The sequence below is a fragment of the Ictidomys tridecemlineatus genome, chromosome 5, assembly GCF_052094955.1.
Source record: "Ictidomys tridecemlineatus isolate mIctTri1 chromosome 5, mIctTri1.hap1, whole genome shotgun sequence".
NCBI classification, from domain to species: Eukaryota; Metazoa; Chordata; class Mammalia; order Rodentia; family Sciuridae; genus Ictidomys; species Ictidomys tridecemlineatus.
Window position 1 is genome coordinate 180,756,056 of NC_135481.1, and position 143,692 is coordinate 180,899,747.

The window sequence follows — 143,692 nt, forward strand, 5'->3', positions numbered from 1 at the left end:
GGGGCACTCAGTCCCTTCAGTGACAAAGCATGAAGGCCAACATGCCCCATCTGCCGCTTTATTACACCCCAACACCCCCACCCCCCATTGCACAGCTCTCCCACTGGCCTCTTTCTCATTCCTCAGACTCAGGCTGCTCTCTCCTACAGCAGGACCTTTGCACATGCTGTGCTGGATGTCTGAATTTCTCTTCTACTCCTTTCCTTCCCCCTTCATCTAGTTAAATTCTCCACATTCTTCAAATCTTATTTCAAATGCACCATCCTCTAGATGGGCTCATCTCCACCCCAGAACAAGATCAAGTCCCTTCTCCCTGTCCTGTAAGTGTGTCACTGTGTTTGGGGCTGATGAATGCTCTCTTCCTCATCAGACCCCGAGGAAGGGATCTGGCTGGTGTAACACACAGTAGGTGTTCAGGAAATGTCTGTCGAGTGGATAAATGAATAAAAGAATGAATTCTACTCTGATAAATGAGGGCCCCCAATGGCCAGAGAGAAAATTTACCAGCTAAAGAGCCTAGGAAGAGGAGGCGGCTAATTAGCAATTCATTAGGATCCATTTTCACTGTCTATAGTCAATGCTAATCACTTGTTTGTTTAAAACAGGAAGTTCTGAACTCATTAAACCCATTAGTAAATGAAAATGTTTCTGGGGAAGTCTGGCCTCCCACACTGGAGTGTGATCTCAGGGACACCCCTCTTTGGTAGACTTGCAAAGCCGCTGCTCACCAGCTGGAAATCCCCTGGGCTGGGACCCCAGTGGTCCCTCAGCAGGAACTCAGGAACCTGCCCCTCAGACCTCAGGAACCTGCCCCTCCGGCTCTCTGTGCTCAGTTTCTGCTCCTGTAAAATGGACAAAATATTCAATGTCATGGCTGGTCGCAAAGGTCAGAGAGAACTGTGCAGTAGGATGACCGGCTCAGACCTTGTGGCATCCTCCGGGACAGCCCTAATTTGAGACTGTAGCTGCCGGCAGGCCTGACAGTAGTCTGTCCACTCCTTGATCTCTAGCTCATTAGCAGGGCGGCCCCTCTCGCCCCCTGAGCAGCCCACATTTGGAGGGTGCACTCAGGCCAGGCTGTGCTCACACTTGCCTGGAAGCTGCTCCTTCATTGGGAGGAAGAGCGAGGTGGCGAGGCAGCCGCGATCGCCCAAGGCTTGGCGCCCGCCCACGCCTGGCCCCCTCCATGCCCAGCCCCTTCTGGGAAGCTGAGTCTGATTCTCGAGGGAGAAATGGTCCTTTCCCATGCTGTGCACCCCTGGGTGGGTCTTCCCTTCCTGAGGGCTCCCAGGGACCCGACGCTGCAGGAACAGAACAGCTGTCTTCATCTGAGTGACAAACACTGGCCAAAGGCACAGTCCTTTGCATGTGGTAAACCATCGGTAGCCATTTTATGGGGGTGAGCGTGTGTTATTGCCCCCAACTCACAGGTGAGAAAACTGACTTGTCAGAGGTCACAGAGCTGGTAAGTGTGGCAGATGGAAGAACCAGGTCCCAAGTCCTGTCTAACAGAGCCCTGAAGAAGACACCCCAGGACACTGCCCACGGTGAGTCCACCATCGACCCCGGGCTCCCAGGGAGCGCCCGGCAGAAGCAGAGCCAGGCCCACTGTCCTCCCTCCCGAGCCTCGCCCTGCTCCTCCTCCTCGTCACCTCAACACGGGGAACCTGTTCCTCCCACTGTGCCCTCTGCCCACCGGGGTCCCTCCCTTTGTACCTGATGGGCAAAGGCGGCAGTGCGAGTTCCAGGGCCTCTCCTCCACGAGGCCTCCAGAGTCCTTCCACTCCCACCTCTGGGCTTTCCTTGTGTCTCTGCACATCACCGAGGCAGCCCCGGAGGCCAGCTCTGTCCGTCAGGCTCTCAGCATGTCACAAGGCACCGTTTTTACTCCCATTTCATCAAAGTCACACAGCAGGGCCAGGGTTCAGAGTCCTCACTCCAGGCTGCTGCCCGTCCTCCTCCCAGTGCAGACTGCCATTGCTGCCTTCCCATCTTGTTTGGTTCTTCTCTGGCCCAGCTCCTGGGAGGCAACATTTATCTCTTTTGGTCTCAGGGGCTGGCTCCTAGGAAGCCTCAAAACAGGACTTGTCGGGATGAAGTTTCCTATGCGCAGAGTGTGGGTCCTGTTCAGTGAACCCTGATGTAATACTTGGTCAGGTGATGGCAGCTGCAGGCTCGAATCCCACCTCTGCTCTTAACGTCTTGGGTCACTCAGGGGATGCGCAGTCCTGTGTGAAGTCAACTAGACACAGAGGCATGCCGTGTCCCTGTCCAAGGTGCTGACGATGCAGGTGCGCATACTCCTCCTGCGACCAGAGCCGGGACAGAGGACCGCACACAGGCCCTAGAGAGCCCAGAGCTCTGCATTCAGTTTGGGCACTCAGGGAGCCTCCAAGCCTGACCTGCCTCCCTCGGGCTCAGATGAGTGGCTGGGAGATCATCTTCCTGCATGCCTACAGGGGCCCAGGTGGCTGCCTGTGTAACAGGGCACCCCCACCCCCCACCCCTAGAGGCATCCTCTCCAAGACCCCTTTGCTTGTTTAGATTACATATTGTCCCCCAATCCCCAGCCCTGGTTCCTCTTGAGAAATACAAAGCTTAAGGAAGGGGTCCCAGATGACAATAGTCCCCTGCCACCAAATATAAGTTTGAAAAGAATTAGACTCAAATGCTCCTATTCTAATGAAAATATTTCCTAAGTTACACGTGCATATGGAAAAAAGGGGACTCTGTGAAAAGACTTCTCACTGTTGATTGGCTCTCCTCCTGGAGGCTGCCACCAGGGGGTCCCAACATTCCCCACAGGGCCTCCCCTCCAGGAAAACAGCAGCACCTGTCTGCCCACCTTCTCCTCTGGGTCTTGGAGCCCCTCTCCTAGGTTGACCTTGTTCTTTGGAAAGGCTGCACGGTTCACTACACCCGTCTAGGGAGCCCTTCCTTAGCCAGTTTTCTCTGGATGGACTTTGAGGTTGTCTGCAATTTTTTTTTTTATTAATGCAAACAATGTATCACAAGCACCTTATTCATCATCTTTGTACAAGGGCAAGTAAATCCCTAAAAGCAGGATTGCTGAGTCCATGTATGTGCATTTAAAACTCTGATAGCTTTTACTGTTTTATTCTTTAAAAGTGCAGTGCAGCAATTTGTTACATGGACGAACCAAACGCCATTAAACAGCCCACCCCCTGTCCTCCCCACCTCCGTCTTTCCCTTTCCTCTTAATTGTATACTTATGTTTAGGAAATAGTTCCCAGCAACATTTCCTGGCTTTTGATACATGGCTCCTCAGTACAGCTCAGTGGGATTTCTGGGTTGGAGGGGGAAGAGGAGGGCCATGTTCATCTCTCCTAGATGGATGGTTAAATGCCAGGGTTGGGTTAGTTCCTATATTTGGCTTCCAGTCTTTGAGATATTAATATAAGGCTTTAAGCCTAATGCCCGACACACACAGGACATGCAACATTTGTGAGTTTTTGTAAATTAAGAACAGGGTCACAGCAAACAGCCTATACGTGTGCGTCTTTGTGTGCATGTGTGAATCCAATTTGGAGTCCAATTGGCCTCCAAAGAGTGTGTGCCATTACACACCTGCCAACACTATTAGCCAACCCCAGATCTTTCAGGAGTCCAAACTTTTCACCTAGCGGACAGGACCACCAAGGCTCCCGAGGCAGTGCCCAAGGTCATCTGTGAGCTATGGCACAGATTGATTCCTATTTTTGGCTTCTCTGGCCTCCTCCGGGGCCCTGGGGCAGGGTGCAGGGTGGAATGAGAGCTCCGGGCTGGGGTTGTGAAGATGGCACCAATGGGGGTGGGGTGGGCTGGGGTCCGTCTCTATGTTTTATTTCAAGAAAAAATGCCTGACTCTTCACTACTTCTTTTCCCGTCCCCTCCCCCATCTTTTCCCTTGGAAACGGGCCCCAGAGATTCTGAAAGGTGCTCTCCTGACTTCTGAGCCGCCTGTGTGGGAGGGAGCTGGGGACGTGAGGGTCCCATTGAGGGAGCAGGTGGAGACCCAGGAGCTGTTGTGCACAAAGAATGGCAAATGACATAAGGAGGGAAGAGGGAAGGGGGTGGTGGCGGCAGCTATTTTTTTTCCCCAGGGCTTTTTAACCCTTCCCTGCTGCAGCCGCTGGCAGCCCAGATGCTGGTGCTGCCTGAGACATTTTTATAAATGGATGGTGCTGGACGCTTTGGGGCGAGGAGGGCCGGCTCCTGCCTTGTCCTTTGCAGACAGGCTTTGTACTCTGGGCAAAACTGTCGGAAAAGGTAGAACAGCTCCTAATCTAGGAGATGATTCCTGTGGGAAATCAGGCTGCTTTCCAAGCGTAATTTGAAAAGCCGCTGCCTCCAAACTTCAGTGGTGGTGGAGTGGGGGCGGGGCGCGGAGAAAAATGCCATTTATAAAGCAATCAGCGCCCCGACAGCGGCCGCCATCACTCAGAATTATTTTCCGAAATTTGGCCTCTATTCCTTACTCTGGAGGAAAAGGCAGTACGGGCACTTGGCTTCCAATCAAGCCCGACTTGGAGGACTGGGGTGAGCCACACAAAGGGAGAGGGACCCTGCTTTGTTCATCACAGCTGGAGCTGCTCAAAATCCTTTCCAGGGCTCAGCCCGCTCGGGATGGAACTGGAGGAAGCCTCATCAGAGGTTCCATTCATCTCACTTCTTACTTTTAAACTTTAAAGCACATATTTATGTGCCTCAAGTTGCTCATGAACCACGGCATGTCAAACAGTTTGGGGTTGATGGAAGAGGAACATTTTCTCGTCCTGGGACTTTCGGAAACACAATTTCATGGCCAGTCTCTCTTCCGTCCAATTTCTCCCGTTGGCTGCCACGAGATGAATATTCCTAAAATGCCGCTTTCAATACATTACTCACCTGTTCAGGAACCTTCCAAGGCTACTTCTCCATCCCTTAAGGCTGGGGCATCAGAATGGCATTCAAGGCCTCCCTCCAAATGTGGCCTCAGCTCCTGAAACCCCAATCACACCCTCCCAGACTGCCAGGCCATACATGTCACAGGTCACTGATGTGGGGTGGGGAATGCCTGACGACTTCCCTCTTCCCACCCTGGCATCTCTTTTCCTGGTAACCAAATTCATCCCTTCCTGTTGGGGAAGCCACACTGTCCCTTTCTGCACAGGTAACCATGTGGACAACTGACCCCCTGCCTCCAGGCCTGTCCCTGAGGATGCTGTAGACCGGAAGCTGGTGAGTGACAGTGCTGGGGAGGAGGGAAGCAAGCCCTTGTCCTATATTCATGAGGCCTTTGAGCTAAGAATGATTTTTACATTTTTAAAAAAGGTTGCAAAAAAGTCAAAGGTGATCCAGAGACCTGGGACAGAGGAGCCTAACTGGGTTCCCTACTGACCGCTTAAGGGGCTGTTGGCCCGCCCATGTTATAGATGGATGCTGTTTGATCTGGGGCTGGGCAAAGGACTGGCTGAGCTGATAAAAACAAATCCTAAGATTTTAGCTGGGCTCTCAGAAGGAGGCACACACTCTCCTAGTTATTTTTATTTATTGATCTATTTTTGTGGTACTGGGGGTTGACCCCAGAGATGCTTTACTACTAAACTACCTTCCAGCCCTGTTTATTTTTTGAGATAAAGGTCTTGCTAAGTTGCCCTGGCTGGCTTCACACTTGCCATTCTCATGCCTCAGCTTCCCAAGTAGCTGGGATGACAGGTGTATGGGCTGCCCCTGGTCCCCACTGTGTTGAATAGGACAGAATATAAGCTGGAACTGCTGTTGGTGGCCATCCTTGACACCTGAAGGAGAGGGCTGCTAGACAATGAAGGAGCACCAGGGAAAGTGAAATCAAGACAGGCTGAAGGGGGTGGAGCCAGCTGGCCTTTGGTTCTATGAGCAAGACATTTCTTTTGCCCCAGCCAGTTTGGATTGGGCCTCCCATCACCTGCGGGAGGACAAGTAGAGATACCAGCAGCTGCAGTGCAAGCCTTTGAGCATATTTATTTTCTCTGGCTGGACACTTTCGGTCTCTGACTGCCGAAAAGTCTACCTCCTAGAAGATTTCTGGGGCTCCCTTTAGTTCTGGGGCAGTTCATGCTGAAAGTTAACCATAAACTCACTCAGCTAAACTGTCTGGAGGGGCATCCTTAATAAAGCCATGGACTATGGGCTGGGAAGCAAGTGGAGAGGGTGGTGGGAGCCCCAGGCACCCGGATGGATGCTCTATGAACGTTACTCCAGATGTAGCTGCCCAAAGAGGCAGAGGCAGCAGGTCCCCTTCAGAGATGAGAATGAAGCTCAGGAGAAGATGACTGGGGGCTGGGGTTGTGGTCAGTGGTAGGGCACTTGCCTTGCATATGAGGAACTAGGTTTGATCCTGGGCACCACATATAAATAAACAAAAAAAAGGTATTGTATCCATCTATAATTAAAAAAAATATTACAAAAAAGAAGATGACTTGCCCAAGGTCACACTGTGACTCAGAGGTACTCAGAAATCAAATCCAGTTCTGATGAACTCCCGACTCCTCCCTGGATCCGGCTCTACATTTTCCAGAATCCTCCACGCGTCCTCCTCTGCCTGCAGAATTCAAGGTCTTTCAGGTTCTGCCTGTTTCTACCCAAAGTCCAGCCACAGCTGTGCTGGTGCCCCCTGAAGGGAAGGAGAAGCCCTCACTGCCCCGCAATTTGCAACAGAGGGGAAGGGTCACTCGGTGATGTCCATGTTAACAAGGACTCTACTCTGAGTCAGCTGGACAGGTTCAAAATTAAAGTTGCCTGAATATAATAATAACAGAAGAGGTGCTCTAATTAGTTTTTTTTTTTTTTTAATCAAGAGCAACAATCTGCCTGCATAAATCGGAAAGCAGCTCAGCTCAGTGTATCTTCACTCTTTGAAGAAGAGGTGGGATTTTGGAAGACCATGGCTAACCCTCCAACGCTCATGATCTCCCAGAGAGCTTTCCAGGCAGGGCCCAGGTTTATCCAGATGTGCCTGCACGTCTGCCCCTGCCTCTGAGAACCACTGTGGCCTGCCACTCCCCGCCACTCTGGAAAGGTAGGCCACTTAAATCTTGCAGGGAGCAGCTATGTGGTGATCGTTTTCTCATCTGCCATTAGAGATTGAGTTAGCCTATTGCTTTGTGTCCCCGGTGGAGTTAGGAGCAGCGCTGAATCCTTTTACGATCCCATCAATTAGAGGGCACTTCTCTTCCTTTCCCAGAGGAAGTCATCCCTGAACTTCAAAGCTGCGACAGAGCTGCACGGCAGTGAGCACTTGTGGGGCTCTTAACATGGGGTCTCTTAAGGGGGGGTCACGGTGAAGTCTCTGGAATTGCAAATACAACTATGAGGTCAGCTAAGAAGGCCCAGCAGATGAGATGGTGCCTGGAGGATGCAGTGTCCTCCAGGGGGCGACGGGAGAGGAGCAGGAGCGTGTTTCTAGGGACTAGGTCCTCAGATTTCATCAGATGCCTGGAGGGGCCCTGACCCAAAAGATTGAGAGCACCACCTGCGGCCCAATCCCTCTACTTTTCCAGCTGGATGACTGAAGCCCAGAGAGGAAGAACCCTCCTGGTTGCTGCCACCTCCCCGAGATGGATATGTCACTACCATATCCATCTCAGGGGGATATGCAAATCAGAGCTCCTCTCCAGAACTGGCTGGGGACCTTGACTCCACGGTGTGCCCATGCCAATCACCTTTTGGGTTTCTGTGGAGCTTGTCACTCACGCAAGTCATCTAACTAGGGCGTCCCACGCATCTGGTGAGGGAATGCTCATCACCCTTGGGGTCTTCCAACATGCACGCGCCTGTGTGTGGGGAGATTTTTTATTTCTTTTTTGAGGTACTAGGGCCTGAACCCGGGGCCTCGCACATGCTAGGGAAGTGCTCTACTTCTGAGTTACATTCCCAGCCCTGTTGGGATCTCAATTTACTTAATCTGTTAAATTCCTCAGTTAGGAAAAAAAACAAAAAAATCCAATAGTTATCTTCTTAGCCTTTTCTAATAAACAGTAGCTCCAGGTTACCTCACGGTTGAGGAACGAAAGGAAGAAACTGGAACCATGGGAAGAAACGAGATGTTCCAGACCTCCTGATGGCAATGAGGAAGGCCAGCGCTGGAGGTCTAGTCCAGAAAACAAGCCAAGAGGACAACATCAAACCCAGGCAGGAGTCTTGCTCTCCTCCCAACTTACAGGAAACACAGGAGACAGGAGGAGCCCGGGAAAGGACCCTGCCACGCAGTCAGTGAATCCAGATTCGGGGAAAGCTTGGGACAGCTGACCTTGTGTCCTCGCCAGAAAACTTACAAGGAGGAGGAAACAGAAGTGGAGGGGACCAGAGAGCTCTACTAAGGGACACATTGAGAACTGGATATACAGAACTTATTTTAATCCAGATTCAAACCTGCCGGGAAATTTAGACACTGAGTGAGGAATACTTGACAATATTAAAGAAGTGCTCTTAATTTTTTTATGATAATGGTATTGTAGTTATACATTTCAAAAGTCTAGACAGCTGGGATTTGCTTGAAAATAACTGAGGGTGTCATGGTGGTGGGTAAGTGGGCCGCAGTAGGTGGAGCAGGACCGGCCACGTGCTGGTAACCAGTGAAGGCACCCGTGGGCGTCTGTCTGTGTACTATCACTCACAGTAAAAAATTAAGAAATGAATCTCTCACTTAACACGCACAGAACCGTCCTGAGTGGTGGCCTTGGGGAGGGGACCTTTCTACTGTTTGGCTTTGCACTGCTTGGACTTGACCCCATGGTTCTGTACTAGCCACCCAAGAATGTGAACTCTTACCACTCCCCCACAAAAAAACACCACCCAACTTAAATAATGAACTTCAAAGTGAGCTCTAGATCATCCTTTCATCCAAGAAATGCCTTTATTTCATTTTCTTCCAAAGAACAGTTTAGGTCTAGCAAACGAGTTCCTTCTCATCATTTGAGGAGGGTGGTGTGTGCAGACGGAGGGGACCCATCTGTGGCAGGACTGTACTCAGAAGGTCTTAGATGTGTGATCCTGAATGCGGCCCTTGGGGGCTCAGAGGACACGTGCAGTGCACTTGAGTGCCAGTGTCCTTAAGTATTTAGGGGTGCTTGCGTGTGTGTGTGTGGGGGGACCGGGAGGCAGATGGGGCCATGGAGGCGGTAGGCTGCGGTGCTAAGCCCTTAGGGCTGCCCGACAGTGTCATCTGAAAACCCGATGTGGGGAACATGAACAGCAGCCAGCCACTTTCCTTCAATCCAATTTTTAGGCAGTTGTAATTGATCAACTTACAAATCGACTGGCTGTCCGCTCCACCTTCAATGGCCTTCTCTGTGGCCACCATGGTCGCCTCCAGCAGGGGTGGGTTGGCCCACCTTCTGGCTGGCAGCAGGTCACTGCAGGTCCCGGAGCAGCTGCAGCACGTTGCTGGCGTAGGGACTCTGCTGCTCAGAGGCCATGCCCAGCGGCACAGGGCGCAGGCTGGCGTGGGGGGGTGTGAACTGCAGAGGGCAGTGGAGCTGGTTGAGGAGGAGCCAGGTGGAGTCCGGGTCCACTTTCATCAGGTGCAGGAAGACGCTGTGGGGAGAGGCAGGAGTGAGGGTGAGTCTGGGAGGGAGCCCGCATGGTGGAGTAGGGTGCTGCCTTCACCCCAGCAGCTGTTTACTGAGCTGAGAACTCGATCATAACAAATGCTCCAACAGCACAAGGAACCCACTTTAGTTCCTAAGACAGGGACATCAGATGGTCCCAAAGCCCAACAGGAATCAAAGTAAACAGTTTCATATCCATGGACACAGAGTAAAATAGTAATTAGGCCGAGCAGACAATGTTGACACTCAACAAGCTCTTGGCAAAGACACGGGCTGAGTTTTGGAGTCTAAAGCTGGCATTCTGAAATGAAGAAAAATGACAGGGCCCACCCCTCATTACAAGCCCTCAAGGGCTCGGGCAGGTTGGGGGACCGCAGAGGAAGCACATGGGTCAGACCCAGAGTGGGCTCCTGTCCTAGCCTCTGGGCTTCTTTGTCTCTAGGGTCTTGCTGCTCAGTTGTACAGCTGGTCCCTCTCTGGTCATGAAGAGTCCTGGATTCTTGGTGGTTCCGACACACGCTCGAGCTCCCTGGAGAGGAGCCCACAGCAATTAGATTCAAAAGATCATGCGGCGCTCCACAGGCTGGAAAAGGGTCCTTTATTTTCTGGGGACAGGACCAGCTGAGGCCTGCCTGTGACTTACACACAAGTGTCCAAGGGCCTGGGCCACCACATAAATGCTAAGGATGAGATTACAAGGTTACGTGGCCCTTGCCTCTTATCTGGTCAACTCCTACTTCTGAACCATCAGTTGAACCCAGGCCACTATGGCGGGCAGTCCTCACACACCTGGCCAACAGGCCCCCACAGCAGCTTGGAGTCTGGTTGGTCAATCCCAGGAAGGATAAGGCCCTCCCTGCTGGCCTGCTGCCTCAGCCCGTGCATCCCCTGCTAGTGGGACTGCTGTCCTGCTCTGTCCAGGTGGCTGCCCCTTCCCATACATGCTAGCGGCTTGTCTGACCATTTCCCTTCCTCACAGTGTAAGCTCCTCAAGGGCAAGGACCTTGGCCATTTTGCTTGCTGCTATTCCTGGACACCTGGCATGGCCCATGATAAGCATTCAGTAAACATTCAATGATTAAACAGGTCCTCGTTTTCATGTGACCTTGGCTTATTTGGTGGCTCACTAAAGACTTAAGGTGACATCCTTCTCTGGAATATTTACATCCTGTGAAAGGATATGAAGGAGAAATTAGTTGCTTATCATCAGGAAAGGTATAAGGGGCCAGGCATGGTGGTGCACACCTGTGATCCCAGTGACTCAGGAGGCTGAGGCAGGAGGATCACAAGTTCAAGACCAACCTGGGCAACTTAGTGAGGCCCTATCTCAAAATAAACAATAAAAAGGGGTGGGGTATAAGTCAGTGGTAAAGCACCCCTGGGTTCAACCCCCAGTACTATGCAATAATCTATACATATAGATATATATAAAAGTAAAAAATATTAACAGGGTTCATGCTATGACATCACTAGCTACGGAGGTGCAGGAAATCACACTTGTCTTGGACTTGGTATCCTCATTTCTTCAAGGTTTCGATGAAGTAGGAAACAGAGATCAAGCCCTAACACGTGAACCCCCCTCACCACTAAAACTACACTCGGCCCGGATTGAAACTATTTGGAAAAAAACATGGTGTCCATGCTGAACATGTAAGGCCTTTCTTCCTCATCACCATTCCCTAAACGATAGAGTATAGCAACCATCACACAGCACTCACACGGTGCTAGGTGTTGTGAGTCATCAGGAGATGATGTAAGGTAAGGGAGAGAATGTGTGCGGGATTTATGTAGACACTGTGCCATTTTATACAAGGGTCTTGGCATCCTTAGATTTTGGTAAATGCAGCAGGTCCTGGAGCCAACCCCCACGCATACTAAGGGACAACTGTACATAGTACCATTTGATGGATGGTATTTTACTTCCCCCTCCCCATTTTGTTCTTGACAGTTACTCTTGGGAGCCCCTAGCATCCTTTTTGAGCATCAAATCAGAAATTAAATGCTGGTCAGCCAAAAGTAAATTTTTGGTTCTAAATTTTATTAATCTGAAAAACCTGTGCCCTTAGGGGATTTGGGTCTTATTTTCTGAAGCCAGTTTTGCTTCCTCCCCTGGGCCTGACAGACAGATGTGAAGGAGGTTACTAAGGGAGTCACGCAGGGAGGCGAGGGGGCACTTCAAACATTTCCCCCGCCTGTTCTGTGCCCCAACAATCTTAGTTTCCTGTGCTTAGGATAATCGTGTGTTTATAACCTGCACACTGTTTGCTGGAGAAGTGATTAGAATATTCTAATTCATTGTTTCCACTTCACCGCAGAAAGGAGATGGGGCCTGCGTGGGAGACAATTTTTGTTTAAAAACAAAAATATCTTTGATAATTAGAGTGGCAAGGGAAATGATGAAAAAAACGCACCCCAAACAAGAGGCAGATTTCTATTTACACGTGACACAGTAGACGGTTTTCCCTGGTGCCAAAGACTGTTAGAATGCAAATGCATTCTAAATGCATTTTTTTTTCCCCCTTCAAGAACTGGAACCCCTTCTCCAGCTCTGGGTGGCACTCCGCTTCCAGGACTGTTTGTATCTGGGCAACACCCAGCAACGCAGCAGCAACAGTGGCAGTGGCAATGCCCGGTGCCACTGCCCAGTTCAGTCACAGTGCCCTCTGACTCATGTGGCATGAAAAGGTGGCAATGCTCACTTTCTGAGCCCTTTTGAAAATGTTAAATGGGATGTTGTATTCTTTGGCAGAAAAGGAAATGGCAAGAAGCCTCTCTCTGAGAGATCTCCAAATAAAATGCTAACAGGAAGCAAAGAAAAAGTGTGTGCCAAGTTCACCTTTTTTTATTCCTTAAGAGCCCAACTCTTGGAAGAATTGTTTTGGGTCTCATTTCTTTGCTCCAGAATGGCAGGCAACAACTCAAGCTCCTTCCCCCACCTCTGAGGCTTGGAGCAGATTACTTAGCCTTCTGAACCTGCTTCTTCTTCTTCCAAAGGAGGATGGCCACACCCGGCCCACCCTCCCCACAGGTTTATTCTGAGACTCTGAGGAGAGGTGCAGGGAAACACTTTGAAGTGTATAATGAAAACACCATTCTTTCCAGAGAGAGAGAAGACTGTGTGTGTGTCTAAGGAATAATTATCACTACCAACTACAGCAGCACTGCCACACCACGGGTACCTCTCAGACACTCTGAAAAGGGCAAAGCATTTGTCTTTTGTCTCACTCATAACCCCGCCAGGCTGCCTTGGTGGGGGTCCTGATTCTTAGCCAATGGGGTTCTAACTTCACCTATTATTTTTAGGAAGAAACAAACGCAGGACTCTCTGCCCTCCACATGCCTGAGGTGGGGCGCAAACACTGTGCCATGCAGGCAGATGGCTGGCAGGCGCAGCTGCGCTCTTGCTGGGTGAGAGGCGCGCGGCCTGCCGAACTCTAAACACCGACAAATTCTGAACCAGGACCCTGTTTGGCTTTAACTCCTGGGAGCTGAGCCTGAGGACCAAGAGGTCTGGTCTGAGCACTCAGAAGCCAGGCTTTGTCCCAAACTCGGCTCCCATTTTGTTCTGAGGCCAGTTCCTGGCCAGCCTGAGCTGGGAAGAGGGGACTCTCAGAGTGAAGAGCCCAAAGCAAAAGCTGAAGTCCTGGGAGGCCAGTTCTACATAACTGAAAGTCAGAAGACAAAGGCAGGACCTCTGCTTTGAAGTGACTGGGGTAATAACCTGGGAACTGTTCCAATATGTCTCGAGATGTGGCAGAGATGTCTGTTGAACATGCCAAAATGACCAGTTCCATCTTTTTTCAAAGTCAAAGAGAAACACTTTTAAAAAATATATGTACACTATTTAACTGATGAACAAAAATTTCTTTCTCCTTCCCCCAGGCCCAAATGAGTGGCTCTGGGGAGCACAGTTATCAAGAGATTACCTGGTCCCCTGAGCACAGGGAGGCGCTCAGCTGAGCCTCATGCCTCCACGTGTCCCGAGGCCAGTGATTATCTCTCAATAACCTGTAGGGCCGTGTAGCTTAAATGATAACTTGACTTTAAAAAATTTAGAACTCGCCGTTAGGCAGTTTCTAAGCAACCTCTGTTTCCATGGCAAAGAAGCCTGGTGTTTATACTGATTTTTCACTTAAAATGCGGTTTTATTGAATTTCACTTCATGCAGGCAGCCATTTCCCTGCACTTCAGCCCCATCTACAATTGACGGGTATCAATAAGTCCCTAATAAACTCCAGATGCCCAAACAACAGAAGCTGCTCATTCCTTCAGGATGGTATTGGGGTGCTCAGAGGGAACAAGCTGGGGTGAGGGGCCTGCGGAGGTGGGGAATGTGCTCCTGGAATCCACAGCTGGGTTTGGGTCTTATCGCTTCATGGTTCATCAAATATTTACTAGCACCTGGTCCAGCCCAGGCTCTGTGCCAGGGCTTAAGATACAAAGATGGAAAGACAGAGGCTCTGGTCTCACAGACCTGTCTGGCTGGGAAGGCAGACGATCACAGAGGCCCATGTCGCAATATGGCGAGGGGCATCCTAGGAAGCATGTGGGTGGGGCCAGGGAAGGATTTCTGAGGAGGGACACGGCTCCCATATAAAGAGAGGTGTGGATTACACGAGTGCTAAGGTGCTTTCCAGCTCTGAGATCAACAGCAGTTCTCCATCATGAGGGCTGGGTTGTACCCCTTCCCACAACATGGCGACACCAAACAGAAATCCCCTTGCTGCAGAAGCACATAGTACAAAGTGTGTCCTCACCATTTCTGTCTAGACAACATCTGCTCAAAGGGAACTCTAGAAAACCACCAGCCAATCAAGGCCCAGCAAGGCTAAATAAACTGTAACTGAAACGTGGGGCTTCCGGCTCTCCCGGGCAGCAGGCTATTCTTTCTCTGTCAATTACTTGCTTGAGGGGTCCGCTGTTCCTTGTCTCTTTCTGGATTTATAAAATGCTCTCATGAGCTGTCAGGGTAAATGCCAGTGGTAAAGAACTTGCAGCTCTGTGATCTGTTTATTTATTTATTTATTTGGGGCTTCTAAAGAAGTTACTTAGGGCTGTCTCCTTAGGAACCTGACACAAGGCTATCTCTATACCGGCACAAGTAAGTGTGATCAGGAAAGAAACGCAAGGCAAGGCCACAGTGCTACTCCAGCGCGCCTGTCATTCCTGTGCTGGCAGAACAGCCTCCACGCCCTCTTTCTCTGGCCACCTCTTCTCCCATTACTCTGTGCACGCTGATGCTGCAAATGAGGCTCTGTGTTGCTATTTAAACAAATGGATGCTCAGGGTGCCTACGTGTCCTAGCCAGCAAGCGGTGGGGCTATGTTTCCACACTCAGTAATTTACTCTAATGGGTCTCGGTTCATTGGTTAACCAGTATTTCAAGCCTGTCCTTTCTTGCTATTCAATTTAGCTATCTTCCCCTGCACGGAGGTCGTTTTTTGTTTCTAAATGTTGGAAATGGAGGATTATGACTGGAAGCAACGATTTACTTTCCAAATAAATACTACCAATTACCTCTGCAGCTATACATACTCTTTAGACTTAACTATATTTACGTGTTCAAAATCATTCATCTATCGATCTAACTCCAACACGCATACTCACACAGAGACCCATATTAAAAAATATTTAAATGCAACAAGGACAGGATTTAAAACTACAAATACCAATAGAAGTGTATGATGCTAATTGTGCCCTGAAAGTACCACAAGACAAAGTGTCATAAATGCAGTGGAATGACTCCATTGCCTTGTGCATATTTAAAAGGATATGGCACTGAGAGGCCCAATCTGTTACAGACAATTGACTAAGCCAGAGCCTAGAAGGGTTTAAATTCCACTGGGCTGGATTTAAAAGCAGCCCCTTAGATCTGGTCAGCTCCCTAACCTCCAGGCTTCCCAGCCTGACCCCATGGTGCTGCTGCTGGGCACTGATTTCAAAGCAGCCTCCTGTGCTGACAGACCCGGGCTTGGCACTGGCTGGCTGCGCTCAGGCCCCAGTGGCTTCCTGGCCTTCCTGCACACACGGGTGTCTGGGTAGCAGCTTACATATTTTGCCCCCTCCTCTCAGAAACGTTTTCCTATCAGCTGGGTTTTGGTGCAAAGTCTTAAGATGCCTTAAGAAATGGCTCTTGGAAGCGCCCTTCTGTATTTACTGCAAGGATGCTGAGGACATTAGTCACAATGGCGCCCTGTGCTCTTCCCAGATGACCATGAAGGCATTTTCTTAAGGTTCAGTAACAAGGACAGCTGTGCTGCTTACTGAGCTTTCTTTTTCTAAGCTCTTCTGCCAGTGTTCACTGGAAGTTGCAAAAGAGATGACATTTCCTCCCTCGGTGTCTGTTAGGGATCGCAGAGCCACTTCAAGTTCTGCATTTCACACATCCACCTTGACTCTGGCTTTACCTTGCTTTTGCTCTTCTTGTTTTTCCTTTTAAAAAAGTCCTTTGCTTGTTTCCTTTTTTCTTTACTGCATACACTTAGTTTATAAGACGCCCCAAAGTCATTTTCGGAATTAAGGAGAAAGTTTAAATAATGTTTAACAACTACTATTATTGACTTTTCACTGTGGTATTATTTCTTGTGTTGAAAAATGAATATACATGACTTTACTGAACCTTATAATAATTGTATTAGGTAGAAAACAATAGGTAGGATTACTTCAGTCTTGTAGACGAGAAAGCTGATACTTGGAGTGAACAGCAATGTGAGGCCAGCTCTAACTTGGTATTCATCTCTGAAATCTTCAACTCTCAGCACAGTGCTTGGCTCAAAATAAGAGATCCAATAAAAATGGTCTGTCTTGAGCACCTAAGAGGCAGTAGTGACTGCGCAGGCTGCATTTACTGTATGTCTGGCGTGCAGCTCAGTGCTGGAGCGTGTGTCTCACACCCTGGGTTCAACCTCAGCACCTCCCACCAATCTTTGAAATAAATGCTCACATAGTAAGACACTTGGGCCATTTCCCTGGCTACTTTGCTTGGTACTGAGATTATCACATTCGTGACAGCCTCTTAGGTGTTCAAGACAGACGACAGACGGGCAAAATGGCTACCCTGTGGTCTGCCCAGGCTTTTGATAACTGCAATCCACTTTGTGAAGGCAGCACAGCCGGCAGGCAAGATCTGCCATCAAGGGCATCCTGTTCCTGACCCAGCACTGCATGTACATCTGCAAATACACCCCACTGGGCGGTCGATTATCAGTCACATGACAACCCCGAGGAAGCAGGGACAGGACTGGTAGCATCTGATTAAAGCAGCACCGAGGTCCCTGCCTTCAGATCTGAAACCCAGCAACCCACTTTGTTTGTAATCTGCATGGCAGATGTCTCTTCTCTCTGACACCATGAAATCAGGCCTATATATGCACAGCGAACAGCCTCAGATCTGAGTGTATTTTTAGAACAATGGGCCTTGAAGAGAAAAGCAGGAAAGCCTGTCAAAAGATGGATAATAGGAAAGCCAACTACTTGGGTCTGGATTTGTCAACTATTAATCAAGTGTCAAAAGGAAAAATATTAGAAGTGCCCTCATTTCCATGCTGGGTGCAATCTGAAGGGGAAACAGTTCTGTAGCCCAACGTCAAACAAACTGCCCACACCATTTAAGGGAATAAGCCACTCATTCCAAGCTCGGCTGAGCTAACGGATCACCTCTGTGGCTCCTGATCTGTTCAAATATAATAGGCCTACGTGTGGGTGAAGACAGAAGCTGGGCTCTGACGGGGATGAAATGGACGAGCCTGTGCCAGTCTGTATTTGTCCAGGGTTTGAAGGCACCGCTGGTTCTTTGATGGGTGGGGATCCTACTGTTAGAAAGAGAGCAGGGAAGTCAGTCAGTAAATGAACCTTCCAACCTGTCCCACTCTTGCACAGAGGGGGTGGGAAGACGCGACACAATTAACATGAAAAAGACCTTTCTGAGGTGAAAACCCCTGCTCAGGTTTCAGTTAAGACTCAGAAGTCTGGCAAGTGACTGCATTCAGGTGGGTGTGTGTGGAATCTACACATAACACGAATTTGATAAATTTATACATATAGCCCGCCCTGTGTGCGCGCCTGCATGCAAGTACCTCAGAACACAGGCACAGTGAGGCACAGGCTTCATCCTGTTGTCGGTGTCTAAAACAGTGCCTGGGACATACAGCCTCTTCAGTGATAAGCAGAATGAGTGAGCACTGAGGGACTTTCCTGGATAGGTCAAAGCAATGTGTCCCACAAGGAGACCCTATGAAGAGGATGGTACTGTCACTCCCCATCTACAGAGGAAGGAAATGAAATGCAAGGAGACTAAGCCATTCCTTCAAAGGCTGGTAAGATCTGAACCTAGGTCTGTCCAACTCCAAGACTGCTGCCTTTGCTCTCATACACAGTGGCTGGGCAGTGGAAGCAGAGAAGGCAATGCCCCTCCTCCAACACATGGAGGACTACAGCAGCACAGCATCCAGTACCCGCCTGGCCAGAAGGTGCACCAGCTGGTCACTACCTGTTGGTGCCCTGCATCCCTAGCTGGGCTCTGGGGTTGGCAGGTGGGAGGAGAACTTGGTAGAGACCAAGCAGTCAAAAGGTTTTGTTCCTCGATCATGAATGTGCTGGGCAGGGACTGAATCTTTTTAAAAATAGGTACTGCCTAGTTTTGTTTCCTTGTAGTCCAGGGTGAGGCTTACTGGATGATGTAAGACCTCACTGCAAGACAGGGAGGTTCAGAGGCTGGCCCAAGGAGTATGGTTCTAATGGAGTTGAGCCTGGCTGAGTGCATGTACTGGCTTAAAAGAAAAACAGAAATTTGGGGTATATTCTTTCATCTCAAATTCCTTTCATGTATGGAAGGGAACAGTTCCCTGGTCAGAAAAGGCACAGAACTGTGGAGACCCACTGCATGCTGGGACATACCCTGAAGGCTTCTGGGGCCACCTGGGAATTAAAATCAGTTAAGTATGCCTCTGCACTGGGTTGAGAAGAGGGTGTGTCTGATCCTACTGGTTATTTGTAATGCAATGCTTACCCTTAGGGACTCTGCCTTATTTACAGCTCCTGGTATACTGACCCCTCCTCCCACACCCTAAATATGATTTGCTCGTTATCCATTGAAGTTATTTAACCGGATAAACTTTGGGGAGCTGGTTGTTTTTTGTTTTTGTTTTGCATCTCCAGTTAACAGTGACACCTGGTGGTAACAAGCAGCAAGGGTATACCCCGCCCCCCACCTCCCCCAAGTTCCAAGATTTATGCCCCCTCCTTACAAGGCACATTCACTAGATAAAAGCATTAAACTAGAATGGCATCTCTGTTCTTAGCGTTTACAGCCTTGGTTATATCAACCACCCCCTGATCAATTTCCATTTCCAGAGTTTACAGCCTGGACGTAAAAGCCTGCCACAAAGGCTATATTTAATATGACAAATTAAAAAAGCAAACACAGGCTTGGCCATTCTTTGAAGCCAGGAAAAGCAAACAAGAGGAAGGAGAAACGTGGCTGTAGTGCACACATCAAGGATTTCCGAGCAGCGGCCAAGTCTGCCTCCACTCCAACACGATGACGGCCTCAGGTGCTAACCCCACCTGCCAGAGGGGCCCACAGACCACAGTGCTCATCCACCTCCTTGCAGAAGGCAGGAGGCCTCCCGGCAGCACCTGCTCCCACAGGTTCCCTCAGACTTCAGCAGACAGAGGAGCTGCCTGGGGACTGCACCAGCTCAGAGGGAGCCAGTCATCTCTGGACAGCACTTTGACTGGTTCTTCTCAATACTAAGGGAGGCTTGGCTTTTTGTAAACCCCAACAACAGGGCTCCCTGCACACAACAGTTCTCTCTTCTTCCAAAAGAGTGGGTGCGTATGTCACTGGCGATGTGTGGAGAATACAGAGGAGGGGCAAGAATAAAGACAGGGCACTAGCACAGAGGCTTCTGTGGTTGTTCAGCTGAGGGGTGATGGTGCCTGGCCCACACTGTGCTTGGAGAAGGAGAGAAGCAGTTTTAAGAGATGCAAGAAGGCAGACGGGACGGGCTTCACTCGTGCTAATGTATGTGGAGTGTGAAGGAAAAAGAACCAAGGACAAACTGGCTGGATGGTGGGGACCCCACCTTGCTCAGAGACGCGGCTCATCAGTACCAGCGGGTGTGATTGTCCCCACACTAATGAGCCCACCGTCACCCTCTCTCAGGCAGTAATTCAGCTCACAGACACCAAGTTTACTATTGTCTCAGGATTCTTCTCCCATTTAGAGAGCTTATTAATTTCTGAATCAAGATGCCAAATCAGCTCTTGATCAAGGACAACACTGATTTTCCCCCTGACTTCAAAATAAGTTTGCAGGCGATGTGTGTGAAGCAATCAAGCCTGCTTCCTCTCCCCCCCTGCTGCAGAGGGAGGGCCTGAATGGAATGCTGGGGAGCAAGCAGAGCGGGCGCTGCAGTGGTGCCCCGGCTGCTCTCTCCTCCCCAGAGGCGCCAGACGCCACCGAGGGACTGAGCACAGTCTGATCCTGGACCTAACTGTGTTCAGCAGCAGCAAAGAAAATCAGAAATGAAAAAAGAATGAATAATGAATATTAGTTTGTTTAATGGCTCTAAACTTGAAAGATGGGATGTGGTGGGTATAGGAAAGCAGGATGGGCCAGGGAGGTTAGATCAGAGCTGTGTGACTCAGGGTCTTAACAGGCAGCCAAGAAAATTTACTTCACGATAAATTCATTCATCACAGCATTATCAGCTTTGGGGCACTGCCAGGGAGGACCGTGCTAACCCCAAGGTTCTTTAAGGAATAGGGATGCCAGGGATAGGAAGCTCCTTGGGATGCACCCCTGTGCTCCAGAAACTATCACTGGTTCTGGGTCTACGTGATGTGATAGAAAAGGGACAGGGAAAAAAAAAGGCTACTGGAGAAATCAAGAGCAAAAATTACAAAGACAATAAATCAATTCAAAAAGATATTCCCAGGGAGTACCAAGTTTATGAGGGAGCAAGACGGTTCTCCCCATTCTAGCCAGAGAAGCCTATAAGGGAATGGGGTGACTCCCAACTCCTCCCCAAGCAAGGGTTCTCAGGGCACTGTCCCCAGGAGTCCAGGAAGGAGGAGGGACTCTGCTCAGGGACATGAAGCTGGCAGGCCAGATAGTCCAGGCCCAGCAGGCACCAGGGGATACCTCTAGAACATTGTTGCTCCTAAATGAAAGAAGAACTGGGGAAAGGAGGCCAGAATGCACTGACTCTCAAGTCTGGGGATGCTCTCAAGCTGCTGTGCTCAGAGTTTCAGCTTAGGAGAAAAATCTCTTAGTACTCATGGAAGTAAAAATTCTACTAGCTCTTCTATTAGAGGTAATACAGCCCTTCTCTAATAAGCATGGTCAAAACTCTTAGAAATCAGAATCACGTCATCTCAGAATTAGACAAGGCCTGTGCAGTTGTCATTGCTATTGTTTGGGTCCCAGATTCCTGCTAGAACCAGATGGGTGGTGTGGACTCTAGAAACAGCACCTGTGTGCTGCTGGCACACACAACCAATCCTGCATGCAATTTCCCATCATCCTAGATCCTTGTGGGGCCTGGGAATGGCAGATCAGTAACCTGGAGCTTTTACTTTGAACTGGAGAGAGCTGAGGCATGGACAGGTGCCAGGACCACAGGGTCACCAGGAACAGGGCCTCTAACCAGGAAGGGGGCAGAGCCTCTCCACCACATGGTGGTTCTGCTTTTTGCCCCTATGAAATTGATGCTGACACTGCAGCAGAGGAAAAGATTACTTGCAAAGAGAAAGGCATCTAGTAAAAATACCATTTTTAGGGTTGGCACAGCTAAAGAAATCATCTTAACCTGGCAAGGAGAGGGAGAAAAGAGCAGAGATGCCTCAACTCTGCTTGCCATTAGCAAATCATCTATAATTTAGAACAAACGTAAAGAGATGCGGGTGATCAAGCAGACGTACCTCCTGGCAGCCTCTTGTAATTTCACGGGCTGTTTGGCGCTGAGGTAAATCAAGCAGGCATCAGCCACTTTATTCAGGTCACCCTCACCTGCAGAGAGGAAAAGCAAAACAAAGCATCGACCCTCAGACTTCATTTGGGACAAGCAGCAACCAACGGCTGTCAGAGGGAGATGGGCACAGGGAGGCAAGGCTCCCTGAGCTCTATATTCCACCCTGTGAATCAGGATGGCATCAAGGTAAACAGACCGATGAGGCCAAAGTGAGACTGAAGTGGGCGCACACGAGGGAGCATGGCAGGACCAGGTAGAGCATGGGGGGCTGGGGTGGGGAGGCGTCGGGGGGTGTGGGTTGCGGGACACAACACTGCAGCTCTGTGTCCCAGTGACATGTGTCGGTACCTACCTAGGTCCAGTCTCTGGCAGAGGGGGCCCAGGCCCTGTAAGACAGCCAGCTGCAGTTTGAAGGCCAGCGTGTGTGAGTAAACTGGTCCAGCCCTGGCACTGATGGGCGCCTGGGTGACTAAGGAGCCAGTCAGCTTTGGCAAGACATCTTTGCAGAACCGGCTCCGTAGAAAATCACCACACTTGCCTCCCAGTGTCTGTAAAACCTGCAGAAACAGTCCCCAGTCTACTGACTGAAATCGCCACGGCAGCAAGGGGGCTAAAGAATGCCTGGTAATTCAATTCCATCTAGGTCTCTACTTATGAAAAAAAAAAATAGAATTACTGCTGTTAATTCCTTGCCCATGGTTTGTAATTTTGACAGTTATGAATTTGGAGGTCTTTGCTCCCAAGGCATGGCTGCTTCTACCCATAAATACAGATTACATGGAGAATAATTCAGAGGAATCTTGTGTTGAATGAATAATTTGATTAATATCTTGATTTTTCCTCCCTTTCTGTTTAAAAAAAGAGAGAGAGCTTAAAGCAATTCACATAGATCATCTCTGGAATCTTTCTAACATCCCTTGAGAAAAGACTTGTGTTTTTAACTCTAGCTAGCTGAGCAGACACAAACACAGGGGCTCGGCTGCTGCCACAGGAAGGCATTGGGAGGGGAGAACCAGGCCGAGGTCCCTGGCTGAGCCAGGGCCAGCTCCATGGCTGGAGTCAACTCTGCGTTCCTTCTGTTTGGCTACACAATCTCTTATGTACATCACCCTCGTTCTATCTTTCACAACAGGCGGTTTCTTTGCATGTCTCATTTTAAACTTTCTCTAGCAGAACATATTGAAACGTTTTGCCCTGCTGCACAAGGCTGAGTATACAGGAGAAGAGAAATTTCTTTAAAAATTGGCAAGTAAGGCATAAACGGTGCACAGAGCGGCTGCCTACTTTGCAGAGAACATGACACTCATTGCAGGTCCCTCGGCTGGACTGCACAGGCTCTCGCCGGCCTCAGATGTCATTAATGTGTCTGTGTGCGGAAAGCAGCCTCAGTTTCAGTGCACACAGCGTGATGGTTTTTTCATTTTTCTACACTCGCTGTCATTTCAGATAACCTATTAATTTTCATAAAGGAAAATGGTGCATTTAAATAAGATTTAGTAATACTTCTCCTTCTTTCTCCTTCCCCTTGCCCCCCCCCCACATCATTGTATGCATTCTGCTTTGGAAAAACATGTTAACAATTTTATGTGTTTGAATGTAAACTGGTATTTTGGTCTTACTACTTTTGCCAAGTATATTCAGTGCATTCTCAGCTTCCTTCGTATTCCCACATATTTTTTTCCTTTGTCTCGTTTTGCTCTCCTGCTTCTAATTTATGATAGCTTGCCATGGTAAATGTATCTCTGTAGGATGTCATAAGTGCTTTTTAGAACAAAGAAGGATATAAATATATAAGCTAAAATACATGTGCTCATATAAGTCAAGCTAAGTCAAGGAGACTAACACACTGCATCTACACAGGCTTTCAGCTGGTTAAAGCACTCCATCAGAGTCTCATTTTATCTCTGACAACCTTATGAGAAGGATGGGATAGGTATTCCTAGGCCCCTAAAACGGGTGGTCCTGGGCTTCACCCAAAGTGTTTCAGCTGGGCAGAAGATGCCCATGCTAGCTTCACTAGAAACCTGGAACCCATGTGCAGAGCAAGGAACATGAGCATGAACTCAGGGTCTGAGTCTGTTGCTCACTAGCTGTATGATCTTGAGACACTTCCTTAAATTCTCCGAGCCTGTTTTCTCCTCTGCCAAAAGTGGAGCCTATACACTTACCCTGACGGATCTGAGAGGAGCTCACATGTGGGGAAGTGCCAAGTTCACCACCTGGCACATGGCAGATGCTCAATAAAAAATTGATGGCCTTTTGCTTTACTAGTTCATCCTGATTCAAATTCAAAAGGAAAGTGACTTTTCTTTTCTGTCCTTTTCTTATTTTTCTACACTTTCTTCAAGGTCCGTGACATGCAACCAACAGAAAAGAGAAGAGATGCAAAGACCTTGAGGAGCTCTGGGCTGACAACCTCCACCCTTGATGGACAGTGAGAACCTCAGTGCAGTACCTTGAAGGCCCTGAGCACTGCCAAAGGGCCATCATTTGTGAGTCGGTGCACCAGTGAGGGCCAGGCCCGATGAGCCAAGGGAAGGAGTTGGTTCTTTTGTGACTGCAGAACCACGACACACAAGTTCAGCACATCCAAGACCTGAAAAAAGAGACATGATTTCATTAGATGGTAAAAGTTTGAAACCAGATACCAGGCCTAAGTCACCATTTTAAGAGTAAGGTTGAGAAATATATAGAGTAACTGTTTACTATAGGCTAGGCTGGGTACTAGGGAGACACACAGGGACAAAACAGACAGGCTTCCTTGCCTTCACAGGGTGTATGGTTAGCTGGGGAAAGACCTTAATTAGGTAACAACCAAATAAAGGGAAGATTACCAATTGTGTCAAGAAGGAAAGTAAAGGGCGGAAGGGAAGAACTAAAGCAGAGACTGCTGGGAAGGCTTCTGAGGAACAGCTCCTAAAACAAGACCTAAGAGTTGAGCAGGCATTAGTCCTGAGCAGGGTGGGTGTGTTCTCCAGCTGGCACCACGAGGAAGACCCTGAGCTTGTTGTGCTTAGGAAATGAGGACAGATCCTATGGCTCATGACTGAGGGGCTGGGCCACAAGAGGGTCACACTAAGAGTCTTTTATTTTGTACTAAGTTCAGTGGAGAGCCATCAAGTGTTTTGAGCAGAAAAGTGACATAATATGATTCATGTTTTAAGGTCATTCTAGTTGTTGCGTGGAGAAGGGGCTTGAAGGGGACAGAGAAGTGAGGAGGAGGCTGTAGCACAAGTCCACAAAAGGCATGTTTCCACTGGATGGTGGCAGAGGCAGAAAAAAGATTTGAAATCTGTTTTGGAACTGGAATGGCTTAACTTGCAGGAAGACTGCACAAAGGGGAGAGGAAGAGGTATAAAATGCAGCTACTTGGGCTCAGGTACAGCAACATGAGAGCAGCAGGTCCGAAAAATGCGACAGGGGTGATGGAGGGCGAGTGAGTCAAGGGGCCACGTGGATTCAAGTGGTGCTACTGCTGCCTGGAGAGCTAGGCTGGCAGAGAGGCCTGGGGCTAACCTAGATGCACCTGACTGTTGACGTTCCTTAAGGATGTGTTTCCTGATCTCTTACTTCTCTGAACACAGACAACCTGCAACAGTGCTGCAGGGCAGCCTTCACAGTGCACTTGAGGTGTGTGTTGGAGCACAGAGGCAAGTGAAGTCCACCCTCACTAGGCCTTACTGGGAGCTTACTCTGAGACTGGAACAGAACCAGAAGAGGTCCTGCCCTTGGGATGTGACTGGCAAGGAAATCAGAGAGCTCAGCAGTAGAGAGGAGAGCAAAGTACTGTAGCAGAAATGGTTTTGGCATCCCTGACTGGCTCTAAACTGAGTTCTGTCAGTAACTGGAAAAGTTAGATCATATTTTGCTAATTCAAAGATGCACACGTCCCCTCTTTGTCTGAAATGGTCTTCTCCCTGCTTTTGCTCCTTTATATAATGACTCCTCAACCTTTAGAAATGTTACCACTTTAGAGAGGCCTTCCTGGGACCATCTAGTCTAAATCAGAATGTAAGCTCTGTCTTACTCAACAGGGTTTGTTGTAGAGTAGGTTCCCAATTCACATTTGGTTAAGTTACTATTTTCTGTCATAGAACCTGCTTAATACCTCCACACCATTTCTCCTGGACTTGGAGTGTTTGTGTACTGCCCCACAACAGACAAGAAGCTTCATGAAGACAGGGATCATGCCTTTCTATATAGCCTCTGCTTGACCTGCACAAATGTTCAGTTAACACTTAGTGATGAATGAATGATTATACGCCCACCTCATACTAATTGTTTTATCTTCACAATCAACCAACCTGTGAAGTAGGTATCCTTGTTTCCATTTTACAAAAACACTAAAAGGCCTGAAATGGTGATTTGACTTCCTTGAGGTCACATAGCTGGTAAGAGGCAACACCAAGAGTTGAACTGAAGTATGTATGTCTGACTGCAACATTGACACCCTTAATTACAGTGTTTATACAGCTGCTACAAAGCCTCCATGAAAGGAAAGATCTGGAAGGATATTCAGGAGTTTGCTGAATGTATCAAACACATACATTGAAGTTTTATGTGTAACACACATTGGAAAAGCACTTGCTGAATGGAATACAAGGGTGCTAAAAGGAGGTACTAGGGAAGACCAAACAAGTTCTATGAAATTCAGACTCAGGCGTTTCCTACCTGTGAGATCATCTGTGGATCAGGGTTTCCTACCTTTGCCAATGTGCTCTCAGCGCTAGAGTGAGTCACTAAGCCAGTTGTTTTCTGCCCCCAGCTTGCAGGTGGGGAGGAATGTTGCTTTCCTTTTGGGTGTATGATCTCTGAAATGATTCTGAAAGCAATGGCCCCCACTAGCACCTCATCCCACTGTCCTGTGATTTATTTCAAGTCTTTGCTGATGGGGTGTTTACTTGGGAAACTTCCAACAAACAAGTGTGTAATGTTACAGAAAGTGTTGGGGCTTTTCCTAGGATGAAAATAGAAACAAAAGCAGAGATAAGGGGCAGGTTTGCAAAAATGACCACTTTAAAGTATTAAAACCCTCATCCAGCATCTAGTCAGCTCAGAAAATGATATCCTTTTAAAGCAATGACTTTCTTTCCTTTGGAGATTCAATGAATCCTCATAACTTTGTGTTTTTTTTTTTAATGTAGGGGACTCAGTTCCCTCTCGGCATCTGAGCTGACACAGAAAGATGTGAAAATGTCATCCCTCAGATAAATTCCTCTTGATGCCTTCTCTTAGCCACCACACATGGACCAGGAGATAAGGGAAGTTCCTTACTTATCCACATAGTCACTGCCAGCCAGACTACACCTCAGTCCTGCTGCTCTGTGAATGCAGAGAAGGGGCTGCACACTGACCTTCAAGCGGATTTTCAGACTTTTATCCGACAATAAGTGAATGCAACGCTCCATCACGTCCCTGGCTATTTGGATATGCACTGGCAGTGGAGGCTCCACATCTGGAAGGGTGTCATTCTCGTCCACCTTGGGAGGGTCTGATAACTCCTCTGGAAAAACAGCATGATTGGTGACAGTGGTTTTTGAGAGGTATCCAAATCCAGCTTGATCCTTAGCTTTACACTCAGAAATAACACTTACAGGAAAACATCTAGGAGCAGATCTTAAGGAAACCATCTGAAATTTGGGTCAAGCTGTACAAGTCAGGATGTTTGCAACAGCATTAACTACCAGCTAAAAACTGGAAAAAACTCTTTTATGGTTTAAATGTGTCCCCTCCAAAGTTCAGGTGTTAAAATTTAATGGCCATTGTGATGATATCAAGAGGTGGGGCATGTAATAGGTAGGTAGGCCACGAGAACTCCTCTTCATGTGAACAGGATCAAGCCTCTATTATAAAAGAGGCTTCCTGCAGCTCACCTGTATTTCTGCTTTTTGCCTTTGAGCACAAAGAGTTCTTCCCCTAGGGAGGATGCAAGAAGGCACCATCTTGGAAGCAGAGAGCAGCCTTTAACAGGTAACTGAGCTACCAGCACCTTGATCTTGGACTTTTCAGCCTCAGAACTATAAGAAAGTAAATTTCTCTTCTTTATAAATTTCCCAGTCTCAGGTACCATGTTCCACCAGCACACCACTCTCTGTTCACTCACAGGGGAATGGCTCTGTAAACCCCTGTTCAGCGCAACAGTGGTGAGTTACAAGGTCTTTCAGATTTATGTTCATCAGGGTTTTAATGACCAGGGGAAAATGCATGGATTTTAATGATAAATGAAACATACCTTGTTAAAAAGAAAAAGGTATGATATGATATTAAAATGTGCATGAGCACTATGGGAAGGAGCATGACAAAATATCAATAGCGGGGTTGTGAGATATTGGGTGATTTAAATTTTTTCCTATACCTTTGTTCTTCTCTAAATTTCAATTAATAAATATTTAAATAAAAACCTATGAGGGGCTGGGGATGTGGCTCAAGCGGTAGCGCGCTCGCCTGGCATACGTGCGGCCCGGGTTCGATCCTCAGCACCACATACCAACAAAAATGTTGTGTCCGCCGAGATCTAAAAAATAAATGTTAAAAATTCTCTCTCTCTCACTCTCTCTCTCCTCTCTCACTCTCTCTTTAAAAAAAAAAAAAAAAAAAAAAAAAAAACCTATGAGGCCACAGTTCTAATTTGGAGTGCTGAAGCTGGGTTTTCTCTGTCCTCTTTTTCCTTTTGGTCCACCCTTGGCCTAGAGGAGTTTGCACCCATCTTTCCCACCAGCCCGAGCTCTTCCACTGCCGGTGTCAAGCCTCACTCATCTTTGTTCAAACTGATACCAGGACTGTTTGGTGCGAGAGTACATGGGATTTGGCCAGAGGGGACTGATGCAAGTTTTGCTTCCACAACCTATCAGCAATTTATCTCATCCTACATTAGTTTACTCAGATAAAAGGGGAAAAGCATATATATCTCATCTACTTGTTGAGACACTTAAATGACACAATGTCACCAACTATTGCCATTCTCTCACTGCCTAAAGTAAACTGTGTTGCATGAGACATGTGTAAGTTTATAAGTTAAAACAACACCAGAAAGACTGGGGTTGCGTGAAATCTAGGCCAAAATCCCTATCCTGAAAAATTTTCCTGTCTACCTATAGCCTCACTCATCCCTGTCCCTAAACCCCTATTACCAACGGTACTCATTTCCGCTGAGCCGAGTACTGCTCCCTTAATTTTTTCCTATTTCAGTTTCCTCTACTGGAAAAACAGAATCTTACAATAGAGGCTGCACCTTTCTCTAAGAGATGCTTAGAGAAAAAAAAAAAAAAGATAAATGAAAATCCATTTGTAGAATGCTGGGATTTCTAGGAGGAAGGGACCTTGGATAGGTGCTTTTATGTGGTTAAAACAAAATGCTCTTGTCAAACCAGCATCAAGCCGAACATTCTTCATAATGCCAAGTATGTGATGTGCACTTGATGAATGGTAATTCTAAGAATGCTACGGCTATGCTTTTTCCCCAGAGCAGGGTTTGTTGTTAGAAATTCACCTACTGCAGAATGTTATTTGAGGGATGTGGATTTTCTGGTTTTGGAAGAGGGTTTGATTCATTCTGTCTGCTCCTAGCCAGCATCCACTATAACCGGAAGAACGAAGAGCTTCACTGACAATGCTTAATATTTAAACCAAAATGGTAAATCTGGATTACAAAGGATCAAGATACCTTCCCTTCTTCAGGGCTCCTAGGTTTAGGTAAGGAGTATAGTTCACAAAAAGGATTGGCTGGATCAACAAACAAACCTGAGTAGAAAAAGCCTGTCAGATATCTTTCTAATCAGAAAACTCTGTCCTTGGGGACAGCAATGACTCAACTCTGCATTAATCATTATTTGTGCTCTGTGATGCTTTTCTGTTTAGAAGAAATTTGTTGTAGTTAGTGCATCAAACTCCTGTTATCCTGGAAGTATTGGCTTCAGTTCAACAAAATCTCACAGTATAGATTGAAGGAGAGGGGAAGATGGAGGGGGGCTGAAAAAGCAGGAGTGGGGAGGAAGAAAAGAAATCTGCTCAATTTCAACCTTACAAACTAATTTGGGATTCAGTTCAATTTAGGATAGTTCCGAGACCACCAAGCTCATTATGACTTGGCATTTTATATTTGCAGAGGAGATTCTAATAATTTATTAATCCTTTTGTGACCTGAAGCTCCAGATTGAGTTTGTGAATAAAACAAGAGGCCAGAGCTGCCACTAGCCTGAACTCTCTTTTCCTTTATCATATAAACAGGTAAGAATCTCTTCCTACCAATAAATAAATAGATAAAGCATATGAAGAGACAATGGGCATAAGAGAACAATGTCACAGAAAGAAGCATATAGAAACATATTCAACTTTACCTATTAATTTAGGAAAAAGCAAAATTGGTAAAAGCCAATGTTGGCAAGGTTATGGTCAAACTAGTATCAGTCCTGCACTGCTGAAGGAAAGGTATAAATTGATACAACCTTTCTGGAAGGTAATTTGGCAAGCATTAAATAAGGTTCATATCCTTGACCCAGAAATCCCACTTCTGGGAATTTATGAAGAGATATGCAAGAAGGAAAAGATCATGTGCCCAGAATCATCCACTGCAGCTCTATTTATTACAGAGAAAGCGAAACAACCTCAACTTCCCAAGGGGGAATGGATACTTAGCAGCAGCTATTAAAACATTAATTATGAAAACTCCATAGCAACATGGAGCATTGCATATAACTAGATGCAAAAAGTGTATGCTGCATTTAAACTATGGCTTGGGTTCCAACCCTAGCACTGAAAACAAACTAAAACTGTGGCTGCCATCACCTATGAATTATGGTTTATAATAAAACAGAATGGAAAAAGATCACACAGAAAAAGGAGAATGGCTATATTAGTATGGTGAGCTTATGAGTGATTATTTTCAAACTTTCTGGAATGACGTTTCATTATTTTTACAATAATTTGCTTCAAAGAGAAAGAACTAGTTAAGGCAAAATAAATAGTAGTTACCTTCTTCATTGTCAAAAGCTGAGACATTTCCCTCTGCCACATCCTTCTCTTTAAGGTAGTTCAGCACAAACTGTTCAATGTCCTCCGCTGTAGTGCTATTCTCAAGAGGTGCTGCTGTTTGGCATGAATGACTTCCCTCTGCCTCTGAACTTTGTTCTTGGAGTTGCCCCATATCTCCTGTGTCTGGGAACCACTGAGCTGTATGTAAATAGTATTGTAATGATCATTAATAATAATAGGCACTAGTAATTTATAAGTAGAATAAACTCTTTGCCATGGCCTGCATAGCCCCCCACATCTAGGCTTCCCTGCCTGTCTCTACATCATTTTCTACCATTCCAGTTACCTGATAACTACATTCCAGTTCTTCCAATGTATCAAGCATTTTTCTCCATGAGAAACTGTGCATGTCATTGCTGTTTGAAATACTTCATTTCCCCCTTAACCTTACCTCTAATTTGAAATCACTTTTCATCTCAGTATAATTAGAACTTGCCCAGTAAAGCCATCCCTTCACTCCTCACTCTAACTCAGATCACTTACTCAATCTCTTCCCTAGCACCATGTCTTTCCCTTCATATCAACTCATCACGGCAGGTAACCATGAGTTTACTTTGTGTGTACTGCCTGGCATCTGACTCTCCCTTAGACACTACTCTAACATGGCTAGCATAGGGTGGATGCTCAAAATATATGCTGATTGAAAAAAACACACAAGATTGGAAAACATGTACAAGTGACAAAATTCTGAGTACAGGACATACTGCTCAGTAGTAAAGACAGGCTCCACAGCACCTTGAGAACGGGCAATCTCACCTGTATTTCCAATATCAACTGCCTTAGAAGGCTGGTCATTGTTCTCCAAAGCCTTCCCTTCTTCAGTGATGCTCTAATACATCTGATGTATTATCACAGAACCAACCTTAAACATCACTGACTCCAGGGGTTTTCATATCATGCCTTGATGTCCCAGGAATCACAACAGACAGGACACCATTTTTCCACATTAAAGGTGGTGGTGGTGGATCCTGGGGTCTCCATTTCTTCTTCAACCAGAGCAACTCTAATTTCAACCATTTTTTAAATATTAAGGTCCCTTAAAGGCTTAATTTCAAAAAAGACCTAATGCTTAATAAAATAACAACAAAAATCCCATCGCCTGAGAATCTCTGCTGTGGCCCAGGGCCTGCCTTCTGCAGACAGCAGGGAAAGAGACTGGGATGGCCTTTAGTACCTGCTAATCTCCTTTTCATCAAGGAGCATTTGCACAGGGCCAGAGTGACAGCAGATGGAGATGACAGGCCAAGGAGCACAGAGCAAGAACTTGAAATGAGGGCCTTCGATCCAGTATTTGGAGGTTCCCATCTAGAAGAATCAATTTTGACATCTCTTCAATGGCCCATTCCCAGGTGTAAATCAGATATTAAGTGCATTCAAAGGGATTGGTTCCTAAATAGTTAAAGCCTGGACTCAGCATTTACATGGCCAGGACAGGACTCACTGCAAAGATTATTTCTAGATTCTAGGCTAGTGCCAGATGTTAAAATGTCTTGGCTCACTAATGGCTTTTAAACATATGAAAAGAAGCTCAACCTCACTCTTAATGCAAATTAAAAATACAATAAGGTACCATTTTTCTCCTATTGGATTAGCAGAGATCAAAAGCATGGTAATATACAGTGTGGGTGAGGGCGTGGCAAAATTGGCACTCTTTTACATCGCTGATGGAGTTTAAATTGGTACAACCTCTTAGGAGAGCAATTTGATACTCTCAATCAAAAATCTAACTGTAATATCCTTTAAACTAGCACTTCTTTCAGGAATTTACCCTACTGATATATTCACCTATAAAGATGTCTGCTGCAACATATGTGTGTGTGTATGTGTGTGTGGTGGCAAAAAATTAGAAACCACCAAACATCTCCTAAGAAAGGGGTGGTTAAATAAAGAATGGTGCAAGGGCTGGGATTCGCCTAGCTTGGGCAGGACCCAGGTTCGATCCTCAGCACACATAAAAATAAAGGCATTGTGTTGTGTCCATCTACAACTAAAAAATAAATATTAAAAAAAAAAAAGAATGGTGCATCCACACAGCAGGATACAAGGCAGCCGTAAAAAGAATGAGCGGCCCTGTGTGGGTGGATGTGGCACAATCTCCAGGTTCTAGAGTATCTGTCATTAACATTTTCTCATTTTCCAAGCTATTCTGCCTTTTCCTATGATGAATAGTCAGCCCATCATTAGCTGTGGGTAGGCAGTGATCTTCTGCTGGCTCTTGCCCTCTCTATGGCACCTACTGCCTTTTAGTCACTGCAGGCACCGCATGGTGTATCGTCCTCAGTTTCCTAAAACATGTACTGGGTTCTTTTAGACCTTTCAGAAGTTCTGTGAGAGCACACTGCCACTTTCGTCTTCAAAGAGAGGCCAGCAGTTAGACAACTGAGGAAAAATTGCAATGCTAGCACCAAATGCTACTTTGACTTGTGAGTGATGGTACCAACTCCACTACTTACTATTCAAAATTCAAGTGTATTCTTGGCTATTTCAAGACTTGCAGAAATGTTATCTCCAGTTTTGCTTGTTCTCTTACAATACTCCAGAGCCAATCTTGATCATCTTCATTTTCCCTTCTGCAGGGGATACCCTCCTTCCTCCACCTCAACTAAAAAAGAAAAAGGCACTACACAGGATTTGACTTTCCTTCTTTAGATATGTCCAAAGACATCAAGCAATCTAAAGCAATTAAATTTTCAAGACCCAAATTGAGAAACCTCTCAGGAGGATATATTTCATAGGCCTGTTTAAAACTCAAACTGAACCGCAGTGTAGTTCCCCAAGGCAGTGAAGCTGGGGTTTAGGTGGCCCCAGGAGCTGGTCCCAGTCTGCGGTTGCCCGAGCAGCTTTGCAGCTAGCCAGTCCTAAGAGGCAGCTCCATGAGGGCTGGCCTGGGTGGGCCTCATTCACAGCTGCCTCCCCAGTGATTGTTGCCATCATGTAAGACTGTGAATGACTGCAAAGTCAAGTCCAAATTCCTTTCCTTGGCCTAAGAGGCCTGGAAGAATTTGCCCTCCTTTCCAAACTGCACCTTGTACCACTCTCTCCATAATGACCTCTTTTCTATTCTCAAATACCCTAATCCTCTTCTTTCCTCTAGGCTTCACACCTGCTGTTCCCTTTGCCTCAATATTCTTACAAATCATATAAACCTCATGACAGCCCTGTATGTACTGATGGCTCTCCTCATCCTTCAGGTTTAGTGTCATGTAAGTTTTAGTGTCATGTCACTTTGACAGGTCCTCCCTGACCACTCCACCTAAAGCAGCCTGTCTCTGGTACTCTCCTGCATCCAGGAGCTGCTTCCTTCACAGTGCTTATCACAGTCCGCAGTGAGCTTGTTTAAGGATTTGTTTATCATCCCCTTGCAGTAGCAGGATGGTGCTGAGTTTATTCACCTTGTCCATAGCTGTATTCTCATTACTTAGCACAGTATCTGACACTTGGCAAACACTTTTTATTGTTAATAAGAGAACATTTACGCTGTATATAAATGTTCATGAATGAACGAACACTGGAAATAGCATTACCTAGGGGGCAGAGCACAGTCCCTGGCCCAGTTACTTTCCATGAGAAAGTCTCTTACATGGCCTTGGCGTTTCATCCACCAAAATGAGATCAAAGACCTTTCCACTTGCCTCAGAAGCTATCAGCAATACTGGAATAAATATGCAGATATGCTCTCTGGATAAAAGGCACCGCAGCTCATTGTTTTTTCCTTCCAAGACTGACTGTCCAGTTGAGGGATTCTTTTTCTTGTAGTCCAAAATTTTGCCATTCTAACGGTAGCTAACATTTCCAATAGGCACCCTATAACATCTGTGGGAAGAAAACTGCAAACCAACTCACTCAATTAAAAGGTTAAAAGGGAATTCTTAGGTCTGCTCTGACTATGCGTAGCTATAATTTATTATTTCTGTGGTACAGGTGATGAAACCCACTGAGCTACATCCCCAGCCCTTGTTATTTTTTGAGATAGGGTCTGGCTAAGTGGCTAAGGCTGGCCTCAAACTTGCAATCCTCCTGCCTCAGCTTTCTCAGTCACTGAGATTGTGGGCATGCACCACCATACCAGCTAAGTGTAGTTATTAAACAAAATTAAAAATTCAATTTCCCAGTAGTACTAGCCACATGTGGCTAGTGGCTATTGTATCAGACAGAAAAGATATAGAGTAGTACCATCATCACAGAAAGTTTTATTGTACCGTATTGTTCTAGCCATCTGTGGACTGAATTATTCATGCTATTTCTGTTCTCCATTAGCATAGATACTGCTAACACTAAATATCAGCAGTAGCAATTTGGTGTATTGGAAAGAATACAATTGTCATAAATCCTGATTTTTATCCCTTATTAGTTGTGTGACCCTAGCTAAATAGGATCTCACTGAGCCTTGGGTTTTTTGTGAAATAAAAATGTTTGTATTTAGCTTATAGGGTTTATATCCCTGGCTCAGAGCGGGAGCTCAATAATTGATAGATTATTGAAAGTATAAAAAATAAACACTGGAACCCCATCATAACATGTGGCTCTTTCAAAGAGCTGTTAAAGAGACAACCTTTCAAACGTCCTTCACTGCATAACCATAAACACTGAAACAATAAGACCAGGCAAACTAGGATATTGAGTCCTATCCCCCAAATCAGCATTAAAATGGGCTTTCAATGTACCTAATGCTGCCAGCAGGGCGTGCAGGACGCTGACAAAGGAAGCAGCTCTCTTATCGTAAAATTGGTCCAGGGTGACCAAGACATCTTGAACCACATCTGCTACCAAAGGAAGCAGGCTAGCATCTGAGTTCCGCAGCATGACTTCCAAGACCTTTGGAGTATGAGGGTGCAGAGCTAGATGGCGCAGATTTAAAGAGATGCCATTCACCAAATAATCTGAATTTTGATTGATCAGGTGCTGCAGGGAGTCATAGCCACAAGCATGGCAAATGTCTACCATGGTACTGGTAGCCACCTGACTAATGAGCAGGGTTTGGTCTCCAGCTTTCTCAAATACTGGATAGAGGGCTGACATCAAGAGCAAACGAAAGTCTTTTCCTAGTGCATACGCAAACTGGCCAATCCCTTCCAACTGGATGCATATTTGCCAGATGTTGCTGTTCAAGGAGCAGATAGTGGGACCTGGCTTTGAGAAGGCTGGAGAAGACAGAACTTGGTGGGTGTGTACATTGGATGTGATGGCCTGGAGGCCTGGCTGCTTCATTAGCTCCTCTCCCTCTTCAGTTTCAATACAGGTAACCAAATACCAGTTTTCTTGGCTTGTATATTCTTCAAGTATAGATGTCACAATCCCTCTCAGTTCCTCTGGGCTCATTTCAGTATGTTTTTCATGCAGATCCTCCACCTCCAGTCCAGCAGCCCCTGTAACCAGTTCATTAAGGATCATGGCGGCTTGCTTCCGGTAAACCACAGATTCGTGGTACAGTTCCATAAAGTGATCCACAAGTAAATAGAGGTTCCCATAATAACCAAGAAGCTGACAAACCTGCCTTAAGAGCAAGAACACTCTCTCATCAGTGAAGAATCTGAAGTATCTCCTCTGGACTTGGTTCCATGGTCGCACAGATGAGGCATTTGGGGAAACATTCAGGTCTTCAGCATTCCAACGCCGCTCTTCCACAATTTTAATGTCAGCCACATCTAGCTCTAGAACTTGGATGAGTGCTTTGGCAAGGCGCTGGAGATGGACCACAGAGTTGAGAACAAAGTTTACTTTTGGGCCCAAGAGTTTCAGATAACCAAGAAACAAGGAGAGAGTGGAGAATTTGCCCTGATCATCCTGGGAGTTCATTAGGCGAGGAAGAGATGTGGCAAGGGAATGTAAACTTTCTGACAAGATGTCAGCAAGGGCTCTGTTGCCCACTACTACTTTCTGATCTGCAAAATGTCTCAGAAGTTTACTGCACTTGGATTGGACTTCAGGACTCTCATCATTTACTAGGCCCACTAAAGCCTTCAGGAGGGGACCAGCAGACTCAATCAGTGACTGACTGCACTTCAAAAGAAGGACCTCCACAAGTTCTACCAGTTCCAACCTCACCTTCCAGTGTGGGTGAACTGAAACATACTCGGTTATCTTTTTAATAAGGATTGCCAACTTGTCACCAGTATTTTTTACCCAATCTGCTTCCCTATGAACCATTAGCTCTGTAACTCTTTGCCCCACTGCAGGTTTTGCTGGGACCTTCGAGATTCTCCTGAGTTGTTCATCAGCCATAACGAAGCCCACTGTCTTGTAAAAGATCTTTAGGGAAGATACAACGATGCTGTGGCCTTGTTTAAAGTCTCCTGTAATAACTCTCGTCAGTGCAGTTGAAATTCCAGGTAAAAAAGAAGCAAACAAATCCCCCAGCTGCTGTTGCTCAGTCTCATCCAAGGACCTTGGATGGTCTTGACAATCACATTGCAAGAGTAGAACTTGTAAACATTTTAAGGAAGCAATTTTAATTTGCTTTGATTTCTCCTGTTCTGCCAAGCCCAACAGCAGAGACACAGCAAATCCTAATCGAGGAAGAATGGAGGGCTCATAAAAAGTCAGAATGATGTCCCCATAAGCCGAGTGCATTAAGGTGCTAAGTCCCCGGATCACAGCCAATTTCAACTCCTCTGACACAGCTGCAAGTTTTTGGGAATTGGGCGAATACAGACAGGCAGAAAGTTCTGAAAAGAGTTCCTGGAGAAGCTCTTGCTCTTTCACGCATGTTGAAGAAAGGACAAATGTGAGGCACTCTACCACGCTCTGGATCAAGCTCTCCCTCTTGGGACCTGGGGTCTTCAGGGTAAATCGCAAGGGGAAGAGGACATACTGCTGAAGTTCCTGTAGGGCACTGTCGCTCACGGCTTGTAATTGTGTCTGCAGATGTTCCACATTTTCCACTGTCTGTGTCTTTGTGAGCTGAACACAAACTGGACGTAAGACACCAAAGGCCTCCTCAGGAGTATCAAAAACTGCCATTGTGCGAATCTTCCTCTCACCGAGGGAACATCCTGTAGGCTGGAGGAAGGAATGATTTGATAAAGAGGGTCAAGCTCAAAGCAAATATGAAGTGAACTTGTATTCATTCATTCAACAGGCATTTAAGGGAGCCTATGTGTCAGCCACTGCCCAAGACACTAGGGGAGGAAAAAACCTGAAATGAGATAGGTGCTATTTTCAGAAGCCTCCAGTCGAGTGAGGGAAGTAAATACACAGTTATGAGAGTCTCTTAAGGATTAGAATAGACTTCAGTGTGGGATCCTCAGGGCGTGTGGAGGAATCATATCCCTGCAAAAGCCAGGATGGGATTCACAGAAAGATGATGCTTGAACACAACTTAGGGGAGGAATGAACAGGAACCCGTGGGCTAGTCTAAGGAGTTTGGGTTTTAACTGTGATGGTGACAGAGCATTGAAAGTTTTATCTTGTTAAAGTTGAGGAATACATAGCATAAAACATGCTGCCTTAATGTAAAGCTCAGTAAATTATGTACAGACCCATGGAAGCACTACCCAAAGCAATTCAGAGAATATTTCTAGCATCAAGAAGTTTCCCCCAGGCCCTTGTGCATCAATTCCTATTCCCACCACAATCCTGACTTCTATGATGAGAGAGTCCTTTTGCCTGTTCTTGTCATTGAGAGGTTTTTTAGTGTGGGTGGCTTATATGATCAACTTTATGCAATGAAAAGACCCCCTGGCAGCTGGGAATACAGAATAAGGATCAGGGCTGGGTGAGACTGAAGGCAATGCAAAAACAGATGGGAGTATCTAGAGGGATGGGGAAACCAGGAGGGTACACTATCACAGAAATCCTGGGAGAAGAGATTCCTGCAGGATGGAAAAAAGGCAGGCAAAGGAGATGAGTTTATAGGTAGAAGCAGAAGCTGAGCAACTTAATACCTGAGAGTCTTTCTTTTGTCTGTGAGGAGAAATTTAAAGTCATGGACTGACCGTGAACAAGAAAGGGGATTAACACAGGACTTGAGGAGAGAAAAGTCTCCTATTCCCTCTGGGGAAGCAGGGCTTGCTGAGAAGCTTTAACGTGTGGCTCAAGGGTATGGAGGATTGAGCTGAAGCTGTGTATAACCTGTAAGTGTGTATAACCTAAAATGTTGGCCCTGGATGGAGGTTTATAGATCATCTAGTCTAGGGGTCTTTCTCTTTTTTTCTCTGCTTGCTATGGCTTCTGAAAAGACGATGTTAAGAAAGTTGCTGCTGCATTTCGTAGGCTTCTGTCCTGGGTCCGGAGCCCAGGTGTCTGTGCTATGCAGAATCTGAAAACAAACCACAGGGAGAACGCGGAGAACCCTGAGAGCCAGGAAATGTCTCACACTTCAGAGTCACAGGTTGTTCTGCTGTGCAGGAACTGAGGATCCCAAGAAGCCCTACTCCTGAGAACCAGGAAATGATTATTATTTATCTCTTCCAAGATGTATATTGTATTGAGCCATGCCCTTGGGCTTCAAGTGTTTGGGTACTTTGTGATTTATAGAGAGGACACATGGTTCCTAAAAATACAGTAAATGATGAGTGTGCAATGAAATCCTGAGACTGGATGGAATTGTTAACATTTATGGATATAGCCATTGATTTTACTGAAGAGGGGTGGGAATGCCTTCAGCCTGCTCAGAAATATTTATACAGAGATGTGATGCTAGAGAACTATAGAAACTTGGCCTTCTTGGCCATGACTCCTAATCATATCCAAGAATATTCACCAGAAAAGAGCCTAAAACATATATTTCATGAAGTGATAAGTGCAAAATATAGAAGTTGTGATCTTGACTATTTCCCACAAAAGAAAATATGGAAAACTACAAGTGAGAGTGAATACCAGAAATCATATAAAAAATCAGGCCTTGTTCATCACCAGATAATTTATACTGGAGAGAAGCCCTACAAATATAAAGAATGTTGCAAAGCTTTTAGTAAAAAAAAAAAAGTCTTATTTACCACAGAGGAACCCACAATGGAAAGAAGCCCTAAAAATGTAAAGGTTGTGGCAAAGCTTTCGGTCAAAAATCAAACCTTATTTGCCACAAGAGAACTCACACTGGAGAGAAGCCCTACAAATGTAAAGATTGTGACAAAGCTTTTGGTCGAAAATCAGACCTTATTTGCCACAGCAGAAATCACACTGGAGAGAAGTCCTACAAATGTACAGAATGTGGCAAAGCTTTCAGTCAAAAATCATACCTTACTTGCCACATCAGAACTCACTCTGGAGAGAAGCCTTACAAATGTAAAGATTGTGACAAAGCTTTTGGTCGAAAATCAGACCTTATTTGCCACATCAGAACTCACTCTGGAGAGAAGCCTTACAAATGTAAAGAATGTGGCAAAACTTTCAGTTTAAAATCACTCCTAATTTGCCACAGAGGAACTCACACTGGAGAGAAGCCCTACAAATATAAATACTGTGGCAAAGCTTTTGGTCAAAAATCAAACCTTATTTACCACAGCAGAACTCACACTGGAGAGAAGCCCTATAAATGTAAAGATTGTGGCAAAGTTTTTGGTCAAAAATCACACCTTATTTACCACAGAACTCACACTGGAGAGAAGCCCTACAAATGTACAGAATGTGGCAAAGCTTTTGGTCACAAATCATACCTTATTTGTCGCAGCAGAACTCATAGTGGAGAGAAGCCCTGCAAATGTACAGAATGTGGCAAAGCTTTTGGTGACAAATAAAACCTTATTCGCCACAGCAGAAATTAGAGTGGAGAGAAGCCCTACAAATATAAAGAATGTGGCAAAGCTTTTGGTCAAAAAATAGACCTTATTCACCATAGCAGAACTCACTGGAGAGAAGCCCTACAAATGTAAAGAATGTGGCAAAGCTTTTACTCAAAAAATAGGCTTTATTTGCCACATCAGAACTCACACTAGAGAGAAGCCTTACAAATGTAAAGAATGTGGCAAAGCATTCAGTCAAAAATCACACCTTATTTGCCACAACAGAACTCACACTGGAGAGAAGCCTCACAAATGCAAATAGGTGACAAAGTTTTTACTCAAATTTTACCCCTTATTTGCCACATAAGCATTTACACTGGAGAGAAGCCTTACAAATATAAGGAATGTTGCAAAGCTTTTAGCAATAAAACAGGCCGTATTCACCACAACAGAACTCACACTGGAGAATAGCCCTACAAATGTGAATAATGTAGAAAAGCTTTTAATAAAAAATAAAACTTTATTTGCCACAGCAGAAGACATGCTGGTGAATGTGAAATGTGAATAAAGTGATAATACTTTTAAAGGTAGACTAAACCTTGGGGCTGGGGTTGTGGTTCAGTGGTAAAGTGCTAGCCTCGCATGTGTGAGATCTTGGGTTTTATCCTCAGCACCACATAAAAATAAATAAGTGAAATAAAGGTATTATGTCCAACTACCAAAAAAAAAAAAAAAAAGAGAGAAAGTTGCTGCTGCCAGTCTACCCACAACTCAATAGTGCTCTTGGTCCCAGTGGTTATAGGACTTGCAGGCAGGTGGTGACTGGTGGGTGTGGGCCCAGACCTGCTCAGTCCAAAGAAACCTAGAGTTGGGTTTCTTCCTCTCTCCATCAACAGGGATCTCTAGAGCATAAATGGGACTCTTTAAACCCTAGAGAGTCTAGTCCACTGAGCTCCAGGGACCCCTGTGAGGAAGGGCACTGCTGGCCTCTGTGTGGCTTCTTGAGAAGAAATCTCCTGGTCTCTGTGTCCCCGAGTGTGGGAGGCCAACCTTATGGGTGACTGAGTTACACTCCCCAGCTGGGTGCTGAGGTGCTCAGTCATAGAAATGGGTGTGTCTTGCTACAGCCCCATGGGTGAAGCTATGCTTACCTGTTCCTTTGTAATATAACCCCTTGCCCTGTTTAAGATAGAATCTTCCATAGAAGTGCCTTGTGTGGGTCCCCTTCTCTTACTGTGCCCTTGGGTGTGGCCTACCCAGGTGTCAGTCAACCTGCTAACAGTGGACATCATGAAGACAGACTCAGCCCCCTGAAACCTGACCCCTTGCCTCATTTGAATAGCTTCTCCTCAATAAAAGGGGTCAGCGCGTGCTCTCGCTCTCTCTCTTTCTGCAGACCCTTAAGGTCAGAGGAGCATCACAGCAACCCAAAAGAAAAAGGTATCTGTGTCTCTTGTGTGGTTATTTCGTGCAGCCCAGTTAGCCCAGTTTAACTAGAGGGACCCCTGAGCCTTTTAGTCACGAGAACAGAAACCCGGCACCTGAGAAGTCAGAGAAAGGAAGAAGCTCAAATCCTCCTTATTGTAGGTTAGGGAACTGCCATGTGTGGACGCCACAAAGCTTTGTATGGGCATCAGATCACACACTGATGATCCAGAGGCTGCTGTGCCATCTCCCCTGCACAAGATATCACTGGACTAATGAGTGGGAAAGAATGATAACTGCTTAATGGGACCCAGCAGTCCAAAGTAGGAAGAGTATTTCAGCACTCCTCTAGGTGGTCAATCTTCAATTAACAGAACCACTAAAAGAGGCAGAGAAGAATTTGATTAAAAAGACCAATTAAAGAAGTTCAATTATGGGAAAGACAAATTTCTTAGAATTAAAAACATATGAGTTTCCATACCAAAAGAGTTCAACTGATGAAATAGAAGATGAAGATAGTTAATTGTTGAGACCCACTGAATGACCTGGAAGATCTAGTAGACCTTTCATAAAACTCTGAGCAGGAATATAAAAAGCTGGGAACTGTGGGACAGATCTGGGAGAAGCAAGTGTAAATAACTGGGAATTTGGAAGGGGAAAAGGAACAGATGGAGGAGCTAAGGCAAACAAACACCTGAAACATTTCCCTTAGTTGTCAAAAGATTTATCTGGATATTGAAAAGCCTGAAGGATACACACCTAGTTGATTTCAAGTAAAATTCCTGAACTCTAAAGATGAAGAGAAAAATCATAAATATGTTCAGGAAGAAACAAATAACTTAGGAAAGAAAAAGAGACTGACTTTGAACTCTTCCTCTTCAATCATGGATCCTAGAAGACAGTGGAATAGCACCTGCTGATCATAAATGAAGTGTTGTGGCCTCTAAACCCTATGAACAGCTAAGACATTCACCTGTCAAGGTGGAAGAACAACATGCAAGGATTTAGAGAAAGAATCACCCATATGTTTTACTAGAGAAGATGCCTGAGAATGGGCGCTATTCAAACAAAACAGAGATTCAAGAAGGGAAGATGAGTGAAAAAGAAAAAAATGGTAATTTTTTTTTCTTTTAGCAGGGAAAAATCTTCTTCAAATAAAATGTCTAAGTGGAAACTCAATACATAAAACAAACAAAATCTAAGGGTCTCTTGTCTCTGGTGTGTGGACAATAGCCTGGGGCTCTGTGTCTCTCTTATTCACTTTAAGAGTTTCATGAAGATAACTTGGGGGCCCCAAAGTGGTAGTCCAAACTATGTCCTCAGATGATATGACAAAAACTATAACAGCACTGATGAAATGGGAACACACACTGTCCAAAACTGAACTCATCTGCTTTTTCTATTATATTTCCTTTGTGATTTACGGTCCTCACTCCAGCCAGGAACCTTAGAATCTCTGCTTTCTTTTACCTCCCTCTTGATCCCACCACTCCCTCCATTTCACCACTGATGGTAACTCCACGTGTCACACTGCACTGACTGCAACAGTTTCCTCTCGGGTCCCTTGTATCCTGTGCCTGCCCTTCTTGAATCCACATTTCAAACGACATGTGATCTTTCTGATCACTCTTCTCCACAGTTAAAATTCTTCAACTACTTTCCCACAGCCTGATGAAAGTACAAACACATTTTACCATAGCTTATAGGACCCTCTGCCTTTAGGCCCTGCCTATCTCACCAACTTCTTCACTCTTGATTCACCCCCTGAATGCTAAACAATAATCACGTAAAGTTATACAACTTCTAAAAAGATGGTGCTATTTCATATTTGTCTCCTTTCTCCTACCATTGTATGCACCTCTATTACAGTGACAGGCTGCATTACTTGTGCACATGTCTTACCTACTTTATACTGGGGCTCTTTGAGGCAGTGACAATTCTAAACCTAGAAGCAAGAACATATGATACCTGACAACATCTGTACAAATTCTGCTTTCGAGTAAGATATTGTACAGAGTTCGAGTAAGATATTGTACAGAGTGGCAGGTCCACACATGTTGAAGACTAACAAAGTCCAATAATTTACAAAAATATTTCTTAAAGTATTCATTACCTGAACTAATAACCTAGCAAGGGGAGTATGTTCAGAGGAGTCAACAATCAGTTGCTTTTTTTTTTTTTTTTGCCCTTGGTACATTTACTGATCCTGGACATGGACTCAAGATTAGGGCATGGCTATCAGTAAGGAAAGAGAATCCACAGTGGTCATGTGAGGCTGGAAGACATAACTACATCCTTGAGAGACCTCAAAATGCAAGGCTTCAGCAGTTGGGGACAAAGAATACAGTAGGTATTTGGGTGTTCTTCAAAGTTAAAGTGACAAAACGGGAGACAATACTTGGCTAGTATCTCCTCAAGATATTTAGCAAATTTTGAATCCACATGAAGCAGCAGGTTAAAGAACTAAGCTGAAAGCCTTGGAAGGGCAGAGCTGACTCCTGACAGTCTTTCAAGTCTAAGGAGACAGACTGCCTTTGAAGTTCTCAACTGAAAGCCCTGGGAATCACCCTCTATCAACAAGGATGACAGGGTTGAGCCGTTTCAGGATTGCAGTCCGGAGTGACCCAGCTTAATTCCTTAAATTCAAGTTTTCAGCTCCCCACCTCTCTTAACCGAACAGAGAAGGGTTCCTGCCTGGTGGAAAGTAATATTTCCTAGTGCTACTAAGATTCTTTTCAATGTCTTATGCACAATAAGAATTTTTTTGAATATAGACTACAGAACTGATAATCAAGAGGAAAAACAGACAATAAAAGCAGACTCTTAGGAAACCCAAATATTGGAGTTAGCAGTCAAGGCCTTTAAATAAATAAGATTAATATAGTCAAGAAAGAAAGGAACACTGTTTTTTTTTATTTTGAAAAGATGTTACTTATTGCTATCTTCTTTTTTACCTGTATTTGAAGATATTAAAGCTACAAGTTGTAACTAGACAATTTAAAGAATTCAAGGTATGTTTTTCTAACATGAATTCAATTGAACCCATATAATTATACTTAAAAGGTGACTACATAGTTATTAAATTTGAGGATTATAGTTTATTTAAGTAGACTTTTACTTTTAAAACATGTTTAAAATATGGTGGTATAAATCTTAATTACTTTTTTGTTTTTTAAATAAAATATTCTCTACAAACTATTATTTTTTGGAAACTTTTATTTAAAATAAATTTGAAAATCTTTCATTTTTCAAGTAAATATACATACCCAAAAGGAAAATACAGATAAAGTAAATAAGTAGAAGGGTAAAGAATTTTACCACAAAACTGGTTGGAATCTATTAAAAAACAAAATCAAACGAACACTGTAAAACAGAGAAATAAAGTATCTATAATTAAGAACTCAAGGCAAGGTTTTATCAGGTTTGTCTTCTGCTAAACTGGACTTAGCTGAAGGCATGATTGATGATTTGGAACACAGACCAATTTAAAAAAAAAAAAAAAACAACCCAAACTCAACCAAAGGAAAAATAATAGCAAACACAGGTGATAAAAGGCAGGGGGGATATACCAAAAGGTCCCACTGTGAGTCCCAGAAGACAGTACATAAAGCAGAAGCAATACTAAAATGTCCAAAACAAATGAAAGAGATCAACCCACAGATTCAAGAAATTCAGGAAATCCCAAGTTGAGCAATACAAACAGAGGCATACAGACACATTACAGTCAATCTGTTGAAAATCAAAAACAAAGAGTAAAATCTTAAAAGCAGAGAAACAATAAAACTGACTGCTGACTTTTCAACTGAAATGACAAAATCTAGAAATCAAAAAATACTATAAGAGAATAACTACCGACTATGAATTTATACCATACAAAAATATTTTTTAAAACAGATGGTATAGCCAGGTGCGGTGGTGCACACCTGTAATCCCAGTGGCTCTGGAGGCTGAGGCAGGAGGATTACAAGTTCAAAGCCAGCCTCAGCAAAAGTGAGGTGCTATGCAACTTGTCTCTAAATTAAAAATACAAAATAGGGCTGGGGAGGTGGCTGAGTGCCCCTGAGTTCAATCCCCGGTACCAAAAACAAAATGAAGGTATGACTGGGGACATTAGCTGAATGATAGAGCACTTGTGAGGCTGTAGACTCTATCCCTCACAGGGAGGAGGAAAGTAAAATAAAGATGTTTTTAGACAAACAAAAAACAGAGGAAATTCACTGCTATGAGAGCTACACTAAAGGAAAACATAAAGTGGTAAAATGAACATAGAAGCATAGCATTGTAGGTAGAAATGAAGGAAATAAAATGTCAATAAAAAGAATATTAACTGTATAAAGCAACAACTATTATGTCTTTTGTAGTTTAGGTGTACATAAAACTAAAATGCTAGATAATAAAAATGCACCAAATGCAGGGAAGGGGAGGGAGCTGTGTTCTAAGCATCTATACATAGTATCAGGAAATGGTAAAATCTTTTGCGTTAGAGTGTAGCATGTCAAGATGTTGAATGCATGTTTAAATCTACAGGATAAACTCTAATATAACTGTAAAGGGATATCTACCTAACAAGTCCATCAGGCAGTAAAAATGGAATAAAATTTTTGATTAATCCAAAGGAAGACAAAAATGAGGAAAACGTAAAACTGATGAGCCAAATAGAAAACAAACACTAAGAGGGCAGACAGAAGTCTAACTAGAACAGGAGCTACACTAAGTCAGTTTCTCAGCAGGTATACTATTAACATTTTGGGCTGCATAATCATCTGTTGGTGGAAGGCTATGCTGTGTGCATTGTAGGCTACTTGGCAGCTTCCTTGGCCTTGAGCATTTGGCCATGCATATATCCACAGATGCCAAAAGCATTTCCCCAGGGGTAGCAACCAAAAATGTCTCCAGCCAGGGCCAAGTATCTTGTGGAGCCCAAATACTGCCCCTGGAAAAAAATCATTGGTAAAGTCAAAATAATTCCAAGCAAAACCCCTGCAGGACTTACGTAACATGATTCTAAAATGTTATGGAAGTGTAAATGACCTAGAGTAGCAAAGATAATCCTGAAGAAGAGGAAAGAAATTAGAAAATTTATACTATCTCATTTCAGAATTGACTGTAAAGGTACAATAATTAGTGTGTAATTGGCATAAAGAAAGATAAATGGATTATTGGAGAATAATACAGTCCAGAAATAGAACTACACATAGAACAGAGCTCAAATCTAGGTCAACACATCTGACAAAGGTAACAATGAAATGAAGTGAGAGAAAGAAGAGTCTTTTCATTTAGAGGTGCCACATCATCCAGCTATCCATATGAAAAATACTTAGTAGTCACCAGATCGTACCTAACCTTATATACACTATGTTTCTTCCTATACATACAAGTCTATGATAAAGTTATTAAAACACTAAGCATAGTAAGAAATTAGCAACAATAATCATGACACAGAACAATGATAACAATATACTAGAGTAAAAATTAGGTGTGTGTAATCTCTCTTAAAGAGTCAAGACTAATAATGTTTTTGGACCATGGATAACTAGAGGTAACTGAAACCATAAAAACCAAAACTGCAGATAAGGATGACGGTGTGTGTGTGTGTGTGTGTGTGTGTGTGTGTTTTCGAGCGCATTCATGCATGTGTCTTTCTCTGTCTAGATTTCATCTCATATCAGGTTTAAATGTGAAATGGAAAACAAGAAAGCTTTCCAAAGAAAACAGAGCAGAACATTTTTGTGAGCTTGCAGTAGGCAAAGATTTCTTAAACAGGATATAAAAACAGGATACAGAAAAGGAAAAAAATTGGCCAGGTGTGGTAGGGCACACCACAGGTACTCAAGAGATTGACGGGAAGATTATAAATTTAAGGTCAGACTGCAAAATTTAGTGAGATCATGTCACCAAAGAAAATATAAAAAGGGGTCTAGAGATACAGCTCAAAGATAGAGCACTAGTCTAGTACGCATGAGGCCCTGGGTTTAATCCCCAGCACTGAAAAGAATCAAAAAACTGGATAACAATAAAAATAAGAACTGTTCAGCAAAACACACCATTCTTTTTTTTTTCTTAAAAGCCAAATTTTTATAGCTATCAAAAATTTGATTATATAAACATGTAAGAATTATTCTATGAACATATTAAAATAAACACAAAGCTATTTACTGTATTTTTTGAACAGCAACAAAATTGGAAACAACCAAATGTCAATAAATGAGACAGTGGTAAATACATTATTTTATATCCATAAAATAGAAATATTAGGCAGCTGTTAACAAAAAGAAGATATAATATAATTTACTATAGTATAAATCTCTATAATACAGAAAATATTTAATATACAGCATTTAGAAAAGAAAATAAATCAAACAATTTGATTCCCATTTTTAAAATAGATAGATTTCTCTACATGCATACTCTTGAATCTGTCTATCTCTGTTGAATTGTATTATAAGTTCATAAAGACAATATTTTTTATTTTATAACTTTGCATATCATTTAAACTTTAAAAATAAAAACAGTAGGCTGGGATTGTGGCTCAGTGGCAGGTCCTTGCCTCAGCACCACATTAAAATAAGTAAATTAATTAAATAAAGGTATCGTGTCCATCCACGACTAAAAAATATTAAAAATAAAATAAAAACAGCAAAAAACTGTTTGGTGTAATGTTAAATGGTGAAGAGTTCACTGTAGAGAAGTAAAAGGTACTCCACTGTTCACTCTGTAGCTTTAGAAATTATTTGACTTCACTGGGTTCCCACTTCCTTATCAGTGAAATAACTGAATTCATTGAAAATATAATCTGTAAATTTTCTTATAGTCCTAACAATATATTTTTTCTATATAAATAATCCAACATGGAATGTTTGAAACTTTTTTGGAGGACTGAAGTATTAATTTTGAGTAAATATTAATTTTTATAGCTTCTAAAATGAACAGATTTCTATTTTGTATGCAGGCTATAGTCATGTCTTTAAAACAAAAAGCAAGTAACATATTATTGAAAACACACCATTCTGAGGATGAAAAAGCAACCTACAAAGACAGGAAGATGTTTGCTGTATATTTAACAAAATGCTCATATCCGAATGTATAAAAAATTTTAGAAATAAACCATTAAAAAAATAACTCAGCAGAACTATGGAGAAGGACTTGCACAGATCTATAACAGCAAAGGGTATACAAATGCTAGTACACACAGAAGGCTATTCAACATCATGAGTCAGGAAAATTCAATTCAGAAGGGCTAAATTGAAAAAATAAAGGAAAAAAAAAAGGAAAGGACAATACTAGGCATTAGCAAAGATATGAAACGACTAGAACTCTCAGTACTGGTTGATGCATAAATTGGCATGATTACTTCAGGAATTCTTTTGCAGCACCTGTTAGTCTAAAGGTACATATAGGTGTGCTCTATGATCTAGCCATTCCACTCTTTGATATATACCCAACAGAAGATGAATAGTTTCTCAGAAGATGTGTTCTAGAATACACCATCACAATCACCCTTTAGGGAGGATACTCAAATGCCATCTACAGCAGAATGGATATTGTGGTATATTCTCTCAATGGAATGTTAAACAGATGAAGATTTATCACAGAGATCTTCTAAAGAATGGGTTAAGGCTCAGAAATATATAAACCAGATTTCTGTAAGAAAGACAGTATAACACATTGCTACTTTGATATAACTATAAAAGGCAATCATATAGCTTTATGGGATGGCCATGAAATCATACTTGTGTGACAATACGTCAATTACAGAAGGAACTGTCTGAAGATTTAGAGCCTTATGAGTACCTACATTCTACTCCTATAAAGTGCAACCCTGATTATTTAAAGTGGCACTGCTGTGAAGTTTGATGTTTCTATAGCTAACATCAACAGGGGCATTCTGGCCCAAAAGTGATACTGGGATATGGCCTGCAGAACAAGCTCACTCCAGGTAAATAGAGAAAATGCTTAAGAGTTCAGATAGTAACTAAAAAAGCATGAATGCACAGTTCTAGGCTGTTTCCCCCTTTCTAGTTTAATGTACCCGTGTGGTCTTGGGAAGCAGTCACTGCAGGGGTGGCAGAAGAGACCTGCAACTAGAGAGCAGGCAATCCTCTTCCCCTGCTCCCCATCACTCGGTCTTGTCACCAGATGAGCTATGTAAGATCACAGTGTACAGGTGGTGGAGACAAATGGAATACTCTGTACAGGACAAGGTGTAATACTTTACAGACATTTAAAGGATAGATGGTGGATCAAAGGTACATATACTATTATCACACAAGCAAGAAATGAAAAGGGTGGGGAAGAAGTGCAAAAGGAGTTTGGAAATAGAATGAACACCAACAAAGAATCTCTTGGGAGGAAGAAGGATCCCTGCTGGAGTGGGAGGACTATATGCGTGGGGCTAGGCAGAAGGACTGCTCAAAGCAAAAGGCCTGTCACAAGCACTGCCCAGAAGGGAGAAAACTCACAGCACCTACTAAAGAGACCACAGAGATGCTCCACCCTGGAGTGACATTCTCATGCAAGCGCATGCTGGGAGCTTTGCACTCACTGTTCCTCCCATCTCCCATGGCTTGCTCCTTGCCTCTCACAGTGCTTTGCTCAAAGGTGACTTTTGAGGTAGGCCCACTCTGTCACCTTTCCACCATGGCACTCCCTACCTCCTTTCTCTGCCTTTCAAGTTTTCCTTAGTGTCACCTGTCAAACCAGATTATCCACCTGTTGGTTTCCTCTCTCCCTTCACTCAAACATACGCTCTAGAAGGCAGTGATCTTTGTTTGACTGGCTTGTTTATTGTTTCTGGCACAGAGCAGTTATTCAATAAATATTTGTTGGACTAGTGGCCATAACCCAAGATCTGGTTCTCTTTGGTAGGATTTTGATGCCAGCTATGTCTGAACTGCATTCTTCAGCTAATCGCTACATTAGTCTTCTCTTGGGGTCAATTGTTCCTGCAGATAACTGATCTCATCGATCAGGGGAGAACCTCAGTATATTCATCTTGGAGGGCAATCACAATTCTAGATTTTGGCTGTATGGTAGCTCACTTTTAGGCTGTTTCCAGAACAGGAAACAGCATGAGTTCAGAAATCTTTTGATATGGTTTCTAGTCTGGACTCTTGCAGTACCTGGTTACATGATTTCCACAAATTTTGGTTCCTTCAACAAAAAATAAACTTGATAGATGATTTGCAAAACTTCTAACTCCAAATGATTAGCCTATGAAAAGGAAGACTGGGTTTAGGATCTCAGAGTTAGAACTTCAGACATTAGAATTGCCAACACAAGTTCTTGAGTCGGAGGAAGAGAATATATTTTTTATTTTTGCTGAAAAAGTCCATCATATGCCAGGCATTTGCTAGGTATTTTATGTATGTAAATTCTTCATCCAAGAGCTGAGAAGCCCAAGGATCAGAAAAGTTAAGAGATGTACACATGGCAAACAGGTGTCAGTCAAGGTATTCACCTCAAGCCTGACTGAGTATAAAGGCCGTGTGTGTTCTACCAGAACTTCCTGCTTGTCTGTTTTTTTTTTTTTTTTGCGGTAGTTGGGTGGTACTGGGGATGGAAGTCAGGGGAATGCTAACACTGAGTGACATCCCCAGTCCTTTTTATTTTATTTTGAGATAGGTTCTCATTATGTTGCCCAAGCTGGCCTCAAACTTGAGATCCTCCTGCATCAGACTCCCAAGTAGCTGGGATTCCAGTTGAGCACCATGTCACTTGGCTATTATCAGAATCAAGGAGTAATGATTAAGTACAGATTTCTGGGCTGCACACCAAATCTGCTGAATCAAAATCTCTTTTAAGGGGGGCAGGTATACTTGGGAATCTATGATTTTAAAAGTGCATAAGGTCAGTGTGATGAACATCCAGGGGCAGGAATCCTGAAAGGTGTACAGTCGACACAGGCTCTCCATTCCCAAGAACAGGCACCTGGCGATGAAAGGGGGACTTGTCCTTGTTCAGTACTCCACCTGGCAGTAGAGCTGAGTATGCTGGAGGACTATGGTCTTTGGTTATTTCCCTATCTCCCCACCAAATGGCACATTCTTAGAGCTGCAGCTTTCCGTGCTGTTCCCCTGGCCCCGGTACAGTGTCTTCCAGGCAGTTCCCACCCACTCACTGTCTAGTAAGTAAGTAAAAGAAGTAATAGGAAGAGAAGCCCAAGGATGGGAGAAGTTAAGAGATGTGCACATGGCAAGCAGGTGTCAGACGTTAAACCTTCAGCATTCTCAGGTTTTGTTGCTTCCTACCCAGCCTTCCTTCTACCTAGAAATGTTTCTTTAGCATATACTATGTGCCATACACAGTGCTAAGCTTTGAAGAATGAAGGGAGATGAAGGTTCACCACAGGGATTTGCCCTGCAAAGGGGAGATTTCTGCAGAACACCAAGTACACATACAAGAATGTGGAGGCTCAGCAATCACTCTCGGCTCACTTCGTTCTTCATTTACTCCTGTCCTCTGAAGAATACTTATGAAACTGTGCCTTGTGATACATGAACATTACGTGCCCATCCCCTTCACAACACAAGAAGTTCTTTGGCAAGTAATATATTCTACAAAAGTAGTTTTTAACTTAGAAAAGAATGTGCATTGAAATATATATGGTAAATCCCCATTCTTCAAGCCCCACTTATGCCCTGGCATTAGAAACGGGCATAAACTCTCCAAGTGACTAATAAGTGCACATGTATGTTTATTTTCTTAATTAACAGTTAAATATTTATATGAATAAAATTCTGTTTATTTATATATATACACATATACATATGAACACAGATATAGAGAACTTCTGCTTCTGGGGAGATGGAATAGAAACCTACCTTTTCTTAAGCTGAACCAAAAGATATAAGAATTCCAACCCCACCAGCTCCAGAATGAGCCCTTCCCAGTCCCACATCATCCCCCCAAAATATACTGTTAGTTGGGCCACACAGGGAGCCTAAATTGCCATACCCACTCAGCAAGAAAGTACCTTTCTTACTCTTTACCAATGAGGTGTCAGAAGAGTCCTAGTGACAAGTCAGGACCATCACCATTGCCCAGTGGTGACAAGGCAACCCCACCACAGTGTAAGTGGAGACTAAGTGGGAAGCTGAACACCCACCTCCAACCAGCAGTAACAGGGAGCTTTCCTTGGGTGCCGATGGAGGCTGAGTGAGAAACCTGGACTCTCTATTTCCATTTGGCAGTAATGAAACAGACTACCCTCCTACTGGAGTAGGAAAGCTATAAGGGAATTCCAGTCAAAACAGAAGACTTAAATACAATCTGGAGTCTCAGAACATTATATACAAATGTCCAGGTTCTAGTGGGGGAAAAAAAATCACTCATCATACCCCAAACAGGAAGAACTCATACTGAATGAAAAGGACAGTCTTAACAACTATCAACACTAAGATGACAAAGATGTTAGATTTGATTAACAGATTAAAGCAACCATGATTAAAATATTTCCATAAAGAATTATGAACATGCCTCAAACAAATGAAAAAATTGAAAACCTCAGCAGAAATATAAGATATAAAGAACAAAAGGAAATTTTAATTGAAAATTCATTACAAAGAAAAAGCTCAGAGGATGGGTTCAACAGTAGAGTGAAAGGGACAGAAGAATGTATCTAAGGGCTAGAAGATTGAATAACAGAATTTCCCAGATTGCTGAATGTGGTGGCACACATCTGCAGTCCCAGCTACTTGGGGGTCTAAAGTAGGAGGGTCACAAGTTTGACGTCAGCCTGGGCAACTTATCAAGACCCTGTCTCAAAAAACACAAAGGACCGCATCCCTGGATGTGGCTCAGTGGCAGAGTGCTTGCCTAGAATGTGTTCATCCCCATCTCACCCCAAACAAACACACAAATGAAATAAACAAATAAAAAACAGAAGCTCAGGGGCCAGTGGGACTATCGCAAAAGTAAGAACCTCAGAAGCTCAGGAGGAAGAAGTCAGGGTGAACAAGTACTTAAAACAAATAATCGTTGAAAAATCTATTTGAAATGCTAAGTGAACCCCAAATAATATAAACTTAAAGAAATTTACAAAAAGACACATGATTAGATTTCTGAAAACTAATGACAAAAAAAAAATCTTGAAAGCAGAGAAAAATAATATCTTGCTTACTAGGGAAAAATAATTCAAATGATAATAGATTTCTCATGAGAAACCATGTAGGTCAGAAGGAAGTTGCTTAGTAATTTTCAGGTGCTGAAAAGAAAGAAGACTGTCATTGCAGAATCCTAGGAATGGCTAACCCAATGTGGTGGCACATGCCTGTGATCACAGCTGCACAGAGGTGGTGGCAGGAGGACCACAAGTTTGAGGTCAGTCTGGGCAATTTGGGAAGAACTTTTCTCAAAACAACAACAACAACAACAACAACAACAACAACACACACACACACACACACACAGAGCTAAGGAAGTTCTGTGAACAGGAAATTTAGAAAAGAAAGGAATCTTGAAACATCAGGAAGGAAAACGGTAAGCAAAAAAAGTGTGAATACAACAGGCTTTCCTTATGTTCTTGAGTTTTCTAAATTGCATTTAACAGTTAAATAAAAAATTATAACGATGTCTGATGTAGTTCTAAATATGTAAGCATGAGATTTTAAAATTAATTATAAGTGGAGGGAAAAGAGATACAAAGGAAAGGTCTTTATACTTGACTAGAGCTGGTAAAGGCAAGTTACTAGAGACAGAAAGGAGTTAAAAGACAGTGGTTAAAGGGTAAATCTGGTAAGAAACATAGTAAGACTAAATGGTTAAACATAAAACAACAGCCACAAAATGTGTGAAATAGCCCTATGCCACAAGAGCCTAACATACATTCAAGTGCACGTTGAACATGTACAAAGATAGACCATATGCTCAGCCATAAAACAAACCTCAACAAATTAAAAAAAATATATATATATATAGAATGTTCTCCAACTTCAAAGGAATCAAGGTTGGCATTACTAACAGAGAGATAACAGGAAAATCTCCTAACATCTCGAAACTAAATAATCTATGGAACAAAAAGGAAGTTTAAGGGAAACAACCAAAAATACATAGAAATGAATGAAAATGAAAATATAACATTTTATCAAAATCTATGCAAAGAGATACAGCCAAGCTGAGAGATAAATTTACAGTATTAAGTCATATATTAGAAAAAGAAAAAGGTCTCAAAACTAAAATCCAAACTTTCACCTCTCAAGAACCTAGAAAAAGAGAAAAATAAACCTAAAGCAAATAGAAGGGAGGGAATAATAAAGATCAGATCAAAAAATTAATGACATTAAAAACAAAAAATAAAGAACATCAATGAAATAAAAACCTGGTTCTTTGAAAACATCAGTAAAATAGACAAACTTCTAGTAAGATTGGTACAGAGGGGCTGGGGCTGTGGCTCAGTGGTAGCATACATACATGTGTGAGGCACTGGGTTTGAGTCTCAGCACTGTGCATAAATAACATAAAGGTCTATCAATAACTAAAAAAAATACTTAAAAAATTTGGTGGAGAGGGGAATGAGTTAGAGAGGGAGAAATAGGAATATCATAAATTACTAATATCAGTTAAACATTTAACTAATATCAGTTAAAAATTTTCAATACAGAATACCACCAATAACTTTTTATTTTTTTGGTACAGGGGATTGAACTCAGAGGCACTCAACCACTGAGCCACATCCCCAGCTCTATTTTGTATTTTATTTAGAGACAGAGTCTCACTGTCTTGCTTAGGGTCTTGCTAAGTTGCTAAGGCTGGCTTTGAAATCACAATTCTCCTGCTTCAGCCTTCTAAGCTGCTGGGATTATAGGTGTATGGAACCACTGCAGGCCCATCAATAACTTTAAACATATATTTGACAACTTAGATTGTATTAGTCTGCTTTTTGTGACTTTAATACCTGAGCAAGCTACTTAAAAAAAAAAAAAGGTTTATTTTGGCTCATAGTTCTGGAAGGTGCAAGGTCTAGGAGTTGCATCAAGTGACAGCCTTCTTGCTGGCAGAGTTCTTGAGGTGGCACAGGGCAAGAGGCAGGGAGTGTATATTTGTGTGTGCTCTTATCCTCATTTTATGAAGCCATTTCAATTATGGGTCACCTTTCTAATGACCTTAAATAATCCTAATCATTTCTCAAAGGCCTCACCTCTAAATTTCACAGTCGGATTGTCTACCTTCCTAATGCCTCAGAGAGGAATTAAATTTCACATGCAACCTTGAGGAACATTCAGACCATATTCAAGCCGTATCTATTTTGTAAAAACAAAATGGCTAAAACACAAACTACCAAAATCTACACATGAATTTGTCATTTAAAACTCCACGTGACAGAGGTGGCAGGAGAAAAAGAATGAATATGAAAATGAATCTCCAGGCCAGACGGTTTCATTGGCAAATTCTACCAAACATTTAAAGAAGAATTAGCACAAATTCTACACAATCTCTTTTAGAAAAAGAAGAGGAATAAACACTTTTCAAATCCTTTTATGAAGCTATAACTATTATAGTACCAAAATCAAAGACAATACAAAACTTTTTAAACTACAGATCAATTTTCCTCATGAATACGGATGCAAAAATCCTAAACAAATTACCAAGAAATAGAATTCAGAAGTATAAATAAAAAGAATTATACACTAAGACAAAGTGAGGTGTGTAAGGATTTTGGGATGCAAGACTGGCTCAAAATCTGAAAATCAACCAGTATAATCAATATTAAAAGGCTTAAGAAGAAAAGTTACATAATCATACCATCTTCATTTTCCAGACTTCTTAATGTTGATGTGTCCTAGGACTCAAGTTTTTTCTGAACTTATTTCTCCTTATGACATCCATATTTTTCTCTCTACCCCAGAGCTCTCCCTTGCACACCAGAATCATAAACACAATTGCTTCTTAGGCCCCTATGTATACAATTGACTCTCTGTATCCATGGGTCCCACATCCATGGATTCAACCATAGATCAAAAGCATATAAAGGAAACAAAACCCCAAACATGTAGACTTTTCCCATCATTATTCCTAAATAATACAAATAACTATTTACATAGCATTTATATTGTATTAAGTACTCTAAATTACCCAGAGATGATTTAAACTATACAAGAGGACATGTGTAAGGATATATGCAAATACTGTGCCATTTTATATGAGATTTGTTATCAGAGGAGTTTGGTACCTGCCAGTGGGTGGGGGTGTCCTAGAATCAATGCCCTGAAAATACTGAGATATTGTACTTGGATAAATTTCCAGCTGGATATGTCCAAATCCAAACTCTTGCTTTTACTCCCCAAACCTGCTCTTTATGCAACTCAGTAACTGGGAGCTCCATGCTTGTGGTTGCTCAGGCTAACACCCGTAGGTGATTTATTAAACTCTCGTCTCCCACTGCACCCCATATCCGGCAAATCCTGTTATGTCTTCCCTAAAATATTCCCAGAATCTGTCCCTTTCTCACCACTTCTATGTGGCTTGAGTCATCCTTTTACCTGGGTTATTACAACTGTTGACAAACTAATGTTCCTGCCTCTCTTGTACCATGACTATTTTCTACCTAACAGATACAATGCTCCCCCTTTGTTCCAAACTGTCCAGTAGATTCACCTTTCATTCAGAGTAACATGTAAGTCCTTTATACAAGTGTCCCTGTCACGTGTGGTTTACTTTTCTGGGCTCATTTCTAACAACTCTTCTGATTCCAGTCTTACTATCCTTTCTGTTCCTCAAAAAAACAAAAAGCAAAATAACAACAACAAAAAAAAAAACACAAACAAACAAACAACCTAACAATTAGTCTTCCTTTGCTTGGAAGGATAGCTTTTGGCTTGTTCTCTTATTTCTTTCAGGATCTGATCAGTGAGGCCCCTTCTTACAAGCATATACAATAGACTCCTGTCTTCCCACACATATACATTCTTTATCTCCTTTACCCTCCATTTTATTCAATGCCCTTATCATTTCCTGACTCATATATTATTTTTCGATCTTCCCCAGTAGAAAGCAAGCTTCTAAAGATATGGGTATTTTGCCTGCCTACAAGAGTGCTTCAGACTTAGGTGCTCAAAAATTATCTGTTGAATGAACCACTGGCTCAAGAGTGAAGAATTTGGGATCAGACATCAGATAACCTTGATTGACTCTGGGCTTTGCCATTTCCTAGCTGTGCCCAAATAACCTTGGCTAGGTTACTTATCCATGTTTTATGCTTTCTCATATGTCACATAGTGATAATAATTCCACCCCACAGGACTGTTGTAGGGGCTAAGTAGAAGAACTTATGTAATGCACTGAATACACATAATTTGGTTTAGAAGCATGTAGTATGTGACAATGTTATTTAATATTGAAGGAAGTCTACATATGAACTCAAAAGCTGTACTTGATGATGACTACATATTGACTGTGATTTTAGGTTATTCACCTCTTATATTAACTCAAGTATGACTCAAGTGCTAGAGTTAAAATGATGGCTAAGATGGAGTCTGTTCCCTCAAATCTTAGTTACAGGATCTTGGGTAGGCATGACGTCTCTGAGCCTCATTTTTTATACGGGAGAGAATATAATACCTGTTTCATAGCTTTGTTGTTAGGATTAAATGAGTTACTGTGTGAAAACAGTGTCTAGCACACAGCAACCTCTGGATCTTAGCTCTGAGTATGATGATTCTGGTCTGAAGAAGGGATAAAAGCATATAAGCCGAAAACAACAATACCTAAGAAAGCACAAAAACAGATACCAACTAGAACAATATTTCCTAAATTGGGACCAGCCCCCAACTCGGAAATTCAATGATGATTAGGAAATTTTAAAATTCTGCTGTCTATGAAAACCTTCTACTATCCTAGTAGTTAGGGGAAAAAAAATTCTCTGATCTGATAACCGGAATGTAATACGTCAATATATATACACACGGTAAGGATTTAAAATCTCCAATACTGTGTCCCCAGCGAGGTCAATGGACGCCCTGGGAGGGCAAGGGGGGGGAGGGTGCACGTAACTCCCCAATGAAGAAACCAGTTAAGGGCAGAGGGCCCAGAGGGTGTTTGATGGGGCAGTGCGGTCACAGACCGAATGTCAGGACTGGACATTAAGGGGTCATCTGGAAACTGAGTGGGGGCTCGCCGGGTGAGAAACAGCCAAGGCGTGGAGGCACGTGGGTGTCCTGGAAGACCCAAACAGCAGCTTTCTGGGGGGCGGCCTGAGAGCTGGACACGTACGGAGGTGAGGCCCGGGGCCTGCCAAGTGAGAAAGAAGCCCCCTTCCCACACCCAGGTCACGACCTCTCGGCCTCATAGTCCTCTCACGATTCCCTTCCAAGGGCTTCCTTCTGCTGGGCTCCCTCTAGTTCCCGCCACCCTTCCCTTACCTCGTCTTCCAGTCTTTCCCTGACTCTCCCGCCTCTAGAGCCCCGCCGGAAATGACGCGCTAAGTAGCGCGCCGAACCGCGCCAGAAAGGTTCTGAGGAGCGGGAGAAAGGGCTCCGGTGAGACTCACTGCGCCGGCGTACGGGCAGGAGCGCTCAAAGCGCTTTCCGGGGGCTCGGGGAACTGCCTTCTTTCCCGCGGTCTGGCTCCTTCGAAGTGGCCTGAACAAGGCTCAGAGAGGCCGCCGCTTCCAAAGGAACGTTTTTCGACAGCTCCGGCGCTTTTCGGTGCTCGGCTACACCGGCCCTTGCCCTTTGACCCCGCTCTCGCGGCGGGGGTGAGAGGTCGGGTGGCCATCTTGTGGTGGCGGCGCGGGCGGCTGTTACAGCGGAGGCCCATCCCCTCCCCCGCCTTGCGCCCCTGGCAGTCGGCAAAAACGTCCCGCAGTCTGTCCAGTGAGGCCCCAATCGTACGCTAGTCCCGTCGCACTGGGCGGCCCAGGCCGCTCCTTGCCGGGCCTCACCGCCGCCACTATGTCCTCCTTCTCGGAGTCGGCGCTGGAGAAGAAGCTCTCGGAGCTGAGCAACTCCCAGCAGAGCGTGCAGACCCTGTCCCTGTGGCTCATCCACCACCGCAAGCACGCAGGACCCATCGTCTCCGTGTGGCACCGCGAGCTCCGCAAAGGTAGACGCCTCCTCCCACCCCGGGCCCGGCGCTGGGTGGTCCTCCGTCCGCCCGCTCCGCAGACTCTTAGCTTCTCAATCGATCCTTGCTTTTCAGGCTGAGTCTCTGCTCGCGCTTCTGAGATTGGAGACAATGTTACCCCCATTTCTAGGAGAAGGAAACCGAGGCCTAGGAAGGTGTAAGGTACTTGTCTGAGGGACCTGGGACCAGGGCTCAGGCGCTCAGATTTCCCCTCAGGCTGCTCCTGACACTTGTGACTATTATTCTCTTGGCGGCACGGCACTGGGCACCCGAACCGGCCCATCCTGCTGTGTGCCCGGTTCTGTGCTGGGTACTTGGAGTTAGAGCCAGTGGAGTCACACTGCATAGACCGAGTCCTGCACAGCCACTTAGTAACTGAGTGGTACTGAGCGATTTTCTTCATCTCCCAGTGCTTCTCTTTTCTCATCTGTAAAACAGCAAGGAGAGCTGCCACTTACAAAGGCTTTATTCCATGCCAGCCACTCTACTTACACCCTCACACTCAGTCCTCTGAACCGCCTTGTGAATGGGGTAACCCCATTCACCTGCCATTGATTTCAGGTCCCATTCAGGAACTGACATTCATTGGGCTCAGCCAGTTATGTGCCAGGCACCGTTTTGAACATTATATTTACAGCAGGTTGCCTCTGCCAACTGCCTTGAAGTTAAGCCTGACTTTGCCACTTACTGAACACAGCAACTTAACCTGGCTGCCCCTTAGTTAACTTATCTGCAACTTGAAGGTAGTGATAACTGATAGTACTGTGTCTTTATCATGTGCCAGGTGCAGTGCTCATATCTTTACATACATTGTCATTTTAAAAAAACTCTTAGGGCCTTATGAAGTAGGAGCTTTTAGATGAGGGAAAACCTTAGGCTCAGATAAGCAAATTGTAGTGAGAAGTAAACAGGATTATCCAAATGAATATTTAGCATAATGTCAGGCACAGTGTAGCATTCAGTAAATCATGGTGATATGGACTATGGATTACTCAGCGTGAGGCATGGTGTCTTCTATTTACTTATTTATTTTTGTATCAAGGATTGAACTCAGGGGTACTCGATCACTGAGCCACATCCCTAGCCCTATTTTTTGTATTTTATCTAGAGACAAGTTCTCATTGAGTTGTTTAGTGCCTCGCGGTTGCTGAGGCTGGCTTTGAATTTGCCATCCTCCTATCTCAGCCTCTGGGCGCCACCACATAGGCAAGGCATGGTCTTTGCCTTCAAGTTGCTTGAAGTCTGGTGGGGAAAGATGGGCACCTTCACTGCTGTTTGATACCCTGATGAATTTCGTAACAATAGAAGAAATGAATATTCTGGACACCCTATAATGCAGTGGACCCTTTGTAGTATAGGAAGTGTTCGTTACTATCTGTTTTCCAGATAGTAAAAATGAAGTGACTAAGTGGTATTTTCAAGTCTTCTGAACTGGTGAGGCTCAGACCCCAAATTCTAGGATTCTTTCAGGAGACCCAGTTCCCCAATTGTGATATGATGTAGATCCTCTCTACTGTAGGTAGTAGGGAGGTAGAGCCAAGGGCTCCCAGAGTCTGCTTCATGTACTCCGCTGTAGCATTCAAAACACTCTCTTTGATCATCTTAAAATTGTCAGAGTCCGTCTAAGATGGCACTTCTCTCATGAAGCCTTCTTGATTCCTCACCTACCCTCTTTGAGTTATTGAAAAGTTACAATTTGGAGAGTGTGTTCATTGAAGAAGCTCCATTATCCCTAATGTCAAATGATAGAGCCTTATGTTGTAGGTAGGCCAGCATTACCCCCATTTTATAGATAAGAAGATAGCATAGAGACTGAGTAGCTTATTCAGGGGCATATAGCTGGGATATGAGCCCAGGGCTCACTGATGTCAAAACTTGACTGTACCCAGTGTCTCAGTCTACTTAATGCATGAAAATGGTCATCTGATTCTGATCAAACCTATCATGTTTTTGTTTAGTAGAATTAATTACATTAATTAGCATTTATCTCATTCTTTTTTGGTTATGCCTTTTTCACTAGGTTGTTTTGAGTAAGAAATTTGACCTGGTTTTTCTGTCATGCATCAGCATTTAGCAAAGGGCCTATTAGACTGTTAAAACATAGTTTACGAGGGCTGTGGCTATGGCTTAGTGGTAGAGTGCTTGCCTGGCACATGTGAGGCACTGGCTTTGCTCCTCAGCATACATAAAAAATAAATAAAGTTATTGTGGCCATCTACAACTAGAAAAAAAAAAAAAGCTTAGGAGTTAAATCGTGGTCTGGATACCATTTTTGTGTTTTAGTAAAGTATCTAAATAGCACTAATAGGGTTTTCTGTGACAGTAGCAGTGTGTTATTTGTGCTTTCCAACAAGGTAGCACTTGCCACATGTGGCTATTGAGCATTTAAAATGTGTGACTAAGAAACTAAAGTTTTAAATAAATACAATTGAAAATTTATTTCCCAAGCTAGCTACAAGTTGAGTGTTCAGTAGCCATTTGTGATTAGTGGCTACCATATTGGACACTGCAGAGCTATTCTTTATTGAGATGCTTTCTTCTCTAATACCCATGCTTCTTTCATGATTTGAAAATGCCCCCACACTAAAATGGAAAAGGATTCTGTGCCCTTACATTTAAATTAACTAGCCCCATAGGTTCTAGCCCACCTTGAATCTTTAAAAGTGGATATCTATATCTATGGTGAAGTCATCTTCCCTGAGGTGTTTGTTCACAGACTGTCTGAGTTGCCATCAAAAAATTTATGAGATTTACAAAAATTACTTTTTCTCCCTTAAATACTACTTCTATTCCTAGTGTGTTACTTTTTTTTTTTCCATTTTTTTAAGGATTTTTTTTTTTTTTTGATAGTGGGGGCTGAATCTAGAGGTATTTTCTCACTGAGCTACATCCTCAGCCCTTTTTATTTTTTATTTTGTGACAGGGTCTTACTAAGTTGTTGAGGCTGGCCTTGGTCCTTTTGCCTCAGCCTCCCAAGTCACTAAGATTATAGACATGTGCCTCGGTTCCCAACAGGAATTATTCTTAATTCATCCCCTTAGGCTCTGTTCCAAGTAGAACTAATCACCTTCTCTCTTTTTTTTTTTTTTTGAGCACGGGGATTGAACTCAAGGGGCACTCAACCATTGAGCCACATCCGGAGCCCTTTTTTGTATTTTATTTAGAGACAGGGGAGTTGCTTAGTACCTCACCATTGTTGAGGCTGGCTTTGAACTCCTGATCCTCCTGCCTCAGCCTCCTGAGCTGCTGGGATTATAGTGCCACCATGCCCATATACTTCTCCTCTTCTTTATGGAATAGTTTGATGTACAGTCTTTTTGGATGAATTTTTTTTTTTTTAGAGAGAATTTTAATATTTATTTTTTTAGTTTTTCGGCAGACACAACATCTTTGTATGTGGTGCTGAGGATCAAACCCAGGCTGCATGCATGCCAGGCGAGCGCACTACCGCTTGAGCCACATCCCCAGCCCAAGGATGAATAATTTTTAATAGTGTTTTTTTTTTTTATTTTTTTTTTATCATGCCTGAATATAGGTAAATAGGCCTTTTTCCCCGAATTACTTAAGACTTTCTTTAGACATCAAAACCAGCCAAACAAGCAAAAAGTTTTGATTAGTCATTTGTTTAAACAAATGTTTAGAAACTAGTTTTACCAGTTTTGGATGAGCATAACTTTTTGGTGAAAAGTTCTAATTTGTCATATTAGAAATATATATCTGAAGTTGAGTTATCAACCAGGGTTGGGGTAGAGGGGTGTGTGTGTTGCATGTATTATTGACTACATGTGTTTTAGTGCTCTAGAGTTCATTCTGTAGCCCCTTTACACATAGGGTGCTCATGTTGACTATTCAGGATGCTGAATGTGGATGTCTACAGTTTTATCCTAAGTAAGTCGCCATTGTTAAGTTTGGAGGTGATGAAGAGTAATTGGCATAGCGAAAATAGCGAAAATCTTGGCTCTTGAACATCTTGGATATCATATTTGTAATACTGAAAAATAAGTTAGACCTTGAGTGTTCAAATGATATTTTACAATATGGATTCTAACATTTTTTAAACATAAAGTATAGGGACTTTGTAAATTAGTCAAATTTGCTTTGCTGAAGATCTGTTTTACATCATATCCCCTAACTTTAATAGCATTGTGAACTCGTTAGTTTATTTACTGTAACTGCCCTGAACAAGGTTTGCTTTTTTAAAAAATAGAGCCTTTTGTCCTAGTCATACCTTTGTAACAAGAGTGGGTATTGTAACTGTTGACATTTTGGTCCTGCTTTTGAATAATAACTAGAATAGTTAAAAGATAGTTGCAGGTTACCAATATTCTTATCAGTTGACCATCTAAACTGGGTTATTACCAGAAGGTTAATACAGTTCAAGATATCCATATTTAATTTTATGAGCATATTAAGGCATTAGTTTAAACTACAGTGTGCTTTAAAAATCTTGTTTTTAACTTGGGTTAATTTCCTGTAGTTACGTTTTAAAATGTCAGATTTTATGCCTGCTGTGTCAGAACTTATACATGCTGTGTGCATTTCAAAAGAAACAGAGAAATGGTTTCTGAGAGCAGTAGAGCAAGGACTAGTTATACAGGTGTGTAAAAGTTGACAGAGCTTTCCTGAGGCACTTTAGCATTGGAGAATAAACTTAGTGTTTTAAATTATCTAATTATGTTCTTATATTTATTTCTTTTAAAAGAAAACTGGGACCAAAAATGGTAGTGATGTAACTTTACAGTTAAGAAGTTATGTGCATAGAAGCTAGGAAATTCAGTAATGTTCCCCCAAGCAACTATAACTCAGACATATTGCATATATCATATTTAATATATGATACCAGTTAGAGTAATACAAAATACTACGCTTTGTATATATAGCAGAGAAAAGCTATGGATTTTGTGGGAGCCATAATTTTGCATACCCAGATTTCAGATGTGTGTAAATCTTCAATGACGATGTAGCATTTTTGCATATCTGTTTGAGATAAACAGCCACTGATACATCTAGAGATTTATGTGAATTTGTAGAGTTGATAATAGACTATGGTTATTGGAGTACCAAAGAGAAATTCTCAGTTGAGCATAAATTACAAGCATGTATTTTAAAATTAAAACTTAAAGTTATCTTTCATTTTAGATTATTTAATAAATTAAGAGTACATTAGAAATATTTATCTTTGTAGTATAATAATTGAAAGACTTGGTTTTAACGTTAATATTGACTGTTTATCCTTTGAGAATTTCCTTTGAGTTGTCTTCATTTTTATTGTCAGTTCGTTATCTTTGTTAAAATTATACAGAAATGAAGCTGAACTCCCATTCCTTCCTAAATTATACCTCCAGACCCGTAATGTCAGAGACCTCCAGGAGTAGATAATGTTTATCTTCCCCCACTCCCCCTCCTGGTACTGGGAGTTGAACTCAGGGCGCTTTGCCATTGAGCTATATCCCACCCCTTTTCTTATTTTTAATTTTGAGACAGGGTCTTGTTAAGTTGCCTAGGCTGGTCTCGAAATCTCAGCTAGCTAGGATCATCATGCTGACTGATAATTCTTGTCTTAATGTTCCTTAGAAATAGACTTGTGGCACAAGAATTGTGAATTAAGAATTTTTTTGGTGTAAGTTAAATTATCCTTTTCTCTTTTTTTCAGCTAAATCAAATAGAAAACTTACATTTCTATACTTGGCGAACGATGTCATCCAAAACAGTAAAAGGAAAGGACCTGAGTTCACTAGAGAATTTGAATCTGTCCTTGTGGATGCTTTTTCTCATGTTGCCAGGTATGTTGTCGGAGTTTTTGTTTGTTTGTTTTTAAATGCATTGCCTTTCCCACTTTTTCATTCTCTTTTGTGATAGCTTTTGTAAATTGACAGCTTTGTTCTACACAAGGAATGTTGTGGAAGCCAGATTGTAGTTTGTGTTTTGCTGGGCCCCTAAGAACTGAGTCTTGTAAACATTATGATGCATTAAAGAGATTCTGCCTGGTACTAGAAGCACATCTTTTCCCCTGATATATTCATTTATTGAATTTATTTCTTGAGTATGGTGTTTTTTGTTTTTTGTTTGTTTGTTTGTTTGTTTTTGGTTTTGCTGAGTTGTCTCATTAGCTTATAAGGAAAAAACAAAGCTAAGTAGTTTAAGAGTCTTTTAGTAACATATCTTCAATAGCAGAGATTAGTTACTTATGCCTTCTTGTTTACTTCCTTCTGAATGTCTGAATGTCTGCTACTAAAAATAATCATTATCATATCAAAAATAGTAATTATTAGTATGGAAAAGTAGGTGTTTGTTCTGGCCAAATTGTATTGAGTCTGCAACTGTTGTGTTTTGTGGGAGAGAGGACTGGAGCCAGAGTACACCTATAGTTAATACAGCATACATTGGATTAAAGAGTTTATAAATAATCTTTATTTATTTAAAAACAACAACTTTTGTGGGCAAAAGTTGGATTCCCAAGAGGAGCAAAGGAGAACTGGTTTTCAGTGGACTATTATGTTTATAAATAAATATATATATAAAAACATAGATCTTTGCAGAAGGAAGTTGGAAAGAGCAAAAAGAGACTAGTGGGTCAAACAGGAATTGTTCTAGGGTCTAAGGTGTCAGTGTAAGGCCTTACATGGGAAATTAAGTTTGGCATTCCTTAAAGGATTTGAAAATTTAAAGGAATAAAATTAAAAAAATTTTTAAATGACGTTTAACTTTCTAGGGATGGAAAAAGATTTTTATTTGTTAACTGCATAGCTAGCTCTTTTGATGAACATGGATACTGAAGTAACAGTATGTTACCAATTTCAATTACTTGATTCTCTAGAGTAGACTATTATAGATAGCTATCTGAAACTGGAAACAGGAATTTCTTCTTTTGATGAGATTTAGTTCAGTTTCTTAGACACTGGCTGTCCTCCAAAACTGTTTGAGTGACCGTGGATGTATTACATAACTTTTGTTTTTCCTTTGGTTCTGGGGATTGAAATCAGGGGTACATGATCACTGAACCACATCCCCAGCCCTATTTTATTTAGATACAGGGTCTCACTGAGTTGCTTAGCACCTCACTTTTGCTGAGCTTGGCTTTGAACTCAACGATCCTCCTGTCTCGGCCTTCTGAGCCACTGGGATTATAGCCCTGCGCCACTGTGCCTGGCGTATTACTTAACTTTTGAGCCCAAGTTTCCTAATTAGTTAAAAGGGGTTAGAATATCACTTATCTTGTTAGGGTTATTTTGAAGCTGAAGTAAGATAATTTGTTGAAAAGTACATAGCACAATGCTTCATCTGCATTCTTTTCCTGTTCACTAGAATATGCTAAATTATAAGTTTCCTGAAGGAAAGGACCATGTTCTTTTTCTGTTGTTGTTCTTTGCCTTATGCCAGGGATCTCCTAAGGGTCTCGCACAAAGCTGTTGGGTTACATAGCTTTAGGGAGTACCATTTGTATAACTTGATGAAAATGGTGTCCCAAGATTTGGGCAATTTTGTGATATTTGTTGAGTGAGTTAATTAATATTTATTCATTGGGGAAAAAGTTTGGTCTAGGGAATTGGCTGAAATAATCTCCTGTAGAGACAATAAACACTTACTTATAAATGGATCAATAATTTTTAGCTGCCTTCAAACTTATATTATGCTAAGTAGGAAGGAATGGGAGAAGAGGAGTGGGTAATACCAGGATTAAAAATTCCTTTTCTACTCGAGAACAACCTAAAACCTATCTAAGCAGGAGGCACTGTGAAAACATCTTGTCAGATTCATCCTGGTCTTTCTCTGTAAAAGCCCTAATTCCTTTCTTTTGCATTATTCTAGTTCTTTCAAGGTTCTGCTTGGGTCTCTATTTAGGATGCCCGTGTTTTTAGGGTCCTTTTCCCCACTGCATTATTACAACAGAAGTCCAGCCACTACTTCAATCCTGATGCACCTTCTCAACTGACAGTAGCCTAAAATATGTTCTTTGTATGCATTTTCTGTGACCAGGGTAGATTTGACTTAATAGCAGTTTAATTAACCAGATTATATACTTATTATCTACAAAAGTGTCTTTGTTTTCTTCTCAGTTTGGAATTGTACAGACCATTTTTTATTCAACATGCATTTGAGTGTCTTCTGTGTGCCAAATACTGATCCAGACACCAGGGGAGCAGCAGGACTAAGGCAGGCAAGGAGGATGGAACGAACATGACACTTTCAGGGAGTGATAATATGAACAGAGCCAAATAGGTGGTGCTCTAGAGTGGGACCTCTTTTTGGCAGTGTGATTAAGGAAAGCCACGTTTAGAAAGGAAATGACATTTGAAGCAATCATGCAAAGTAGGGACAGCTATTAAAAAGAACCCAAGATAGAAATCATCAAGAGAAACAGAACGAAAGCACTGTGCTTCGAACACAGTGAGTAAAGGGAGAATTGAAACCCAAATGACATCAGAGAGGTGGACAGGTAATAGTCATGTAAGCCTTGGGAGAGGATTGTATTCTATAGGATGTCAATTAAGATTTTAAGAGGGGAAATGATATATTCAAACCTACATTTTAAGAAAGATCTTTCTCAATAGCTAAGCTATGGAACCAACCTAGGTGTCCTACAACAGATAAATGGATGAAGAAAATGTGGTATATATACACAATGGAATATTACTCAACCATAAAAAATAATGAGTTTATGACATTTGGAGAGTATTATGCTAAGTGAAATAAGCCAAGGTTGAGTGTTCTCTCTAATAGGTGGTTGTAACATACAGCAAGTGGGGATGAAGAAGTTCAGTAGATTAGACAAAGGAGAATGAAGTGGGGGGCAGGTATAAGAAAGACAGTGGAATAATTCTTATATAACTTTCCTGTGCACATATATGAATATACCTCAGTGAATCTCTACATTGTGTACAACCACAGACTGGGATCCTAATTAGAATAAGAGGTGTTCCATGTTTGTATAAATAAGTCAAATTATACTCTACTGTTATAAATAATTAGAAAGAACAAAAATTAAATTTTTTAAAAAAGAAATTAAGTTAAATCATTTTTCAAAAAAATTCTTTAAAAATGGTGTGGTGTGGAAAATGGCTCACAGAGACCAAGGAGGCAGAGACCTGAGTTAGAAGTTTATTGCTGTAGTACAGGCTATGGTGACATTAACTTGGATTAAAGCAGTGAGAAGATAGCTTCTATTGAGTGATTGATTACTTTGTGGGTGGACATTTTAAAATTTATTTTTATATTTTTCGTTGTAGATGGACATAATACCTTTATTTATTTATTTATTTATTTATGTGGTGCTGAGTATTGAACCCTGTACGTCATATACGCAAGGCAAGCGCTCCATCATTGAGCTACAACCTCAGCCCTGTAGGGGTAAAACTAACAGGATGTATAAGAGTTGAGTGGGAGCTAGTCGCTAGGGAAAAGAGAAATCCCAGATGATCTTTAGGTTTTTGATATAAATGGATAGGTGAAGGTACTTTTTTTTTTAATATTTATTTTTTAGGTGTAGGTGGACACAACACAACACCTTTATTTTTTATGTGGTGCTAAGGATCGAACTCGGGTCCACAATCCCGGCCCTGGTGAAGGTACTTTTTACTGAGCTGAAGACTGGGGAAAATATTTGATAGAGGGAAAGAAATTGGTTTGGCCATGTTAACTTTGAGATGGCTGATAGAGAGTCCAAAGGGTGAGGCTGGGGAGGTAGATGGGCAAAATAGGCTGAAACTCAGTAGAGACATGAATTTGGAAGTTATCCCCATACATACACATGATATTTATTTATTGTACTTGTTTATGGGTCTCTAAGACCACACCCAGGTTTGATGACTCCCTGGGAGTACTCACAGCTGTGATTTATTACAGCTAAAGGAGACAAAGCAAAATCAAAAAGGGAAAAGGTACATGCAGTAATACAAGACTCCAGGAATGAACTTCCAAGGGTCCTCTCCTAGTGGAGTCACATAGGCTTAATTAATTTCTCCAGCATTAAATTGGGATAGCATGTGTGTAGTACAGTCTAACTGGGAAGCTCATTGGAGATTCAGCACCCAGACCTTTCACTGGGCTCTGCCATCATTCCAGGCTCCTAGAAGGAAAGCAGTTGTTTCTTTGGAACCATATTGTTTTTATGATTAGTTTAGACACATTAAACCACACTGATCAGTTAGGAAATACTGGGAACACTCCTGAAATCCCAAGGCCCAACTTAACAGCATTCTATGACCTCTTTCTGAACAATTGTGAAGGAGCTTTTCTGCTCCATCTTTCCTGGGGTGCTGTCAGAAATGCTGAGCCTGCTGAGTTAGATTTCGTGCCCCTCATAGGCCTACCACAGGCCTGCTGAGCCTGGGAAAAACAGGCACACAATTATGGTACTTTTATCCAGGAACTGCAGGAAGAAAAGCCCCTAAAGGCCTCAGGTGTCCAGCTGACACTTCCAAGCTGCAATGTTGTTGAGGGGCTGGGGCGGGCAGGTATATACACATTGTTTGCTTTTTTTAAAAACATTTTTTAGTTGTAGATGGCCACGATAACTTTATTTATTTTTTTGTGTGGTGCTGAGGATCAAACTCAGTGCCTCATATGTGTGAGGCAGGTGCTCAACCACTGAGCTACAAACCCAGCCCATGTTGTTTACTTTTTGTTGTTATTGTTAATTGTTATTGTTTTGGTACCAGGGATTGAACCCAGGAGCACTTAACCACTGAGGCACATCACCATCCCATTTTTTTATTGTATATTATTTAGAGGTGGGGTCTTGCTGAGTTGCTTAGGGCCTTGCTAAATTCCTGAGGCTGGCTTTGAACTCGTGATCCTTGTGCCTCAGCCTCCTGAGCCGCTGGGATTACAGGTGTGTGCCACCACGCCCAGCCACATTGTTTACTTTTATGGTCAATTTTGCCTTCTGTATAGAAAAAAAGTGAGCATTGATTGATTTTAGAATTAAAATATACATGAAGTGTTCAACATAAAAAAATTGCTGAGACATATGAGCAGGTGCAGTAGCACACACCTATAATCCCAGTGTTTTGGGAGGCTGAGGCAGTAAGATTGTGAATTCAAAGCCAGTCCCAGCAATGGTGAGGCACTAAGCAACTCAGTGAGCCCCTGTCTCTAAATAACATACAAAATAGGGCTGGGGATGTGGCTCAGTGGTTGAGTGTCCCTGAGTTCAATCCCCAGTTCCAAAAATAAAAGAGAGACACAGACATACGAAGTATATAGGTTATTATTTTTCATCTTTCAATTCATTCGTAGATTCGTGGCAAAGGTTTTTTAGTCTTTTTTTTACTTAAAGATTTCTCAATTTAGAATGAAGTTGGTGCAACCTATAAAGATAATGCCCCTTGGGGCTGGGATTGTGGCTCAGCAGTAGAGCGCTTGCCTAGCACATGTGAGGTACTGAGTTCGATTCTTAGCACCACATTAATTGAATAAATAAATGAATAAATAAAGGTATTGAGTGCATCTACAACTAAAAAAAATTAAAAAAAAGATAATGTCCCTTATTTTGTAAATTTATTTTGTTGCTTTAGTTGTGTCTGATTCCAGATGCAAAAGTGACTTCAGTTCACTGTAGTTACTTATTGTAAAACCTCATCAGTGAAAAAAAAAAATTTTTTTTTTTTTTGCTTTTTTACCTATAACTTTGAAATTTATCTAATAAAATCTTGCTTTGCTATACTGCTCAAGGAAATAGCCTATTCTGGCTAGTTAAATTTGCTAAGTTTGGACCTCCTTTTTAATGTTAGCCTTTAATAATGAAAGCCCTTGAAAATATTTTGTGGTGGGGTGCGGTAAGTGCATGCCTGTAATCCCAGCAGCTCCGGGGGTTGAGGCAGGAGAATCTTAAGTTCAAAGCCAGCCTCAGCAACTTTACAAGGCCTTAAGTAACATAGCGAGACCCTGTCTCAAAATTAAAAAAAACAAAAAAAACAAAAAACAGGATTGAGGATGAGGCTCAAGTGGTTAAGCATCCCTGTATTCAATCCCTGGTACCAAAAAAGAAGAAGAAGAAGGAGGAGGAGGAGGAAAATGAAAATTGGTTTCCATCGTTCCATTGTTAAGTAATATGGCAGAAACTGTACTCAAAACCAGTCTTAAGTCCTAACTATTCCCAGGAATGGTGGATGGTGGGGCAAGTAGGTATTATGCCCCCTTAACTCAGTTCTCAAGTATTCATTCTCATGATTAGTATCTCTCTGAAGTGTACAGAGAATTTACAGATAACAGATTGTTTTTCTTTTATGGTAAAAGTACCAACCACTTAAGTTTTGGTTCGGTGCTATGAGAAATATATAAACTTGTACATATGATGACATCAGGGACTTCACATCCCCCCTCAACTTTAAAAAAATTGTTTTAGTTGTAGATTTGCCTTTATTTTATTTTTATGTGGTGCTGAGGATCAAACCCAGTGCCTTCCACATGTGAGGCAAGCGTTCTACCACTGAGCTACAACTCCAGCCCAGGACTTCACATTTCTGCTAGGCACATGCTTAATATGGCATTTGAGCCCTCTAATTCCACTCTTGTCTTCCAGATTCTTCTGCTGTTTCCAACCTGCCTTATATACTTCAGCTAACTGAATTTCTCAACCTCTACTTTCTTTTTCCTTATTTCATTTTGGGAATTCCATGCAAAGGAGAGGTAATAGCATGAGCAAAGCTCCGTGCATGAGAAGGAACAAGTTCTGGGTAGAAAATATGTTTAGCTGAGGGCTAAATTAGAATTAGAGAGGGCTCAAATGCCATATTAAGCATGTACCTAGCAGAAATGTGAAGTCCTGGGCTGGAGTTGTAGCTCAGTGGTAGAACGCTTGCCTCACATGTGGAAGGCACTGGGTTTGATCCTCAGCACCACATAAAAATAAAATAAAGGCAAATCTACAACTAAAACAATTTTTTAAAGTTGGGGGGGCTAGAATGTGAAGCCCCAGATAGGGCATGGAAAGATGAGGCAAAGGATCTGGAGTGCTGCTGGATCAGGCCCTGGAGGTCAAGATCTAAGGCTTTATTTCAAGCATAATACACAGTAAACTTTCATTGGTTGAGCTAGTGAGTGCTTATTTGATTTCTGATGCAAATTGACCATGTTGTAGAAAGATGATTGTTGAAGTGAAGTATGGTTACATAAGTTTCTTTCAAAAAAAAATTACAATTCAACAAATAATTATTGTGCTTATTTTAGGGCATCTAGTGGTGATGGGGGAGATCAACACCTGCCTTTGTGGAAATTTCAAACGGAAAGAGTAAACAAATTATAGCATATGAGAAGAAAAGTTGTACTGAGAAAAATTAAGAGGGGCAGGGGCGTCATTGTGGAGGTTAGGGAGGGACTCTCTGGAAGGATGGTGTGGGTAGGAGATGAAGCCCCAGAACCAGTGGGCTGGGCTGAAAAGGCCTTGAAGGCTTTATAAGGACTTTCACTTAATAATGAGGGAGAATGGAAAGAAACACCGTCTGCCTTAATAAGCAGCTAGAGTTACATTATTATAACTTTCGAGAAGATTGGAGGAGGACAGGGAGGAAGCAGCAAAACCAGGAATGAGGCCGTGGTAGTAATCCAGTCAGGTGGTGACTGTGGCTGGATAGGTCCATAGCAGAGGAAGGGTGAGAACTCATTTCTAGATACATTTCAAAGGTGACATAAGAAAGTGTTTAATCACATATATCAGATAAGTAGGTCATATCTTTGAGCTCTATAAATGTAGCAGTTTTTTCTTAACCCTGGTCCCTATCTTGAAAGAAAACATTCATAAAAAAGGATTAATTTGTATATATTTTAGTTTATACTTTTAATCCTAGTTCAATGAAATCTGCCCCTAATAATTCATAAGTAACACAGTCTGATCAGGCCAGGCTGAAACCTCACCTCATTTTGAATGTTAGCATGAGCTTTACACAAGTGCTGCCAGCATTGAACTTGGTATGGTTTCTTCTTGATGTTCCCATTAAGGGTATGACTTAGGTCCTAAGATGTTGTGGTGTCCCTTCTTGGTTAAAGTTACTCAGTCCAAGATCATTGACATCCACACAGTCTCGCTAGACAGAACCATTGACAGGAACCAGTGCACATGAGGGAATTCTGCTCCCTTTCAAGAAGTCTTTTCTTACTCTTCTGCTTGTTGACATTTTTATGGTGGGTGCCAGATTTAGAGTGCCAGCTGTGTTCTACATCAAGAGTGAAACGTATTTCCTAATTTCTTTCAGATATAACTTACTAAGGACCTCCCTATTCTCATTGTGTTCTAAGATTATCAGTGAGACACCTGTGTGTAAGCTTGAAACACAGACTTAGCCCAGTGTTAAATAATTAGGAAGTAGTTAAAAGTTGAGGTCAGTCTTGGCATATGTATGTACAAATTGAATTTATATATGCAGAGGTTTGGTGTGTTGGTGTGGTGAATTTTTCATTGTAAACATTTGTTTTTGTTAATCTTTCTTTTTTTTAATTCTTAAAAGTTTTGGCCAATTTTAATTTCTAGCAGAATGTCTCCCACTACATTCCAGTTAACGTTTTCTTTTAAAAAGCAAACTGTCAGAATTGATATGATCAATTTTTGATAATATTTTGTCTGTAAAAATTGGCCATTGGATCCCCTCCCCCTCGCCATTTGCCCCATCTTTCAAAGGAGAAAAAAGATTTCTTCTGTGATATGATTGCTCTCTCTTTCCCACCCACCACAGGAAGAATGTAGTTTCTGGTCAAGTTTTGGGTATCCGAGTAATACAACATGTACTTTACTTTTCCTTCTGTTTTTAATTATGTAAATCATTTAGTCAGTTATTGATTTTTTTAAGTAGATCTGTCCTAATTAAAAGCAAAAAATTTTAAGCTTATATATATCTTTTCATCTTTTCTGGGCAGAGAGGCAGATGAAGGCTGTAAAAAACCTTTAGAAAGATTGCTGAACATCTGGCAAGAACGAAGTGTGTATGGCGGCGAGTTCATACAGCAGCTGAAGCTGTCTATGGAGGACTCCAAGAGCCCTCCCCCCAAAGGTAGAAACATCACCACATGTTTACAGCTCTTGGTCTTTGCCTACTTTCGAATCAAATATGAAAAGCTGCAATGGGGGTTGCTGTGAACCACGAGCAATTTTATGATTCTTCAGAGAGAGATGATCATGAATGATGGTGAGAATTTACGTAGTGCTCGCAGTGTGCAAGCCTGGTTCTAGTATTCATGCTGTTGATTCTCTCCCTTCCTAACTTCTGCTATGTGTTCTCCTTGGCTCTCTCCTGTCTTTCAGAGACTTTCCTTGCACAAGCGTAAGGAGCAACAGAGTTGTGGTTAACTAGGAAGTACCTTATACTAAGATTTTGTTCTAGCCTCGCTGTTAACTATTACAGGATCTTGAATAAGTCCCTAAGCCCTCTGAGAACTTGGTTCCTATTAAATATAAATGTGGGTTTGGAATGTACTTTAAGATTGTTTGCTTGTTGTCTAAAATGATTTTTTGTTTTTATTGAGCCCAGGATATCCTTAGGAAGTAAGTATGTGTGTGTGTGTGTGTGTGTGTGTGTGTGTGTGTGTGTGTGTGTGTGTGTGAGAGAGAGAGAGAGAGAGAGAGAGAGAGAGAGAGAGAGAGAGAGAAGAGAATAAGAGAATTTTACCAAGTTCTTCAAAAGGGCACGTTATATATATTTTTTTTCTCTATAAACAGTAAGATCAAATGTTATTGGATAATTTGTCTTCTGGTTAAGTTACAGTTTAATTGTAGTTGGCATAACATGTTTCTCAGCTTCAGATCTGATCTGATTTTGCATATGTACTCACTGCCTGGAGGATCAAGTCCAAGGTCTAATAGTATTGAGGACCTTTCTAATCTGAAGTAGCTCACTTTTTTAGATCATTCCCTTGCCATTCTCTCATATATGCCCTATTCTTTGCCTATTGTGAATTACAAGTTTCCCCTCTGGATGCTCTGCTGGCACTCACCTCTTCTTCTGCATCTGCAGTTTACCTCCGCCTGAGATGTCCTTTTGCCCCTTTCACTGTGTGAATGTGTTCTCCAAGTGCTTCTCTCACTCTGATGGCTTCCTTGCTTGTCTGGGCACGTGTAACCATTCCTTCCTTATTCTCTGCTACCATATACATGCTCTACTATAGAACTTGCTGGAATTAGCATGCGTGACAGTATCATTCATTCAACAACCCTAACTATGTACCCTTTATGATCTCTTCTAGGTCTAAAATGATATGCATTTTACAGTAATTTCTAACTTTCCTGTGAAACTAAAGGTTAGAGGCTTTCTAAGATGACATACATGTTTTCAGGCTACAAGTTATTGTTGTTTTACTTGGAGTTGTTAGGAAATAATTCTAGGGTCATTCTGGTGGGAGTTGCTGAAAAGTGAGATGTTTGCTGCTTTGGATTCTGGTAGTGTTGGTATTGTGTCCTTTGGAGGTATTTATTTTGTACAGCTTTGGGGAATTATCCAGCATTATTTTCTATAATCTGCCTTTCAATTTATTTGGTAAACAGTGCTGGTTTTTTAAAGCACTTTTAGGTAAGCAGGAGGGCTCTGGAAAAAGAATGCTTGAAGCCATGTCAAATTTCAGTTCAAGCATTTGGTGGACATGTGCTTTGGGTGAATGGCTAAGCTAAGTGCCATAGGAAGGAACAGGAGAGGAGTGGAAAACAGGGAGCAGCCAGACAAATGGAGGATGTGTGGCAGTGGTGGTATGGAAAATCGCTCTGTTGGGTTTCTGATTTTTTTTGTTGTTTTTTTTTAGTCTAGACACACATTAACAATAAATAACAAAGGCAGTAACCATGTGAAAGATAATGCTAATCTAAAGATAATTTCTCTTTTCCTGTTCTTTAAAGAAAAAAAAGCAAGTTGCAGAGGTTTCAGTGTGTGTTGGTCTCAGCCAACTCGCTGTGTGTCCTCTGGACCTGAGTTATCAGAAGGTTTTACAACAACTCTTTCAAAATATTGATAAGTTCTCCAGAAGTTTTCATTTCCAAATTTGAATAGTCCTTTTATATTCTGGCTTTTATTCATGGGTACTTCTTTGTCTTGAGACAATGTTATAGAGTTTTTGAAATAATAAATTTCCTGTGGAACTTTGAGTTCTTACTGCAAAGGAGCATGCATGAGCTTAGGAATTCTGTTTTAAAACTGTAGATTGAATTTATATAACTGTCTCAACAGGTGCAAAGCCCAGGTGTTCTAAAGTTTCCTCTGTTCTTGGGAATACTCAAGTTGTTGTTTGACTAGATAGAACTTTATTATGTACCTGAATCACATAGTCTCGTGCAAATGTGGAAGAATTTAAAAAGGGAAGGCAGACAAAAAGAATGAGCATTTATCAGGTAGCTGAAATGTACTAGTTTATCTTCTGCCTGCCTTGTTATTTTCATCTTTAAAACTACTTCATGAATTTGGTATTATTTTCATATTTCAGGTGAGGATACTAAAGCTCAAAAATACATGGCAATTTTGTTGAAGGGGGATATAGGTGAGAAGTGGCAGCTTTAAACCCAGATCTATATGATCTTAAGGCTGACCTTCTTTATAATGGTTTTTTTTTTTTTTTTTCCCCTGAAAGCCCAAGGATCTAGTACACTTGAGTTGTGACATGAGTTCATGAGGAGGTTACCCAACTTGCCTGGACATTAGTGCAGTTTAGGTATTCAGACTTACAGAGTTATGAATCTCAGTTCTCACTGCTAAAGCCTTGTGACCTTGAGCTTAGCATTTGACCTCTGAGCCTCAGTTCCCCACTATCGAGGATGGTTGTTGTTATTAGTTACACTTTATAGGGTTATGGTGAGGATGAGTTAATACAGGTAAGATACTATCAGTGGAGCAATGGAAATGACTTTTATTTGTCCCTCTCATTCTAATAGTTAATATTCTGAGCATCGTATATGAGCCAGTACCTCAAGTACGATATTTTCAGTCCCTTGGATTTTGTGCAAGGCTCAAGGGCATACTCAATAAGAGCAGAGCTTTGGGCTTGCCTGGGTTCCAGACCAGTCTTGGCGGCTCTGTTCAGTGAGATGAGGGGCAAGTGCTTTTTAAAACCATACCTCCAGGGTTAACCCTTTATTTGTTTTAGTTTCTTTCCCACGAGTAATGTCTAATGTGCTTTTTAAAAAATTTCCTTTAGTTTTCAAGGAGGAGACAGAATGAAGCAGCTGTTGCCAACAGTATTTCCTGTTTCTTTTTTAAAAGTAATGTAAATCTTGGTGCCGTGTTGAGTATGGGTAGTTCCCGCTGCATGGGAGGTTGAGGAGAGAGGGATGCTGAAGTCAACAAGAGTTGGAGACCATCCTGGGCAACATAGTGAAATTTGGTCTGAAACAAAAACAAATAAAAGTAATGTAAAACTGAAGGTGTGTGTGTGTGTGTGTGTGTGTGTTTGAGAGAGAGAGAGAGAATTTATTTTTAATATTTATTTATTCATTGTAGTTTTCAGCAGACACAACATCTTTGTTTGTATGTGGTGCTGAGGATCGAACCCCGGCTGCACGCATGCCAGGCAAGCGCGCTACCGCTTGAGCCACATCCCCAGCCCTGTGTGTGTATGTTTTAATTGCAGAAAATTTCAAGTGTATCCTTCAGAAAATCCAGCTTTGCAGGTAGGGAGCTGTGTTTATAAGGTGGTTTGGGAGCCTTTAGGCCAGCTTTTTTGCCTTAAGGTTAGTTTCACAGTCTGCAGTAGTTATCTGAAATTCTACCAGTAAGGCCTCTCAGAGGCACACTTTCCCCTTAGGTAACCAGGATTATTTGAGGGTTAGTCAAATACAAGGCTTCCTGGAGACATAAAGATGGGTCCAAGGATATAAGAGAAGGTGCACAGAATGAGGACAGAAGGACATTAGCCTCCCGTAGTGCCATCCTGCCTGTGTGGAGCGGTTGAGTAAAAAAGGGAATGTAAATAAATACCATGATCAGAAGCTAGATTGATTGTTGAAGGCTTATCTTAACTTCTGATATAGAAGTGCAACGGGCATATTTGCTGGGTTATTATTAATGGCTCTCTGGCTCAATTGAGAATTCTGGGCATCATAACTGCTAACTTTTTAACTTTAATAATCATTTCTGGCATAGCACCAGCACTTTCCAAGCTCTGAGACTCCTCCCTTCATGAGGGTGTACACTTTGGTCTGTCACCCCTTTTATAGGAGGTGGAGGAATAAGACACTTAATGTTCTTCTCAGAGAAGGCTTGCCAGCAGTCATAAAACAGCAATGCCAAGTGCTTTTAAAGGGAGGCCCAAGTGCAGTGGGAGTTGGAGGGAGTGCTCACGATGCTGCTGCCATTAGCCACAATGGGTTTGAGCTTAGAAGGACAGTGTGAATCACTAGCAGCCATTCAAGATCTTTGCATAGAGACAAGATAGGGTGAGGGGAAGAGCAATTTAACGATATAGTCTAAATTGGAAACAGAGCAACTGATGGCAGGGAGACCAGGTGGAACAGTGGTCTCAACAAGGTGTGATGAAGGGAGGATTGCTAATGAGAGGCTGGGCCTGGGAAGGGGTGAGAGTTTTGCCAGACAACCCTGCAGGGGTGTGAAATCTTACAGAAGTCAGGACTTTGGGATAGGTTCTGATGGTCTTCAAGGTTTTGTACTTGGAAGATGGGCCCAGTGGAAGTCTTCATGATGGAAATAGGTACCTTAGGGGATAGGAGTCAGAGGGGGAAAGGATGGATAATTCATTTCTAGAAATCTTAGGTTTGCAGTACCAGTTGATTCTCCAGCTGAAAATAAAAGTACACTGGAAAAGTAGGCTGGTGATAGTTAGCATCTCCTCTATACCCTCTTCCCTCTTGATGGCAAAGGACAGAAATGACCTTGAAATTATTTTTATCAGTGGAAACTGAAAAAAGTCTTGAACTGCTAGAGTGTGGAGGCAGAAGGCTTTGGCTTGTGGACCCAGACTTAGGCTAACAAGCTCCTTGACTTAGTGCAAACCACAACCTGTGGGACTGGATATTCTCAAGAAAATTAAGTGTGGGAAAGCAAAGGCCAATTTAATGCCTTTCATTGCCAAAATTGAGTGATTCAGAGTGTCCTGAGGGTAATGAATGTATGATAGAATGTGTATAAGAGTTCGGAGATTATTTCAAGTTACAATTTTTTATATCTTTAGTGTTTTAACAATTATTTATTGAGGACTCTTAGAAGCAAACAAAACCATATATACTACCCCTTACATATGGCCACTTTGAGGCTATAGAGGCTAAATATCTGTATGTCTGTACCATACATTAATTAAGCAGTGTGTGAGAAGTTCTGTCAGATGTTTCATATTAAATGATATCCTGATAGATTTCCATTTAAAAAATACAGCAGTCCTTGCTTTGCATGATAGTGCAAGACTGAAATGACCATGCAAGCTGAAGTGTACAGGGTGAACTTACTAGTCAGTGAGATAATGCTTTTTTTTTTTTTTTTTTTTTTTTGAGGAGGAGGGGGTCAAAGAGTTGAAAACTTACTATAGATAAAACAAAAGGTATAATAGTAGTTACTTAGTATTAACTCAAAAATTAGAAACATTGACCCATTTGAATCAAATGTATGATATGTCAAGATCATTGCAATGTTTTGAGCAACTAATAAAAAATTTTAAAAATCAGAAACATTGAGAGAAAAAAATGTGTTTTCTCTGTAATAAAGTTAGCAAGGGTAGTTTGATCAGTGCCTGCCTTCTAGTCCAGTTTGAACAGAGCGGGCATCTTTCCTAGGCCTTGGTGAATAGTTAGCATTTTGTTTTTTGTGCATTCAGTGTGCTGAAATCTCTTTGAGAGTTCCTCTTGTGTGACGTATTTGTCAGCATCACTTCAAGGACATTGCCAGCCTTCTGCTGCCGTGTTCTTCATTTGCGTTGATTGAGTGACCTTATCAGTTTCTCTGGCTGCGGTCTTGTGTCTTGGTGGTGTCCCATGGCTAGCCTTTTCTTCTGAGCTCTGTTTACGTGCCATTTGTCTTTAGCTTTGGTTTAGTTTCTTTGCTGCACTTTCATCTCGGTAGCCAATTCCCTGTTTGGATGACTCATTTTTATGAACTGTCATATGGGTTTTATCCCAAAACAAGGAGGCAGCACTACCAGTACGCTGCTTGTGTGTGTGAGCTGAGTACAGATGTGCAGTGACCTGTCACTGGCAGACTTTGAAGAAGTGATGTGATTAGCCACTGATCATGCTTGGGGACTGAAGTATTTAGAGAAATTTTTACTTTATCCAAGTACTCAGAGTTAGCTATTATGATGGTAACTGAACTGTGAACTCTTGTTGGGGGAGTGCCTATATCACAAACGTTGCTGTTTCTTCTTTTACTTCTACTACTTCTTCCTCTGGTAGAATAAACAGAATATTTAAAAATACAATTTGTGATATTGACTTGACTTTCATTTCAAACATAGTTTGGTGAGATAATGTGAAAGGTAGAAAACAGGAGCTACTTGCTTGGTCCCAGAACTGGTTTAATCAAAAAGTGTGTGTTCATTCTGTGTGTAACTCAGAGTTCTGAGGCAGGTGCCCCATGTCTCCCTTTTTTGACAGATGAGAGGGTACTTGTTTTGTGCTTAGTAATTCTAAGTGCAGTAGAAAAAGCTTAGGTTTCGGAGTCATGCCTTTAGATGAGTTATTGAATCTCCTTGAGCCTTTGTTTTCTCACCTTTAAAGTGGAAACATGGCATCTCAGAGTTACTGGAATGAGTAAATGTAAAGAAGTTATTGTAATGTCTTAGACATATTAGGTGTCCAATATATCTTTACTTTCTAAACCAGAATTTGTCATTTAGTTTTATTTCCCGCATTTGTTTGTCATTTATTTTATATTGTCCAATTTGATGCAATGGGAACAATTTTAGAATTAATGCATCTATCATAATAATGTAAAAGCAAACAGTACAGATAATAAAAAATATTACCTGTCAGCCTCAAAAGTGGTTAATCTAAAAATGGTAACTTTAGTAATTTCTCCCAGTAGTATCAATCATATTTCTCAGAATGATGATGATGTTTTTTTTTTTTAATTTTAAGGTAAAATTAGGTTTGTTCATTTTAAAGGGATGGCTTAAGAGTATTTGTGTTTAGAATTTTTGACACAGTTTTTTTGTTGAATTTCTCCTATTTTCTGAAATGATCCTGAAAAGGATGAAATACCTCATTTTATATGCAGTAAGTTATCTGTAATCCCTTTCACACATTGGTGTACTTTATTATTTTGCCTGATGGGTTTCTTACCATTTTAACTTTATTCTTAAGATATGAAGTTTTAATTAATACTATAATTTTGATTTATTTTTAGATGCTTGTTTTTGATAGTGTTTTTTTCAGACAGTCAAAATGAGATGACAGATCTTTTTGACTCTTCTAAGTAGTATAAGGAGGCACAGTCAATTAAGAATAACTGACATAAAGAGGCCCCTTCTGCCCTATTTTTACATATGGCCCATTGTGTGTAGCATTTGACCCTTGCCCAGGACAGGATATGCAACTCAAATTTGTCACCTTTTGATTTCCTCCAGCAGCAGAAGAAAAGAAGTCTCTAAAGCGGACTTTTCAGCAGATACAAGAGGAGGAGGATGATGATTACCCTGGAAGCTACTCTCCCCAAGATCCTTCTGCAGGACCCCTCTTGGTATGTTTGACTCCCCCAAAATAGGGTTCAGTGGCTTAAAGTGACCTCTAGTTGAAGATTATGGCCACAAGGTGGCACTGGTGGCCAATCATATGGAATCACCAGAGGGCAGTTCTGGGGCATCTAATACAAGATCTCATCCAGAGAAGCCTGCTGCGACTCTTGACCCGAGTTTATGTTTTTTAAAGTATTTGGATGTGGTATTTTACTCCTAGAATTTAAAAATATTATTAAAAAGTAGATTGTTGCAAAAGGGGTAGATAATATGTTTAAAAGACATTCCAAAGTCTGCTGTGGCACGTCTCCAGTCTTCTGTTGTGGTGTTTTGCAAGTAAACAGCTTGTTCATAGCTAGAACAGTTTGTGTGCTGAGAGTAAACTTTTATACTATAGCCAATTTAAATGTTAAAACAGGGAGTTTGCCTTTAACCATGTGTTTGCATTATTTGGGCTTTCATAAAACATGTCAGTTTATGAATTCTTTGGTTGTTTTATTTCATCTATTTTATAGCTCTTGAGAATGAGACTCAAAATGACCGAGTTTTAGTAACTTGCCCAGTGTCTTAATTTGAATCCAGGTCTGTCTTGCCCATGCCCCTCTTATTTTGTCTAAATCAGCTTTTATTACACGTAGGTGAATTCAAAGCTTATGTAAATGGGCTTGTGTCTTGTTAAAATGATTAAATGAAATGGCGTTAGGTGACATACCTTTGCATCCAAAAACTTTAAAGAGAGCAACCTGAATTATCAGCTTTGTGGTCATTTAGCACTCTGTGCAGAGTAAGCTACTCTTAGGTCATTATGGACTAGCTTACCTGTCAGTATTCTCTTTTCTGACAATTTAATAAACTCCTTTTAATACACACAGAATACTTATTGGTTTGCTTTTCTTTTTGCCTCTCACCGTTGTTTATAGTTAGTGAGTTTGACTCTTTTAATTTGGGGAGTGGTGATCATTTTGTAAAGCAAACTCAATTTAATTAGTCAACGCACAATTGTTGAACAGTTGAGATATATATACCTTAAAGAGTTTTGCAACATTTCATTTGTGTCCTACTAGAGAACTAGAAAAATTGATTTTGTACATTCTTTTAGACTGTCATTGACTTCTGTTAAGCTCTGGAACTAAGAATTATGTTTTCAAAGACCAGAAATGACCATTTTTAAAATTTTCCTTCACTTAATTTAACTCCAGCTAATTTTCTTTAAAATTCATATGTCTGTACACTACAGTGTTGTTTCTATTTTTATTTTATAGACTGAGGAACTGATCAAAGCTTTGCAGGATCTGGAAAATGCTGCATCAGGGGATGCTACTGTTCGACAGAAAATTGCTTCTTTGCCTCAGGAAGTGCAGGATGTTTCTCTGTTGGAAAAAATAACAGGTGAGAAAGTGGAGTGTGGATGAAAGAGGAGAGAAGAGGAACCTATGTGTAGTCCCTCTACAGAGCATCAAACCCTAAGACATGTGTATGTCACTTTCCATGTGATACTGGGTGCTCTGCTACCTTGGGATTTGTGAACAGCTCACATGCTCAACAAAGAAGCTCTTGAAATAGTCAGTACTGATTCCAAGAATTATTGCAGAAGTGCTGGCATGCCACACCTGTGGGCACTCTAAATAAGGTACCAAACAGAGGTGCTGTCTGAGGGAAGAAAGTTCCACCACGCAAATGGAACAGAGTGTGGAAAACCCTCGAGGCCAGATGTGCTTAGAGCACATAGCACAGCGCAGAGGCCTTTGGAGTCACTTGAGAAGCATTTGCACTCCCTCGGTCTGCTTCCCAAGCTCCACCAACTCAGCCTTGCTGGGAGGACACTTGGTCTGTTGATACTGCACCTCCTTCTAGCCTTTGAGTCCTCATTGTCTGTACTCAGCTTAGTCTTTGTCCTCTCTCACACACACCTTCAGCATCTGTTGTTCTTTCCTCCTTCACTGTAAAATCCCCTAAAATGGTTAACTCCAACTTTTAAAGAATTATTATTCCGTGGCCCACCTCATTCTTTTTGTCTCAGTGCTGGGGTCACACCCTGCATGTGAGGCAAGTCCTCTATCAAGGAGTTGCACTGTTAGCCTAATTTGGTTTTTTAAATATTTATTTATTTATTTCCTCTACCAGGGATTGAACCCAAAGACACTCTACCACTGAGTTTAATTCCTGGCCTTTTTCATTTAATTTTTATTTTAACTTTTTAAAATTTTTATTTATTTATTTTGATGTCAGGGATTGAACCTGGGGTACTCAACCACTTAGTCAAATCTCTGTCCCTGTTTTATATTTTATTTTGAGACAAGGTCTCACTAAGTTGCCTAGGGCCTCACTAAATTGCTAAGGCTGGCTTTGAACTTGTGATCCTTCTGCTTCGGCCTCCTGAGCTTTTGATGCCACCTTGCCCAGCACCCTTATATATTGACAGATCTCATTATTTTGCTAAGATTGGCCTCAAACTTGCAGGCTCCCGAGTCCCCAGGGTGACAGCACCCTTAGCCTGTTAGGATTTTTAATTATGATAAAAATTCATGTAAAAGTATACAGTTTAGTAGTGTTATGTACTTTTACATTTCTGTGCAGCCGGTTTCCAGAAATATTTTCATCTTAAGAAACTGAAATTCTATACTCATTAAACAATAGCTCCTCATTTTCCCTTCCCTTACCCACTGGCAGTCACATCCTTAAATCCAGCTCTTTATCTGCTCCATTCCTACACCTGTGCAGCTGAACATAGCTGGGAAAAGTAAATTACACATCTAGGCCGACTTCCTCTTATTTCTCTGGATTAACATCTGTTTTCCAAACCTGCCGATCCCCTTGTGTGTTAGATCTGCTCCTCCTTACTCACTCAGGGACATTGCGCCACCCATGTTCCCTTTTTCTTCTTCATGCCCCCACCCCCTAACTGGATCATTCTGAATAACATACAGCCGTTTGTGTGTGGGCGCACTAGGGATTGAACTGAACCCCAGGCTTTCAGTATGCTAAGTATGCATTCTACCAACAAGCTAGAGCCTCAGCCCCATAGTGTTTTGTATTTTTCCACATGGGAAAGTTTTTTGTTTATTTTATTTATTTATTTTTATGTGGTGCTGAGGATCGAACCCAGGGCCTCCCATGTGCTCAGCGAGCACTCTACCACTGAGCCACAATCCCAGCCCTGACATGGGAAAGTTGTTTTCCTTGATCCCATATCTTTCTCTAGTTACTTCCTCATTTCTTTGCTCTTTTCAGCATAACCCCCTGACTGGATTGCTTCTGCTGTCCCCACGTCCTACCCTCCCATTTTCCTCTGATTCCACTCCGTTGAACCTGCCCTTGTCAGAGTTGTGATGCCTGCCTTCTGCCGTGTTCTGTAGTATATTCCCTGCCCTTACCTTAACTTTCCTTAGTAGCATTCAGCCCAGTACATTGTTTCCTCTTACTGAAAATACTTTTCTTTACTTGGTTTCATAGATAGACTAATAGTCCTTCCAAAATGTCTGAGTCCTAATCCCTAAAACCTGTGAATGTTATCACATGTAGCAAAAAAGACATTGCAGATGGGAACAGTGTCCTGGGTTATCCAGGTGGGCCCCCATGCAATCACAGGGTGGGAAAGTAGAAGTCAGATGAGGAGATAGAGATTGCAGGAATGCGGTTTTAGAGATGGAGGAAGAGGTCCTGGTAATAATTGGTTTTAGCAGCAGTAGTCATTTTAGACCCCACATTCTTCTAGCTTTCCTCCCTTCCCTCTGACTGAGTCTTTTCCCTCCTTGCTTGTTTCTTCCCTTCTCCTTGTTCATCTAGTGTTAAGTACTTACCCCTCTGCAGTTAATTTCAATGGCAGTTGTTCACTTAGTCTCAAGAATTTAGATACTTTCGTACTGATGTCCCCTAATTTACATCTCCAGTGTTGACCTTCCCTTTGAACTTGAGACCTGTACATACAACCTCCTGCTCAGTTTTAGTAGATGTCTTTATAGGCATTTTAAACTTAACCTGCCCCAAACTGGTCTCTGAATCTTATTTCTCTCATGGTCTTCACATCTCAGTGGGGCCCACTCCTTATTCCCATTGACTGGGACCAAAACCAGTACCTGATATCTTGTCAGCGACTCTGCTGCTACCTGGCACAAGTCACCACCATCCTCACTGGAATTATTGCAGTAGCCTCCTTCCCAGTCTTCTCACTTCTTCCATCCTTGACCTTCATCCCATTCTCAACATAGTAAACAGAATGGTCCTCTTAAACAAAAGTCGAATCGTGTCACCCTATGCTCAGAAAATCCCAAGGACTCTGCTCATCACTTACAGTAGGAGCCGGAGGCTTTTATTGCCCCACAGTCTGGACCTATTGTCTTGTGGACTTTGAGCACTTTCCCCTTGCAGTCCTCTGGGCTCCTTCCCAGGTACCCTCCCCTCTCAGAGCCTTTTATTAGCTGTTCCTTGGTGTCCCTTTCCTTCAGGCCTTTAGTGATGCTTACCCTGACCACCTTATTGAAAATTGTGTCCCCTGCCCCACCCCAGTGACCCATTCTTTCCCTTCTGCATACAGTATTATGTGTTGTTTCTCTTCCTACCTGGAGGGCAGAGTTTTTGTCCTCTTTGTCACCTGCTGTCTCTGAGAACCACTGCACTCGGTAAGAGCTCAGGTATTTGTTCGGCTGGTTGAGAGATTGAACACACAGGATTTGACGGGTTTTAAAGCCTGGTTGCAGTAGTGCACACCTATAATCCTAGCAGTTTGGAAGACTGAGGCAGAAGGGTTGCAAGTTTAAGGCTGGCCTCTGCTACTTAGCAAGACCCTGTCCCAAAATACAAAGCAAAAAAGAAGAGGATGTAGTTAAATGATAAGGCACCCCTGGGTTCCATCCACAATATGGGGTGGGGGGGTCCTGATTGGAGTGGATTTAGTGGTGTAGGAGGAGAGTGGGTAGTTACAGGGGTAGAGACAACCTTTGAATTTTCTGTGAAAGAGGACTGGGGAAGTGGGCAGTGGCTGGAGAGTGGCTAGAACACACACTGTCCATTGATATGCTGATAGTAATGCTTCAGAAAGGGGAGAGGAATCCATTAGGCAGGGAAATACAGGAGTGTCACACAGTCTTTGCATCAGCTTGGGAGGTATGTGGTGTCCATGCACAAGTGGAGGGTGGCCACAGAGCCTCACAAGTGCTCATCTGGCTCGCTAGGGAGGGCAAGGTGCCAGAGCACAGTCACAGGTAAGTCCCCGAAGCTAGATCTTGCTTCTACATTTGGACTACAATTTTTTATGACTCCTTAAACAATAAAAAGTTATTTTTCTGAGTTGCAGTTGTTTGGGCAAATGATTTATTTCCTTTGTGCGGTTCTTGAGGGTGAGAATTGATTTTTTTAAAAAATCTTAAATCTTAAAAGTGATTCCCTTGTTGTTTTCCCCAGGCACTAAAACATCTTAATGAATTAACCACTAAAAAAAAAAAAAAAAAGTCAGTTAATCAAGCAATGATAATGTTAAAACTAGCCTGCCTGTTGTCCTCAACAGCTTGTTCCCAGACCATCCTCACTGATGTGGAAGAAGAGTCCTAGTCCTCTCTGCCCTCCATGATGGAGACCTTTCTTTGGGCCCTGTTTTGCTCACTCTTTCCCTTCACCCAGAACATCCTTTTGTTCCTTATCCCTGAGGAGGTAGAAGTGTCTGATCTTGGCATCAGGCCCAGTTGGGAACGCCTCACCAGTTCACCTCCCAGTATTCATGTTAAGGAGGCATGTATGCTGTTTGCCAAACAGATATGATGGTACAAATTCTTAAATCTCAGTTACCCGAAGAATGCCAAGGTCTCTCACCTCGGACAGCCTGTGACAGATATGTATCACCAGGAACTCACTTTTTAGTTGTCTCATGGAACTGTTGGAGTCTAGAGCTTTTTATTTCAAAGCATTTACCTACTGTTTTGATCTTTAAAGGTCTTTTAAGAATAAGAAGTAACACATTTCAAGTCCTAATCTCACCACACATAATTAATTACAGCAGTTCTTTATAAATACAAATCTTCCTTTTGTTTCTTCTCATTTCCTTGCATTGAGTCTCTGTTCCACTTCTTACCAAAGATACCCTTTCTTATTGCTCAGGACAGGTTTGTTTCTTCCCCCTCCACAAAGCATGGGTTGGGAGCCGTTTATTGGACATGAAGTCTGTCCAGTAGGTAATGACCAACCCTTTTTAAAAAGCGGAATAGAATGAAAGAACACTTGGCACAAAGTAATTGTAAGTACTGTCTTAAGAAATGTTTATTTTTCTATGTGTTTACATAAAATATATTTCTATGGTGGGTCATGTTCAAAAACATTTGAAAGCCTCTGCTCCTTATCAGAACCTTTATTTTGCAGAATGCAGGAAAAGAGTTCAGGCTTCAGGTTTTCATAGCTGAAGAGGTAGGTTTAGAGATCTGACTTTAAGGCCCAACTCAGCTGACCACATTGAACCTCTCAGATGACCACATATTGAATTCTCATTGATCATATTTTGTCTGTTTCCACACTGAAACAATGAGTGTTTTTTTTTTATTTCAGAGGGATATAAAAAGAATATTTAATGAAAAACATAGGCAAAAGCCCTTGAACTTCTCAGATGAGGAAAAAGTATTTCATGGGTGACCTTAATTATATTTTTGCTTATTTTGTTCAGAGAGCTTTTGTAGGAATGGGCATTCAAACATCGTTGCCAGATTTCTCCCCTGCATAGTTGCCTCCCTTCAGGTGATTCAGGAATGTCCTGTCTTGTTGACAGAGTCAGACAGAGCCTTTGGGTTTCTTGCCAGCCAGCTCATTGTTTGTCCATAGGTTCTGGCTTATTTTTGGAATCCATAATGGGAGAGAAACTGCAAATCTCCCCTCAGAAATGTTTGCAGTTGTACCTGTGTGATTTCTATTGTTTCTATTTTTTGGTCTCATTTTTACTCAGACAAAGAGGCAGCTGAACGTCTTTCAAAAACAGTAGATGAAGCATGTCTGTTACTAGCAGAATATAACGGGCGCCTCGCGGCGGAACTGGAAGACAGGCGCCAGCTGGCTCGGATGCTCGTGGAGTACACCCAGAACCAGAAAGACGTGCTGTCAGAAAAGGAGAAAAAGCTAGAAGTGAGTACATTGCAAAGCAGACCCAGGCTGCCTGAGGCTCCCTTCCTGTAGGGAGGGTGTTTTTCTTTTTTCTTTTTTTAAAATGTCTTAGTTAACATTTTTATCTTTTAAAAATTTGTAAGATGGCTAGGTGCTGTGGCACATGCCTGTAATCCTAGCTACTTGGGAGACTGAGGCGGGAGGATCACAAGTTCAAGGCTAGCCTGGGCAACTTAGCAAGCCCCTGCCTCTAAATAAAAATTAAAAAGGGCTGGGGGTATAGCACCCCTGGGTTTAATCCAAGATAACCAGGGAAAAAAAATGATGGGAACATCCATTATTTAAACCTACTTAAAAATCAAAGTCATGTTTTCATGTGTCCAGGAAAGAACTAATTGGATTATAGAAAACAGTCAATTCTTCATGACAGCATTTAGGACCTTAATATTACTTTAGTTTAACCTTATTTAAAAAAAAAAAAAATCAAAGTACAGAAATGGTCAGCAAAATCAAAGAATATTTATTTGGTGATATTTAGGAAATGCTTTAATTTTTTTTTATTTTGGTAATTTTGGGGTTTATTTCTTATATCTCTGCTAAGGCAAATACATTATCTGCTTCCATGCTGTCTATGTCAGTTCTAAAATTTCACAGTAATTTTTTGTTTTGTTTGTTTTTTAGTTTTTATGGTACTAAAGATTGGAACCAGGGGTGCTCTACCACTGAGCTACATCCCCAGACCCTTTTATTTTGAGACAGGGTGTCTAAGTTGCCAAGACTGGTCTCAAACTTGCAATCCTCCTGCCTCAGCCTCCTGTATCACAGGGATTATAGGTGTGCCACAGTAATTACACCTGGCTTCTGTAATGTATCTGGAGCTAGATTCTCAAACTGTCAAAAAGGAACTCATTTCTACCCTGGGCCAAAGGCATAAGTCTGGGTGCCCTCGGGAGCAAGTTGAGAAGCGTTTCCTCACTATGCACTTATTTGGCTTCTTAATTAAGTACACAGTACCTAGTCCCATGGGATAACAAAGTCAGCAGTGTGGACATTTGGGGATTATTTTGTTGCCTTAAGCTGCTAGGCCTCCTTTCTGTTAGGAGTGTCTACTTTTCTCTTTTTAAGATACATAGAAAAGAGCTGTGGTCAATGGTTCTGTGAAGGGAGGACAGTTCTGAGTTGGAAAACCAGTCACATTATATTCTAAGAGCCCACTCAGGAGATGAGGGAGAGGGAAAGCCAGCCCACCCCTTCATGTTCCCTGGCACTCAGGGAGGGGACATGGAGCTAGTGCTGACTATATTTCTTAACCCACAGTCAGCTGGCTTGAGAGGGGAATGAGTGGTGGCACTTTTCACCATATCCTAACCTGCAGTGCTTGTGGGAGCTGAGATGGCCGGTGATGGTGGGGACTCCATATCCCTAGCCAACCTGAACATGGAAGGTGGGAAACAACTGTAAAAATGTAGAAAAATTGGCGCTGACCAGAAATCCTAAAGGGAGTTTTGCAGGCAGTACCAGACGGTCATTTATCTGAAATGCTCATCTTTCACTGAGAAAGCATTTTCAGCACTGTGCCCTGGGACTAATCAGAGAGTGTAATTAATGATTCTGGTTGTAAGTCACCATGCCATCTGTTGAACTGCCCCTTGGCGACACATTAAGGGCTTTCTCTGATCTGTCAGACATTGATTATCATGAGCAGCTGTTATTGGGTGGAACGTGGCAAGCTACCATAGAGGACAGAGTCTTTGAGAAGGAGACTGTTGGTAGAGCTAGTTAACTCTTTGTTCTGCCCCCTGCCCCCACCCCCTACTCTCAACACATAGTTGCACTTTCCTGTCGACTTCTTGGGGAATCATTTTGGTTTCTGTAGAACCAGTGGTTTGATGGTGTCATATGAGACACAGAAATGGATCAGAGATTTGGGTCTGTTCTGTAGCCTTTTAGCCCATGTCCCTCTGCTAGTTCATGCTGTGGAATGACATTGGAATCCTGGTCCTTTAGCAGAACAGGAAGGTCCCAGCACTGCAAAGCACAGAGTCTGAATTAAGAGTTCTCCTACCAAACTGTCTCTCAGCCATTTGGGCAGAGCCATAGTAAAAGCAGAGTGAAATGTGCAAATGACTAGCTAAACTACAAGACGACAAGAGCTGGTGGTTCTTTGTCCATGCTTACTAAAATCATGAACAGCCTGCCCTGCAAAAGCTGAGATTCTCTCTCATGTGTTTGTAATAGACTGGTTTTATTCTATACATCCTTGAAGTGATGGTGAAACCTGACATGCAACTTGAAAGATGCATTAATACTCTGAATTTCTCCAAATCCTCCAAAATCTCTTATTGATGGGGAGAGTACATAAGATATATCTGTATTTTTAACCTTTATTTTTGTAACACAGCCAGTCCTTATTTTAAAACTAATGAGTTAAATATTTTCTTTTTAATCCTTTTATTGTCCTCAGGATGTAAATAATGGAATTCTTTGGAAAAGCAATTCATTTGGCATGCTTTTCCCCCCAGAAGTTCTAATTTGTTAACACTTGGGCTTGTTTGTATTTTCTTTTTAAGTTTATATCCTGCTTCATGTAATAAGCATCTCTTTTCTGCTTTCACTTGAAAATATTGTGCTAGATATTTAGTGAGTCCTAAACTTCAAGGTAGGGAATATGCTGATTCAGAGCCTAGGATCTAGGAGGGGCAGTTAGGGCTCAAAGGAAGAGATTATGTTTCAAGGAAATCATATTTTGGTATAAACAGCCTAGGTGAATATAAAACCAAAACCAACTGATTATTTGTAGTGAAATTAAGAATACAAATAACAATTCTGATTGTGGCTGAAGGTAAATTCAGACATCCTGTTGGGCATTAAAACTTTTCTTGTAAAAGGAAATAGCAATTGTTAGAAAGGAATTATATTTATAAAGGGGAGCCTCTGGACTAGTCAAGTTAAGTTTTTGAAGAAAGATAAAGACAAGGTGAGGGAAGGAGGTGCTGGAGATGCCAGCAGGAACGAGGGTCTCTGTCTTTAAGGGACTGCATGTGCTTTCATAGAGTCAACTGTGCCTGTTAGTCATGGTGGACAGAGAGGAGCAAGCTGTACTCCTCTGCTCAAAGCCCTGTCCCACTAGGGGACACTGCAGCAAACAAGGCCATAACAGAATATGAGAAGTGTTATAAGGAAGGAGAATATTCTACCTCATTGTGTCTTAATTAAAATAGACCAAGAAAAATGCTAAGAATATTTTAATTTGATGAGATGTTTAGGTGAATTATCAAATGCATGGGCTGCTCTTGAATACCATATGCCTTCAGCAAGGCTTCCAAAGTGTGCTAGACTGTGTGCTCTTTGACTGCTCTCATAGTGCCAGGAACATATTTGTTCCTCAATAAATACTTGTTCTATGACTGAAATCCATCATTTGTTGTGACTTTTCCGATAAAGAAAAAGTTATTTTTAGGTTTCATTGAGTGGTTTTAACATATCTGATCTAATTTTTGGTTGTAAAGACCATGTTAGGAAAGAAAAGTGGCTGTTTGATAGAAATTCCTCTGGGTTTTCTTCTTTGTGCTACTTCTTTCCTTTAAGTAGAATCATGGTTCATTTTGAGCTGATAATTTTTTAGACCCTCCTCTCTTGCCTCTGGGCGTCATGGTTGACATTGGCCTACTGCCTTCCCTTAAATTCTAGGTAAGGTTAGAGGGAAAGCTGAAGGTCTGCAATGCTTTGTCATGAACGTGAGGAAACTTAGAAATGGAGGCACGTGGAAGGAAGTGTGTGTGGCCACCCAGAGCTGAGGCTAAGGAATGTGAAGCTCTGAAAAAGTGTCCATTAAAAAAGGTAGAGGTCAAAGATGCCAGAAAAACCTCGAAATGTCACTGCTTAGAAGAAGGAAAGGTTTGTTGTTGTCGGGTCTGTTACCACAAGTGACTTCTAAAGCCCACAAGACTTATTCTGACTAGATTGAAGAGACTTTCTATCTTGTCTTTTTGGATAAAGCGTGATAGGGGTATATTCATCGGAGCCATCAGAATAAGAAAGAGTATGTGTATGTGTGTATGAGAAAGAGACCTATTTGTACAAGCATTAAAGATAAAAACAGGTACCTGCAATTTTACCTCCTCAACATCAGTTCTTTGTATTTAGGTCTTGCATCTGTCAGTGGTCTAGAACTGGAAGGGGGCATCCTTTCTGTAGTACACATGCTGCACTGTCAGGCACATAGGTTACATGCCACACAGGGAAGAGCTCTGGGTATGTAGCAGCACATTTGTTGGTTGAGATGAAATTTATATGAAATTAGCCATTTTAAAAAATGTTGATTTCATTGGCATTTTGCACGTTTACAATACTGTGCAACTACCAACTGTAAAGTTCCCAAACACTTTTATCACCCCAGATGAAAACCCCATTCCATTAAGCAGTGACTCCTCATGCCTCACTTCTCCCAGCTGGTGGCACCACTTTCTGTCTTGATGGATTTGCCTGTCCTGGATATTTTATCTAATTCTGTGTGGCTTCTTTAAATGAAAGAATGTTTTAATTTTATTCATGGTATAGCATGTATCAATACTTCATTCCTATTTATGGCTGATTAATAATTATTATTAGAGTAAGAATCAATTGTTACATGTATCTGACACAGTCTATCTTAGATATTTGAATTCCTTCTATTTTTTGGTTATTAGGAATATTGCTGTTGTAGACAGTTATATACAAGTTTTTGTATGGATATGTTTTTATTTCTCTTGGGCATGTGTATCTAGTAGTGGAGTCCCTGGATCATATGTTTAACTTTTTGAGGAACTTGTTTTCTACAATAGCTGCATCATTTTATATTACCATCAACAATGTACAGGGCTACCAATTTCTCCACATCCTCACCAACACCTACTGTCTTTTTATTCCAGCCAATCTAATAAATGTGAAATGATATCTCATGGTGATTTCGATTTTCATTTCCCTAATTATTAATGGCCCTGAGCATCTTTACATGTGCTTGTTGACCATTTGTATCTTCATTGGAGAATATTCAAGTCCTTTGCCCATTTTTAAATTGTTTTTATTTGACTTTTAAGAGTTCTTTAAGTATTCTGGATACTATGTCCTTATCAGAGAGATGGTTTGCATATATTTTCTCTTGTTCTGTAGTTTTTTTTCTTTCTTTCTTTCTGCCTGCATGCCTCCCCTCCCCCCACCCAATCTATCCATCCATTCTTATATTGGTGCCTTGCACATGCCCCTGCTCTGCAGCTAGGCTGTATCCTCACCTCCCTTTCTTAATACTGTCCTTTGACATACAAAAGTTTAAGGGTTTTTTTTTTTTTTTTTTCAGGAGGTGGGGGTGAGTTCCAGTATATCTATTTTTTCTTTTGTTGCTCTTGACTTCAGTGTCACATCTAAGAAACCCATTGCTAAATCCAGGTCATGAAGTTTTATTTCTGTATTATTTTTGTCTAAGAGCTTTATTGTTTGAACTCTCACATTTAGATTGTTGATCCATTTTTTAGTTTATTTTGTGTATGTTGTGAGATAGGGGGGCCAACTTCACTTTTTTGCATGTAGTCATCCATCTACCCCAGCAGGATTTGTTGAAGAGACTATTTTTTCCTTCAGTAGAATTCTGGGCATCCTTGTCAATAATGAGTTGGTTTGTTTCTGGTCTGTTCCATTCTGTACCATTGACCATGTCTCTAGTCCTGTGATGGTACCACAGTCAATCACTATAGCTTTGTAGCAAGTTTTAAATCGAATCTCCACACTGTGTTCTTTTCAGTGTTGTTTTGGCTACTTGGGATCTCTTGTGATTCCATATAAACATTGAGCATCAGCTTTTCCATTTTTGAAGAGAACCAAAATGGCCATTGGAATTTTAATTTAGGGATTGTATATTTTAATTACTTTAATATAGGGATTGTATATTTTAATTATTTTAATATAGGGATTGTATATTTAATTTTAATATAGGAACTGTAAATCATTTAGGGAAGTATTGCCCTTTTAACAATCTTAAGTCTTTCAATCCATGAATAAGAGATGTCTTTCCATTTATTTAAGTCTGCTGCAGGATTTTCAGAAGCATCCTGGAGTGTCCCTTACTGGTGCATTTGACATAAAGGCCTTATCTAGATACCATAAATATCAGTGATCACAGATCAAGGGCAGTAGGGTGGCCTTGCAGTAGTCAGTGCTAATTCTCTCCTGGACACCGAGGCCTTGAATAGGAGTGAGAGAAGTTGTTTGTAGAATTATTGGAGTTGTAAGGAACCTGAGAGATCGTGTGCTTGATTTCTGAATTGGTGAAGCAGCTCAGACCCAGAGGAGATGTTAGAATTCAGGCCAGACATCTGGTTACTTTCCATCAGGTTTGTATTATTTAGTTTAAACTTGACTCAATGAAATAAACAGCAGGAAAATATCTTGCGCAGAGGAGTAGCCAAAGTTGAATCAATTAAGCAATTCCCAAGAATCTTCTTGTAGAGAATCGATATCTTATGTAGGGAGATTAAAATGGCTGTGTGAAAGCATTCCAGAGTGACCTCTATAAGTGTGAGAGAGTCCACTCTGCTACAGAGGCCTGCCCTCCAGCTGTGCCAGTGACATCTCTTGCTCTGATGTTGGGGACTGGGTGGGCCTCAGTGAACTTAGGGCTGCTGCTCTTTCTCCCCAGCTTGGCACCTCCCACTTGGCTGTAAAGAATATTCAGAGTAGAGTCTTTGCTTCTGACAGTGCAGCTGGGAAGTGGGGAGTGATCTAGAATCCAGCACTGCCTTGAGACTCTTCATATTTTGTTTACATTGTGGTTATTACAACTTGAGAAATTCTTTGGCTGCAGCTGATGGGGTACTAAACCAAACTGATGGCCGTCTGTTGTTTTTGGCAGCATCCCCCACCTCCCTGCAGGGTGCAGATAGTTAGAAGCATTTGTTTCAATAATGGGACAGGCAGTAGGTGGAGAGAGAGAGCTCCTTTTTGTCAACTTTAGAGTCAGTTCTCTCCCCCATGATGATCAGAGCCACTCTCTCATTGTCTCTTAGAGTAGATGCAGATGAAAGCAGGTGGTCTAATCTTCATGTTAGATAAGAAAACTAAGCTCAAGGTTTATGTGAGCTGCTCAAGGTCACAAAGAAAGTCAACAAGGACCAAGACTGGAATCTGCCAACTGCAGTGATCATCCACTGTGTTTCCTGGGGCCTAAGAGGCCTTAGTAGCACCAGCACATTGCCCCTAGTCCTTCACACTACTGTTGTTTAGCACCCAGTGCTCCCTGCTGGACCAACAGCACTTTCAGCATTCTGGGCAGCTGTAGGATCAGGTTGATCTGCTCACACCTATCTGGCGATGGTGGCAGGGGGCTGTACTCCACTCCTCTCCCATGCAGCAGGCCAAGGCTTGCTCTCTTTGTCTTTTTATCCCTTACACAGTTGTGGGGGGTCTTTTTTTCCCTCAGACTTCCTTTCAGTGTGTGGGGACTTTTTTGAGCTGATGCATTTGGTTCTGCAATAGGAAGTTTAGCAGCTTTATATCCGATCCTTAGATTCCTTCTATTCATTTTGGTCCCTGCTGACCCTCCAGATTTATATCTGAAGGTTTTATGTATCAGGGTGTGTGTGTATGCTCTTTATTCCAGTATGAAATTTGGGATATTTCTTTTCACTCCAGGAGTAAGAATAGCCACATTATAATGTACTTCATATACTTGATGACCTAATGACATGGTTTGCCAGTACTTGAGACTTCACAATGAAAAAGTGACATGGTTTCAAAGCTGTTTTCATATCTGTATTGTTTTCATATCTCTAGCACAACCCCCTTTTTCTTTTTCTTTTTCTTTTTTTTTTTTTTTTTTTTTGAGACTGCTAGGGATCAAACCCAGGGCCTTGAACATGCTTGGCAAGCTGTGTACCTGGAGCTACACCTCTAGCCAATGTAGGCAGCATTAATCCCTGCTTCCTGGAACACCTCTTACTGAGTATATTAGTGTATTAGTGCAAAAGTACTTATACAAGTAAAACATCTGGGCCCTTGATCATATTCACCTAACACTCAGTTGTTTCATCAAAAGAAAGTTAGCAAATAAATATTTTTTAAAAACTATCATGATTTCTTTCATAATCTGGTGACTATTTTGGGTGAGGGTACCACGGATTGAATTCAGAGGCACTCAGCCACTGAACCACATCCCCAGCCCTTTTTTTGCATTCTGAGTTGCTTAGTTAGCACCCAGCTTTTGCTAAGGCTGGCTTTGAACTCACAATCCTCCTGCCTCAGCCTCCCAAGACACTAGGATTATAGGCGTGTGCCACTGCGCCTAGCTCTAGTGACTGTTTTTGATATATTTCCTTTATTTTTTCCTCTAAAATTAGAATGTGCAAATAGTTTTCCATTTATTTTACTTAATGTAATTATTTTCCCTTGTTAACAAAAACTTTGTAAACATTTAATGGCTGCTTACATGCCTGTGGCTGGATACTCAGTAATCGTTTTGAGCATCTCTGCCTTGAGCTCCTGTCTTTGGGTTAATCTTTGGGTCATTTCCAGAAGTAGTTGTGTATATGCAGATGTCTGCTTGTCTTTATGTCCACTGAAGTTTGTGTGCATTTCAGGGTCTTTGCTACCAGTGTGCATTCCTGCCTCAAGAGGGCTCATTCTTTTTCAAAGCATTCTAGGATTTCATCAAGCTTTCATATATAGCTCTTTCCAAGTTAAGTCTTTGTTTTATGAAGGAGTAAATATTGAATAGTTAATTACACAAATGGGGCTTTCTTCTGGTTTTTAAATGATCTTGTTTACATTTGAGACAGCTGTGGGAAAATAGCAGACACTTATTATAACATTGACTTGAGTGAGCATAATTTTGAGAGGAGGGTTCAGATTACAGAAATTTGAACTCCAGTAGCTAACTGTCTGTTTGACCCAGTGTTATTTTGAGCAAAGACCTTTATGAATGTTCCTCCTATCATTAAGGTGGGTCTTCTCCCACTTTAAGTAGGGATTTTGGAGAAAGTGAAATTGATGGACGGGATCCTTTGCAATCTTGGAAGTTACATCTCTTTTTCTGTATATAAAAATGTAGGACTTGAAATAAGATTAGAAACATCTTTTTCTGTGATTAGGGCAGAAATGTCCTTTATTATCAGAAGTCAAAACGAAACCTATACAGTCAAAATCCATGAGTCCTCAAAACTGTGGAAGGCTTCATGTAAAAAGGATGGTACCAGCCAGAGACAGTAGCACAATCCTATAATCCCAATGACTCGGGAGGCTGAGGCAGGAGGATCACAAGTTTAAGGCCAGCCTGAGCAATTTAGTGAGACCCTGTCTTAAAAAAAATAAAAGGGCTGAAACTGGGAAATGTGGCTTAATGGTAAACTCCCCTGGGTTCATTCCCAGGTACCAAAAAGAAGAAGGAAAAGATGGCACCAGTCAACTGCTGCTATAGTTTTTTCTTTATTTATTCTATTCTTATTTATCCTCCTTATTTATTCTACTCTTTATTTAGGTTCTTCATCTTTAAACATCTTGATGAAAAAGGATGCTCAACTCTCTGCTTAATTCAGTCATTAGCTGCTTTGAGAATTTCAAGCACATTAACTTTGCAAATTTCAGCTCAACATAATTTACCAGCAGTCTTCTGAACCTTTTGGGGACTTGGACAGTGGTTATGGATGATACACCCACTTCTCCACGATGCCTGGAGTGAGGTGTCAGGTGCTCTCCAAGGCCTTTTCTTTTGTTCACAGCTTTTCTGTGGGGCAGAGACTTATTAGAAGTCGTTTGCATAAAGAAGCCGCTGACCCCGATGGTAGTTCCGTGATGAGACCCTCAGTGCCTGTGCCAGGCCTTTCCTGGATTTCTCCACTGGCGCCTGTTGGTCCCTGTGGCCTTTTATCATTGATGTGATTTTTTTCTTTTTATAAAATAACAACTTTACTTTCATGTTGGGCAACAGCTTTTCGTACCCTCACCTGAAGTCCTTAATTTCCACCTGTCCTTGGCGTGCAGGACCTTTAGGGCCAGTTGACTTTCTTTTTTGTGGAAAAAGCCTCCAGCAGGCTGCTTGAGGGTGTCCTTGGCACGCAGTCTGCCTTGCCACTCTAATGTTGAAAAGATGAGCACGTCTTCCACTCTACTGCCCCTTTCCAACTACACCACGTCCCTTTGCCCTTGTGCATCGTGGGCAGCCCCTCAACCAGCAGTCTAATCTCAAAACCCCAGGGACATTCTCAGTCTCTGTCTTCTGTTCTCTCTCATTTTGGCCCCCCTCAGTAGCATTTAATACTGTGTGGAGTTTTTTTGTTGTTGTTTTTGTTAAAACACCTTCCTGTTTTCCTTCTCTAGTCTCTGTAGACCTGTTGCTGTTCTGGTCGACTTGTTTTATGCTTCAGGAAGCTTTTCTCTTTTCAGTCCTGCACACGTATGCCCTTCGCCTTTTTCTCATGCTGGACCTTTTCCAGGATTCAGTTACCACCTATGAGCTGCTGACGACACTAGCCCAGACACTTCCAATTGTATGGCCAAGACAGACCATTGTCTTCCGGTCCTTTCCTCTTCTTAACCTCACTCAGAGAGTGGCATTGCTAGTCGTCAGAACCAGACCCTAGACCCCACCCAGTGTTCCTCCCTGATTGTTCCCACTCTGATCTGTCGAGTCAGCCTCCTCTTGTTCTAGCCCCCTCAGTTCTTCGGCTGCACCTGTGCCAGATTGCCCTCCCATCCCTGTCTTCCACAGCTGGTTAGTCACTAGGCCATTGCAATTTTTCTCCGCTTGGTTTTTCTTGACTCTGTCTCCACTTGTACATGGACATTACTTCAAACTCACACATCCCCCGACCCTCCCTTCTGCACTTCCGCCTGGCCTCATTATTGATCCATCTGCTTGCTCTTAGGCCCCATGATGCCTTCCCATGGCACCCCTGTGATGACTTGAGAACTTGTCATTCCCCTGCTTATACATTTAAATGGCTTCTCTTTGCTCCTAAAATATGAACCCAACTCCTTGCCCCTCTCCCGTCCCCACCCCTGCCTGGCCCCTGGCAGCTCCTCAGCCAGGTCTCTTGCTGTGTTCTGTGGTGTTGTCCATGTTGCTGCTTCGGCTTTATGGATGCCTTTCTCTCTACCTGCCTAGAGTGCTCCTCCCATTTATCTTTACCTAGTTAATTTCTGTTCATCTTTTATATCTTAAGTCACACAATATTTGCAAAGGAAGTCTTCCCGCAAACCCCCCCACCCCTTACAGCTGGTGTGCCCCGCCCCTCACATGTGCTGTCTCAGCTCTCTTCCTCAGCCCCACACAGTCTGTGATCTGCTTCTGGGTGGTTTGATTGTCCCCCTGCATGTGTCTGTCTGCATAGTCACTCTTGTGTGCCCAGTCCTTTCCTGATACTTAGCCCAGCGCTCTGGTTTCGGGGTGGCAGGCACAGTGGCAGCTCGGTTCATCTCTGGGCAAGGCCATAGTATACTTCAATAGGGACTCCTTCCACTTTGGGGTGTTCCCATTGAGGTCTGGACTTGCTCTGCAGACAAATTCCTTTCTCTCTGGGCCTATAGCTAGATGGATTTGGACTATGATGCCACCTAGTTTAAAAATTTGGGGACTTATTTTCTGGCCTTGACACTTGACCTTTAAAGAAGAAAGGTGCCAAAGCACCTTTCTCTCCTTAAGGAAGTTTGTAGTTAATGTCTAAATTTTAAGGACATACTCAGATGTTTGGTTGAAAGGATTTTGCATTTCACTAACAATACTTTTTTATTCTATTCTGCGTATCTCATCTTAACCTGTAAATGAGGAAGATAAAGTGTTGCTCATGAAATACTAGGATATGAGCAGGCTAATCGTTCTCTCCCCCTTAGGTCTGTTAATTCACACTGAACACCTAGCAGGTGCTGGCCTCAGCCCAGCCTGGGGCCCACCCTGAAGCACAAGCATCATTCTCATTCTCGTCTCATCCCAGGTCACACCACAGGCAGTGACAGAATAGGACTCAGACTTGGGTTTTCTGACTCACCAGAGTTTTTTCTATTTTGCCACAGCCACCTCCCTCCAGTGGGAGGGATGTGATGTACTTAGGCTTTTGGAGGTGGGAAACGTGGATTTTCCTTCTTTTTTAGTTTGCTGATGGAAGGGAATTGGTGTTTTTATTGCTTATGGAGAGAGTTATATCCAAATGCAGAGGAGTAACTCTAGACTGCTTGGGTAGACCTACCAGCAAGTAGAGTCACAGTGAGCATCAGAGAAGGTTATTTTGTGTGAAAAGTTTTTCATCTCTACTCTGTTCTCAACTGCTCTTCAGGATTTTTGACTCCCAGTATTCAGCCCAAAGGGAGAGATGGTGTGACTGGTCTGTGCCTTTGATGTTTGCACAGCATCAATAATCAGCTCTCCATTAAAATGATCCCTGAGAAAGCCAGTTTATGGAGGATCTTGAACAAATCGTACCTTTTTGATGGTTAATTCTAGAGGAAAAAACTTATAGATTGTCTTCAGAATTTTGGTTTTATCTAATGAGAGACCCCACTGAGTAATTTGTAAGTAAGCCTTGTTGTTCTTTGTAGATAAGTATTTTTAAGTCATTTTATAGACATCTGTGACATTGTATGTATTTAGGTTTATGATTACATTAATGCTTGAAAAATTTCCTGGCCCTAAAATTGCTTTTACTTTGGTTTATTTCATTTGTATTAGTCTGTGTGTGGAAATATAACTTTTTATTCCTCCCTTGCTTTTGCCAATCCCTGTCATATTGGGGTTTTTGTTATGACAATCAAATCTGTCTTAATTGCCTCTGGTGTAGAGGGGCCTCTGGGAGGGAAGAAGTACCCTGAAAACACTTTGTGGTGCTGTTCCGAGTTGAGAAAGTCTGTTTGCATCGACTCTGATGGATGGTTGCAGTGCTCTGAGAACGTTCCTCTAATTCTAGCTATTTTGTCATTTTTTCCTTTTGGGAAATTCTTGGTGTGTTTTGGTCATGGAGCTGAGAGGCCACAAATTCTTCTTTTCCTTGTATCTTCCACAGTGTCTTATTCAGCAGCTCTAAGCCTGTTGTGACATCCCAGAATGAATCAGTTTGAAATGTCACAGCTCCCACTAAGTCATGGGAGCATGGAACTGGCTGAGAGAGGTTGCCAGGACAGTGATGGGTTTTGTTCCCACATTGATCTCTGAAGAAAATGGTAGCATTCTTATTACCAATTCAAATACAATTTATATGTTGTATTTTCTAAAGAGTAAGTGAATGAATGAATGAACAAATGAAATTGTTTAAGTAGAGACCAAGATCTGTAAGTGTGGTCCTGTGGACCTTCCTGGCACTGGGTAAGCTCCAGGCCAGCTGGAGGGTTACTCCAATGACCATCAGCTTCTTTGGCTGACTCTCAAGCTCCATGCAATGAAGCACTTCTTCTACTCAGATTCAGCATAGCAGGTCACCTTTATTCAGGGCCTTCATAAACTGCTTCGTGCATAATAACCCTTTATGACTGTTAATTGGGGGTAGCCGAGCAGGGGGTGATTTTTATATACCATATGTCCAACAGCACAACAGGGCACGATAAAGGGAAATACAAGTCTTGATTCTGGATTCTGGAGAGGGGTTTCCAAGTTAAACCCCATCCATGATGTTATTACTAATGTGTTTTTTCTTATGTAAGTACTTCCTAGCAAGGAAGAGAATAAGTTTGGTAGTATTTACATTTTGATCAGTATTTCTTACATGAATTGCTTGAGGAAATATTTATGATATTGCTTGTTTTGAAAGTGAAATTCCTGTAGAGAGTTCATTGCCCTGTCAGCCCCTGTCATTTCTAACCCTCTTATCTCAGAGCTCATCTGCAGTGTGTTGGTCTGGCGTACTGCTCTGACCATAAAAGGCAAAGAATGTGTAAGCTTTGTTCCCTCAGTGAGCTGTCTCGGTGCTCCATGATGATCAGTTCACCGTGTCAGCTGGATCCACAGGAAGCAGAGGGATGTCCAGACACATCTTCTCCTACAAGTTCAGAAAATCTGTGAAGTGAAAATTCTAAAGCTTTGCCAGGAGCTAAATCCTAGGCATTATCTCAGAACTACACATTGGGCCTTACATTCTACATTTTAAACATCTCTTGACAGACAGATAAACCTGGGCAGTTCATCACAGGTGCCTGCCCCCAGCTTGGGGATCCTGGAGCAGGGCAGTAGCAGCAGGTCTGATGAGACTCTTCCCTATTTCCTGGCTCCTTAGGGCAGGTCCGTGGTGATCAGGATACACTCGGCCCTCACCTCTTGGTCTGGGTTACGTCTGAGCAGGAAAGGAAAGGCAGAGGGCTTCTGGGTTTGCCGTGTCTGTTCTTAACTGGAAAGCAAGTGTCTGAAGATGAGGGTGCGGGGTGGAGCTGTGCAAACCATGGCTGGGGTGCACTGAGTGCAGGGAGAAGCAGCCAGGCAGGAGCCCGGCACCGCCATCCTGCACCAGGCAGCGCATCGTGTTAGATTACAGGCTTAGTCCAACATTATAAATAAGCATAAGGCCTCCTAAACGAGGAACTTTGATCGCCTTGCCATCAGTTCTCTACAGGAGTGGCACTTGGTGTGCCAAAGAGGCTGTGGGACGCAGCACGCTGTATGGAGGCAGAAGGCTCCCAATGGCCTCATCATATGAAGTTGGTTTTAGTGGCATCTTGGGAAGAGGTCTGGATTTCTTCTGAAAAAGTACGAGTTGCTGCGGGCACCATTTGGAGTCTTGTAGCAACAACTCACGGACCACACTTTGCCAGAAGGCAAGAGAATCTTGGATTTTCCTGAGCTCTATCTCCTTTACCTGTTTATAACTGAAGAGAATAACCTAGAAAGGCAGCTAGCAAGGGAGTGCCTGACCCAACTCGGGGAGCATAAGGAGGAGGAGTAAAGGCCAAGGTTGTATTTGGAGGATAGTTTTGCTTGAATTCACTCTTGTGTTTTGGCAGTCTGGCAATATTTATAGCTGACTTTATTTGGAAAGCCTAAATCTATTTAAAAAATAAAAGAGGTGGGAGATCACAGAGTAGTCACTACTGAGTCTGTTTAGGGCTTACAGAATCCCTGTAGCTACAGCCTGACCTGCTCAGGGCTTGCCAAGAATTTTAACCTGCCCTTCTTTCCTAGGGACGTTAAGCTAGGCCTTTCCATCATCTCTGGTGGGCAGCTACGTGTTCTAAAGGCCATCTCTACCTGTGTTTGGCTATTCAGTATATGTACCAAGTCACCCTTGCTGAGGTGCTTAAGCCTCCTGGCCTGTGAATCTTTGGGGGTTGTTTTTACGGTCTTGATGGATTCCATGGTTGTCAGTGAGGCCATACTCACTCCTTCTCTGGGAAACCTTCCTCCTGAGCCTGGGTGCTTGTTCTTAAATTACTTCTGTAAAAAGAGGAACCTGTGGCAGGAGGAGGTGTGGGCAGGATCCAACTGCTTTGAGAGTGGCCTAAGAGAAGGCTTTCTTGTGGAATATATTTCCTTTAATTTAAGTAGAATTTCTTTGGCAATGTCTAGGATATACTATTGGCCCAAGCATGACAGGGTACCCCCATATACACACACACTCTCTCTCCTTCCAAACAGGAGCAGGTGGGATTTTTGTTTTTAATTGCCTACGTGAATCTTCAGGTGGTGTCTGATCAGTCGTCTGCCTTTGCTTTCAACCTGATGATTCCCCCAGGGGTAAAAAGCCTTGGTTTCTGATCCCTCAGCCCATAAGAAACTTGGTGATTTTCAAACGGTTGTTGGTGAGCTCTTTCCAGTGAAGTCTCTTTGGTTGTCATGAGTGGATGACTCTGAGTCCAGGTGGCTTTCATTTCTCAGTTTCGGGCAGAGAATTTGAGGTGAGGCGAGTGTTATGGTACCTATTACCCTTTTTTGCTTCAGCATTCAGGAGAGGTTTATTAAATGAATCCATGTTGGGAAAGAGATCCTTGGTCTTCATGCTTTAGATTAACCTCACATGAATTTCATGTGAAGAGACAAGGGAACCTTGGCGTTTTGCATGCTCATGTTCGAAGTCAGCTTTCAGTGTCAAGAATGAAAGGCAACTGTGACCCAAGTCTAGGAATGTTGTGCTTATGCATAATGTTTGTTTCATGTATTAGTCATTCATTTGGCAAATGTGCCAGACACCTGCAGTTTACTTGGCCCTGCAGGGCACATGGTGAGTGCTGGGTGAAGCAGGTGGGTCTTGTCCTGACCTACTAGAGTTTACTAGTTTGATAGGGGAGTCATTAATGATTTCACAAGCCCTCGAACCCTCTGCCTCCTCCAGTGTGTGAAAGGAGTCTGGCATCAGGGAGTTTAGAACTTAAAGTCCATTGTGTGGTGTGCTCAGTTCCCTCCCTTTCAGACAGAGGAGGGGACCACGTCCCTGGTCTCACAGCAGGTCAGAGGCAGAGCCAACTCAAACACTGCCAGGTCTTTGAGTCTCAGCCTGTGCTTTGGGTTACTTTAATGCAGGAGAGGTTTTACACAGACCGTGTCCAGCCCTGAGAACGTCCTTAGCCTTCCAGAAACACCTAGAAGGGAAAAAGACAAGCTCCAAGGGGTCCCTAAGACACAGACCTCACGTGGCCCAGTTTTCTGTACAGATGATGTATACCTTTGCTGGGAGCTGAGGAAAGAAAGAAAAATCTAGCCTCTTCCTATCAGGAGAGCCATGCCCTAGAGGAATGTGGAAATTGGCTGTTTCTGGGGAGAGCCCAGAGCGCCTGCTAGGGATTCAAGGGAAAGTGGGGAGCGGGAGCAGCTTGGATCCGGACCCGGCTCCCAGATGAGGGAAAGAATTTTCCCAGACAGGTAGACAGGGGTGGAGGCAGGGCTTCACCAGCATTGGGAGAAAGTGCACCTCTAAGCTTAAGGTCTGTCCTGGACAAGCACCCATGTGGGCGGTGGCCTGGGCACAGGAGTGGAGGTGGGAAGGAGTGAGGAGTGAGTTTGGGCAGCAGCAGTTTTCAGAAGGCCTTGAGTTTGTCACAGAGATAGCGAGGGCCTGCTTCACCTCAGAGCATTGGCTTTGAGATGCTGAGCCTTTGGAAGGTAAGTCCGGCTGCATATCTAGAGGAACTAGGGGCAGGGACCTCACAGACCTAGTCAGGGCCTTACTGTGGTTACCCAGCATGGAACAAGGCCGTCTTGGACACAGGCCGTGGCAGGGGAAGTGTTCTGATCTTAAGTGGTGCTCGTTTGTGAAAATGATAAATCTGGGTTTATCGCTAAGCACTGCCATAGAAAATACAGCTTTGGAGTGATTTTGCTAACCGTGGCTAGATGGAACCTTCAGAATAGTTATAAAGTTTGAGCCTCTTTTATGAGCTTTTAAAAACTATTGAGAACCAATTAAAAAAGAAAGCAAATATTAAGTGTCACTGCCTCTCCTCCCAGAGCGCATGTGCTCACCTGAATACCCCTGAACCCAGCCTGGCTAGCATGGCATTCTGATTTGCTCTTTGAGAACTTGAGAACCTTGTGATGGCCGAGGCTGAGCGGGGTGGTGGGTTCTGGGAGATGGGGAGGGCGAGTGCTGCGCAGAGGCTCATGCAGTGTCTTCTCTGTCTCCCTAGGAATACAAGCAGAAGCTCGCGAGAGTCACCCAGGTCCGCAAGGAGCTGAAGTCCCATATTCAGAGCTTGCCAGACCTCTCGCTGCTGCCCAACGTTACAGGTGGCTTGGCCCCTCTGCCCTCTGCTGGTGACCTCTTTTCAACTGACTAGGACAGGTGTCATGCCCCAGATTCCCATCTGTGCCAGAGAGAGGAGGGCAAGTCATGGTTGGAAATGATCTTCTGGTCCTGGTTCTAGCCCTTCTTCCACCTGATCCCTCCGCCTCAAGAAAGAACCGTGGCCTCTGATTTCCGACTCTCCTCTGCAGCCTCTCACCCTGAGCACAGGTCAGAGCGTGAGTGGAGTCCAGTTTAGATTTGTGTTTGCAAAGAACACAGACACTTTCCCTTTTCATGTTTTATGCCCCTATTGCTTTTCCATTCTTAGCTCGCTCTCTCTTTCCCAAGAAGTTAGGAAAATCATGTGTACTTCTGGAACCTTTCAAAAGAACCTGTCTTTGTGATAGCATGTGTCATGGAAGCAGCACCTCCTTTCTGAGCTGGGCTTGTCCAGGTGAGGTACAGGCTTCCACTGCAGGGTTCTCTCTGCTGATGTTAGCTTTCGTGTCTACCATCTTTCCCCCAATGGTTGGTGGCACAGCAGACGGGCAGCTTTGTCATATAGAGTTGCCAAATTGCTCAATCTCCCCCTCTCCTCCATTACTTCCTCTAGTGCTCTGTAGTCAAGGTTAGGTGCATTCATTTTGTAACCAAACCAGAGAATCTAGCAATAAGATTCAGAGCTGATCTGGGACATAAAGTCATAGTTTGGAGACAGTAATAGGGTCACAGAGCAAGTTGCTTGCTTGGTTCCTCCATAGAACCTTCCCAGGCCGCACTTCTCAAGGGTTCTATGTTCCTAAAAACAGGACCCTGCTGACCCCTATTGGCTATGAAGGTATTTGGTAGGGATGGCACTGGTGGGCCCCAAAGATGAAGGCTCTCCATGGAGGCATGCTGAGTCTGGGCTCTGCAGGAGTATGGCTTTGACCCTTTTGGGAGTAGGGCACAGATGATCATTTAATCCACTGTGTGGGTGTTGTCCACAATATGGTGACTAAACTTGAACATCTCCCCTGCCAATAGGACACTGAGCATGTCCATCTGCCAATCACTTCACACCACTGCACGTGTCCGTGTCCCCATGTGAGGAGGAGGAGGAGGAGCGTTTGCATCAGATGTTATTGAACAGCTCATCTCGGCAGGGGAGGGGAAAGTTGGGTATATTGATTTGGTTTTTAATTCCATTATCATGCCAGCTGACACTATGACTAAATAATGTGGTTAGAGAGGCTTTTTATCTTGTATCATAAAGGTCAGTCCTGCAAACTGAAATCATTCAAATTTGGCAGGCCTGTTTTTGACATTGGAAAGGGCAGAAGACAGTTTGCCCCAGTAGTGTAATAGGAATATGGTCCCTAGGCTGGATCCAAGACCTGTACGAAGGAATTCAGTGCAGGGGACTTGAGAGTCTCCATCGTTTTGAGTTGTTGTTTTTAGAATCACCAAAAGTCTATGTCATTTTACATGTTAAACATAGCCTGTGTTTTACACAGAATGACAGGCCTCCCTTCCAGAAGCTCCCCTGCACATGGGCACCATGACGTGACAACAAGGAAAAGTCGAGCCGGGTGCCTGGTTTGGCTCTGGAGAACCTGGTGGTGCTGGTGCCGTATCTCAGGTGTGGGTGCAGCTGTGTGGGGCTGGCTTCCTGGCACTGCCTATTGTCCTGTCATTGTTAAACTAATGAGTCTAGAAGGTTTTTCTCCCAGAGGCCACAGGGCAGTAGGTGACTTCACTGAACTTGCAAGATAAATTGTAGTCTCTGCTGTTGGTGCGCACCCTACTGCCGAGCTGCTCCAGCGTCGTGCAGGAGCTGGTTCTGAACAGACCTGCTTTGGACGCTCTGCTTTCACCAAGGAGGCAAAATTTTACCAGCCACAAACCAGGCAAAAGACTGTATTTGCTCTGATCAGCTAGGTGAAAATACAACAGCATGAGGGATTCAGCCCACTGCTATGTTTTATCCACCTGAGTTAATTATTATCCACCGATTGGTGCGTAATTATTATAGCAAAAGCAAGAAATGAACCTGTAGCAATTATGTAAATGAATGTGTTGGCCTCTTAACACCTGTTACTAGTGGACTTCCTGTGAGGAAGTTAGTTTTGTTTTAATGAAATGCTTTTTTAAATCTTTATTCTCTTTCCCTCACCTCTCAAAGTGTGCTTACTTCATTTAATTTAAGTGAACCTTTCTCCTTGTCTGTAAGAGGTGGTCTGTGGGGCGGGGTGGGTGGTATTGGTTTGTGTTGTTTCTTTACTTAGGGCATCTGTAGGCCTCAAGGGACCTTTCCTTTAGGTCATATTCCTCAGAAAGTCTTTAATCTTCCTTTGCTTTTGTTTTGTTTTTCTTAAAGAATATTTTTAAAGCTTAAATTTGTATATTAATTTAGGACTTTATTTAGAAGTATAGGCTGCCATTGGTGGCAGCAGTATATTCTGAAATGTCTCATAGATATATATTTTTGAATAAAGATGGTGTTGTTGAACAACTCTGTGTGATGCTTCTTTTCCTTGCCCTTTTCTGGAAACAGTGCTTTCTTTGTAAGCAGTGGCTGATTAGTAATCACCAATGGAGAGTGTGCTGTCTGCATAGAATCTTGTCCCTGAGGAGTTTTTGCGACTGTTAGTGGCACATAAATACTCAGCACTTACATAGTATTTTCTGGTTCTTCTCAGGGTCTTCATTAGCTTTAATTAGCCAATCCACACAGTACCCAGGAGAGGCGCTGCCATGGTTTATCCTCATTGTGCAGAGGTGGGAACTGATGGCGAGGGGTTAAATGATGCCTCCCGGGTATGCACAGTCTCTGACATGGAAACTTGGAAGTTCCTCGCTTTCAGCACTTTTGTCCACACCACCAGGCCTCCTGAGAGCCGTTTAGTTTTGGTAATATAGGGAGAGCCACTCTGACCAGTAGAGGAAGCAAAACGGGAGCTACCTGCAGACTCAGCCGCGTGCCTTTTAAAAGTATTTCTGCAGGCTTCCTTTCTCCTTTTTCCCTTTTACATTCAGTGAAAGCATATTGACTTGGTGTTATTGGTTAAAACTCCTAAAATAATAGAAAAAAGGTCTGAAATAGGTCCTTTGAAGCTGTTGATAGGTTTGAAAGGATTGATTTGACCTTACCCACTGAGTGAGGGCAGCATTTGCCAGAAGTGGGGTTACCTGTGGGTCTTAATGAGGCAAACACCTTCGTCACCGCTGTGCTCCATCAAGACTACCCTGGCCCAGCCTTAGGAAAGTTGAGCTATGCGTTACCCATGTTCTGTCTTAAAATACAAAAGTTGAATGTAATATGTGAATCTCAGAGGACAAGATCTCCTCCTGTGTCCCCACGAATCATGGCCTAGTTAATTTCACTACCTATAAATAGTAAATCCATAATTCCTCTGGTTTAATTAGCACTTCAGGCTACAGAATGACTCTGAGGTCTCAGAGCTGAGGATGGAGCTACCCAAGAGTTCATGAATCTGTCAAAATGCTTCATTTTTGTGATTAGAGCCATTAACTCTCTGTGTGACCTTCTTGGACTGGGTACTTTGCTCCCAGCCTCAGTTTTGTTTTGCATATGAAATGTGGTGTCGGATTGTTATTTCTGGGCTGGCTCCATCCCAAACTCAAAAGCTTATGATTGTTGTATAGAGTCTTTGCGACCTCTGGATGACACGTCCTGGCTTCCCAATAATAATTGTCAGATAATGAATAGTGTCCTAGTGCCGCTGTACACATTTTCATGGAACCCAGGAGACCAGGGTCCATGAGGACCCCGGAACAACAGACGGTGGCAAGATCAGGAAGGTGGGGGCAAATATGGCAATTCACCAGTATAAACCAGCTGCATTGGTCTATTTGGGATCTGTAAGACAAAGCCATTTTCTAGTCTTGTTTTGCTCTCTTACTTTGTCCTGGAATAATTCATCTAGCAAAGCTCATTTCTCACCACCACCTCTGTAGAGTTTTCCATTTAAAAATTGCTCTTCCACTCTGAGGCACAGATCCAATTAAGAGTCCATTATTCTCCTGCACAGTAGGTTAGGATTCATACAGCTTTATGTAATGTTGAAAGCCCAGTTTGCTCAGTTTTTCAGATGAAATAGTTATTTTGCATCAAAAATTCATCTCTACCACTGGTTTGATAAATATTAAAATTACCAGTATAAATCAATTTATCTAATATTTTTTTTTACAAGCAAAAGGAACTGCAAGAAGTGATAACTGTCTTCTGATCTCTCACTCTGATGACCTTGGGCAAGTCATGCAGCCACTTGGGACCTCAGCTGCTACTTTAAGGAAATGAGTAGAGTTGACCAACCTCTGAGTTCTTTCCCAGGTCTGAAGTTGTGGGAAAGACGGCTACTGGAGTTATTTCTTCCTACTGAGAATCTTATTAGTAAACTCACTACCTGCATAATTTCTTCCATAGATTTTTTAAAAATATTTTATTTTAGTTATAGGTGGACTCAATCAATACCTTTGTTTTATTTTTATGTGCTCTTGAGGATTGAACCCAGTGCCTCACACATGCTAGATGAGTGCTCTACCACTGAGCCCCAGCCCCAGCCCCTTCCGTGGATTTTTAAATGCCAGTTACCTTTGGGAATTCTTAGTTTTGACGGAGACACAGCAGCTATAAGCAATCCTATTAATAAGTTTAAGTGACATATTTGTGAAAAGGTTCACATGCCATGTCTGCGACAAATTAGGAACAAACTTGTACTTGTAGAACAAGAAGTTAAAATTGATGCACACAGACAGGTAGTACTGGATCCTACGAACGAAAGCCTGCAACCCTTTTAGTGCCTCCACCTAAGGTAAGGAGTTAGAGGGGAAGGAAGAGAATTTGGGGGGAAATTGCTCTAGAAAGCCATTGGTATGTTTGATTCCCTACCAATCCCTTCCTTGGATGTTAGGGGAAAGACCTCACTGGAGCTCAGAAGGTATCCCTGTCGGCCTAGATGGATCCCTGCCTGGGAAAATCCAGAGGATGAGATGCCAGTGGCTAGCTAGATGCTTGGGTGAGGGAGCTGGGGAAAGGGGGCGGAGCTGGGTGCAGGTGAGAGCAGTGACCTGCATACTGAGTAGTTCTCAGCCATCAAGAGGCCAGGGGTCCTTCAAGGAGGCAAACTTCAGATGGGCCGTGCTGAGGAAGAATCAGAGAACACAACCAGTTGATCCATATTATATATATGATTGCCAGGTCATCTAAGGGCGTCAAGATGTGTGTTTTCTTCTGAGATGTTATACTTTCAGCTCATGTGTATTTGAGAATGATCTTTCAGGAATTGGGATTGGCTCACACCACACAGCGGAGTTCAGGGTCTGCTGGAGTAGTCTGGCAGCTGTTAGACTCGGTCTTCGTAGAATTCCTTCTCCGCTTTTGTTATATTAATATCTTCAACTAATTGAAAGAGGTTCCCATGGATTATGGAGGGTAAACCTGCTCTATTCAGAATCCACTGACTTCAGTTTTAATCTCATCGAAAAAACACATTCACAGAACCATTGTGAATGTTCGACCAAATAGCTGGGCACTGTGGCTAAGCCTAGCTGGCACATAAAATTGACCATTGTACTCACTGACACTTGCAAGGACATCAGTCATATTGGATCAAGGCCATCCTTAATGACCTCATCTTAACATGACTAAACCTGCAAAGACCCTATTTCCAAATAACGTCACATTCATGTTGCTGGACACTAGGACATCCATGATTCTACCTGTAACTGTGGCCAGCCTAGCGGATGTGAAGTGGTACCTCATGGTTTTGATTAGCATTTCCTTGCTAAGTACTGGCTGAGCATCTTTGCTTGTGTTGGTTGCGTGTCTTCTTTGGAAGAAATGTCTGCTTAAGTCCTTTCCTTACCTTGTGAATTACCTTTTGGGCTGGTGAGTTGTAAAAGTTTTTTATATATTCTAGATACTAGGCCGTTATCAAATTTATGATTTTCAAATATTTTCTCCCACCCTGTGGGCCATCTTTTTACTCTCTTAATAGAGTTCTTTGATTCACATACATTTTTAATTTCGATGAATGCTAATGTACCTGTTTTTTCTTTTGCTTGTGCCGAGATTGTATTCAAATAAGCATTGCAAAATCTGAGGCCACAAAGATTTACTTCTGCTTCTTTCTAAGATTTTATACTTTTCGGCTCATGTATTTAGATCTTTAATCCCCTTTGAGTTAATTTTTGTATCTAATATAAAGTTAGAATCTTGCATATAGATATCAGTTGTGCCAGCCAGCACCATTTTTTAATTTTTAATTGACACAAAATAATTGTACATATTTACGGGGTACATTGTGATATTTTGACACGTGCATACTACGTGTAATGATTAAGTCGGGGTAATTAGCATAACCATCATCTCAAACATTTATCATTTCTTTGTATAGGGAATATTCAAAATAGAGACGTCTACTAGCTATTTTGAAATACACAATGAAAATAAATGTCAACCATGGTCATTCCTCTGTGCCATAGAACATTAGAAGTTACTCCTCGTATCCAATTTTACCCCTGTGCCCATCCACTGTCCATCCCTCTCTGCCTCATTCTTTCCGGGCTCTAGTAACCACTGTTGTATTCTGCTTCCACGAGATCCAGTTATTTAGCTTCTTCCTATGAAAGGGCATGCAGTATTTATTTTTTCATGCCTGAATTATTTCACTTATCACAATGTCTTGCAAGTTCATTTATGTTGCCACATATTGCAGGATTTTATTCTTTTAATGGCAGACTAATATTTCATTGTGTGTGTTCACCTGTGTCTATATATGTGTGTTGATGGGAGGGGTGTGAAAGGATAAGGCTTACTCTGGCCCTCAGTTTCTGAGGTTTCAGTCCACGGTCAGCTGGCTCCCTTTCTTTTGGACCTATGGTGAGGCAGAGGAAATCATGGCGGGAGCCATGGTGGAGCAAAGGGGCTCAGCTCAGGAGCAAAATATTCCCTCCCCTGGCACACACCCCCAGGAGCCTTCAGGTAGGCCCCACCTCCTAAGTTTCCACACCACTGCCACCAGCTGGGGACCCAGCTCTCAGAGCATGAGCCTTTGGGTGACCTTGCAGATCCAAAGCATAGCACCACATCTGTCCATTCATCCATGGGCAAACACCTAGGTTTTTCTTGGTGGTTGGTCAGCTTTCTGTCACTGTGACCAAATACCCAAGAAAACAAAGGAGGGAAAGATTTATTTTGGCTCATGCTTTCTGAGGTCACTTGGCCCCATCCCTGCGAGCCTGGGGCAAGGCAGAACATCATGGCCCCGGGAGAGTGGGGTGGAACCAAACTGCTCACCTCTTTGCAGCTGGGAAGCAGAAAGTGAGAGAAGGGCCTGGGGACAAAATGTACCCTTCAAGGACACAGCCCTAAGGGCCTGCTTCCTCCAGCTAGACCTCCACCTGGTAATAGCCCCTCAAGGTGTGAATCCATCAGTGGGTTAACACTTGATGGTCTTAGAGCTCTCCTGGGGCCATCACCTCCCCCAAGGGCCCACCTCTGAACTCGGCTGCTCTGGGGACCAAGCCTTCAACACATGAGCTTTGGGGAGCACTTCAAGCCAAACCCTCACACTTGGCTGGTCTGCTTGGTGCCACAATGAACATGGCGGTCCAGGCCACTGTCCGGCATGCCGATTTCCTTTCCTTAGGGTGTAGGCGTCCCGTAGTGGCATTGCTGGATCATGAGCTCGCTGGCTTTCAGATTCTCAAGGAACCTCCATATTGGTTCCCAGATGGGTTACTAATTTTACATTCCAAACAGTCCATAGAAGTCTCCTTTCTCCACATCCTTGCCAGCATTTAGTATTTTTTGCTTTTTATAACAACCATTCTAACTGGGGTGAGATAGTATCTCGTTGTGGTTTTGATTGATTTCCCTGGTGATTAATGATGTCAGGCGTTTTTTCATATACTTGTTCATTTGTATGTCTTTTTTTGAGAAATATCTATTCATATCACTTCCAAATTTTTTAATTGCATTTTTTTCTTTTTCTTCATCTTATTTTTTTTCTCTTGAGTTATTTGAGTTCCTTTATATAATCTGTATAATAATCCCTTGTTGGGTGAATAGTTTGCAAATGCCTTCTCCCATTGTGTCTTTATTCTGTTGATTGTTTCCTTTGCTTTGCAGAGGGATTTTTTAGTTTGATATAATCCAATTTGTCTATTTTTGTTTGTTTGTTTCCTGGTGCCCTGGCATCATCTATTGACGGGAATATTATTGTTTTTTCCCCTTGAATGGTCTTGGAACTCTTCTCAAAATCTTGAGCACTTTAAAATGTGAATTTTAAAAGTTCATTGAAAGGGCTGGAGGTGGAGCTCCATGATTGAGCACTTGCCTAGCGTGCACAAGGCCCTGGCCGGGGTTAATCCCCTAGTGCCACAAAAAAAAAAAAGTTTATTTAAATAATGGGCTATGACTCAATGAATTCAGCTGGACTTTGAAGATCTCTTCCTAGTTCAACATTTCACGAAAATGTTGACAGAGCCTGGCTTCCTGGTAGAATTATAAAACTCAAGAATATTCATGAACTAACTTCAAACACAGTTTTAAAAAAATGTTTCTACTAACCCTCCGTGAAGTCATCATATATTTGTTAAATGGCATTTTAAAGTATAAACCAATAATGATAACAACTGGGTTAGAGATTTTCAAATCCACCCAGGAAAGATTAAGTGCTATGGGAACTGCCTTTACCGTAAACAACTAGAAAAGCAAACAAAATATATAAAACAAATGCTTTCAGATATTGGGCAACAGGAAGCACAGGACTATGAATCCCTGAGAGGGAAGAGCTCTGTGATCATCCCACCTTATTTATTTAGAGAATTTCCACGCTGCAGCACAGAGGGAGGGAAGCAGAGGCCCACTGTATTACTGAATTGAGGAAACAGAAGTCGGAGTTCAGAAAGACCGAGGTGGCTAGACTTTGCAGGGAGAAATGACGTATAGAAAGAAGTTTCACAGAGTCAGACCTCAGGAGGTCTGCAGAAGTTTCTCTTGACCCTTAGGTGAGTTCTAGTCAGTATCAGTGTCGGGCGAAACACCACAAGATCAAACAGTAAGCAATAGATTGAAGAATTCCCAGAGCTCAAACAGCTGAGAAGAGTGGAGGTTTCCACTAAGTAGAGCAAAGAGACCTTATAATACACAGAGCCCTGGGTCCAGTGCACTGGAACATCCTGCCTCTGTAGTGGAGCTAACTCGTCTCTGAGTGAAGGCTGTGTTCGCCAGACTGTCATAAAGAAAAGGTTGACAGCATGCCTCAAACTGATCCAGAAGTAACTTGGCTGCATATCAGAACTGCCGCAGTCTGGCTGGGCACAAATCACTGAGCCGCCACAAAGCACCTGTATGTTCAAACAGGAAACTTTATTGCCTGAACTCCAACAGCACTCCATGCACACTCCCCGGGAACTCTCCTGAACGCCACCCACGTGGCCCCAAGGAACACCACACACCAACGGGAACTCCCCCGGGCACTCTCCCGGAACACCACTGGGCTGCGCAGGCTCCTGGCGCACTCTCAGAACCTCCCGAGAACTCAATGGGAACTCCAAAGTAGCGGGCGCCCGAGGCAGCAAGAGCCATCCTATTACCGACAGTAAAGGTCTAATATACAATTGAATCAATCCAGCATCATCTTCATGGATCCCTCTCAACCATTACTTCTGGCAAAATGCCAGGGGTCATTCCGACTCCGCTGTGGCTCTCAACAAGAACAAAGTCCAAAACCGTTTAAATAAATATGAGAAACCCAGCACTCTACAGTATAATATTTGCCAAGCCTGGTATTCAACAAAAAATCACTAGCCATACAGAGAAATAGAAAAGATATGACCCAGAGCCAGGAGAAAAATGAATCAATAGGCCCCGAGTAACACAGATGAGAGAATCAGCTAAGAAAGGCCTTAAGGACAGCAGTTATCAATATTACAAAAACTTAAAGATCTATGGGAAACATGGGCATATGGAAGAAAGACATGGGAGAGATAGATATAAACATGTAGAGCTATTTTTTAGAGGTGAAGAATGTAATATCCAAATTAAAGTGGTAACAACAATTTGGACACTGCCTAAGAAAAAATCAGTGAAATAAAGACAAAGAAATGGAAATTACTTAAAATGAAGCATAGAGAGGACAGACTGAAAAATGAATAAACAGCTCATGGGACAATTTCAGGTGTCAAAAATACAAACCAGAAGAAGAAGAAAGAGAAAACACATTTGAAGAAATAATTGCCTTTCCCCAAAGTTGATGGAAATTATAGATCAAAGAAGCTCAGTAAATCTCAAGAAGAATAAAAACTACAATAAGAAGACACATCATAGTCCAGTTGCTGAACCATAGTAATGAATAAAAAGAAGGCTTCTGTGCAAAAGAACAAAGAATGAAACCAAAGTTCTCGTTACAAAAAAAACCAAAAAAACCACTGTTAGCCAGGAACTAATGACATGGCATCATTAAAGTACTAGAGGGAAAAAATTGTCAACCTAGAATTCTATATTTATCAAAAAAGTTTTTTTTTTTTTTTAATGAAGGTGAAGTAGGGGCTGGAGGTGGAGCTCACTAGCAAAGCACTTGCCTGGCACGTGTGAGGCACTGGTTTCAGTTCTCGCACCACATAAAAATAAAGGCATGCTGTCCATCTGCAACTACAAAAAAAAATTTTTTTAAGTATATAAAAAGATGAGGGTGAAATAAAGACTTTTTCATAGCAATAAAATCTAAAGAATTCATCACCACTGGACTGGAAAAATAAAAGATGTTAAAGGAAATTTTCCAGACAGAAGAAAAATGATACCAAATGGGAAATCTAGATCTACACAAATGAATAAAGAACCCTGACAATTGCAACTATATGGGGAAATATGTAATGTTTTCTTATTTAATATTTATTTTTTAGTATTTGGCAGACACAACATCTTTGTATGTGGTGCTGAGGATCGAACCCGGGACGCACGCATGCCAGGTGAACGCGCTACGGCTTGAGCCACATCCCCAGCCCATGTTTTCTTATTTAAATCTCTTTAAAAGATAATCAAACTGACCTTTAAACAAAAATAAGAACAGTGTCTTTGGTGTTTATAACAAAAAAAAAGTGAAATGTGTGACAACTAGACAAAAGGGAAGAAGTGGAAGTGTACTGTTCTAAGGCTCTTAGGGAATTTTTGAAGTGTTATGTTACATGAAGTGAGAATGTGATAAAGAAGTAACTGAAAGCGCTAAACCACTAAAATATCAAAACAAAGAATTGCAGCTAAAAAAAACAAAGGAGATACAATGAAATTGTAAAAATTATTCGATTATTCCTGATGATAGATAGATAAAGGGGAAAATTAAGTAAAGAGCAGAGGAGAAAAATAATGGATAACAAGATGGTAAATTAAAACCTGATCATATCAGTAATCACACTAAATATAAATACTCTAAACATCTCAACTAAAAGGCAGAGACAGTATGGATTAAGAAAAATAAAGTAAGACTCAACTATATGTTGCCTACAGGAAACAAACTTTTAATATAAATACACAAATAGGTTAAAAGTAAAATAAATAAAATAAATACATAGTGCTCACACTGGATAAAAGAAAGCTGGATAATAGTATAGGACAAATGAGATTTCAGAGAAAAGAGTATTATCAGTGATAAAGAAGATTATTTCATAATGATAAAGGGGTCAATCAATAAAGAGTACATAATTTAAACATTTAATAACAGCTTTAAAATACAAAATGCAAAATCTGGTAGAACTATAAATAAAATAGATATATACACAACTGTAAAAATAGACATATACACAATTGTAGTGGAGATTTCAATACCCTTCTCTCAATAAGACCCAATAACACTAAGGACTAAGTATTTGCACCTCCCCCCCCACACAAGTCATGTTAAAAGGCTAATTCCCAATGTGATCATATCTGGAAAGTAATTAGCTCATGAAGATGTAGCCCTCACGATGGGGATTGGAGCCTTTAGAGAAAGAGACCCAAGGGAGTTTACCTCCTCGCTTCCATCCATGTGAGGGCACGGCATGGTGGCCGTCTCCAAGACAGTGAGCCCTCACCAGAACTCCACCATGCTGGCACCCTGAGCTCCCAACAACTTACTGACATCACAACAAGCCCATTTTACCGATCAGAGACGTCATGACTTGCCCAAGGTGTGATGGAACTGGGATTCAGCTCCAAGGCCCTCTTGTCTCCAGAGAGCTTTCTTTTCACCGCCCAGCCTTGCCTTTGGAGGATGCTAGGTGTAGAAAACCCACAGCCTTGTTTGACACAAGGGGGAAACTGAGGTCCCAGTAAAGGAAGTCTTCTCCACAGTTCTGCAGCGCCTCCTGCCTCCTGATTTATGGCTTTCAGTGATGGCCAGGGAGGGGACCTAGGCTATGAAGTCTGTCCTTCCCTCTTTTCTGGTGTAGAGTTGGCATAAACAGTGGGCTCTTAAAAAAATAAAGGTGTCATTCTTGGCCACGTCAAGGAAGGCATGCCGAGCAATACAAAGGACGTTCGGTTCCATAAGGTGGCAGATGTGCGGTGAGATTCGACTGTTCCTTTTTTTTTTTTTTTGGTAAATGTTTTGTGGTGCTGGGGACTGACCCTAGGGCCTCACACATGCTAGGCAAGTGCTCTGCCATTGAGCTACGCCCCCAGCCCAGCTGATGGTTATTAGCCAATTCTGGGATGTGTCTGGAGGCTCACCGTGTCCCAGTGTGCAGCCTGCTCTCAGCCTGCTTCTGTAAAAACTCCCGAAAAGTTGTGCTGGAACACAGCCCTGCTGTATGTTCGCCAGTCTTCGGACACTGCTGCCACCCTCAAGTGGTGGAGTTGAGTGGTGGAGTCAGAGGCTGCATGACCCACAAAGTCTAAACTTTCTGTCAAGGGCATGGTGCCTGTTGCCCACCTCCAGGAGGAGTCCCGCTGTATGGAGGAAAGCAAAGAGCATAGTAATGGCCGAGTACGGTGACACACGCCTGTAAGGCAGGAGGACAGCAAGTTCAAAGTCAGCCTTAGCAACTTAGTGAAACCCTGTCTCTAAATAAATAAGGTCTGGGTATGTGTCAGTGACTAATTACCTCAGGGTTCAATCCCCAGTACCGAGAGGGAGGGGGGGGGGAGAGGGAGGGAGGGAGAGCAGCAGTCCTGGGATGGGACACTCTGCAGGTGCTGGTGTTGCTGAGAATGACAGGACTCGTGTGCACTGAAGGAGCGGGGATTTACTCACAGGAAGAAGAGACAGAGCATGATCAGCTTTAGGAGTGAGCCCCTGTCCCCCAGGGAGACCCCCTGGCTCCAGGGGACAGATGCTCACTACTGAGCCATCATGCCATCACAGCACCCTTGACAAGGCCATTTACGAGCAGTGTGTGTCTCTAAGGGTGATACACACTCCACATCACCAGAGACCAGGAGGGCTCAAGTTACCAGCCTGTTCGTGAATGAGGTCTCCACGTCTCTCCTGCTGTCTCTTCAGGTTGGTTAGTTCTCCTCTCCCTGGCCCAGGGACCTCCTAGGTGCCAATGGCCTGTCAGATACGCATTCAGGCTCCAAGCCGGTTAGAACGCATTCCGCTCCCCTGGCCAGGATCTCTATGACATTGCCACCCTGCAGGATTTATTTCCACTTCAGTTAAATCAGATTAGTCCACTCAGCAAGCTCTAGGCTAAAAGCAAAGAGCCCTGGGTTTGGAATCCAGTTGAAGTTCCAACGCTATCACTGCAGAACTAGTGACACTGGACAAATGGCATCTGGACCTGGGGCTGACTTATCAGGAAGTGTTTCCAGATCTCCCCGGGAGCCTTCTCCCCAGGTTAACGTCAACAACAGCGGCCAGAGGCAGCTCGGGTGGTCATGCACTTCTGCTCCAGACCCATGACTTGCATTTAGGTCCCAACCTCACCACTTAACTGGCACTTTGGCCAAGGGACTTCACTTCTCCAGGTCTTGGTTTCATCATCTGTACACTGGGAATGATGATAATAAATTATCTCAGAGGATCAGTTGGACTTGAATTAACATTGCTCAAGTAAACAGAGCTACGTGTTAAGGAAATAAAAACCAGTCTGTGTGTAAACTCCAGGGAGAGGAAGCCTGCGGCGTGGTATAGCTGGAACACAGCCTCTCCTCCCTGGAGAGCCCGGAGCAAGAACTGTGTCCTGTTAAGGTCACAGCTCTTATGAGAAGATGCTGAGGAGGGACACGGACCAATTGCAAGAAGGTGGCCAGGCCTCCAGGGTGGCCAGGTGCAGCCTGCAGATGAGAGAAAATCGAGCACAGTGTGCCCCGTGGCTGCAGATGTAAATGGGAGATAAAAATGGTTCCTACATTGTGGATGAAACTGGGGCAAGAACTAGAAGTTTCCGTGGGGAAAGCTTCTGACCCATTATCGGGAAGAGCTGTGCCCACCAAGTCTGGCTGACCCTTCTCGCCTAGGAGGCTGCAAGTAGCTTCTGGAGGTAGAGAATTGCCCAGGTTCCTTCCCAGATCCAGTAATCCAGACTCTCATATTTCAGTTGGCTTTGAGATCGGATGACCGATAAGTGTGGTGGGAACAAAGCCATTGCTATTTTAAAGTTCCAAAGTTGGACGTTTGCAAGAACCTTATGAAGAGCATCTGCTCAGATTTCCCAGGCTGCCTCCTGATGAAGTGCTCAGCACCCTGACATTGCTGTGAGACCCCCACTCCCACTTTCCCCCCATGGATTATGAGACATGTTGGACAGCACCCGGCAAGGTTGGGTGTCAGCTCCCCCGGCCGGTATGTCACGAAAGGTGATTTGTCTGAGAGCTGTCACTGCCCGAGAATCCCAGGTAGGACCTCCAAACTCTTGTTATTTTCTCTGGCTGCCTGTGAAACTTCAGAAGGGCCATCTAGATATGGTCCCTAGTTTGCCCAGAATACAACAAGGTCTGGACTTTATCACCAAGGCCTGGAAGTCTGTGAAGTCATTCCCAGTGGTGGCTCTCTTATCTGCCTTGGCCAAAACAAGCACAGAGCGCTTTGGTTATGAGGCAATTAAAGTTGATGAGGCTCCGGGATTACACTATACCAGGACCTGTCATGCACAGCTTCAGATAAGACCAGGTTCAGGCTGAGCTCTCCCTCACCCCACTGTCCGCTTGACCAGCAGTGGAACCTCCCGGTCCCTGGAGGCATCAACGCAGCTCCTGGGAGTAGGTTACAGATCCAGTGGGAGAGCAGCTTCAGACCAAGGGCGGCAAGGGCCAGGGAGGCCGGTGGAAGGGGGAGTCTGGCCTGAGGGGACGTGTCTGCCTGAACAGCCACACTCAGTTCAGCCAAGTGTCGGCAAGCCCGCTTGTATTGCCAGAGGATCTGTTTTTTCAAAGAGAATCTGGAAATCTGAAATTTGCGTGTAAAAAAATCTCTCAAAGTTTAAATGTTGGCAGCCAATGTGAAGATTTTTGAAATACCAGCGCCGCCACTTTCGTAAGGAGAGGTCTGCTTTCTGTTGAGTGTTGGCCTTGGAGCAGCGCAGAGCCCACATGGACCTTCAGGCTAATCCCAACCTGTGGCTGCAGCCTGGGGTAGAGGCCAGAGCCCAGGGTAGGGACATCCAAGCACTGATCCCAGCCTGGCTACTGACTCCCTGTGGGACTTTAGGAAGGTCCCTGTCCCACTCTGGCCTCAGTTGCACCTTCTGGAATTGGCTACGACATCTCAGGCCGCAGCCATCTCCTTGGTCTTGATTTGGGGTGAAATGGGTCTTCTCTGGACGGATGGTGCATCTTCAGGTTGTTCAGGTTGACGAGCAGGGGACTTTGCCAGCAGCTTCCAGAGTCTTCCTGCCAAAGTCTTAGGGCTGAGAGTGGTCCATTAGCATTTGACAGATACCCGTGGTGGAGGCTAGGTGACGACTGGCAGGTGGGCTGTGACAGGTGGATACTGGCAGGTGAGGGGTCGCACCTGCAGCCCGGCCTCTCCTCTCTGGCCTCCCTGACTCTGCAGCCCGGATGGTCCTTCCCTGTCTCTGAGTCTCAGTTTCCTCTTCTGAACAGGAGAAGGTTGTCTGGTTTCTGAGCCCCCTTTGAGCCCCAGAGTTCTAAATGAATTCATGTTTTCTAAGTTGTTGCTTTATCCTTTGAACAACAACCAAAAAAAATTTTTTTTTTCAAATTCAACACCCATGTTTCTTGAGCACCAACTGGTGTCAGACACCATGGATGCAGCTGGCAAAACTGAATCCAGCCTCTGCCCACACGGCATTCTAACAGACACGGTGACAGGTCCCCAAAAGGGAAGAGTGTTCAGGAAAAGGGCACTGACGGGAGGAACAGGTTTTCAGCTGCTGACTCCAGCCTAATTAGGGCTGATCAGGGACCACTCCTTTGAGGATGTGACTTCTGAGCTGTGATTAGGGGTCCAGCAGGCGAGGAGGACAAGGAAAGGGCCCCCTGAAGAGGCAACCCTGGGCAAAGCCCGTGTCCAGAGGACATAAGGTGTGTCCAGGGCACAGAAAGGAGACCATGACATGTGAGAGAAGCCAGGTGTGAGGGGAGGCCAGCAAGGTCCAGGCTGAGCTGACCCTACAGAAGCGTGTGGTCCACAGAGCAAACTTGGGGGTGTTGGTGGACAAGCACCCCACCACTGTGCTACACCCCCAGCCCAGACTTGGGTCTTGATGCTGAGAATCCTAGGAAGGGTCTGAGTGATTTCAGGCCAGGAAAGACAGGATCAGACCTCTGTTTTGAAGATTCCCCTGAATACAGAAGACAGGTGATGGTGGGAAGGTGCGGAGCGGTACAGGGGGCAGAACAGATGCAGCAGGTCCAGTGAGGAAGCTGGTGACGGCATCCTGTCTAGACACGATGGGTGCTGGCCAGCGTGGTGGCACTCAGCAAGCATGAGTGGTCCTATTGGAGAGCTGTTTAGGGCTGAGGGGCGTCTGTGGTGTTGGGGATAAGTGGAACCAGCCAGCTGCTGTGGCCAGTGCCTGGCGCTCTGGTAGGTGCCCTGAAGGAGAATCAGCCTTTATGTGTGTATGTTCACAGGTGCCACGTGCCAGCTGCAGCCCCCTATGCCCAGAAACCTCTAAGACACCCCCCGTGATCCCCAGTTCCTGATTTTCAAGTGCTTTTACAATCCTTTCCTCGTGTGTGGGGTCAGCTTATCAACTTGAAAATAGCAAAGGGAATGCTCACTACAGAAGTTAGGTAATAAAAGGGCTGCGGCGGCCTTCCCAGCTGCCTTCCTCTGCTCCGTCTTGATCACAAGTGCCGGGGTAAGCCACCGCTGAGATGTGTAGCAGCCCTGTGGAAAGCCCACGTGACAGAGCCTGGAAACGGGTCCCCTGAGGTCGGCCAACAGCTGCATGAGTGAATTTGGAACTGACTCCTCCCCTAGTCTAGAGATGACTGCTACTAAGGCCAAGGCCTTGGTTGCAGGCTTATGGAAGCTCTTGGGTCATAACCACCCAGGTAGGCCACTTCCAGAGTCCAGATACCCCAGAAACCAAGAAAGAATCATTCCCTGTTTCTAGTTGCTAAGTCCTGCGATGCTTTGTTTGGCAGCAATAGGTGACCACACAGCCTCTTCCCCCAAGAGCTGTGCTCTCAGCAGCATCCCTGGGGCTGGGAGGGGAAGGGTTAACCTGGGCCCAGGTTTCCCTGTGGGCAGCAAGATGAATGCTCCAGCTTGAGGGGTACTCATTACAGAGTTATCTAGTGGCTCGGGCAACTTGGGTCTGCTGCCAGCTGGGCCTCAGCCTCCTGTGGTGCCTGTTGGTGGGGGGGGCCTTGGTGGGGGGCATCCTGGAAACCGACAGATTCATGGATGGCCTCGCCACCCTGCATCTGTTCATGTTGTGCCAGTTCCTGGTAGAGCTGGCGAAGCTGCTCAGCCCATGTCCCCAGGCCCTAGGTTTGCTGTCTTGGGGTCAGAGGGAGGGCCAAGGGGCTACTCCTAATACCAGGCCCTCTGGTGAGGAACACCTGGGTGCGAACCTTGCATTCGCTGCCCCCTGCAGTCCTCACATGACCCTGCCGAGGTAGGAATACCTACCAGCCCATTTTGCAAGTGAGGACACCTAGCCTAAGGTCTGACTCCAAAGCCTGTGTGCTAATCTGCGCTGGCTCTTTGGTGCCTCCATGGTGAGGATTATGGATTTGGTGCGTTCGTGGTTTGGGCACTGCTCTGAGATAAGGTGGGAGAACCGAAGGGTCTGGACTCCTGCTCCCTGGGCCTGTTTTAGTGAAAGCAGCTCTAGTGTCCATTGTGCCATCAAGAGCCCATGGGCGACTTTATTTGGAAAACAGAATTACAAAACCAAATGGCAAAACAGGTAGCATGGTGTTTCAGAAAGTGTGGTCTGAACTGAGAATGTTCCAGACCCAAGTCCCCACATACCATGTGACCTGGGAGCTAACAGTGGCCTCCAACTTATAGGGATTTATGGCGGGGATTCTTGGAAGCTAAACACGTAGAGCCCATAGCATACAGCTAGGCACATAGTAAATGCTCAGTGTGTTGTTGTGTTTTCAACGAAGCGTTTGCTTTCGGAAAAGGGGGCTGTGGTGCTGGAAAGACATTGCTCCAGGCAGTTGCTTTTGAAGGCTTAAGTTCATGTTGGTGGAGAGGTCTCCAGCCCAACACCCCCACCCTTGGGGCATGGCGTGTTCTGTCAGACAACTTGAACTAAGAAAACAAGCCTGGTGGAGTTGGGGAGAGGGAGGAGAAATAACTGTGTGGGTTTTCCCCATAGCAGAGTTTGAATGCACAGGCGATAAAGGTTAGAGATTGCTGCAACAATTTCCCGGAGCCATAAATTCTGGCTCATTCTACCGGTAGTACCAGAAGGATTAAGATGACTTTGAGAGGGGCCAAAAGAAAGCAGAGAAGCCGCCTCCCCTGGTTGATGCCAAGAACTGAGCCCCTGCTTGTGCCTCAGCCCTCTCTCTGAGTCCAGAGCCTCCCTCCAGCACCTCTGGAGGCAGCCCATCCTGTCCCTGCCTGAACTGTCCCGGGAGCAAGTTGCTCATACACATGTGGAGCAGCTGTTCCTCCAGGTTCATCTCCCAGGGATCACGGGCGCTTCCTGTCCTTCCCCCGCAGCTTCATTCAGTAATCCTGTGAGTCTCTGAGCACTTAACACGTGCCAGGCCTCTCAGGAGGAGGGAAGAACCAGAATTGAGCAAGATGAAGTCCCTACTGTCAGGGAGCTCAGGTGCAAGGGGAAGACTAATATAATGCAGCTACTGCTCGTCTTCAACCCACGATGGCTCAACTTTTTTTTTTTTTTTTTTAGGTACTGAAGATTGAACCCACAATCTGAACCTCTGAGCCACATCCTCAGCCCTTCTAAATATTTTTATTTAGAGTTGCTTAGGGCCTCCTTAAGTTGCTGAGGCTGCCTTTGAATTTGCAATCCTCCTGCCTCAGCCTCCCAAGATGCTGGAATTAAAGGCATGTGCCACTGTGCCCAGCTTCAACTAGTTTTTTTTTTACTTTATTGTGGTACAAAAATGGTACACATTCTGTAGAAACCACACTTCAAATTTTGAATCTGATCTTTTCTGAATCAGGTGATATGTGGTCTGATTCTCTGAGGATCCTGGGCAGCTAAAGCTTCTAGTCAACCATGCAGTCACTCAGGAAGCGACTGATATTGCTAAGCTACAATGTTCGGTAGGTTAGGTATATTCAATGTGTTTTTTATTTATGGTATTTTCAACTTAAATCTCTCTGGACTCAACTTCATCATAAGTTGAGGAGGATCTATATATCAGATAAGGGCCAGTTGATAATCATTGTTAGGACAAAATTTAGAATATGACACAGATGTGACATTGACTGAATACCTGGGACAGGAAAGGCCTCCCTGAGACATTTCAGAGCAGGGATGAATGACAAGAAGAAATTAGCGGTGGCCGAGCTCTCTGACACCCGCCTGTAATTCCAGATCCTTGAGAGGCTGAGGCAGGAGAATCACAAGTTTGAAGCCAGCCTCAGCAACTTAGTGAAACCCTGTCCCAAAATAAAAAATAAAAAGGGCTAGAGGGCCGGGAATGTGGCTCAGGGGTCAAGCACACCTGGGCTAAATCCCACCCAGTACCCTCCCCAAAAGAAAATAAAGAGAAGAGAGGAGAGACAGGAAGGAAGGAAGGGAGGGAGGGAGGGAGGAAGGAAGGAAGGAAGGAAGGAGGGAAGGAAGGAAGGAAGGAAGGAAGGAAGGAAGGAAGGGAGGGAGGGAGGGAGGGAGGGAGGGAGGAAGGAAAGAGGGAGGGAGGGAGGGAGGGAGGAAGGAAAGAGGGAGGGAGGGAGGGAGGGAGGAAGGAAGGAAGGAAGGGAGGGAGGGAGGGAGGGAGGGAGGGAGGGAGGAAGGAAGGGAACGAGGGAGGGAGGGAAGAAGGAAAGAGGAAGGGAAGGAAGGAAGGGGCAAGAAATTAGCTGTGGGAGACTGTACTTTCCCACAGATGGCTGCAGCCTGTCTCCTTGCCACTAGACTTTCTCCAGTGTCACTCTGCACTCCCTCACCAGGACAGGAGTCTGTTCCTCTGCCTTTTGGCTCTGGTTGGGACCTGTGACATCTTTGGCTAATAGAATATGGCAGACGTGATGCTGTGTCATTTCTGGGAGTCACCAGGAGTCTCTCGGGAAGCTTTTGCTTTTGGCCTCGTGGGCCTCCGTCTCCAGGCCACGGTGTCTCTCAGAACCCAGCTGTCCTGCTGTGAGAAGCCAGAGCTCCGTGGTGTGTCCCTGTGTCCCTGTGTGGGCATTCCAGGAACAGCTCCGGCTGGGCTCCCAGCTGACATCCAGGGTCAATTTCCGGTCACAGGAGTGAGCTGTCTTGAGCACCCAGCAGCTGAGTGGCGCCTCAGAGGACCACAGCTGCCCCACCCCACTGCACCTGCACCAGGCCCCTCGGGCTGAATGCGGTCAGCCCCGGGAACCACAGTAACTACCGTCTTGAGTCACCAACTTCTGGAGCGGCTTGTTATACAGTAAGAAGTCCCTGGAACACCAGCCTCCACCACAGGGCAACCATGTGCCTGGAACCTCAGGGGGGAAAGGCTTTGGATAGTTGAAAAATCAAAATAGCCGACTTTGGTTAGAGTATGGTGGCCACCAGGAGCGACAGAGAGACGTGGGAAATGCCAGGCTGAAGGGGGTATGCAATGGTTTAGGCAAGGACACGCAGCCATTGCTCTTCAAAAGACCCCCTGAGAGGAGAGCGACTGCAGGTGGAGCAGCAAAGAGACCCCTGAGGGGGCTGCCCTCCCCAGGCGGAGATTCTGGGGATGGGACCTTCTTAGAGCTTCACAGCCTGAGTCTGTGCCCAGGAGGCCAAGTCAGCAGGACTGGAGGGAGCCGGCTGAAACAGGGAAGATAGGGTTGGTTGAGAATAATTAGTAGCTTTGTGTCTTGAGCAGCTGAACGCATGATGGTGCCACTTACTAAGATGGTGCAGGTCCCAGAGGGAGCAGTTAGAAAAGAGAATCAAGGTGCTCTTTCATCCCTGCGAGTCAGGGGTTCTGGGAGACCTCTGAGTGACAGGTGCGTAGGCAACTGGTGTGTCCATCTGTGTTCAGCAGAGAGGTCTGGGAGGGATCCTCACTATGTCGATGCCATGGAAGTCGGAAACTAGGTGAGTCCACAAGGGTGTGTGTGTGTGTGTTGTGTGTGTGTGTGTGTGTGCACGTGCGCGTGTGCATGTGTGTGGATAAGGAAGAGAAGCATCTGAGGCTTGAGTCCCGCAGGGGCTGGGAAGAGGGGAAGGAGCCGTCAAGGAGGCTGGGAAGAAGTGGCCCGTCATGGAGGACAACCAGGAGAGCACAGCGCCTGGCAGCTGAGTGAAAAAGCACTGTCAAGGAAGAGGACAGCGTCACCTTTGTCCCGTGCTGCTGCTGCGTTCAGCAAGAGGATGGTGCAAAGTGACCACAGGACTTGACAACTTCAAGGCTGGGGCTGGGGCTCAGTGATAGAGTGCTTGCCCCTCACATGTGAGGCCCTGGGTTCGATCCTCAGCACCACATACAAATAAATAAAATAAATGTATTGTGTCCAACTATAACTAAATATTTTTAAAAATACATAGAAAATGCAGGCAACCTGCAGCGCATATTAATACAAGGAAGAAAGAAACCTTTGTTGCTTTAAATTGCCGGGATTTTGAGGGTTTTTTCTGCTACGGAACGTGTATCCCTCAGCTACATAGTGCACAGTTGATCTGTTTAGTGTCTCCGTCTAAGTGGAACCAATTCTCTTGTGTCTTCTTTGCTGGGTATTGTTAAGAATCGCCTCTTCAGCATGTGGCTGTAGTTCATCCACTTTCATTATTGAAAAAAATGCATTTTGATTCACTGTTCCACTGTGTTGTTGGATGATATGGGGCTGCTATGAACAGTGTTGCTGTTGTCACCAGATGGAGTCCAAGGAGTTCCCCAGAAGAGAAAGGGGACCTCAACTCAGCCTTGGCAGGCTCCTGACATATGTCCCAGAAAGGAATTCCAGGGTGTATCCGGAGAGGCATAGCGAAGATTTATTTGGGAAAGCAAAGAGGTTTGCTCAGAGCAGACACCCACTCACAGCCAGGGGAAGTGGGTGCTGGAGAGCCACTCGCACCTTTGGGGGTCTCAGGTTTCTTTAGAAGGAAGCTGTAAATGACCATGTCAGAAGTGCATGGGGCTGTCCAGGGAGCTGGAATCTCGCCATCGTGAGTACAGAGCAGGTCAGAGGGGTCTGGCTCCTCTCGGGATCTTTAGGTTGACATTATCTAGTTAACACACATGCACGGTACCCATACCCTGGGTCTCTCAAACAGTCTCTCTCCAGGCTTCTTTTAATCACGCCACAAACTAACAAAGTGTCCAGGTGCTAACTAGGTTTACAGTTCTCTAGATTTATTGGAATCTTTAAGAATTTGGGCCTGGAGTAAAGCAGGACAGAGTGAGGGTGAGGGTGTGCAGGGAGCTTCTGCATTTAAAGCTGGTCCCTCTTCCTTCCTATGTACCCTTATTCTTTACCCCTGTCCCATGTGGATGCTCTTGACCATGCATCATGGTGCACATCTCCATGGCTCTCTCTTGGGTATGAGAGCAGGATCCCTGGGTCTTGCAGTATTCGTGACCCTAAATTGTGCCATTGTATGCTCCCACCAACTCCCAAGAGGTCCTTATCTCCTTATCCTTAACAACCGTGGGTAGGCCATCTTTTACATTTTAGCTGATTTTTGAGTCTGTGTTATTTTCCATTGACTGTTTGTTGTTATTGTTGGGTGCAGAACAGGCTGAACTATGTTATCTGCAGGGCAGGCTGAACAAGTGTTAGCTGCAGGATGGCCCACGCACTCAAACCCCCCTCTGTCTGGTCCTTTATCACCTGTTTGCGTCAAAGCTGAACATTCAACCCCCACTCAAGGCTGAACACTCAACCCCACCCTTGTGCCAACAAGGCAGCTTGCAGACCCAGAGACCCTGTTAGATTTGGGCTATAAAAACTCCCTCCTGCTGGGCCCCTCTCTCTCTTGCTCTCTTGCTCTCTTATTCTGTCTCTCTTGATCTCTCTGTTTCCCTTGCGCGAATGCTCTCTTCTCTCTCTCTCTCTCTCTCTCTCTCTCTCTCTCTCTCTCTCTCTCTCTCTTCTCTGTTGCACTGCTGCAAAAAGATCTCTTGGTCGCTCCGAGTGTTGTGGTCACTTTCCTTTCATTGGTGCCGAAACCCGGGAGAGGGTTAAAACCCACTTTGGGTCCCTCTTCCTTCAGAAGTGCCACTCACCGGACGACCTGAACCCATTTTCTCGATCACCAGAACTGCATCCACCACCGACCTTCGATTGGTGAGTTTCCCCTTCCTGGAGTCCTAAACCCAATGGTGCTGTCAGGAGGATTTGACTGTTGATTGTCCAGCAAACCTCTTTGCCCACCTGCGGGGAGGAAAAAACCCCACCACAGCCTTTAAGGCTACGGTGGCCCTCAGGAACTCCTTCCTTGGGCAGAATAGACTCCTAGGTTCAAAATTTTCCCCTTCCCTTCCCAGCTGGTAGTTTACCAGCACAGGCTTTGTCGGTCTCCCTCGAAGGACTCTGTAGCCTCCAGAGACACACAACAGAGAACTGCACATCACCCCACCCAGACCTTCATGGTCTTGGTGGCTCTCATAAAGTCCTAGTCCTCACACCTTCAAGACTCAGCCGCCAGAGAGACGCTTACCCTCCCCTTCCTCCCTCTTCCCCTGTCTCTCTCTTTCCCCTCTTTCCGGCCCTGGGAGTATCCGGCCTCTCCAGGAGGGGTCCCGAAAAGCCTTGGCCAAGGTCTCCCACGGCTCCGGCTCCATCCAGGACTAGAGCTTCAACTGTCAGGATTCGGTGACGACCAAACCCTGCAGCTCAAACCTGCCACTAAGGCACTCCTGATTTTTGGCTCTAGCGGAGACGCCCCTTTTGCCAATAAATCAGTTTCCTCCTTCCCTCTCCCCTATACTACGTTTGCGTCTCCGTCCTTCTCCCCTATACTACATTTGCGTCCTCTTCCTTCCTCCTCATACTACATTTGCGACATGGGTAATGTGTCCTCTCTGCTGGTCGACTCTCCCCTATAATGCCTCCTGGATAACCTCAAAACCCTCTCCTTGACACCAGACATCGAACCCAAAAAATTGATCAAATATAGCACCCAGGCCTGGCCCACTTATCCTTTAAACAACCAAAACAGATGGCCCCCTTTTGGGTCCCTGGATCCCTCCATTCTAAGGGATCTCTACAATTACTGTGAGCATTCAAAAAATGGGTAAAGATGGCTTATGTCCAGGCTTTCTTCTTGCTCCGATCCAATCCTGCTCTCTGCACCTCTTGCAAACCTCTGCAAATTCTTCTAGCCTACAAACCAGCTCCCACAACCACTGATCCCCAATCGTCTCCTCCTCCGGACTCATCCACTTCTTTTGACCTTGCTGAGGAACCTCCACTGTCTCCTGGCTCAAAAAGGTCCTCACCCTCAACCTTCTGCCCCAGCCCCTAAGCGGTCACCCCCACCACCTCAGCAACCTGATTTTTCCCCTTCAATTACTAGATCAAAAACCCAAACCTCGGCCGGTTCTCAGACCATTGCCCCCTTACTGAGGTAGCAGGTACTGAGGTACCCCTCCACCCACTCACTCCTCTCTTCTCCTGTCGGCACCCACACCGGGTCCCACCAGGTCCTCTTACCAGCTAACCCAAAGCTCAAACGAGCTGAGGAGAGCCCTCAGACCCCTATCCAAGATCTGGGATAAAATGGCCTTTAAAGTTGCTTTGTCATCACTGAAAACAGGTTACTAAGAATTTAAAGTCCCTTACAGGCTTTTTTTAATATTCACTCCCATCCTGTTCTACTGCTCAAGTTTTCCTTGCTAGGGAAAATTCTATTCGTTTACATCTCTCCTTCCTCATTCTCAGATCCACCACGGAGCTGCTCTCAGCCCCGAGTTCCCGTCTTCCCCCTCCCTACCAGGCCCACAGAAAAGTCTTAACTGACCTTCTCCAGAAATGTTCTCCATGGCTGATTTTAGGACTTTCAGCAAAAAAATCTCTACGAAAGAGTTTAATGTAGATAAACTTCCTCTTTTCATATTGCCCTGTTTTACTTGGCCACTGGCTTGAAAAAATCAGCACTCCAAAAGCTAGACACCCCCTTACTAGTTTTTCACAAAATATGTGGACAAGGCCTCTGGCCTTGAGCTGGGCTTCACAGAGATGGCTACATTTCTAAGATAAGGAAGTTACCAACTGGGCTCCATGGTAACAGCTGGCAGGGGGAGGAAAGAAAGGGAAGAAAAAGTTCTCCCCCTCCCAGGTGTCCTTGAAAAGTTAACTTGCCCAGAACAACAACAAAAAAAACCCAAAACTGCTTCTTGTGAACTTCTGCAGACTCTGAACTTCTGAGCCCCTCCCTTTACATATTGGGTACAAAATTCTGCAACTACCTAAACTTGGGGTTCAGGGGATTAATTAATTACAACAGAAGCAGTGCACTCTGAATCTGGCTGCAACCAAATAAAACTGTTTCCCTATATTCGCTGCTATCTTAGGTGCCTCGCCTTGTCCATCCCTACAACAGTATAAGTCTATATACTTAAACATTGTTCATATTTTCATGAAATGGTCAACAGATGTGATTAATTGTGTGCTGCAAATAACAAAATATCTCTTATTAAAATGAAATAATTTGCCTAAGTTCAGAAATTTACAAGGATTTTTTCAAAATATGAATAAAGAAGGAGTTAGGAAAGAGAAATTAGAAGGTTCTAGGTATGGATTTAATAGAAGGAAATTGTGTTTCTGGATAAGAGAGTCTATTAAGTAAATAAGAGGGTTTAAGCAAGTGATAAAGGAGGTCTGTGTATGTTGGCTATATAGGTGTAAGTAAGTGCTAAGGAAAGTCTGTGTATACAACTATGGTTAAACAACAACTGTTATTTTGCAATATTGTAATATGTTATTTCTTTAAGAGCTAAACTTGATTAATATAAAACATCAATGTAATTGTGGTACTATTACTCTTCTCTGCATATTAAATGTGTTCATATTTTCCAGATATATAAGTCTTTAAGATAGAAGCTTTAAAATAAACATTATATCAAGCTGATATTCTCCAAAAGGTTGCATGGTAATTTTAGGCTTATAAAAATAACATATTGGAGATTTATTTATATCACTTAATGTTCTATAACTGGACCTGTTATCAATAAGATTAATATAAAGTTCTATAAACTGGGTACAATTTAAATGTAATATCATATTGTATTAGTTAGTATTCATGTGACATCAAGCAAAAATATATGTAAACTTTATAAATTAATGATATTTAAAAACAAAGATCAGTTCAATAATAGAACACTTTATCTAAGATTTAAAAATCTTAGCCTTACCTGAGATAAGGCTGTGCCCCTCATCTTACTACATGTCAAAATGACTCCAAAGTAGGCCAGACTTCAGCTAAAGCCCAGTACTCTTAATTTAATGTGAAACTGACTTTGCTGGATGTTTATGATCAAAACTTAAATTAAAATGGCCAAGAAAACTAATATTTGGCTCTGGCCCTCTGAATCAGTCTGAAATCCAGGGAACAGGGAACTTCTCTAAAGAGCTTTGCAACTCTGGGCCACATAACCTCCTGATCAGGGGGATTACTGAGACCAAAATGAAAAGCCAATCAGTGCACTTGCTGTGAATAGGAGGGTCATTGGAGACAGGAGACATCCCTGATACTTCCAAGGGAAGCCACATGGTCAAGCAAGACCTGGACCCATCCTAGCGCAAATGGCACTAGCAGAACTAAGAAGCTGCTCTCAAGTTCCCCCACGAGCGACCCCTATGGGAACTCGGCTGAGTTTCTCTTTCTTAACAATAGATAGAAACAAAGTCAATTTTGACCAGATTAATCTTAAACACCTACCAAAAACAGTTAAGCCAAAAAGTCATTCCTAGTAGTGATAAAAGACAAGAACAGCTAGAAAAGAGGAGACAGCAACTAGGCCAACAGGCTCCATGGGGAATGTTCTGTCAAGTATGGCCTTGGCTTCTCCTAGTCGCAGGACCTCTATTAGTCCTCTCTATGTTTCTCCTAATAGGACCATGTCTATTAAATTGCCTATAGAAGTTCCTGCAAGATCAGATATACAAATTCACCAACTAGCTGGTCAATCAACTACTTCTTTAAGACTACCAGTCCTAATGCCCAAGATAGACACTTACGACTCATGACCAACTCCTCTGGCTCCAGAGACACTGTGCCCGTCTAAAACCCTCTCTAACCCTTTTTTCCAGTTTTCACAACCCCTCTTTCACTTCCTAGGAATGAGAACTACTCTCCAGCAGGTCCACTCTGCTTATTCTGTCTGCTCTACAGTATCCCCCCAAGGAAATATCAAACCTAAACTCCCCACACCTCAGATGAGGAGCTGGTAGATCAACTTCACTCACATGCCTAGGCACAAAAAGCTTCGCTACCTACTTACTTTGGTTGATACTTTTTCCACGTTGGATAGAAGCCTCCCCTACATCCAGGGAGATGGCTAACACTGTCACCTCCATCCTCATCCAGCAGATCATTCCCAGGTTCGAACTTCCCTCCTCCATCCAGTCAGACAACAGTCCGGCCTTCACTTCTCAGGTTGCTCAACTAGTCTCCAAAGGCCTCAACATCACTTGGAGGCTCCACATCCCACCAACCCCCAATCCTTGGGTAAGGCTCAGAGGCCTAACGGCATTCTCAGGGATCATCTCACTAAACTTGCTATTGAACTCAGGCTCTTCTGGCCCAATATCCTGCCTTTGGCCCTCACCTGAATCAGGCAGCCCCAAGGACCCCCTCAGGCCTTAGCCCCTTTGAGCAACTCTATGGGTGCGCTTTCTTAATGAACCAAAGCTTTCCAATCACTCCTCCTCCCCTCGTGTCCTACCTGCCCAATCTCACACTTCTACGCAAACTCCTAAGGGAACATGCAGACCGGTGCCTTCCTGTTCCATTCATTGCCTCAGTCCCAGCACAACCACAAACTGAACTGGACCCTCTTCAACTGGGTGACTCAGTCTTACTTCAGGAACTGCATTCTCAGTCGTTGGAACCTCGCTGGATGGGACCCCATACAGTCATAGTTACTACCCCAATGGTGGCCAAGCAGACACTCTCCCTGGTACCATGTCTCCTGCCTTAAAAAAGGCACCTGTTCCAAATTTCCAGTCCTGGACTTCCACCACGACCACCAAACTCAAAATTTCTCGCCAACCCTCTTCTTCTACTAATCATTATTCTCTCTCAAGTTTTTATCTCAAACCACAGATGCCGCTTCTACATCCAAGCGACATGGCACCAGGATGACACCACCCACTCTCAGTTTATGGGTCAAGGCAATTGCCCTTCCACTGGCTGCAATCAGGCTGTCACCCTTAACATTACTGGATTCAACCAAGCCACCTCCGATACTTCCTAGAGTCCCTACAACAGGAACAATGGCTGATACCAAAGATCTCCTCTGCTCAGAAATGGTTTGATGCCATTGACAACCTATGGCTTCAAGGAACCTTCATGGACTTTGCCCCTTCCGGAATAACTGTCTATAGCCACTGGATGTTATATCTGGCTGCCCTGGTGTTCACACACCTGTCCCCTGAACATTCCTCCACTTTCCCTTCTAGGTTCCACGCCGCCCACCATTAAGCAGGAAATAGCTAGAGGACTTTACGACATCCCCTGTGTCACTTAGAAAAACAAAAAGGGAGGAATGTTGGGTGCAGAACAGGCTGAACTATGTTACCTGCAGGGCAGGCTGAACAAATGTTAGCTGCAGGATGGCCCACGCACTCAAACCCCGCTCTGTCTGGTCCTTTATCACCTGTTTGCATCAAAGCTGAACATGCAACCCCCACTCAAGGCTGAACACTCAACCCCCCTTATGCCAACAAGGCAGCTTGCAGACCCAGAGACCCCGTTAGATTTGGGCTATAAAAACTCCCTCCTGCTGGGCCCCTCTCTCTCTTGCTCTCTTGTTCTCTTGCTCTATCTCTCTTGATCTCTCTGTCTCCCTTGCGCGCATGCTCTCTGCTCTCTATCTCTCTCTCTCTCTCTCTCTCTCTCTCTCTCTCTCTCTCTCTCTCTCTCTCTCTCTCTCTCTCTCTTTCTCCTCTGTTGCACTGCTGCAAAAAGATCTCTTGGTCGCTCCGAGTGTTGTGGTCACTTTCCTCTCAGTTACACCTCATTGAAACTTCTTCAATTTAGTTTTTTCTGTTTATAAGATTGAATAGCATTTCATACATTATTGGGCATTTGGATTTCCCCTTTTGGGAAGTACCTATGCCAAGACAGCCCTCCTCCCCTGCATTTTTTAATTAGTATAAGGTGTTTTTTTTTTAAATTTTTAAGGGACTGTTCTTTATCAGTTATAACAATAACCTTCGATATTCTCTTCCACTTTATGGTTATTTTTACAGTGTTTATAAGATCTATTAAGAAATAGAAGTTTTTAGTTTTAAAGAAATCAAGTATATAAATCTTTTTCTTTATAATAAATGCTCTCCATGTTTTGTTTTAAAAAATCTTAGTGGTTGAGTGTGGTGGGTGCATGCCTGCAATCTCAGCAGCTTGGCAGGCTGAGGCAGGAGGATTCAAATTTGAGAACAACCTCAGCAATTTAGCCAAACCCTGTCTTAAAAGAAAAAATAAAAAGGACTGGGGTGGGGGGCATTGTGGCTGTAACTCAGTGGCTGTAACTTGCCTAGCACAGGTGAGGCACTGGGTTCAATCCTCAGCACTACATAAAAATAAATAAAATAAAATGAAGGATTTGTGACTATACAGCTAAAAAATGTTTTTTTTAAAAAAAGGACTGGGGACATGTGTGTTGCACGCCTGTATCCCAGTGTCTCTGAAGGCTGAGGCAGGAGAATCACAAGTTCAAGGCTAGCTCCAGCAACTTAGTGAGATCCTAAGCAACTTAGGGAGACTGTCTCAAACTAAAAAATAAAAAGGTCCGGGGTGTTGCTCAGTGGTTACGCACCCCTGGGTTCACCTGGTACAAAACCAAACCAAAAGGACTGGGGTTGTAGCTTAGTGGTAGAACACCCTTGAGTTCAATCTCTGATGTTGAAGAAAAAACAAGTCTTTGTTTACCTAAGGTCATGAAGAACTTCTCCTACATCCTGCTCTAACCCTCCCACAGTCTGGCCAGGGTCCACCTGGATTGATTTCTAAAATCGGCGTGAGGTAGGGGTCCACGTTCCCATTCTTCCTTGTGGGCACTCGATTATTCCCCACCCGTTTGCAATGCCACCTTGGCCCTAAGTCACATGTCTCAAATGTGGGGTCTGTACTGACTGTGCCACCCAGTCTTGAGATGGAGTAGAGCAAGTCTTCCCATCTGCCTTTCCAAGAGGATCTTGCCTGTTCTTAACCCTTCACATTTCCATATGACTGGATCTCATCTTGTCAAGTTCCATGAAATCTCTTTCAGAATAGGGATTTAATGGCATCTATCATCAATTTGGGAAGAATGGATAGCTTTACAACATTAAACCCGATTATCCATTAACTCGACATATTCCCCCTTTAATTTAGGTTTTCTTTAATGTTGCTCAATAAAGTGCCATAATTTTCCCAGTAGGGGTCTTTTGGGCTTTTGTTATATTTATTAAATATATTTAATTTTTAGAATTTATTTAATTTTTAAAACGTCTTGTTATTGCTCTTACATAGAGATATGTTTTAATATATTTATTTTGTATTTAATGATAATGCTAAAATTTTCTTGTTAATTCTATTTTTCTATCTAGAAATTATTTGGGGTTTTCTCTATACATGACTCTATCGCCTTTGAAGATGACTGTCTTGTTTCCCCCAAAATTGTACATCTTCCATTTCTTTTTCTTGCCTTACTACCCTGGGTAAGACCTTCAGTAAAATGCGAGATGGTGTTCCTATGGTGGGAATCCACTAAGATACTTGTGATACTTTTCAAAAGGAAAAGCTTTTAATATTTTATCCTCAATTTTTTGAGCTGTAGGTAAAACCTTTATATTAAGCTAATGAATTCCCTTCTGTTTATAATTTCCTTAGATCACTGTCTGTTGACCTGCTCATGTAGTTTTTGCCCTTCAATCACTTCATGTGCTGAATGATGTTAATTGAAAACAAACAAAAAAATTTTATACTGGAAATGGAACCCTGGGGCACTCAATCACTGAGCCACATCCCTAGCCTTAGTTTGTATTTTATTAGAGAACAGGGGCTTACTGAGTTGCTTAGTGCCTCGCTTTTGCTGAAGCTGACTTTGAACTCACAATCCTCCTGCCCTCAGCCTCCCTAGCTGCTGGGATTACAGGCATGTGCCACAGCACATCTGGCCAAATCTATCTATCTATCTATCTATCTATCTATCTATCTATCTATCTATCTATTTATTTGCAATGCTGTAGATTGAACATAGGGCCTCCTGCCTCCTGCATACTAGGTGGAGTCACAGCCCAGCCCAAATCAACTCTGTGCTTCTGAGATAAGCCCATTTTTGGTTGTCATATTTTTGTATATATTGATAGATTTTTTTTAGCTAACATTTTATTCAGGATTTTAAATGTGTATTTATGAGTAAAATTGGCCTTTCTTGCAATGTCCTTGTCCTGGTTTGGCATGAAGGTTATGTTAGCCTCATAAAATGAGTTGGGGATTATCCACTCTTTTTTTATTCTCTGGAAGAGATTGTCAGAGACCAAAAATTGTTTTGTTTGAAAATCAGCTAGAACTTACCGTAAACCCATCTGGGGTTCAAGTTCTTTTTGTGGGCCTGGTTTTGCCAACTGACACAATGCCTTTATTTGTTAGAGGGTTATCTAGATTTTCTATTTTAAGTCAAAATTAATGTATACCTTTCTAGTACATTATCCACTTCATTTAAATATTCAAATTTATTGAATCAGACTTGTTCAGAACATCCTCTCTTTTTAAAGTTGGCGATATTAAAATAAATAAAATAAAGTTGGCAACATCTGTAGTAATGTCCCATTTTTATTCCTAACTTTGTTTTTTTTCTTTTTTTTTTTTTTTTTGTGTGTGTGTGTGTGCCATTTCTCTTTTCTCTAGACCAGTTTCTTTGAGCAGTTTGTCAGTTTTACTGGTCTTTTCAAAGAACCAATTTGGGGTTTTATGGATCAGCTGTTTTTAATCTTTGTTTCCCTATTTTATTAACTTCTGTTCTTGCTTTTATTATTTTCTTCCCACCTTTATTGCATCTTTTTGGCATTATTTTTCCACTTCTTGAGGTGAATATTCATTTTATCAATTCTTTACCTTCTCTGATATGTGCATTTAACACTATAACTTTTCCTCTAGGTACTGATTTACCTGTATTTACAAATTTTGTTCTGGGTTTTGTTATGAAAAACATTTTAACTCGCGTTTTCAGTGTTTCTTAAGCCATTCCTTATTTCTTAATTTCCTAGCATTTGGATGGTTGTACTTTCTCATGATTGATTTTTACCTGAGTTATAAGATATCGCTCCTCCCATCTGGATTACTCGTCCTCACTCCCCTACTTGGGGCTGAAAAGGCCCCCAGCATAGTGTTCATGGATCCCCAAGAGAGAACCGGAAGAACCCAGTGGAGGTTTGGACATTGTATGACTTATTCGCTCTTGGGTGGTGGTGGGCCAGGATACAGTGGGGGAATACATAGGCTAGTTTGCACACGCCCCGTGCAGTGGCTTTCTCGGATGTTTGACATCCTTTTACTTTATAACCAAGGCCGCTCACATAGGGGAGTGGCCGGTTCCTCCTCCCCATTTCTCTCCTTCCACATTCTTTGAGAGACCTCCTCCTCTCCCGGCAAGCTTTCCTAGGCACTGATTAGTGTATAACCCAACACCTACCCGTCCTCCAAGCCTAGAGGGGAGCTCCGCCTCTGTTCACAACTGGACAGTGGGTGTGCAGGTGTGAATACGTAACAACGATCCCACCGAGTGTGCAACTATAATGCACCAATAAAAAAAAATACATGGAAGAAAACTGGACAGTCATGATGGAAACCAAAGTCATCTTCATTTAGTCATTGTGTGTGTGTGTGTGTGTGTGTGTGTGTGTGTGTGTGTGTAACTGCTAAGTGCTAGGCTATTTCTGTAGGGATGAAATGTGAGTCAGGTCTGGAACTTTCCATTAAGAACCTGTTTCTTGGGGGGAGGTTGATGGGATCCAAAGGACATTTAGAATGAATTCTGCACACCTCCCTGGGAGGCCTACTGTGTGCTGGGCTCTGCACGCACAGAAGGTCAGCAGATGTGATCTTCTGTCTGCAGAAGCTCCTAGTATAGGGGCAGAGAGGAGGCGGGGACTGAGGTAGTCAGGTGCAATGGTGCCTTCGTCCTCGCAGAGTGAATGATGTGAAGTATATTGAATTCAAAGGAAAGAAAATTACTTCTGGTTGGAATGTATCCAGGAATCTTTGTAACGGTGTTTGAGTTGGGCCTTAGACATCATTTATTTCTGATCATTCGGAGAAACAGGACAGGGGGCAACTCAAATAGGGAGCGGCATGAATGAAGGCACAGAGGATCTTTGTGGTTTCAAGTGCTTTGGTGAGTGGAGTCACAAAATCCACTCATTTGCTGTGTACAATCCAGTGGTTTCAAATATATTTAAGACTTGCACAATGGTTCCCAGGATCTAATTTTAGAACGTTCCGTCATCCTGAAGAGGAAGTACTCATGAGCAGACTCTCCCTGTCCTCCCACGGCCCCCCGTTCCAGGCCACGGGCAACTACTTATTAATTGACTTTCTACTTATTTGTCTATTCTAGAAATTTCATCTAAATGGAATCATTTAATACGTGGCCTTTCGCAACAGGCTCCTTTGGTTGAGGATGATGTTTTCAGGTTCCACCAACGTTGTTCCATGTATCATTACTTGGCTTCTTTTTGGGGGTGTGGGGTTACCAAGGATTGAACTCAGGGGCACTCGACCACTGAGCCACATCCCCAGCCCAGTGTTGTATTTTATTTAGAGACAGAATCTCATTAAGTGGCTTAGTGTTTCCCTGAGGCTGGCTTTGAACTCACAATCCTCCTGCCTCAGCCTCCCCAGCTGCTGGGATTACAGACGTGCGTCCTTGCGCCTGGCTTCCTTTTTATTGTGGGGTAATATTCCAGCATTTGGATCTGTCATGTTTTCATGTATCAGCTGAAGGTCGTTTGGGTGGTTTCCACGTTGGGGTTGCTGTGACTAATGCTGCTACCACCATTCATGTTCAACTTTTGTGTGGACATGTTTTCATGTACTACGAGATGGGTCCAATCGTAGCTCTGTGTTTAACCTTTTTTAAAAACTGCCAAACTGTTTTCCAAAGCAACCACATCATTGACTGTTTCCAGCAGCAGTGTATGGAAGTTCCCAGTGTTTCTGCACTCTCACCCACACTTGTTATTATCCATCTTGGGATCGTAGCCATCATGTAGGCAGAAAGTGCTTTGTGGTTTTGATTTTGACCTCTCAATGGCTAATGATGTTGAACATCTTTTCGTGTGCTTAATAACCATTTGTACATCTCTGTTTGAGAAACTGTATTCAAATCCCTTGTTTATTTACTTACCTTCTTATTGTTGAATTGTAGGAGTTCTTTATATATTCTGGATCTTAAGTTCTTACCAGACATACAATATGCAGGTGTTTCCCATCCTGTGTGTTGTCTTTTCGATTTCTTTATGGCATCCTTTGGATGACAATAAATAAATAAATAAATAAATAATCAAACAAACAAATAAATAAATAAATAAATAAATAAATAAATAAATAAATTTTTATACAGTCCAGTGTTTGAACCTTCTCTTTCAATACCTGTTCTTTGTTTTTTAATATGTTCTATTTCTTAATCTGAGTGATGGCCCGATGAGTGTGTTCAGTTTGTGGAAATTTATTAGCATAACGGTTAGGATTTGCTTTGTTTTGTTTCATGTGCTAGGGGTGGAACCCAGGAACTCGCGTGTTCTAAGCACATGCTCTACCACATGCTCTACCACATGCTCCATCCCCCGTCCCCAAGCCGCTTCTGAGGGATGAAGATAAGGCCAGCATCCTCTGCCAGGTGATGGTGAGGGCCCGTGGGCAGACGCAGGCGCAGTGCACGGCCTCAGGCTCACACCGCTCAGGGCCAACACACGGGACTGGTTCTTAGTTCCTGGTTAAAGTCCAGCTCTGCCCCTTACGGGCCCCCAGCCACTTCACCTCTTTGGGCCTCACTTTCGCTGTCTGTAAAATGACTGGCACCTCCACTTCACCAGGGCTCCCTCCCAGGAGGCAAGGTGCCTCCATCCTGCCTCAGGGAGCCCTCAGAGGCAGGCTAAGGACACAGGAGGGAGGGAAAGGAAGACGAGACAAATTGTTGTGCTCTGGGGGTTTGGGCTGCTGCCAGGCCAGGCGTGGGGCGGCCTGTCAGAGCTGAGCGGAGCCAGCCTGGCCGGGAGAGTGAGGGGGAGTTGGCGGGAGGGGCTTCCAGGGGACAGGGCCTGGCGGTACCAGGTGCTTGGCTTGAGCAGGGCTGGGGCTCAGGCTGGCCTAGGCCTGCGGGGCAGGGGCAACGCACCCAGCCCCCGGTGCCCTGTCGTCTCCATCTTCCTGTCTTTGACCCCTGAGCCCTCCTCACCCCCTCCTGCCTGCCTCTCCCCCTGGTGAGGTCCCTTCTCCCCTGCCGTGTTAAGCCCCCCGTTTTCTGTGTCCACCCTGGCCCCCACTCGGCCTCCCTGGGGCGGCTGGCGGACCACTGCTCCCCCCTCAGCAGGAACCGCGGCAGGAAAGGGCGTCCCTCCCTGCCCTGGGCCTAGGGCGCCAGGGTTTGAGGGGCTGAGGCGGCTTCCGTTCTGGCCGAGATGGATCCTCACTAAAGTCCAACACCTCTACAGGAAGGTCCACGGCTGGGTGACTTCCCAGGCCCAACTCGTCCTGTTGGCCGGCACCCAGCTCCAGACGCCCCCCGCACCCGGACGCCTTCAGCCATTCCCCACCCCCCTAAAGGAAAGCATCCTGCTTCCCACATCCAGACTGGCTCCGCCTGGCTTGGGACTTCCTGTGGGGAGTGTCATTGGTGTGGACCCTGGAGTCTGGCACCCGTGGCTCAGCGGGGTCAGGGCCACCGCAGTGTTTCTTTCTCACTCCTAGAGTGGCACTTTGGGTGACCGGGTCAC

The 143,692-nt window shown here is 43.4% G+C and overlaps 2 protein-coding genes and 3 long non-coding RNA genes across 8 annotated transcripts; 3 read left to right on the top strand and 2 right to left on the bottom strand.

Moving 5' to 3' along the window:
• Window positions 1-8,853: 8,853 nt before the first annotated feature.
• On the bottom strand, window positions 8,854-59,151 carry Tti1 (TELO2 interacting protein 1). The gene is made up of 8 exons (XM_005329849.5): window positions 59,016-59,151; window positions 35,239-37,573; window positions 30,515-30,712; window positions 26,899-27,047; window positions 24,000-24,140; window positions 21,897-22,101; window positions 21,495-21,582; window positions 8,854-9,555 (listed from the first exon to the last, which is right to left on the bottom strand). Exons 2-8 carry the CDS (start codon window positions 37,532-37,534, stop codon window positions 9,372-9,374), a joined length of 3,261 nt encoding a protein of 1,086 aa, XP_005329906.1. The 5' UTR covers window positions 37,535-37,573; window positions 59,016-59,151; the 3' UTR covers window positions 8,854-9,371.
• LOC120886649 (uncharacterized) lies at window positions 21,571-28,093 on the top strand. 2 transcript variants are annotated; one of them, XR_005729724.2, is made up of 3 exons: window positions 21,578-21,797; window positions 23,893-24,170; window positions 26,689-27,948. It is a non-coding gene; the product is annotated as an uncharacterized LOC120886649 (long non-coding RNA). The 2 variants fall into 2 exon arrangements; XR_013439679.1 differs by having other exon boundaries at window positions 21,571-21,797; window positions 23,893-28,093.
• On the top strand, window positions 59,128-109,527 carry Rprd1b (regulation of nuclear pre-mRNA domain containing 1B). Of its 3 annotated transcripts, none has more exons than XM_005329847.5 (7): window positions 59,135-59,697; window positions 65,372-65,501; window positions 74,569-74,702; window positions 82,195-82,307; window positions 83,565-83,691; window positions 89,225-89,400; window positions 106,936-109,527. In XM_005329847.5, exons 1-7 carry the CDS (start codon window positions 59,547-59,549, stop codon window positions 107,083-107,085), a joined length of 981 nt encoding a protein of 326 aa, XP_005329904.1. In that variant the 5' UTR covers window positions 59,135-59,546; the 3' UTR covers window positions 107,086-109,527. The 3 variants fall into 3 exon arrangements, with proteins under 3 accessions (XP_077907893.1, XP_005329904.1, XP_005329905.1); XM_005329848.5 differs by having other exon boundaries at window positions 82,198-82,307; XM_078051767.1 differs by lacking the exon at window positions 89,225-89,400 and having other exon boundaries at window positions 59,128-59,697.
• Window positions 109,528-127,366: 17,839 nt separating this feature from the next.
• LOC144378125 (uncharacterized) lies at window positions 127,367-139,512 on the top strand. Its single transcript, XR_013439680.1, has 2 exons — window positions 127,367-130,837; window positions 135,800-139,512. It is a non-coding gene; the product is annotated as an uncharacterized LOC144378125 (long non-coding RNA).
• LOC144378124 (uncharacterized) lies at window positions 129,521-132,881 on the bottom strand. The gene is made up of 2 exons (XR_013439678.1): window positions 132,513-132,881; window positions 129,521-130,924 (listed from the first exon to the last, which is right to left on the bottom strand). It is a non-coding gene; the product is annotated as an uncharacterized LOC144378124 (long non-coding RNA).
• Window positions 139,513-143,692: the final 4,180 nt, after the last annotated feature.

Excerpts from the sequence above, each read along its gene's own strand:
- Tti1 (XM_005329849.5), bottom strand. The coding sequence starts at position 37,534 with ATGGCAGTTTTTGATACTCCTGAGGAGGCCTTTGGTGTCTTACGTCCA. Across the intron at positions 30,713-35,238 it reads CGCCCTGCTGGCAGCATTAG|CTCAGTGGTTCCCAGACACA; the intron begins GTACATTGAAAG and ends ATTTACATACAG. Across the intron at positions 27,048-30,514 it reads AGCTTTTGACAATGAAGAAG|AGGAGTTATCAGACCCTCCC; the intron begins GTAACTACTATT and ends CTGTTTTTCCAG.
- Rprd1b (XM_005329847.5), top strand. The coding sequence starts at position 59,547 with ATGTCCTCCTTCTCGGAGTCGGCGCTGGAGAAGAAGCTCTCGGAGCTG. Across the intron at positions 59,698-65,371 it reads GCACCGCGAGCTCCGCAAAG|CTAAATCAAATAGAAAACTT; the intron begins GTAGACGCCTCC and ends TCTTTTTTTCAG. Across the intron at positions 89,401-106,935 it reads AAAAGGAGAAAAAGCTAGAA|GAATACAAGCAGAAGCTCGC; the intron begins GTGAGTACATTG and ends CTGTCTCCCTAG.